Below are 144,179 nucleotides of genomic sequence, written 5' to 3'. Positions count from 1 at the left end.
GGAAAAGGTTTCCACAGAATGCATCACATCAAACCTTTTTTTTACATGGTACAAGATATACTAAAAACATCGTATATCTTCTTTGTCACTTGGTCCCTCATAAACATAGACCATCTGTTTACAAAGATGTGACCACCTATGTCTCTCTTCCTCTATCACCTCCTCCCCCATAAACATTGGTCATTTGATCTCTACTTCAAAGATATCTTTAGCTGCTTCTCTTTCTGCCTGTCACTTGGGAGACAATGTTATAGGATTTATTACCTCCCACACCCACAACCTAAGGCAAGCCTAACTTGACACTAAATATAAGCTGTAAGCTAGCCCAGAAACCAATTTAATATCTTCTTATATTTTTAACTAAAACTCGGCTTCATCATTCCATCCTTTTATCAAAATTTTGATAACAACTACAGTCCTTCCTGAGTACATACAAAAGACCATAAGCATCTCATCAGACAAATTAATAGTACACTAGTAACCCAATCAATTCATAGTGGACAATCGTTTCACAAGTCCCTCCAAACATTTTAAATGGCCACCAACCTCCCCCGGACCTTACTACCATAGGACAGGAAAAGGATCATAAAAATTGCTCAGCCTTTATTCGGCTTCATTTGGAATTCCCCATGTGCTGGTGTAACTGGTTCATGCTTCTCTTGTGTGACACTGCATTTGCAACATAACAATGCCCTGTCACAAATATACTGTTTCCTTAAAATACACCAGTGCCTTGGTTGTGGCAAAAACAGGTAGATTTAACTGGCCTTTGCAGACCTCTTACTGTCTGTAGTCAGGGTATCTTTGCTGTGCTTGTCATGTTTGACTTCAATCTTGTTTAAAAGGAGGTGTGTACCATCCTTTAAATGTGTTTTAGTCCGCAAGTTTGCCATTCTGAAGAAAGTTCAGTCCATGTGGGCTGGGCCACCCCAGAATAAAGGAACATCAATAGCCCATCGTCCTTGTTTCCACAAACTGTTCACAGTCAATCAAATGTATCCAGCGATGATGATCTTTCATCTTTACAGCAGTTCATGTTGTTAGCAATACTTGGTTGTTTCTTTCAACAGTCTCAATTTCTTCTTGTCCCAGCACCCCCATCGTATAGCTTTTATGGCTCCCAGCAAAGCTCCTCCAACCTGGGAATGTAGATCTGGCAAGACATGGGTTAATTGCCGACCATACATAATTAGTTAATTGCACAGGGCCTGTTGGTGGCTTCCCCCCACTCTCCAGGGGCAATAAAAAGTTGTAAATCTTGTTCACCAGCTTAGTTTCACCAGCACTTTTGTCCCCCTTTGATCCTCCATTTTCCTTCTTAACACTTCCCTGTGAATTTAGTCTTTAATCCGATTATATCCGAAGAGGCTCTCCCCACCTAAATATTCAATTCTCCAAATATGTTCTCTTCCCCAATCTACTTTATCTTCTCACCTTTCATCCCTCATTGTGAGTTCCCTCAAACCTCCTTTTTTAAGTCACAAAACAATTTTTTCATTTACCTTCATTTCACTCACAAAGCACATGCTTCAACATCTTTTTGTTTGCTGGAAAACAGTAATCTTGCTTCATTAGCATTTTAAAAGACAACCTCTGTTATCATATCAAAACAATCTTTTCCAAAAGAACTCATTCAGAATCAGTAATCAATAATACATTTACTTTTCTCTGTAATTTTGACATTTCCAATCTCATTTAACACTTTAATCGGGATGAGTCTTTTTTAAACTTGGTTCAAAAGATCTATAATCATCCAACACATTAGCACACCATAAACTTTGTAAATTTGCATTTTAAAGGACAACTTCTTAAAAAGTGACACACAACTTTGCTCATTGCTTCGAATTTCACACATTCCACATACAAAAACATTGTTTTACAAGCAGTACATATACAAAAACATTGTTTTACCAGCAGTATATAATATTTCATTTTCAAAGACGTCTCTTTGTAATTTACTTTCCCTTTTTCTTTTTTTTTTAATTTCTTAGTTCTCATTTGATTGTTCTAAAACACACAATTTTAGGCCTACTGCTATTCCTAGCAATACTATAAGCCTCTTCCTTTATTTTCTCCTGGCATTCAAAAACAAATCACATTTCTTGGGTTTTGATGCTTTAGAGGAATTATATAAATCATTTATTTGAATGATAGCCATTGCATATCCATCATCAAGCTTTCTAATGTGGCTTGTCAGCCATCCCACTGCTCATAACTTCATAAATCCTTTTATTTCGATTTGAGAGTCCAATTTTGTATTAACCCACATCAAACTCAATGTAAAATTCCACCATCCTATGTGGAATTTTCCCTAAAAGTGTCTTTAAAACAAGACTATTAATCAATCCCCTTAGTGTACAATACTCAATTCAACAATAGGCTTTTCCTTAGCTGGATCCTCAACATCATAGTTCTGAAAACCCTTGTATATATATTCTACAAATTTGTCCTTCACCTATAACTGATCATTCATTTTGTCGATCCTATATATGTAGATGATAGTACTTCATGCTTTTTCTATTTATCCATATCTGCATCTATTTTTTTAATTATGTTGTACTTAATGAATACACTACATTTCCACATTGCAGAGGGGATGAATTCCCAACAAAATGTCCACAAAGAGATTTAATGTACTGCCAAACCCTTGACAAAATTTGTTGATTCTTTTGCCTTTATTTAATTTTTCCTTACACAATTTCTATTAGAGAAAAGTAGGCCCAAATCCTCTATCGATTTCCTCCACAGATGCTGCCTGTCCCGTTGAGTTACTCCAGCACTTTGTGTTTTACTATTGCATTTACATTTTATTTGTGCTGTTAATTTATCTACCTTATTGCAATGCCGTACGCAATTAAGTACATTGCCTTATTTTTCCTCATTTTTATATACTCCAACCTAATTTACTACTTGTTTTTGTTTCCACTGCCTATTTATTTTGCTTTCCAGTTGTCTAATCTTTATTTTCCAACTTTCCTTCTTAAATTTCCTTTTGTTCCCATCCCCCTGCCAAGCTAGTTTAAATTCTCCCAACAGCACTGGCAAACCTCTGTGGGGATAATGTTCCTGTGCTGCTGGGGTACAACCTTTCCGATCTGTAGAAAGGTCCCTGGAAATAGCCACAATGCCAGAAATCCAAAGCCCTTCATCCTACTCCCTCCCTCATCAGTACTTATATATAAACCCTAAATATACTTTCAGGCTGGGAATCCACATTGATTCAATTGCCTAGTTTGGGACATAACAAGGATTCTATCAGCTGAGACTGGAAATAACCTGGCAATTAGTCCCCAATTTTTTATAACAGAGTTGCTTGTCAGAAAAAGGATTTACCTCCTGGGTAATTTTGTTTTGCAATCCCCATTGACTCTTTCCACCATCCCAGATACCTGTGGGTGGTGTACACAGTGAATTGCTGTCAGATATTAAAATGTGCACATTTTTCCTTATTAACAGTGGTTGGTAGAGCTTCACTCCACCTACTAAATAAATCTAAAATTACTACGCAATATTTATAACACTGGGCCCTTGGCATTATCTCCTTAAACTGCTTTCCCATCCTTTACCAGCCTCAACTCAAGCACAAACAAAAGCCCCTGGATAGCTTTGTGATTAATAACATATGTATATATCATTTTCCTCAATGCCAGAGAGCTAAAGACACATAATTCTCCGGATATGCTCCTACAAGCTCACCTTGCCCACAGAACTAAATCTGCATTTTCTCCTGATTTTAAATTTTTTTTTTTTTTTTTTTTTAAAACAAAAAATCATTCAATATCCCTTCCTTCTCATCTTTTTTTCTTATTTTGCTTATATGTAATACTTCTCAGTTAGTCCCTTCAAACATGTTGTCATATTCCCAATACATATCGTGTAAACATCTCCCAACCACTTGTTCTTGAATATAGTACTGGTATCACCAAAATCAATCCTCTATTTAATAGTTTAACAAATACAACGTGTTGCTAAAGTAGGAGCAATTCCAATCCAAGTCATTCTCATCATTCTTAATCTGTTACCTTCGACATAGAGATAACCAAATTTGTTCATCTTGGACCTTGCCTACAACTGAGACTCACTACCGAGAGACGTCATCCATCCAGACTTACTTTTACCAGAACCCCAGGACAGACTGAGTAGTCTCTCACAAGGTTGAACAACCTACCTACTGCAGGAATTGCCAGGCAGAGTGTTCTACAGACTCACCCTCAATGACATTTTGAAGGCTTTTTTTTTGTTGCCAAAGGCATTAAAAAGGAATCAAATATATTCAAATAACAACTATTTAAATAGTTTAAACATAACAGATAGTTTAAAACATGAACAGTAAAACAACTCAAGCATGTAACTTTTTACACAGGTCGGCAACCCCATGCAAATGAATAAAGTTGCCATTCCTAATATGCAGTGCCACCACATTTCCTTTGTTATCCTATCATTCCCTCCTTACCAGCATGGGTAAGACGGGTAAAAATGTATCGTTATACACCAACTTGTCCAAGCGGGGTGTGCTGAATCAATGACACAGCCCACTTGTTTCCATAGTTATTATTATATACAAGAGGCGTCCCTCTGTAATGTACATACCTCCCTCATGTTTGGCAGGACCGTTCTATTTGCTAGCATCTGTTTAGCTGCTGTCACTATGCATTAGGATGTACAGGCTGCACTGTTTGGATACACTATCAGCAACCCATTGCCTTTTGCTATAGGGTCCCCAGCACCAGTGTGTGCAGTACATTTAATAATGATCAGCTGTTCTGGTAGCATCAATGCCTTAAACAAATTACACACAGAAAGGCATTCCCGTGCTCCCAATCCTGGAGAGCTTTGTAAGGTCAGAACTTCAAGTTATAGGGATGTTACTGATGGAACTGTCCCAGGTAAAGATGCCATTGCTACTGGTAGGGCATAGGGAGGTGGACATCTCACAAGATTATCTAACTCCTCCTCATTTTCATTACCAAATAGGGTCGTCGTGCCAGACATGAAGTCTCCTCCAGAGGATTTACCAGTACTGGGTTTATTTTTTTACGAACCATCACCTGTTTCTCTCACCTCCTGCCTGTCTTTTAATTCTATTCTCTTGTTCCTCTGCCCACTGGCATTCTAGTTGCAATAATTTCCATCCTTTCCTAGTGCTATCCTAGTTTCTTAACTCTATCTAGCAATGTTACCAAACTGTGAGATTTAAAAAAAATCAAATCTGCAATTTATCCCATCAGATAAAGCATAACAATAAGTTTAATTCGACACCTAATTCACTTTCATATCTCAAGTAATAAAAAAAATTATGGCCATTTTCATACTCGGAAATTAGCATCTTGTTCCCTATTGATTTTCTATGGACATAACAAAAAAAACTGTGATCATGGACCGTCAAAAGCCCATAACCTTCTTAAAAATTAAGAGAACTGAATGAAATTTTCAGTTATCATAGATTGAACCATTCTGACACAAATATAAAATAATCTTACTTGGATGACCTGAAATTAAAACATATAATTAGTTAGTTACCCAATTGTAGCTAATTTCAAACTTCAATTACTAGATCTAAACATCTATCCATTTCTCAATAAATGATTAACATTTTTAAACAGCCTAAGTGTCCAAATTATATTCACAAAATAATTCACAATAAAACATGATTTTTAAATCTCATTTACATCAATGTATAGGCCAAATGGAAGGAATTTAGTGTTCAATTGCTGTAAATTAAAGTCTATTTTAAATCGGCTTTCTAGTGCGTTCCTGTCTTCCTTTCCCATATCAACACCTCTGCTTATTTAATTGTCTCAACATACCATGTGCCCCCTACAGGCCAGGCTCCATCCCCTAACCATTTGGTCAACTTGTAACTTAACATTCTAAATTTCTTATTATACTTAGGATTCAAATAACACATAGATAGGACTGGTTTCCAGAGCATTCCCCATAGATAGATAGAAAGAAAGAGAGAGAAAAAATACTTCTTAATTCCGAATCGTTCCAAATATATCAACCAGGCCGACCCACTAAATGAGACCCCAGTTTCTCAACTTGGCTGACTTTTTAATTCCTTAATATACGACCCAAGTGTCTCAACGAAGCAGACCCTCTAACCGAGACCCCAGTTTCTTTTCAACTTGGCAGACTTCCTAATACTGTAATATACAACGTCACTTATTTCTCAACCCGACAACTCTTCGGATGTCTCAATAAGCCAGACACACACCTCAACCCCCGTATCTCAACCCGACAAATCACGGATATCTCAACAAGGCTGATGAGCCCTTAGTAGAGAGAGAAAAAGAGAAAACAAAGAGAGATAGACAGAAAGAGGAACCACTCACGTCCTTCTTAACAATATACATAAGACCTTTCTTAAAAATACATACACAATTCCGTCTTAAAAATACATACACAATCCCTTCTTTAAAAAAAAACCCCACATAAACCCCAACTGGTCTTACCTTTGTCTGTTGCTAAGAACCTCGGCAGGGAACCAATTCAATTTCTGATGAAGGATCACAGATGTTACCGGGAGTTTCTAGGGAGTCGGTCTTACAAGGGGACCGATAGAGCTCAGTTATCTCCCTTCCAATCCCGGCAACCTCCGCAACCTCTTGCACAGTCAGCCGTTGATGTGGTCCCAGCGAGGCCTGCATAACTACGCCAATGAAAAAGCTACTTATCTTAACTACTAAACCAGGTTCGCTTCTTAATAAACAGACACCACACAAACGGTTTGGTAGACCAGTTCAAAACTTTACTTAACATCGGCCGATGGAAGGGAGCGAGGATTCCAGCTAAGTGACCAATGTAGACACTCAACTGTCCCCAGTCCTCTTCCCTGAACAACAGAATTACATTGCTTTAAATAGGTTTTTTGTCCCCTTATCACATTCCACAGACATTAGTCATGGTCAGAAGTACTGGAAAAGGTTTCCACAGAATGCATCACATCAAACCTTTTTTTTACATGGTACAAGATATACTAAAAACATCGTATATCTTCTTTGTCACTTGGTCCCTCATAAACATAGACCATCTGTTTACAAAGATGTGACCACCTATGTCTCTCTTCCTCTATCACCTCCTCCCCCATAAACATTGGTCATTTGATCTCTACTTCAAATATATCTTTAGCTGCTTCTCTTTCTGCCTGTCACTTGGGAGACAATGTTATAGGATTTATTACCTCCCACACCCACAACCTAAGGCAAGCCTAACTTGACACTAAATATAAGCTGTAAGCTAGCCCAGAAACCAATTTAATATCTTCTTATATTTTTAACTAAAACTCGGCTTCATCATTGGAGTAGTCAAGTCTGGAAATAACAAAGCCAAGAGTTTCAGTAGCAGATGGGCTAAAGCGGGATCAGAGTTGAACAATATTAAAGAAGCAAAGATCTGATCTGCAAAATCCAACTGAGTATCAAATATGATTCCAAGATTTTGACAGGTTTGCTCCCTCTTCAGACACTGGCCACGGAGGAAGACATGTCTGGCGGCCAAGGAACTGAATTTAGGAACATTAAGTACATCTGAAGTGCACTCACTGTTGCAAAGAAGGTCAGAAGGAGAGAAAAACACAATTGTTTGAATGTAGCTAAGTGGGCTGTACCAATGCCAATACTTGCAGAGGGAGTTTTATAGTAAGGGGAATGGACTAAAAGTGATAGAATTCAATGTCAGTAAGTGTGCATTTTGGAAAAAATAACTGCAGTGGATAATTATACCCTAAATGGAAGTTAGCTCAGTGGAGAGGCAGAGGGACCTGTTCTCACAGGTTGACAGGATATTAAAAGTAGCATTTACTGTAATGTTGAGAAGGCTGCTAAAGTAGATAATGAAATCCTAGCTTTCATCACAAGAATGTAGAATGTCAAAGCCGAGTGGGAATGTAAGCCTACTTAATACCTTCTGAATACCTGTCTATTTCCAGCACTGGACTACATGCTATAATAGGCAGATGGAGGCTGTAAAGAGGGCAGAGGGCAGATTTTTCAGGATGTACCTGTTGGGTGATAATGCTATTCTGCATTAAGGCTTGAATAACTGGGGTTGTTTCATTGGAATAATTAATTAATGAATGAATAAATGATTGAATGGATGAATGAATGAATGCATGATGAATGAATGAATGAATGAATGTTGCTGTAGGAATAGAGATTAAAGAGTGTGGAGCGATTGTAATATGTGTTTGTAAGATCTGCTTCTGTGGCTAGCACGCAAATGGTCGCCTGGGTTGAGCACCATCTTGGAATCAACTTTCACCACACAATGATACTTAAAGGGCCTGTCCCACGAGCATGCGACTCCATGCTGCACGAGCATGCGACTCCATGCTGCAAGCGCGGCCAAACCAGAAGCGGGGGCCGCGTGGATGACAAGTGAGTGACATGAAGTTCGCGCGATGTCCGCGAGAAGTTCGCGCGTGACGTATGGCGTTGAGGCGGCTGCGGGCCGGCAGGCCGTTGCTGCGCAGAATTTTTGAACACAGTCAGTTTTTCGGAGCCCCGCGCGATGTCGGGACCAGCTCCGCACAACTCCATACGGCTCCGGCAATCAAAGTGGGACTGGCCCCGCGATGTCGTACGGCTCAAGCGACCACGTTAGGTTGCGCTTGCCGCATGGAGTCGCATGCTCGTGGGACAGGCCCTTTAGGTCGTGCTTGCCGCATGGAGTCGCATGCTCGTGGGACAGGCCCTTTAGGTCGTGCTTGCCGCATGGAGTCGCATGCTCGTGGGACAGGCCCTTTATTGTCACATGCAACAAGTCAGTGATATTCTTTGTTCGCCTGCACAAGGTATGCAAAGAGTCACCATATAAAGGGCACCGACAAAGTAACAAAGTATTCCATTCTACACAATCCGTAACTCTAAATATGGAGTACAGCTCCTTATTATGTATGGAACATTGACTCTTCTTCCTCGATCAAAATGCTGCCTGGCCTGCTGAGAATACCCAGCATTTTTTTTGCCTTTATTTCATCTTTTCAGCATCCAGAGATTTTGTTTGTGTACGGAACATGAAGTGGACAGTGGGAATGTTTAAAATTGGGAATGGATGGGAAAGGAGAGATTGAGGCAAACAGTTTCTAATAATCAAAGGGTCAAGATGAGAGGTGATAGACAGGAGAGCTGGAAAGTGTTCAAATTAAATCTCATTCTTCAAGGACTTGTGAGACTGTGGTGTTAATTTGTTGGTCAAGTAGTTTAGATTAGAGATACAGTGTGGAAATAGGCCCTTTTGACCACCAGATCTGTGCCAAACAACAATCATCCGTATACTAGTTGTATGTTATTCCACTTTTGCATGTTACACACTAGGGATGATTTACAGAAACCAAGTAACCTACCCACACATCTTCTTCCCAGCTGTTATCAGGCAACTGAATCATCCTACCACAATTAGAGAGCAGTCCTGAACTACTATCTACCTCATTGGTGACCCTCTATTGTTGATCAGACTTTGTGTTCAAGAAGGAACTGCAGATGCTGGAAGATCGAAGGTACACAAAAATGCTGGAGAAACTCAGCGGGTGCAGCAGCATCTATGGAGCCAAGAAGGAACTGCAGATGCTCCATTAATGCTGCTGCACCCGCTGAGTTTCTCCAGCATTTTTGTGTACCGTTGATCAGACTTTGCTGGCTTTACCTTGCACTAAACGCTATTCCTTTATCATGTATCTATACATTGTAAATGTAATCATGTACTGTATTTCCACTGACTGGTTAGTTTAGTTTAATTTAGTTTAGTTTAGTTTAGTTTAGTTTAGTTTAGTTTAGTTTAGTTTAGTTTAGTTTAGTTTAGTTTAGAAATACTGCGCGGAAACAGGCCCTTCAGCCCACCAGGTCCGCGCTGACCAACGATCCCCACATATTATCCCCAGCAGGATTATCGGTGCTCCACTCCCTTTCCTGCTGGACATATACAGGAAGAGATATATCAGCAGAGCCATCTCCATCATCAAAGACCCCTACCACCCATCGCATCACATATTATCCATCCTGCCATCTGGGAAGAGGTACAGGAGCATTAGCTGCAAAACCAGCAGGATGCTCCTCAGCTTCTTCCCACAGGCTATAAGACTGATAAATGGACTTTGCCCCCTGCCAAAGTATCGCGCACCAACCACCAACCTGGACACACTGCAGCAGAGCCACCATCGTGCCGCTGCCGATCGGAACGCCTGCTGATGTTTAGTAGAGAGTAGAGTGTTTAATTTGTTCATGATATATGTATTTTTATTTCTATTTATTGTTTACTGCACACTAAATGGACACTGGTTGAGCAACGTTTTTTTGTTTCCTCTGGGTATGTGAGTACTCAGGAAAATTACAATAAAGATATACTACTATACTACTATACGACTATATTAACACTATCCTACATCCACTAGGGACAATTTTTACATTTTACCAAGCCAATTAACCTACATACCTGCACATCTTTGTAGTATGGGAGGAAACCAAAGATCTCGGAGAAAACCCACGTAAAGAACTCACGGGGAGAATGTACAAACTCCGTACAGACAAGCACCCATATTCGGGATAGAACCCGGTTCTCTAGCGTTGCATTCGCTATAAGGCAGCAACTCTACCGCTGCGCCACTGTGCCACCCTAGCATGCAACAAAAACTTTTTATGTACCTTGGTACACCTGACAATATACAAAACTGGAATATGAGAGGTAACCGGAGCACCCGGAGAAAACACACGCATTCAAAAGTGAGAACGTTCAAACTCTGTAAAGACAGCACCCGCAGTCAGGATCGAATCCGGCTCTCTAGCGCTGTAAGGCAGGAATTCAACCGCTATGCCACCATGACACTCTGGCAAGGCCAGGCAACATGGAGGGAGTGGAAAAGGTACCTGGACGTGGCATGGAAGGATGAGAAGCCAAAGCGAAGAAGTGGAAGCCAAATGACTGAAAGCATACAACGCCAAAAAGCCAAATAACCGAAAGGAAACATCGCCGAAAAGCCAGCTAACCGAACGGACGCAACGCCAAAAAGCCAATTAACGGACAAGACCCACACACGGGGTGATTCACACCCCCCCCCCGACACCCAAACCGAGTGATTCATCCTTCCCCCCCCCTCAACCCCGTGTTTTCATCCCCGTGTGTCCGCGGCCCCGTGTGTGTGTGCGCTGCTGACCCACAGCCTGTCACAGTGCGGCTGCATGGGTGAGACGAGGCGGAGGGTGGCCGTGGCCGTGGCCGGGGGGAGAGTGGGGGCTGTCCCGAGGGATGCGTTCCTTCAGCTGCTTACACCTTAGTGCTCTGGTTCAGAGTGTCCAGTCACACTCCCCCCGGGCAGTCTTGTGTGGGAAAATGATACCCACTCCCAGCTCCCCGGCCAGTGACGTCATATCCGTTATTGGACGTGGGCATCTGGACCAATCACTGACAAGTCCCGCCCCCCGGCGACGTCATATCCGTTATTTGGCTTTTCGGCGTTTTGTCTGTCCGGTGAGTTGGCGTTTCGCCGTTGTGCCCTTTTAGTTGTTTGGCTTTTAGATGTCCCACCCTTTCGGTAATTTGGCTTTTCGCCATTGCGTCCGTTTGGTTAGTTGGCTTTTCGTCGTTGTGCACCTTGGGTTATTTGGCTTTTCGGAGCCGTTTCCATTCAGTTATTTGGCTTCCATTTCTTCGCTTCTCGTCCTTCTGCTGCTGAGCGGCAAGCACCGGCTGTCAGCAGGGGGCGGTAGCGCAACCGTAGCTTTCCAACCATCTCAGTGTGGTCTGCTGGGGACACACCCCACTACACCCTGCTGCTATAAATGGACAACACAAAGTAACCGCGGCAAAAGATGTTTCCAAATTTCCGTCCACATTGCTCAATATAAAAACGATGTAATGACAAAGCAGGTAAAGCATGTGAGAATTATTGGCGTCTTAGAGAGTAAAGACCACACAGATTGATTAGGTTCTGGCTGTTTTCCCTTTGTCCCGTTCTCAAGGTTCAATCTGGCTGAGAATTACACTGTGATTAAGATCCACAATAAATTGATTTTAAGTCATCTCAGGTTGATACCTAGGACAGGAAATTGCCAATAAATCAGCATGGTTCTCACAAATGACACGACCGATTCTTTAGAGACATATTGCTATACTAGGTGAAGGGGTGTTCACCCTCTCTATTCATCTTCAATTAATCTACACACAGTCTTTGTTATAATGTCATTGGGCCCATTAAACTCCTGACATTCTGCAATCTGCTGAATTCCTGAGCATTCTGTACACACGTCAGACTTTTATTTTAGTTATTTAGCCTCACACTTTCTGCCTGTAAATGTAGACAGCAACCTAAAATAGATCTTCCGAACATCTTACAGTTTATCGCTGAATGCTGTATCAATGAGAGTGATGGCTGTCACAATGTTCCTTCTTTAAGTCGGAATTCCATGGTGTTTAACGAGATCAACTCTCTCTGTTTTTTAGTTTAGTTTCGAGATACAGCGCAGAAACAGACCCTTCAGCCCACCGAGACCACACCGACCTGCGATCTCCGCACCAGGGACAACACACACCAGGGACAACACACACCAGGGACAACACACACCAGGCCATTTAACCAACAAACCTGTACGTCTTTGGAGTGTGGGAGGAAACCTAATATCTCGGAGAAAACCCACACGATCACGGGGAGAACGTACAAACTCTGTACAGACAGCATCTGTAGTCGGGATCAAACCCGGGTCTCCGGCGCTACTAGCGCTGTAAGGCAGCAACTCGACCGCTGCACCACCGTGCTGCCCATGCCTCTGTATCTGCACCACCGTGCCTCTGTATCTAACACTCTGTTAATCTAGCAGGGCCTGCTTCCATAGTTGGGTGTTTGTGGCTCCATTAAGATGAGGACAGTGTGGATACTCATCAGAAAACCAAGATTTATTAAAGACAAATGAAATGATGGGAATTTGAAATAAATATCAAAAATGCTGGATGCATTCAGCAATATAAGCAGCATCAAAGGAAATATTTCAAACGCAAGACCATTTGTCAGAAATCTGTTTTGCTTCCAAATCAGCTGCCAAACCTGGTGAGTGCTTCCAGCATAATTTACTTTTTTTTTTAATTTCTGTGAAAGGACAAATGAGTTATTTCAAACCCACAGATATCCACCCATGGAGAGTGAGTTGACCTCCCCAAGTCACTTTGCCCTTTGACTTAGCAATGTTACAACATTTTGAGATTTAAAAAATCAAGTCTGCAATTTATCCCATCAGATAAAGCATAAAAAGAAGTTTAATTTGACACCTAATTCACTTTTATATCTTCAGTATTAAAAAAGTTACAGCAATGTTCATACTCGGAAATTAGCATCTTGTTCCCTATTGATTTTCCATTGACTTAACACAAAAGTTGTGATCAAGGACAGTCAAATGGCCATAACTTTATTAAAAATTAAGAGAACTGAAATAAATTTTCAGTTATTATAGATTGAAGCATTCTGAAACAAATATTAAACAATCTTACTTGGATGACCTGAAATTAAAGCAGATAATTAGTTAGTTACCCAATTGTAGCTAATTCCAAAATTCAATTACTAGATCTAAACATCTATCCATTTCTTAAGAAAAGATTAACATTTTTAAATAGCCTAAGTGTCCAAAGAACATTCACACAAGAATTCACAATAAAACATGATTTTTAAATCTCATTGACATTAATTTATAGGCCAAATGGAATGGATTTAGTGTTCAATTGCTGTAAATCAGCTTGCGAGTGGGTTATTTTCGAACGCGATGGCAAGGAACGTTGCCATTGCGGTGGATTTAAACCCCATATGCGGCATGAAAGATACTGCGGGATTGAACAACCCCCAAGTAAGCTACTCGTAATTTAAAATTTTGTATAAAGGGATCTTAAGAAGCCCTTTTTAATGTAAAAATAAACAACCTACCTTGCCTTGTCCCCTACATGAGATCCATCCTGTTGTCGGGGTTCGCGGCTTTAGAGGATGATTTTTAATCTACTATAACAATTAAATAACCCATTTAGTTTAAAAATACCTGCAGCAAACGAATTTCGCAACGATTTTTCGTCAGCAACTAAGTAGGCTGAACAACATCGATTTCAACAGCCTAGAGAAAACGGCGTTTTAAACCCGCCCCCCTCTCAAAGGCGCCAAATTCGTGCACACGGGCAGCGGCAGAACTGCAGCGCCGCTGAAGGTAAGTTTTGCAACATACCTATTTGACTTACATAGAATAAAAAGCAATGGACAAAGCTCACAGCAGCCCAGTCAATGTCTGGGTAACAATCATCACATAACCATTTGAGGATGTAACAAGTAGAATGGATAAGGGCGTGCCAGTGGATGTGGTGTATATGGACTATCAAAAAGTCTTTGACAAGGTCCCACACAAGAGATTAACGTGAATAATTAGAGCACAGTATTGGCGTTAGGCTATTGACATGGATTTGGCAGACTGGAAGCAAAGAGTAGGAATTAACAGGTCCTTTTCAGAATGGCAGGCAGTGACTAGTGGGTGCCGCAAGGTTCGGTGCTGGGACTCCAGCTATTTACAATATATAACACTGTTATTTATTTACATACATAACTGATATTTATTTACATATATAACTGATATATATTGACATATATAACACACCGATGCAATTATAAAGAAGGCACATCAACGCCTCTACTTCCTGAGAAGATTATGGAGAGTCGGTATGTCAAGAAGGATTCTCTACAGGTGCACAGTGGAGAGCATTCTGACTGGCTGCATCGTGGCTTGGTTTGGCAACTTGAACGTCCAGGAGCGGAAAAGACTGCAAAAGATTGTGACCACTGCCCAGTCCATCACCGGCTCTGACCTCCCCACCATCGAAGGGATCTGTCGCAGTCGCTGCCTCAACAAGGCGGCAAATATCATTAAAGACCCACACCATCCTGGCCACACACTCATCTCACCATTGCCATCAGGAAGAAGGTATAGGAGGTACAGCTTCGTCCCTACATTTAAACATGACAACAAATAATCTCTGAACTATAACAGACTATTATTATTATTGCACTATATTTATTTATTTATTGAGAATGCGTGAATGTGTATATACACACTGAACTTTGTTTTTCTCCCGATGTGTACTATGTTTGCATGTTTTGTTGTGCTGCAGCAAGCAAGAATTTCATTGTCCTATCTGGGACATATGACAATAAAACACTCTTGACTCTTGATATTAACGATTTAGACGAGAGAATTAAATGTGACATCTCCACGTTTGCGGATGACACAAAGCTGGGTGGCAGTGTGAGCTGCGATGAGGATGCTATGATGCTGCAGGGTGACTGATAGGTTGGGTGAGTGGGCAGATGCATGGCAGATGCAGTATAATGTGGATAAATGTGAGGTTACCAACTTTGATGGCAAGAACAGGAAGGCAGATTATTATCTGAATGGTGTCAGATTAGGGGAAGGGGGAGACAATGAGACCTGGGTGTCCTTGTACATCAGTCACTGAAACTAAGCATGCAGGTTCAGCAGGCAGTGAAGAAAGTTAATGGCATGTTGGCCTTCATTGCGTGAGTTTAGGAGCAAGGAGGTCCTTCTGCAGTTGTACAGGGCCCTGGTGAGACCGCACCTGGAGTATTGTGTGCAATTTTGGTTTCCTAATTTGAGGAAGGGCATTATTGCTATTGAAGGATTGCAGCAGGTTAATTCCCGGGATGGTGGGACTGACATATGTTGAAAGAATGGGTCGACTGGAATTTAAAAGGATGAGATGGGATCTTACAGAAACATATAAAATTCTTAAAGGATTGGACAGGCTAGATGCAGGAAAAATGTTCCCCATGTTAGGGGAGTCCAGAACCAGTGGTCACAGTTTAAAGATAAGGGGTAGGCCGTTTAGGACTGAGATGAGGAAAACCTCTTCGCCCAGAGAGTTGTAAATCTGTGGAATTCTCTGTCTTTCAGTCTTTTTTTATGTGGGGGGAGGGGGAAACTGTTTTCTTAGTCACTTCCTGGTCGAGGATGCGACTATTCTCCGAGCCGCATCTTAGCCGCCTCCTCACGGCCAACCATCGGGATCGGCGTGGTCTTTCCTGCCGGAGACCGGCCAGAGCCTCAGCTTCAACAGCGGCGCAGCACTGGATTCCACCGTGGAGCGAGTGGTGCCTTACCGGGGTTGCCGTCTTGGATCAAACCATTCTGCTGCTAACGAGAAATGTATCGATTCCATCAAACTGTCGGTCTGCCAGACTTACGTAGCATGTTTCTTGCAGTGTAAAAGAATATGTATCTTCTAAGCAGGAGGAATTCCAACACTGCATTGCCATGTGTCTGCGTTGTCACATCTTTAGAGAACACGTTCTTCAGCACAAAACATCCACACATATACAGAGATTTTCCTGTCGGCCTCAGGGCTCCTGTACTCCCTGACAGATATATGGAGACATTAGTCCCTTAGTAGAGTAGACACAGTTAGTTTCTCCTGTAATTCATCCCTGGTCAATTGTGGACACTGCTGGTGCATGTTGTTTTCAAAGGTAAGAATTTTGGACTCCGAGTACAAAGTGCTGATTAGTTTAGTTTAGTTTAGCGATACAGTGCGGAAACAGGCCCTTCGGCCCACCCAGTCTGTGTCGACCAGTGGTAACTTGGTACACCAGCACTATCCTACACATCAGGGACAATTTACAATCTTTACCGAAGCCAATTCACCTACAAACATGTAGGTTTTGGGAGTGTGGGAGGTGACCAGAGCACCCAGGGAAAGCCCACACGGTCACAGGGAGAACGTACAAGCTCTGTGCAGACAGCGCCTGTAGTCAGGATGGAGCACGGGGTCTCTGGCGCTGTGAGGCCGCAACTCCCCCGCTAGCTATGGACACTAATGGGATCCCAAGCATTCATCCTTTCTTGGAATATCTGAATCCGACCCTGCTTATTCTGGATTGTATTGGAATCCTGGTGTTTCTGTGTAGATTCATGACACCCACATCCTTGCTTAATATTTCATATGTCCTTGGGCTTTGGGCCGAATCGGCAATTATTCCCCCCCACTCCCCCCCCCCCACACTCCCCCCACAGATGCTGCCAGTACTGCCGACAGATTAATTGTTTGTTGCTCCAGATTTCAGCATCAGCAATCTTTGGTGACTCTCTAACTACGTCTGTTGCCGGGTCTAATGACCCAGTTGTGATTTCCAATCCCACCAAGCCAGCTGGAGGTTTTAAATTCAGTCAATTAAATAAACCCAGAATAGGAAAGAACACACACACACACAAAGTAGTTCCAGTAACGAAGGAACCGCCAGCGTGTTAGAAAATATCATAAGGTTAACTCATGGCCTTCAGGGAAGGCAATCTGGTTTACTCTTGAAGAATGGCCATTTAGCTCAGTGTGTCCTTCCTTCAGAGTGCAGTCAAGGTGCCGCTAAACGCTGGCCCTCGCTGGCATGGCCTGAGGCTCAACTAATGAATTAAAGGGATGGATAAGCATTTTTCAAAAACTAGTATTTACATTTTTTAAAAACGTTCCTCAGCCTTTAATTAAAAACAAGGATTTTACTTCGGAGTCACGTGAGTGATTCCGTGAAGAGCCCGCTCAGCACGCATGCGCGGCATTACGTTTCAGCAGGCAACAGAGGCGGGAGTTAGGCGCTCCCGCTACAAGCCTGAAAGGAAGCTTTAGGTAAGTACTTACCTTCAGGTTAACCAGCGACTCGCGTCTGTTGTTGCTCCAGGTGGAGCAAAGCACCAGACGCAAGCGGCCCCCGTTGGACTCCGGGGAAGGAGTGTTCCGTTTCACGGAAGGGGGTGAGACGCCACCAGGACCGCACACGCTGCGGTCCACAGACAGAGAGCTGCGCCGGGTTCCAGTCCAGAGGCACAGCGGGAGTCAGGCGCTCCCGCTACAGTTAAAAAACGGACCATCAGGTAAGTCTACTCTGAGGTCGGTTTAACTGGCAAAGGAAAGTTTTGCTTGTTCCAACAGCCAAGGAAAAAGATCAGAACAAGACTCTCGAAGAAACCTGTCCCCAGCTCAGCTCCAGCAGACAGGCGTCTCATCACAGGGGGACAGAGGGCGGTAGGACCGCCAACCCAGCGCTCCGCCATCCCCGACACCGAGCCGAGACCAGTTCCACTAGCGCCTGAGCAGCGGACTGGATGTCAACAATCCGGCCGGTGGTATCCGATTCGTCAGACGGGGACATCTCACCACCCGCTTAGGGCAGAGACAGCCGCCTGAGCCGCATGGAGCGGCTTGTGGAGCGTAAGCTCCAGCGAGACTTGCTTTATGGGGAGCAGTTTCGCAGAGGGAGTTCAGGCATTCCCTCCACAGTGCCTCATGCACTGGCCATTGCTTCCTCCTCATATAAGGACAGCTTTGGCGACCAGAGCTGGGCTGGTCAAGAAGAGGGGCACTGGCTGAACAACATCGGGAGTATGCTTTGAGGTACAGGAACAGGAAGAGCTGCTGGGTGTGGCCGCTACGTGGTTTCACCACGAGCGAGATGGCTTTCAGTCTTAACTGAGGCCAGCCTACTACCTGTCTTTTCCAAAAAACCTCTCCAAGACAGGTAGCCATGAGGCGTTGGTTTCATCACGCCTCCCCTAAATTGCATTTACTCAAAGTGCCCGCCATTATTGGGAGATACATTGAGCAGCACATTTAACCCAAATATCTTAAAATTGCATTTGATACCCTGACGTTGGCTATCATGTCCACCTGCTCATTCCAGAATGGCAAAACACCTGACCCTACTGTTCAACGGTATACCCCATAACTTCTCAATGGAAGTCACAAACCTGCCCTCAATCTATGAAATTAACAGGACTATGAGAACGCCGACCTCACAAGCACAGATCCTGCTACCTGGCATTTACCAAACCAGTCCTAAAAAAATGGACGAAGTGCTCAAACTATTCGGCACAAGAGGGCAGAGTCTGGAATGAGCACCACACTAAACCAGACAGCAGTACCTCTACGCGTCCACCAGGGGCGTCTACCTCATGGTACTGGTAAAAGCTCGGGGCCTGCATGCCAGTCCCGTAAGCCTTTTTAGGCCACGGCCCAGAGCAGGCCCCATGGAAAATGCGCCACCCCCCAACAAACATCGTCCCTACAAGAACAAGGAACCAGAAACCGAAGAAAACAACAATGAAGACAGATAAGTATAGTTCCTACCATCACATAAAGGTGAAGGGTTGTACTAACAAGGGGTGGGTGAATCACGCCTGGTTAGGAAGCTATCACTCTTGGTAGTTGTATACCAAAAAATAAATACAAGGGGAATAGAATTAATATCTTGCCACCAATTCAGCAAGCACCCTCCCACGATGGTGAATGTCGCACCATCATTGATTAACCACTTGAGTATTTCACCAGGTATACCCACTTATGCGATTGTAACTTCTACCATGGATCCAAGGATACTTTATGGTAGACATCGACCTTGAAGATGCATACTATTCAGTACCTTTTCATATAAGTTTCGGATATACCACAATTACCTGGATGGAGTAACCATGATGAGCATTGCTGATTTCATTCACTGCACATCTCGCGTGGGTATGTGACAAATAAACTTGATTTGAGTATTGGATTGGTATTTAAGTCGAAGCTATTCCAGAATCAATCAGCCCTGACACTTAAGAAACATTCCGTCATGGCATGTCTATATATTAACGACAGACAATATAGGATATAGCTTATTAGCTGCATTAGCTACTAACTTATATAGCGGGCTCTGTCATATATCCAGATATTTACTTTGACCATCCACAACATTGTCTATCTGGTATTCATTAAGACTATCAGTTATGGTAATATTTAACCACCAATCAACTACGTGGCAAAGTAACTGGGATAGTAGCAGCATTACCAGCTACTGAACATTGTACCTTTCCTATGAGCTGAGATACTAGTGTTCAAACTATCTCCATACCTGTAATATGGGGGCAAATGGACTAATCTGGAGTGTTATCATGGAATTTATCGGCATAGGAAGGATTATGCTTGTACACTTCCACCTGTTTTGAGTAACATCTTTTGTGTCCTGATGTGTTACTGAGCTTGTAATACTTAGTGCCAATGTGAATTGACTTAAACGTGTTATATATAAACTTACTTACTTCTAGTGAAGCATTTGCTCAGTAATCCACCAATTTTGCATGTTCATTTATAAGTTAACAACATCACAGTGGTGGCATATACCAAACCACTTGGGCGGAGAACATCGATATTAGGTGACAATTTATTAACAATTGGTAACCGTATGTCGTCAAACATGTTTGACCATCAGTAACTTACCTATCAGGTGAGCTAAATACTGTAAGCATACATTTAAACCAAAAATATTTGCTGAAATTACTAAGCAAAAAGGACACCAGATATCGATTCCTTATATTCAATTAAATCACCACGTACGTCACATGAAACCAATCTCAAGGCAGTGGCGATGGATACATTCCCGCGTATTGAGGGGTGGGGGGAATCTAATCTCTATGTTCTCCCTTCCTTCTACCTCTTCAATAGGTACTACGGCTTCATCAGTCGGGTACTGCGCAAATTACAGTGGACCAAGTCCACAGGCATGGTTCCCAGTGATCCTCGATATGGTCATTAAAATAATTGCAGAATTGTGAAGCCCACTGCTGTACTTGGATCAACAGCACTATCAACATGATGACAGCATTCCATCGCATATCCTAGGAAACATACCTGAGGACCATGAAGAAATAGGACACTGTTCCAAAACAGGAACTACACATTCAACCACAACAAAAAACTGTACTGGAGCTCCTGGCAGGTCTTCACCACAATGAAGGAAATGTTCTGTCAGCCTACTCAACTTGGGTACCACAACAACAGGGTAAAGGGTACCACTCACTGGTGATCAGATACAGGAGGGGTATTTTCAATCCATTCCCCAGAAATAGGTACACCTAAATTGGGATGTCAGTGAAATCCTGACATACCTTAGGGGATGATCACCAGCCAGGTCACTCACCCTGGAACAGCCTACCCTGAAGATGGACATGCTGGTGGCCTTACCTCAACACAAAGAGCCAGTTCTCCCATCTACCATGATTGGACAACATGGTTATAACACCAGATAGTGTCACATTTCCCATTCAAGGGCTGGCCAAACAGAACAGACCAGGAACATCAGGTCCAGTCATGAAATTCCGGGCATACCCACCTGAACCACGTTTTATGTGTCATGACCCACTTAGAGATCTACAGCGACACAATAAGGAATACCGAGGGAGAGGAAAAAGCCTTATGGGTCAGCCACAGGAAACCTCATGGTCGGGTGACGAGCTAAACTATCTCTAGTGGCTCAAGCAGGTACTGGGAGTTGCTGGAGTAAATACAAACATACTAACGTATTCCACCAGGACAGCTTCCACCAGTACAGAGGATGGACGAGCTTCCTCATCCTGGTCACTAACTAAGTGGATAGGAGTAGCCGTTCCATGGACCACTGACAGAATCCTGGCTACTATATCGGTGGTTGGGCCATAGGGAGTATACGTTCCGCAAAACCAAGCTGACCTCCCGGTGGCTCAGCACTTCAACTCCCCCTGACAGAACTCTGTATCATTTGGCAGAAAAAGAATCTGCAACAAAATCATATTCCATTTGGGGCCATCCCGGGGGCATTCGAATTCTCCCAATTTTGTTAGTCCTGTGTCTCTAACACCCTCATTGTTGTTTACCCATCCCCCAGCCTTCGGGCTCCTCCTCCTTTTCCCTTTCTTGTACCTGCCCATAATCATCTGACTTCCTCCCGCTCCATAATGACTGCACCCGCTGAGTTTCTCGGCAGAATCTGTATCATTTGCGAAAATGAATCTGAAAAAATATATAATTTAAGAAGCATTTGGTCTTGTTGCTGTTAATAACACCATACAGATTCATGGTTGATTACGATAACATACTTCCTCCCTCGAATGACTTCGGCAGCGAGTGAAGTATGAACTGTTACACGGTTTGAAATCACAGAGCTTTAAAATCTTCACGTAGTCACTCACGTGACTCCGAAGTAAAATAGTAAGATTAAACGAGAACTTACCAGTTTGAAGTTTGATCTGTATTTTATGAGGAGTTACGATGAGGGATTACGTGCCCTCCACTCCCACCCTCAATAATATGGATCAAACTGATAAACTTATGTCTCCTTGTCTTTACTATGTTTACTTCAATAACTGTGTCTATCTGTGATTCCACACTGCTGCTTTGAAGTATGCCGCGCATGCGTGCTGAGCGGGCTCTTCACGTAATCCCTCATTGTAACTCCTCATAAAATACAGATCAAACTTCAAACTGGTAAGTTCTCGTTTAATCTTACTATTATTGCCTTTAGTAAAAAAATTAAATCAAGGAATTTCACACACAGCCGTCAAACATTGGCCTGGTGGTTTTTACGGATGTAGACAGTTTTCATCATGATGCTTGGAGTCAGTCATGGACCTCAAGATTCAAGATTCAAGAGAGTTTACTGTCATGTGTCCCTGATAGGACAATGAAATTCTTGCTTTGCTTCAACACAACAGAACATAGTAGGCATTGACTACAAAACAGATCAGTGTGTCCATATACCATTGTATACGTATATACACACATGAATAAATAGACTGATAAAGTGCAAATAACAGATAATGGGCTATTAATGTTCAGAGTTTTGTCCGAGCCAAGTTTAATAGCCTGATGGCTGTGGGGAAGTAGCTATTCCTGAACCTGGTCGTTGCAGTCTTCAGGCTCCTGTACCTTCTACCTGAAGGTAGCGGGGAGATGAGTGTGTGGCCAGGATGGTGTGGGTCCTTGATGATACTGTTAGCCTTTTTGAGGCTGCGACTGCGATAAATCACCTCGATGGAAGGAAGGTCAGAGCCGATGATGGACTGGGCGGTGTTTACTACTTTTTGTAGTCTTTTCCTCTCCAGGGCGCTCAAGTTGCCGAACCAAGCCACGATGCAACCGGTCAGCATGCTCTCTACTGTGCACCTGTAGAAGTTAGAGAGAGTCCTCCTTCTCCAGATGCTTCATCCACACGGCAACCAATGGTGACTGGTTCCACTGAAATATTGCATTGAGTTTTCCCGGCCATCCCCGGTTTTGGAGGCCCTTCCACGGTGCTTTGATTCAAAATAAAACTCAGCGCTGCCTGAAAACCTGGCGGCATTATTCCAACCATTGCACCTTCACCCCCATTTAATGCAAAAGGCATCAGTCAGTTTTACATCAGTGGGTCTGAAGAAAGGTCTCGACCCCCGAAACGTCACCCATTCCTTCTCACCAGAGATGCTCCCTGTCCAGTTGAGTTACTCCAGCATTTTGTGTCTATCTCCAGTTACATTTGACATCTGGGTTGTATTCTCAGAGCACTGGAGCAGTAGTTGGAGTAGTTTGTGATTGAGGCAGTGCAGTGCAGTGTAGGTTCATGAGATTGATCCCTGGGATGGTGGGACTGTCATATGAGGAAAGATTGAAAAGACCAGGCTTGTATTCACTGGAGTTTAGAAGGATGAGGGGGATCTTATAGAAACATATTAAATTATAAAAGAACTGGACAAGCTAGATGCAGGAAAAATGTTCCCAATGTTGGGTGAGTCCAGAACCAGGGGCCACAGTCTTAGAATAAAGGGGAGGTCATTTAAGACTGAGGTGAGAAAAACTTTTTCACCCAGAGAGTTGTGAATTTATGGAATTCCCTGCCACAGAGGGCAGTGGAGGCCAAATAACTGGATGGATTTAAGAGAGAGTTAGATAGAGCTCTAGGGGCTAGTGGAGTCAAGGGATATGGGGAGAAGGCAGGCACGGGTTATTGATCGGGGACGATCAGCCATGATCACAATGAATGGCGGTGCTGGCTCAAAGGGCCGAATGGCCACCTCCTGCACCTATTTTCTATGTTTCTATGTTTCTATGGAGTCGTTGGGCAATCCTGGCACTGCCCACACCAGTGCTACTTATTACAGGAAACCTAATCCACCAGGTGCCAAGGGGTGTTGGAGGTGGAGGGTAGGGTGGGGGGTCCATTTTTCTTTAAATGTGCTTGTTCCCTTTAGATCCCCCACCCACCCCTCTTCTCTACCTCGTCACCCATTCTCCCAATGACTCCTTCAGTTCTTTTCATTGAACCCCAAGCCCTGACCTCCAGAGAACTCCTGCTCCACCAACCAAAGCAGGTTGTAACCTTTAGCCTCTCAGCCTTCCCAACCAATGTCAACCCCAGCCATTGAAAACTATCCCCTCTCTGGTTAAAGGACTCCTTCTAATTGTGGCGAAATCAATATCCCCAATTTAATACTATACTTGAAAGTCAAAATACTCCTGCTTCTTTGAGTTCCCGTTCCTCCAAAATAATTAGTAATTAGCCAATTATTAAATAATTGCTCTGATTATTTGCAAATTCAACTCTCTTTCAGGCTGAAAGTGTCTCTATATTACTTTTTTTGTTGCAAGTTTGATCATCTTAATGTGCAATTGTCAAAGATAAATGTACAATTATCAATAAGTGTAATTATCTGATAATTTTAATAAGCACCCTCAGCAGCCAGCGTCTGAAGAATTAATGATTTTAAGAAAAGGAAAGTCTCTAAGATTCAACGAGAAACAACTGCTAAGAGTGGCAGAAAGGTTACTGTCTGGAATGAGCCAATTAATCAGATAGTATTTTTTGTCTTTTCAAAAATTATGCAAACTAAAATATTGTGTGCCCTTAAATCAAGGAGGAATTAGCTTCTGTGAAGATAAAATGAAGATGTTTAATTTAGCTTTAAGTTCCCTGAACAAAGGGAAACTGGTTCATATCCAAAGTGTAGACAGCTAGTCTAGGGAAGCTGCTCTACGCCTCTGTTTTCCCCTTTTCAATTCTCTTTGTTCAGTTGGAATCTGTAATTAAAGGACTGAGACAAGGGAGGCTGGAGGAAGAGGCACTCAGGGTGAGACGGAAAGATTTTGTGAAAAACAGTGTGCTGAGGAACAAGACGATGCCATCTGGAGAATAGATAACGTCGCCATAAATCAAAGTTATATGGGCAGCGGAGTGACAAGCTCCATCGTAATTGAGAAAGTTAGATTTATTTTTAAGTATCCCTCATTCCTGGAAACCTCACATCATCTTAAATATCGTGTGTAGGAGGGAACTGCAGATGCTGGTTTACACCGAAGATAGACACAAAAAGCAGGAGTAACTCAGCGGGACAGGCAGCATCTCTGGAGAGAAGAAATGGGTGGTGTTTTGGGTCGAGACCCTTCTTCAGACTCGTCAGGGAAACAAGAGATGTAGAGGATAATGTAGAGAGATAAAGAACAATTAATGAAAGATATGCAAAAATGTAATGATGATAAAGGAAATAAGCCATTCTTAGCTGTTTGGTGAGTGAAAACGAGAAGCTGGTGAGACTTGGATGGGGGAGGGGGAGAGAGAGAGAGAGAGAGGGGGGAATGCCGGGGTTACTTGAAGTTAGAGAAATCAATATTCATACCACTGGCCTGTAAACTGCCCAAGCAAAATATGAGATGCTGTTCCTCCAATTTGCATTAAGCCTCACTCTGACAATGGAGGAGACCTAGGGCAGAAAGGTCAGTGTGGGAATGGGAAGGAGAATTAAAGTGTTTAATATCGTGTGTTGTTCTGTTTAACAGAGAGATTAAACGAGAACTTACCAGTTTGAAGTTTGATCTTTATTTTATGAGCAGTTGCGATGAGGGATTACGTGAAGAAGCCCGCCAGACCGCATGCGCGTCAATCTTCAAAGTAGCTGTATGAACCCACAGAATAGTTGCTGACCTAAGCTATAGAGAGATTGAAGGATAGAACTACCGAATGATCTTTATGAGAACAGGGTTGGGAGTGGAGGGCACGTAATCCCTCACCGCAACTTCTCATAAAATAAAGATCAAACTGCAAACTGGTAAGTTCTCGTTTAATCACACTATTTTATTTTCAAAGTCACATGAGTGACTACGTGAAGATTTCAAAGCTCTGTGGTTTCATGCTGTGACAATCTGTGTGTGAAAACACTAAAACAGATAAACGATTAATGGCAGGAAAACATGAAGTATTAACATCACGATGCTAACTTGCATATATGGCCATTGCTCTAAACTGGCCTGCAGCCCAAATAGACTGTCGAGTTAGACAATAACTTATGCAACAATGTGCATAATTCCATCTGGAAACATCCAGACATATTCCACTAAATTTTATAATTTATTAAACTGCATTATGTAAACCTCATGCTCTATGATGAAAAAGAAGTAATTGTATTGGCTGCTAATGAGTCATCAACAATATCTTTCGAATATTGAAAGAAAATAACTATCTTTCATATCATAGGTACTAGCAACTCAGTGCACTTGTATACCTAATGACATCCCTGATCTCTGCTGTGGTGGGTATGCTGTCAACCTCAAATGCACTCAATCCTGCTCATTTGCTTATGAGATTATTTCTATAACAAACTGCCCTAATGTCAGTATGACGTGGAGACTAAGGCAGAGATTGAGCAAGGGTGTGTTCTTGCTGAGATCAGCTGCTGAGAGCATAATCATCTAAAGATACTGGTCCCATTAGGAAACACTTTTTGGGCATATTTGCATAACAAGTTATAACTGATATGCCTCGCACATTACAATGAGTGTGGGCTATTAGAGTGGTTAATGAAAGACACCCTGTATAACGTTGTAGAATAGTGACTGAAAACTAATCATTTATGTCCCACATATGGTGTTACCGAAATGATAAGGCAGCACAAGCAAAGTCAATTGTGCTGTCCCTTAAAGTTTCTCTAGGTTCAAACTGGAAGCCACACAACCTCTGTTACTTCCGTATAGAATTGGCTCACATATGTTATTCACAAGCTTCTCATAATCATGCAGAGCTAGCTGGTCGAGAAGACAGGCTGTCCCAGCCGTCACATGTGAAAGAGTAAATAAGAGTTGCTTCAGCCATCTACCATGGCGTGACTGAATAGACAAACTGGTACTGTTAAATTTCATGTTGCCTTAAAAGTAATATAGCCAAAGAATCTACTGACAACGCATCAGATATATCAAATATATGAAAGGTTGAACAAGTTAGGGCTTTATTCTTTGGAACGCAGAAGGTTAAGGGGGGACTTGATAGAGGTCTTTAAAATGATGAGAGGGATAGACAGAGTTGACGTGGATAAGCTTTTCCCACTGAGAGTAGGGAGGATTCAAACAAGGGGACATGACTTGAGAATTAAGGGACATAAGTTTAGGGGTAACATGAGGGGGAACTTCTTTACTCAGAGAGTGGTGGCTGTGTGGAATGAGCTTCCAGTGAAGGTGGTGGAGGCAGGTTCGTTTTTATCATTTAAAAAATAAATTGGATAGTTATATGGACTGGAAAGGAATGGAGAGTTATGGTCTGAGCACAGGTATATGGGACTAGGGGAGAATACGTGTTCGGCACGGACTAGAAGGGTCGAGATGGCCTATTTCCGTGCTGTAATTGTTATATGGTTATATGGTTATATGCAATTATGCATAATACCCAAATACGGTGATATCATGCCTTTAATCTGAGAAGGGCAGCATAGGCTTTCACCACTAGCTTAGTTATAAAACAGCAGAAACTGTGCCTATGTGTGTAGATATGACAGAGTATGCAACTACATGATTGATTCTCTGAGTAGTTGCAGACACCCAATCATCTATCTTAAACTGGGTAAGTGAACCCACAATTTGATTAGCCTAATGCTAACCCGATTAGGCCTGCACCATATTTCTGTAATCTCGAGAAAATACCCCTCTAGTCCTTGGTCAGACCACACATCCTCGGATGAGTTGTTACTGAATGTACTTGGAACCGCTGTTCCTCCGTAGATCCTACGGACGGAATTATGTGGGGCTCCCCTACCCGCGGAAGATGCATATCTAGCTATTCCTACATAGAGCTGAACCACAGTTGCTCTTAGATGTGAGAAACGAGTTCCCTGTCAACTCTTGACTTAGAGCCACGGTGAATACGTAGCCTATCCCTTCAGAGTGGAGATTAGTATAATGCAAAGCTGAATCAAGAATTACCTCGCAGTCTGACTGAGACCACATGTCTAAATCTCCGGAGTGCATAACACAATGTGTTCGACGCACCACTCAGTCAGGAATACTGGTATTGAGAACCTATGGATATTATGAATACATTGTTGATTCACAACATGAACCTGCAGGTCAGATAAAGTTATGATATATACCAGACGAGCTTCCTGCTGGTTACTACCTGCCCCAGAGAAAATGGCAATGAAGATTCCAATGAGCCAGCAACTCTTCTATTGACCAGCCTGATAACCTCTCATATATGGTGAAGTACTGCTTCTCTGGTCACTATGACTCGTATAGCCAGCCAGTTTCACGATGGTCTACCCTGATCAAGGGTAACCAAACTGTTCCGACTTGGATCTTACAGAGGTTACTGTGCAAGGCACTTTGCCCATGTCTCTACATCAACCTGGTCTTATCCCAGAGGCAGTAAAATGACTAGACAACCCATGCTGGTAGCAAACCCAAGCTGGGTCGACAGGCTGCTCCATTTTGGAGTTTATGGAGGTAAATAATGAGACCTACTTACCAGCGTCTCTAACCCCAGGTCGCTTACATTTGTTGGTGCTTCTGCAAAGTTCCATTTGCAGACTCTGTCCATCATGTTTGTCATTTCTGTTAGATAGCTGATGCCGCTGGCCAACTTCTCTTGTAGTGGCTAGTCCGTCCCTGACGGAGCAGCAATTTTGGAGGCAAAAGCACACCGCTTTCCCTCATGTGATTGTTGTACATCATGCATTAAAGCATGGGATCCCGGTACATAGACATGTTCTGCTCATGTTTGGAGTTAGTCCGTGCTCACCTTTGACATTCTCTTAGAGTGGGAGTGAAAGTTGCACCGTGAACCAGGTGTTGCCATACCCGTATGCCTTGAACCGTCTGTGCATGCTTCTATAATACCGAGCATATTACGCGATGCCATCTCCGATAGTCTTTCGGGTAGAAGGAAAATGCGAACCTTGAAACCTGGACAGCTGCAGGCATAGGACTTGAACTACCTGTGTACGCTTCTGTAGTGCAGGGCATAATATATATAGCTTCATCTTCATACTTCGTACATCCAAATAGGAGGACTTATGCAAACCTGAACCAGGAGCTGCCTCAGGCATGTGTGCATATACTTTAGCACCATATCCTCACTACGTTCAACCAAGTGGGAGGAAATTGCAACCCTGAACCAGGTGTTGCTTCAGGCATATGTGCATATACTTTAGCACCATTTCCATCATTCCGTTCATTTGAGTGGGAAGAAAATTTGCAACCCTGAACCAGGAGCTGCTGCCTGACATGCCTTCATAAGATGGAGCATTCCTTGTGTTATAATTCCAGGCGTTGTTTCTGGCATATGTGCATATACTTTAGCACCATCTCCACCACTCCGTTCATTTGAGTGGGAAGAAAATGTGCAACCCTGAACCAGGAGCTGCTGGCTGACATGCCTTCATAATGACGGAGCATTTCTTGTGTTATTATTTTTCATCAGATGTTCGTAATTGAGACAATCCCAATCATGTCCGACATAGATGTCCCAAGACTTGGCTGTGATTTTGCTCCAACTTGGGGTTGTCAGGCTGCTCCCTTCAGCAGCCGAACCGGGACTAGCTGTGTAGATTGATGCTCTGTTGGTATCATCAAGCTGCACGAGCTAGTGACTCCGAGTCCTGCTCCCTTCTGCTCCAACGGAGTATTACAGGGAAAGACTGGAGCGCCTCTGGCCCCCATACACCAGACAGAGTGGGAGAAATGCTGCAACCCTGCCAGGTGTTTGTCATAGGCTATGACATTACATGACAGAAAGAACCTTGTCGCTATTACGTCAGAGATTTAAGCACTTTATTGATATGCATAAAGTTACCATGATGCCACCAGGTGTAGCTCCCACAAGTGACTGACAGGCCCAGCTGAAACAAGGCTTCCCAAGCCAGGGGCTCTGGACTGCCATGGCAGGTCCAATTCCACTACACCTTTTATTGGTGGAAGTGATAATAAACATTCCTTGTAATTTATCTTTCTTTAAACATAACTAAATTGGCATGATAATACATATTTATGATATTGCCAAGAATAAAACATATTATAAACCAAAGGATACCAGCACAATGGTGCAGCTGGTAGCGCTTATGTTCACAGCACCAGACCTGGCTTTGATCCTGACCACAGATAGATCTGTGTGGAATTTGCAGCTCATAAAATGCTATCGGCTATGATAGTCACAAACGTGACCCTGTGGCAATTGTAATAAATGCCAACTGTATTATAGCTGTCCAATTAAAAGAATACACTATAAGTGCTATAACATAGCTGTAGCAGCAACTCAGTTACATTTAGTTTGGTGCTACAGCAGGCTGAACTTACCTGCTGCTGGAAATCTCCTGCAGTAACAGTCCCGCAATTTATGATAGTAAGCTCCTAAATTTGTAACTCGGGCTGCCTGTTCCCGAATGGAGCTGTGATGTCGGCAGCCTCTATTATAAGGGCCGTCTGCTGAAGACTAATGGCTACGCTGTAAACCCAGCTAACTGGGTCGTCCCCTGGCGAGCAGACTAACGGCAAACAGTCGCATGAACCCTACTACTTGAGCCGCTTGCTCACGTTGGAGACGGCGGCGAAAATAACCCTACACTAGGTCCAGTGGACCGGCTTCTTTTTGGGGGGGCCCGCTAAAGAACGGCCCAAAGAAAACTGACTTACCTTGCAGAGCAGTGCGGGAACTCCTCTGACTTAGCGCCATGCGCTAGACGTGATGACGCGCATGCGGTCTGGCGGGCTTCTTCACGTAATCACTCAAGTGACTTTGAAATAAAATGTTTGTTACTGAGGCTTCTTGTAATGTAATATTATGTTGCTACTCTATGAGGAACCAGGCAGCATGCTGGAAGCACCAGACTTAGATGTATCTGAAATCCTTTACTGAGATCCCTGATGTGAGGAAATTTGCACAAACCTAAGGTACAAGTGACAGGAAAATGATATGAAAGAAGTGTTTAGTACATTGCAGGAGCAAGTATTTACTCCTGAGCAGCAAAAGCAAGACGTATGTTATAGGACAACTATGATAACCAAACAAAGCTAAAGTCAACATCAGGCTAAAACGAAGGACTTGGAAAAAAATATGGAGAGGAAGCAGGGTTTCGGCCCGAAACATTGCCTATTTCATTCGCTCCATAGATGCTGCTGCACCTGCTGAGTTTCTCCAGAACTGTTGTCTAGAATGATATGATACAATGGTAGTACAACAAGGCGTGAAAAAAAACAAAATATTCAAGTTTCATCAAGATAACAAAATTTACAAATACATTAAGAAAAGTTCATTGTCACATGTCACATGCACCAATTAAGGTAATTGAGTTACCATGCAACCACACAATCAAAAAGAACATAATGCACAATAGAATTTAACACAAACATCCATCACAGTGGAATCCACATTCTTCACTGGGATGGAAGACAATAACGTTCAGTCAATCTTCCTCCGTTGTTCACCCGTGGTCGGTGCTATGAACCCTCTGCAGTCGCCGCTATAGACGGCCCGATGTACAAGCCCTCTCGTCGGGATGATCAAAACTCCGACGACGGGATGGATCAGCCACTTTCTTACCGGAGACCGAGGCTTCACGATGTTATAGGTTGCAGGCCGCCAGTCAGAGCACTTCTTCTGGCGATCCCCGGCAAGGGATCGCCCCACTACGCGATGTTAAAGTCCGCGCTGCGCCTGCTGCTGAAGCTCTGGGCCGGTCTCCAAGAAAGGTCGCACCAATCCAGTTGGTAGGCCGCGAGGGGGGCGAAGATGCGACACAGAGAAAAGTCGCATCCCCGTCGAGGTAAGTAATTGCGTTCAATCCCCAAAGCTTTTTGAATCTCACCCCCCGTCCCATCCACCTGTATTCCTTCCTCTGGCTTCACATTTTAAGCCTCTTCTAAACTTATCTCCTTATCTCACACTTTTTGTCTTTTCATCTCTGTCTTTGCCCAACCATCTCACAATTTAAAATACCCTCACCTGTATTTACCTATCAGTTGTCAGGTTTCTTCCGGCCCCCAGCTCTAACATAGAAACATAGAAAATGATGCAGGAGGAGGCCATTCAGCCCTTCGAGCTAGCACTGCCATTCATTGTGATCTTGGCTAATCGTCCCAAATCAATAACCCATGCCTGCCTTCTCCCCAGTTCCCTTGACTCCATTAGCCCCTAGAGCTCTATCTAACTCTCTCTTAAATCCACCCAGTGATTTGGCCTCCACTGCCCTCTGTGGCAGGGAATTCTCTTGCAGCTTTCTCCCCTCCCCCCACCTCCTATTACAATCTGCCTGAAGAATGTTTCCGATCCAAAAAATTGCCTAAGATGGACACAAAAATCTGGAGTAACTCAGCGGGTCAGGCAGCATCTCTAGAGAGAAGGAATGGGTGATGTTTGGGGTCGAGACACTTCTTCAGACTGAGAGTCAGGGGAGAGGGAAACTAAAAATATGGAAGGGTGGGGTGTGAAAACGGCAGATCAAAGCAGACAATGGTCGAGGCAATGTAGCTGGGGAGCAGGAGAAATCACAGAGGGTGAGCAGCGAGAGAGGGAGTTGTGGAACCTTTGTTGGAGAGAGGAGGAGAACTTTTGAAAGTAGGCATATCTTGAGGAGATATCGCAGTGGAGACCCTAAATATGGATTCATTGTGCTCAGATGCGAGTGATACTGCAATCAATACTGCACTATACAAGCCTTGTTATCAGCCTGTGTAGTGAGGAAGAGGACATATATGAACAACATGAGGGGAACAAAAGTAATTCAAAGATAGGAACAATTCAGAATGCTAGTTGGGTGATATTATTTATTGCATGGCTAATTGAATACAGAAGCAGAGAGGTTGTGTTTTGGTTATATGGGGCATTGGGATGGCCACATATGGAGTATTGTACACAGTATTAGTTTTCTTTGGTGAGAAAAGATGTAAATGCATTGAAGTAGATCATGGGAGGTTTACTGGACTAACACCTCCAGTCTGAAAATAGTTGTATGAGGAAAGGTTAGACAGTCTTTAGATTAGATTAGATTAGATTCAACTTTATTGTCATTGCACAAATACAAGTACAGGTACAACAAAATGCAGTTTAGCATCTAATCAGAGTGCAAAGTAGTAAAATACTGGTTAAAACAATGTGGGTAAATTAATCTAGTACATAGGCAAATAAATATATACAGATAAAAGGGTATAAAAGATAGCTAGCGTCGGGCCTGTGAGTTCACCAGGGTAATGGTATTTTGGAAGAAGCTGTTCCTCAGCCTGCTGATGCAAGACCTGAGGCTCCTATACCGGAAGGATGGGAGGAGGGCAAATAGTCCATGGTTGGGGTGTGAGGGGTACTTAATGATTTTCCCAGCCCGTCTCAGACACCATGTGCGGTGGAGGGCAGCCATGGCAGGGAGCGGGGCACCGATGATGTGATGAGTGGTTTTCACCACCTGAGGTGGCTATGAAGAGGATGGTGTGCGAGAATCTGAAACTAGGGGCCATTGCTAAATATAAAAGAATCACCATTTAAAATAGATCCGGGTGGCACAGTGGTGCAGCGTTAGAGACAGTGCCTTATCACGCCAGAAACCCGGGTTCGATCCTGACCACGGGTGCTTGTCTTGTGAACAGTTTGTACGTTCTCCCCATAACCTGCGTGGGTTTTCTCTGAGATCTTCAGTTTCCACCCACACTTCAAAGTCGTACAGTTTCTGGGCTTGGTATAAATGGATAAATGTAAAATTGTCCCTTGTGTATTACTGTGCGAGGATCGCTGGTTGATGCAGACTCGGCGGGACAAAGTTTCCCCACTGTATCTCTAAAAACTAAACACTAATAAAATAAATATGAAGCAAAACTTTTATTCTCTAAAGAAACCGAAGTCTTTGGACCTGTGGTAAACATAAACTTTTGAATATTTTTTAAGTCGAGGTAGTAGATTTTTGAAGTGAAAGGCTACTAAGCGTAGGTGGGAATTTAGAGATGAGGTTATAATCAGATCAGCGGCCTTGCTTTGCATTTATATTCAAGATTCAAGAGAGTTTATTGTCATGTCCCAGATAGGACAATTAAATTCTTGCTTTGCTTCAGCACATAAGATTATAGTAGGCATAAATAAATACAGAACAGATCAGTGTCCATATACCATTGAATATATATATATATACACATAAATAATCAGATCAATTGCAATGGGCTATTAATGTTCAGAGTTTTGTTTGAGTTGAGTTTAATAGCCTGATGGCTGTAGGGAAGTAGCTATTCCTGAACCTGGATGTTGCAGATTTCAGGCTCCTGTACCTTCTACCTGAGGGCAGTGGGGAGATGAGTGAGTGGCCAGGATGGTGTGGATCCTTGATGATGCTGGCAGCCTTTTTGAGGCAGCAACTGCGATAGATCCCTTCGATGGTAGGGAGGTCAGAGCCGATGATGGACTAGGCAGTGCTTACAACTTTTTGCAGTCTTTCCCGCTCCCGGGCGCTCACGTTGCCGAACCAAGCCACGATGCAACCGTTCAGTATGCTCTCTACTGTGCACCTGTAGAAGTTCGAGAGACACTTCCTCTTTGACATACCAACTCTCCGTAATCTTCTCAGGAAGTAGAGGCGCTGATGTCCTTTCTTAATAATTGCATTAGTGTTCTCCGACCAGGAGAGATCTTCAGAAATATGCACACCCAGGAATTTGAAGCTCTTGACCCTTTACACCATCGACCCGCTGATATAAACGGGACTGTGGGTCCCCATCCTACCCCTTCCAAAGTTCACAATCAATTCCTTGGTTTTGCTGGTGTTGAGAGCCAGGTTATTGTGCTGGCACCATTTGGTCAGTCGGTCGATCTCACTTCTATACTCTGACTCGTCCCCATCAGTGATAGGTTCCACAACAGTGGTGTCGTCAGCAAACTTGATGATGGAGTTCGCACTATGACTGGCTACGCAGTCATGAGTATAGAGTGAGTACAGCAGGGGGCTGAGCACGCAGCCATATGACTTGCTGGAGAAGGAGGCAGAATCATCTAAGTTATTAATTGGTAGAGTTGTGTGGAGGAGTGTTATGGCCTTCCTTTTGTGATGTTCTTGCCTCTTGATTTGTTTTAGTTTTGAAACAGTCCCTTCGGCCTACCGAGTCCATGCAGACCTGCGATCCCCGCACACTAACACAATCGTACGCACACTAGGGACAATTTATAGTTATATCAGCCAATAAACCTACTAGCCTGTACGTCTTTGGAGTGTGGGAGGAAAGTAAAGACCATGGAGAAAACCCACGCAGGTCACGGGGAGAACGTGCAAAGTACGTACAGACAAACACCCGTGGTCAGGATGGAACCCGGGTCTCTGGCGCTGTAAGGCAGCAACTCTACCGCTGCACCTTTACCTTAAGCCACAACTCTCGATTTCCATACGTAACAAGTGTCTCTAAATTGATATGACCATTCAATATTTTATGATGCTGTAGATATGTGGAGCTTTTTCATCAACTGAAACAGCAACCACACTTTAGAAACATAGTAACATATAAATTAGGTGCAGGAGTAGGCCATTCGGCCCTTCGAGCCTGCACCGCCATTCAATATGATCATGGCTGATCATCCAACTCGGTATCCTGTACTCCATACCCCCTGATCCCTTTAGCCACAAGGGCCACATCTAACTCCCTCTTAAATATAGCCAATGAACTGGCCTCAACTACCTTCTGTGGCAGAGAATGCCCGAGATTCACCACTCTCTGTGTGAAAAATGTTTTTCTCATCTCGGTCCTAAAAGATTTCCCCTTATTCTTAAACTGTGACCCTTTGTTCTGGACTTCTCCAATATCGGGAACAATCTTCCTGCATCTAGCCTGTCCAACCCCTAAAGAATTTTGTAAGTTTCTATAAGATCCCCCCTCAGTCTTCTAAATTCTAGTGAGTACAAGCCGAGTCTATCCAGTCTTTCTTCATATGAAAGTCCTGACATCCCAGGAATCAGTCTGGTGAACCTTCTCTGTACTCCCTCTATGGCAACAATGTATTTTCTCAGATTAGGAGACCAAATCTGTACGCAATACTCCAGGTGTGGTCTCACCAAGACCCAGGTGCTGCCTCACAGTGCCAGGGACCCGGGTTCAATCCTGACGACGGAGTTTCTGTCAGTCAATCCTGTCTGTACGGAGTTTCTACGTTCTCCCTGTGACTGCGTGGATTTTCTCCAGGTGCTCCGGTTTCCTCCCACACTCCAAAGTGGTACAGTTTTGTAGGTTAATAGGTTTCTCTAAATTGTTAATAGTGTGTCCTGTGCCCACGCCGTATTACTGAACTGAACTAAACTCTGAAGATCACTTTTACACAATGATTTGGCACTAACTTCGGAGAAGAGATTGTCAGCTTACGATGCAGCTTTCAAAAGGAGGCTGCTCTGTCGGCAGGTGTCAATTGTCATCAGCGATGACACTCTTCACTCTAAAAATATCTGGAAATGTTAAAGTGCCACACAATTCTGGTTTCATGAAAAGTCTACATATGCAGGTAAAGCAGTCCACAACATCCCCCTTAATGGCCTTACTTAGATGTACTTCTGTCCTCATTTAAAGGCAGACTTGCATTTATCATTTCAATGATGTGATGCAATGGACTCTTCACTCGCCTGGATTTTCTCGATCAATACTCGAGCTAAACACCACTCAGTAAAGAGCAGGCCATTTGATTGTTACCTTGTCCACCACCCTCGCTTGTGATCGCCACATGCTGGTTGCAGATTGTACAGCCGTTAACTTGCCTAAAGTGCTCTGACAGCACCGACCAAACCCATAACCACTACCACCTACAACAGTAGTCACACTTAATCCATGCAGCCAAGGACATGTTAGAACCCACATGAAATCTGCCATTCCAGATGAAAGATTTAAAACAGTTTCATGTTTTTATTTGTAGCTTCTCTGCCTCCTGGGCTCAGGGGAATATACTCCATCGTGCATTCAATACTTTTATGTTTTTCCCCATTAGAATTAACAAGCCACTGACAAAGAATAACTTAGAATGATGTGATTTTAGAAAGTGTAATTTTGTCAGTGATACTCAGTCAATCATGATACCGACGTCATAATGACCCTTAATATACCATTTAGCCAGTGTAAATGTCAAAGTTCATTAATGCAGCATTGAAAGAGCTATTTCTGTGCAAAATTGCTTTTAGAAATGACGACAATTGGAAAAAAAAAGAGTTAATGTGGTGCTAAATAATGGAATCAAACAGATGCCAAGTACACACATTCACAACTAGATCGTTGCATCTAGAAATAAGTATAGGCTAAGCTCTCTAGTTCTCTCCCACCCAAGTCACACCAGCTTCTCGTTTCCACTCAATAAACAGCTAACAATGGCCTGTTCCCTTTATCATCGTTACTTTTTTGCAGATCTTTCATTCATTGTTTTTTATCTCTCTACATCATCGCCTATATCTCTAGTTTCCCTTATTCCTAACCAGTCTGAAGAAGGGTCTCGACCCGAAATGTCACCCATTCCTTCTCTCCAGAGATGCTGCCCGTCCCACTGAGTTACTCCAGTTTTCTTGTGTCTATCATAAAGGACCTGTCCCACCAGCATGCGACTGCATGCGTTTAGCGCGACCAAACGTGGTCGCTTGAGGCGTAAGGGCCGGTTGCACTTCGATTGGCGGAGGCATACAGAGTTGTGCGGGGCTAGTCCCAACATCGCGCGGGGCTCCGAAAATCTTGCACTGTCCGAAAATCCCACGTACACAACGCCTCGACGGGCGTACGCAGCATCTTGACGTCCTACGCAGCATCTTGACGGCATACGCCCTATGGCGCGCCCTAGCGCGTGGCGTTGCGTGATGACGTCACCGCCCGACGCCGTGCGACGTCCAAATTCAGTCGGCCCACCTCCTGCCAGCTGATTGGTGAGTATGATGTCGGACCAGCCCCGCACAACTCCATACGCCTCCACGGTTCTAATTGGGACCGGCCCCGCGAGGCCCTACGCCTCCAGCGAACATGTTTGGTCGAGCTAGATGCATGCCCTTTAAGGGCCTGCCCCACCTGGGCGTGATTTGTGCGTCATTTACATGACATCATTTACGCGTCACGACGCGCGTAACGCGCGCTTAGTGTGCATTACGTGCGCATGGCGTGCGGTGAGACGTGGTAGCACGCAGCGCCCCAGGATTTTGGAATTCTCAAAATCCTCGCGGGCCACCTGCGTGATGCACAAATGATGCCCAGGTGGGACAGGCCCTTTAGGCTAAGCTATGTTGGATGAGGGTGGGTAATTGGAACTGGTAAAAGCAGGTGACAATTCAGAGCAGGAGTGAAAATGTAATGGATTATGGTTACAGCAATGAAGCAAAATGTGTAGGAAGGAACTGCAGATGTTGGTTTAAACTGAAGATAGACACAAAAAAACAGGACAGGCAGCATCTCTGTAGAAAAGGAATAGGTGACGTTTTGGGACGAGACCCTTCTTCAGACTGAAAGTCAGGGGAATGGGAAGCAAGAGATATAGACGGTGATTGTAGAGAGATGTAGAAGAAATGAATGAAAGATGCAAATGAAAGATGATGATGATCAAGGAAACAGTCCATTGTTAGCTGTGGGCTAGGTGAAAATGAGTTATACAAACAATGAAACTCAACAGGACAACAGTGAAACTTGGACAATGCCTAGTGTGTGGGAGGGACGGAGAGAGAGGGAATGCAAGGGTTACTTGAAGTTAGATAAATCAATATTCATACGTCTGGGTTACAAGCTGCCCGGGCGAAACACTGCAGGAGGGACGGTTCCTCCAATTTGTGTTTGGCCTCACTCTGACAATGGAGGAGACCCAGGACAGAATGTTCAGTGTGGGAATGGGAACATGAGTGGCTTTGGCTGCTTTGCTACCACGGTACAAGCTTGTGAGGGACTCAAACAGGAGTTGAAAGACGGATACAGAATATAGGGGGTGAATAACACATTCAAAGACTTTGAAAAGAAAAGGAATTTTTGAAATAGGGTTGCATTTCGCTGGTACCTGTACAGAGCGCAATCAAGTGTTGTTTTTAATGAGGATAGAGGTTTTTATAAAGGAGAGACAGACAGAACCGTTAGCAGTGTCAGTCAATGTAAGGACCGTTAAGTGCCGAGCTAGTTGGTGATAATGTCAAGAGAGCAAGTAAAGAGCCTTATTGATGAGACACATTCAGAAAGGGTGTGAGGAAGATGGGATACGAGGCAGGGGTTTCAAACACTGCCTTTGTTTTGAAAGGCTAAACAAAAATGGTGCCAGAGCTTCAAACTGCTGGCAGCTGTGGCTGAAGGTAAAAGGCAGCAGAAACAGCAGAGGTAATATCCATTGTATTCATTTGTCTAATACCAGGAATTCTGACAGGCCTGGGAATGTAAGTGGGAATCCAATGAGTCCAAGGACAAAAGGAAAGTGCTGGAGTAATCCTGCAGGTCAGGCAACCTCTCTGGAGAACAGGGATAGTTGATGTTTAGGTCAGGATCCTTCTTCAGACGATTGTGGTGGGGGAGGAGAAATCTGGTAGCAGGGCAAAGCCCGGCAGGTAGGAGGTGATACAGATGAGGAGAGGTTTTGATAGGCAGATGGTCGGACAAAGGCCAGAGATAAAAAGAGGGAAGGTGTGAGACAAAAGGATTGACGAGTTTTGAATTGTGAAGCTGGAGGAAGGAATGTAGGTGGAAGAAGAGGGAGTCCAAGCAAAGCCATCTCTGCTTATTGATGCCTCATGCCAACAGCTCTGGCCCAAGAACCTCGAGCATTGGGTCTATCGTCTATTGTTAATTGCCATGCATTCACTGCATCTGTGTAAACCCCTGTCCCACTTTCACCACCTAATTCACGACCTCTGCTGAGTTTGCCCTTGACTCATACTCGCAGCATGGTCGCCACCAGGTGGTAGGAGCACGTAGGAGGTCGTAGCAGGTCGTGATGCTAGTCGTAGGTTGTCGGAGGTTGTCGGAGGCAGTCAAAGGTAATAGCTCTGGGGTGAAAAAAAGTTCAGTAGAAAAAAAAAGGTAATTTAAACAGCAGAACGTCACCTCTGTCACTCCAAGGCTTGTTCATTCATAGCTGGAGAGTTTTTTGGAGAGGAGACTTGTGTTTTAGAGATGGCACCAAAAAGGCAGCAGCACAGGGGGAGGGCACAACCCTAAAAAAACTGTCCATGCAGGTGTTGCCCACCCAGGAGGAGGAGCGGCAGGAGGTGATAGCGCAGGGGTAGGTACCCCTGGAGGAGGAGACCAGGGTGGTAGTATATGTTCCCACCACCACCCCATCCTTCACTGCCTCATTTGAAGGCAGCAAAGCAGCCCTTTCTCCTGTGTCTGACACAGCATCAGAGGCAGATGCCCCATTGGTGGTGAGGGAGACCTGGAGTAAGGTTATGCCCTACACCTTCACCAGGCATCAGGAGGGGGACCTTGAGGAATGGTTTCAGCAGAATGTCATCCTGTACGATAAGGAAAATGAGGAATATGGGGACAGGGACAAGAATGGCATGCTTGCCGTCCACTGCCCCATATGTGTGCTTAAAGTTCCATCTTTTGTCAAAGCCCAGCGCCACTCTCATCCAGTCATCTGGTGTTCTAGGACACTCCATCACATCATCTCCATTCACTCATTGAGACCTCTTCTTGTGCTTCCTCTTCACCCTTGCTCTTCCCCTTCTGCCTTTCTTAAAAGGCTGCAGAAGCAAAAGGGCTACTGCAAACAGCAGTAAAACGTACATGGTTGAAGCCAGTCTTCAACATAGTCGAAGGAGGTGAAGGAGGTCTTCTTCATAGTTGTGGGAGGTCTTCAACATAGTTGTGGGAGGTCTTCAACATAGTCGTGGAAGGTCGTAGGAGGTCGTTGGTTACCGCAACGTTGATTATTATTTTTAGGTCGTTTATGGTCGTTAGAGGTCGTGAAATAGGTCGTGAAAGTGGGACGGGACATTACCGTTCCTCCAGCCTCGCAAGAAGAAAAATACCGAAAAACCACAATAAACCATGGGCATCATGGCGGTGTAGCAGCAGAGATACTGCCTTACAGCGCCAGAGACCTGGGTTCAATCCCGACTATGAGTGCTTGTCTGTACGGAGTTTGTGCGCTCTCCCCGTGACCTTCATGGGTTTTCTCCAAGATCTTCGGTTTCTTCCTGCACTCCAAAGACGTGCAGGTATGTAGGTTCATTGGCTTGGTATAAATGTAAAATTGTCCCTAGTGTGTGTAGGATAATGTTAATGTGCGGGGGGTCGCTGGTCGGCATGGTCTCAGTGGGCCGAAGGGCCTGTTTCTGCGCTGTTTCTCTAACCTAAACCAAACTAAACACCTTACATGATCTGAGGATGCCCCAAGGTGCTCTGTAACATGATGTACTTTTTCCAATGTAATTTATACACAGCAAGTCCCACGAATAGCAACGTGAATGGAAGAAGCTGTACAAGGCGCTGGTGAAGCTGCTGTTGGGAGTGTTCAGTTTTGGCCAGCCTGCTGTAGAAAATATGTCGTTAAGCTGGAAAGAGTGCAGAGAAGATTTACAAGGATGTTGCCAGGATCTGGTCTAGGATACCTGAGCTATAGGGAGAGCTATAGGGCAGGCTAGGACTGTATTCCTTGGAGCGTAGGAGGATGAGAGATGATCTTATAGAGGTGTATATGATCGTGAGGGGGATAGATAGGGTAGATGCATAGTATTTTACCCAGAGTAAACAAGAGGACAAAGGTTTAAGGTGAGAGTGGAAAGATTTAATACAAATCAGAGAGGGTGTCTATTGTACCAAGATTATTTAATTTATACACGCAGGCTTATACTGAAAATAAACTACCAGAAACCCTAGCAGAAGCAACAATAACGCTTATACCAAAAAAAGATAAAGATTTAGATGAGCCTGGTTCTTATAGAGCTATATCACTTCTAAATACGGATCAGAAAATTTTAGCAAAGATTCTAGCTAGAAGGCTAAATAATTATATTAACAATTTAATAAATACGGATCAAACGGGATTTATACCCAAAAGACAATCATTTAATAATTTGAGAAGGCTTTTTAATATAATGTACTCTCATAAGAAGGACAATGAAGATATCTCAGTGGTAACGTTGGATGCAGAGAAGGCATTTGATCAAGTAGAATGGCAGTATTTATACAAGGTACTCCAAAAATTTAATATGGGAGAGAATTTTATCAGATGGATTAAACTACTTTATGATAGACCTACGGCAAGAATATTAACTAACAATACGCTATCTCCAAAATTTTACTTATCAAGGGGTAATAGGCAAGGGTGTGCCTTATCACCATTGCTATTTGCCCTTATGATAGAACCGCTGGCCGAAAGGATTAGAAATCACCCGAATATTCATGGATATAACAGCAAGGACTCAAAGAATAAAATTTCATTATACGCTGATGATATCCTTTTATATATTACTAATACACAAACGAGTATACCCACCTTATTAACACTAATTGAGGAATTCGGCTCTTTTTCAGGATACAGAATAAATTGGAATAAAAGCGAAATTATGTCTTTAAAACCACAGGATTCGAGACACTTACTAAAATTCCCCTTCAAAATTGCAACAGAAAAATTCAAGTACCTGGGTATTCAAATTACGAGAAGACACAAATCATTATTTAGTGCCAATTTTATACCACTATTAAATAAACTGAATGATACGATTAAATTTTGGAAAACGCTTCCACTCTCATTGATAGGTAGAATTAACGCTATAAAAATGACTTTCTTACCACAATTAATATATTTGTTTCAAGCAATCCCAATATATATTCCAAAATATTTTTTCAAAAAATTAGATTCTACTATCACTAATTTTATATGGGACTACAGAACACATAGAATTCAAAGAAAGCATTTGTGCAAATCTAAAGAAGTGGGGGGTTTATCATTACCTAACTTTATATATTACTACTGTGCAGTGCATATTAAGAACATAATATACTGGCTAGATAGTTCCACTCAGCAGTTGGAGTGGATAAGAATGGAGAAAGAGGAGTGCTATCCGTACGATATAGGAACGATTCTGCTCTCACCGATAAAATTGAATAGTATAATATATAAGAAGAACCCAATTATTCACAATATAATAAGAATTTGGAAACAAATAAAAGCATCCTTGAAATTAAATAATTTATCAGTATTAACCCCACTATTGAACAACCCCGCATTCAAACCTTCTCTCATCGACAACACATATCAACAATGGGATAGACTGGGGATTAGGAAAGTAGGGGACATGTATGAAGTGGGCAAACTGTTATCATTTCAACAATTAAAATTAAAATTTAAATTGAAGGATAATCAATATTTTAAATATATACAGGTATGTGACTTTATGAAGAAACATACACATAGATTTCAAACTATATTTTTAGATCCTTTAGAAGAAGCAATGAATATCAAGGCTGATTCACAAAAATTAATATCATACTTTTATAATAATATATTAAATAGAGAATCACCCTCAACAGAAGCATTAAGGGAAGATTGGGAACAAGAGCTAATGACAAAGATCTCTAAGGATAGATGGGAAAAATATTTGATGAATACACATAATTGTTCTATTAATGCAAGACATAATTTAATTCAATTCAAATTATTACATAGACTATATTATTCAAAAACGAGGTTGAATAAATTTTATCCAAACGTCTCTCCCAGATGCGATAAATGTTTGTTTCAAAACGCTAATATAACACACTCATTTGTTGGATGTACAAAGTTGAATAAATTTTGGAGTGATATATTTGATATATTTACAAAGATTTTCAAGTCAAGAATAGAACCCAAAACGGAATGGATTATATTTGGAATAATAGGAGAAGATACCAATTTAAATAAAGATCAAAATGTTTTTTTTTAATTATGGGTTAATAATTGGAAAGAAATTGATACTTAAATTTTGGAAAAATACAACCACACCAACTGTTAAAATGTGGATTAGGAATATGATGGACATAGCACGCCTTGAAGAAATGAGACTCCGACTAATAGATAAATATGACCAATTCTTAAAGAGTTGGTCTCCTTTCATCGACTTTTTGGAATCATGTGATGCAGCGGTGCCGTAAGGATTGCTGATTTCAGTTCATGACGCGGATAGAGCTACATCTCCGAATACAGATTTGAAAAATTCTCTTTTAAGGGGCCTTCTCTTCTATTTCTACTTTCCTCTTTCTCTCTTCCTTTTTTTTTAATTTATTTTTTATATACACACTTCACGTTTTTCTACTCTCTACCATCTATTTCTCCACTTTTTCCCCTTTCTATTGCTTTCTTTTTCTTGTTCTGCTTACTTCTTTCTTATAACATAAAACTAGAGGTTGTACATAGAATGGATTACGTTATTACATAGTTGGCACCTAAAATTAGGTGCCACTGTACTGTTTTGTGATGTATTAACTTATAATAAAATAAATAAATAAAAAAAAAAAAAAAAAAAAAAAAAAAAAAAAAAATAAAACTTGTACTAAGATCTCAAAAAAAAAAAAACAAAAAAAAACAAATCAGAGAGGGTGGTGGGTATATGGAATGGGCTGCCAGAGGAGGTAGTTGAGGCAGAAACTATAACTACATTTGAAAGATATTTAGGCAGGTATATTGAAGGTTTAGAGCCAAACACAAGCAGGTGCGACCAGTGTAGATGGGAATCTTGGTTAGCATGGGCAAGCTGGGCCGAAGGGCATGTTTCTGTGCTGTCTGGCTATGACTCTGAGAAATAGGTGCAGGAATCAATCATTTGAATCCTCACATCTGCTCCACAATTCCATCATGTGGAGTTCATCCTTTACCCCTGCACAATTTCCCTGGACTAATTCCATATTCCTTGATTCTCTTCATGTCCAAAAATCTATCAATATCGATCCTGAATATACACAGCATGGAACCATGGCAATCTTCACCGGTGAAGAATTCCAAAGCTTCACTAATCTCTGGCTGAATACATCTCTTTTATCTCAGACAAGGATTTTGATGATGCGATTCCTCATTTTCAATACCCCAACCATGGGACCGATATCTTGCCACATGCTGTAAGAATTCTCAATTAAATCATCTTTCATTCCTCTAGTCAATAGAATACGGAGGTTTTTTTAAGAAATGCAAGTGAATGCAGACGCTGCAATTTGAAGTAAAAAACAATCAGCTGGAGGAACTCAGGAGGTTGAGCAGCATCCGTGGTGGAAAGATGATTCAGGTCGCTGCCACGTCTGGGTTGAGAGTGGAGAGGGAAGATGGCATGTATAAGATGGAGAGAGGGGAGGGGTGAGGCAGGGTGATAGGTGGACCGAGGAAGAGGGAATGGTGACGGGTAGAACGAACCAAGTGGAGTTGGGAGACATTGGCAGGGAATGTGGTAAGTGGAAGGCAGACACAAAAAAGCTGCAGCAACTCAGTGAGTCAGGCAGTATGTCTGGAGATGGGTGACGTTTCAGGTCGAGACCCTTCTTCAGATTGAGAGTCAGGGGAAAGGGAAACAAGGTATATTGGACAAATGAATGGAAGATATGAAAAAAACAACGATGATCAAAGAAATGTGGAGCAGATGATGGCCCATTGTTGGCTGTGGGGTAGGTGATAACGTGTTATACAGACACTGAAACTCAACAGGACAACAGTGAAACTAGTACAACGACTAGGTTGGGGGAGGGACGGAGAGAGAGGGGATGCGATGTTTACTTGAAATTAGAGAAATCAATGTTCATACCGCTGGGTTGAAAGCTGCCCAAGTGAAATATGAGGTGTTGTTCCTCCAATTTACAGTTGACCTCACTCTGACATTGGAGGAGGCCCAGGACAGAAAGGTCAGTATCAGAATGGGAGGGGGGTTAAAGAATTTAGCAGCCAGGATATCACGTAGGCCCAGACAGACTGAGCGAAGGTGCCCAGTGAAACAATCACCTAGTCTGCACGTGGTCTCGCCGACATATAGGAGTCCACACCTGGAACAGCGGATACAGTAGATGAGATGTTGGAGGAGGTACAAGTGAAAGGACTGTTGGGGTCCCTGGACAGAGTCAAGGGAGGAGGTGTAGGGACAGGTGCTGCATCTGCTGCCGTTGCAGGGGAAAGTACCTGTGGGGGGGAGGGGATGGATTACGTGGGAATGGATGAGTTAACCAGGGAGTTGTGGAGAGTGGAAAGGGGGTGGAGATGGGAAGATATGGCTAGCGGTGGGATCTTGTTGGAGGTGGTGAAAATATCGGAGGATTATGTGCTGTAACGAAGGCTGATGGGATGAAAGGTGAGGACTAGGGGAACTCTGTCCTTGTTGTGATGGGGAGAAGGGAGCAAGAGCAGAGTTGCAGGGTACTGAAGAACAAGTGTGAGGGCCTCATCTATAATGGAAGAGGGGATCCCCCGTTCCATATGAATGAGGACATCTCGGATGTCCTGGTATGGAACGCATAATCTTGGGCGCAGATGCAGCATAGACGGAGGAATTGTGTGTAGGGGATAGAGTCTGTGCAGGAGGCAGGGTGGGAAGAAGTATAGTGTAGATTGTTGTGGGAGTCAGTAGGTTTATAATGGACGTCAGTCGATAGTCTATCCCCTGTGATGGAGATGGTGAGATCAAGGTGGGAGGCTGGAGGTGGGGTACGGGCAGGAACAAAAATGGGAGGACAGGTGATGATTCGGAGAGGGAGAGAGGGGACACAGGTCAAGGGTTACCTGAAACTGGAGAAACTCAATGTTCATCCTATTGATTTGTAGACTACCCAGGCGGAGTACAAAATGTAGTTCTTCTAGATTGTTTTGGGCCTCACCCTGGCAATGGGGAAGGCTGGAGATGGAAACATGGAAACATAGAAAATAGGTGCAGGAGTAGGCCATTTGGCCCTTTGAGCCAGCACCGCCATTCAATATGATCATGGCTCATCATTCAAAATCAGTACCCTGTTCCTGCTTTTTTCCCCATATCCCTTGATTCCGTTAGCCCCAAGAGCTAGACCTAACTCTCTCTTGAAAGGTCTATGAGGAATTGGGAAGGGGAGTTGAAACGGCATGCGACCGGGATCTGAGGATCCTCAGGTCCTCTGCAAACCCACTGACCTTGTCTGCACTTGGATGCAGCAATGTAGAGCGGGCGCATTGGGAGCTGCAGGAAATGCGACAGAGAAAGGGTGGCAAGGACTGCAGGTTAGAACAGCAAGTGCCTTTACTCAGCTCTGCTTGTGTACCAGAAGATCAATGGGCGTTCCTGTGCTCCTCAGTCTGAGCCACTCTACTCACCTCAAAAGCAATCAGCTATTCGATGACAGGTAATTGACATGAAATGTTAACTGGCTCTTCTCCCCACAGATGCTGCTGGACTGGCAGAGTTTTTTTCCAACATTTCTGTAGGTTGGAGGAAGTGCACGTATATCCTTGCCTCTCTTGAAAGTGTTGTTGACGTCACTGGACAGTGGTGGGGGAGGGAGTGCAGAAATAATCTGTTTATGTCAGAGGTTTATGTGACGGCTGGTGGGTGGATGGTGAGGACAAGGGGGACTCTGTCCTTGTTATGAGTGGGGGGATGGGGAGTGAGAGCGGAGCTAGGGATATAGAGGAGACCCTAGTGAGAGTCTCACCTATAGGTGAAGAGGGTAACCCCTGTCCCCTAAAGAATGAGGACATCTCCGATGCCCTGGTTTGGAACACCTCATCCTGGGTGTAGATGCGGCATAGACGGAGGAATTGGGAGTAGGTGATAGAGTCCTTACAGGAAACAGGGTGGGAAGAAATGTAGTCCAGATAGCCATGGGAGTCAGTGGGTTTGTAGTAGATGTCGGTCAGTAGTCTGTTACCTACGATGGAAATAGTGAGGTCTAGAAACGGTAGGGAGATGTCGGAAATGGTCCAGGTGAATTGGAGTGCTGGATGGAAGTTAGTGGTGAAATGGATGAAGTCAGTGAGTTCTACATGGAGGTAGCACCAATGCAGTCGTTGATGTAGCGGAGGTAGAGTTCGGGGATAGGGCCACGGTACACCTTGAACAAGGATTGTTCGACGTACCCTACAAAGAGGCAGGCATGGCTGGGGCCCACGCATGTGTCCATAGCTACGTCTTGGATTTGGAGTCATGATTGAATGGCAGAGTAGACCTGATGGGCCTAATTCTGCTCCGATCACTTATGAACTTATGAAACAGTGGGATCCCGTTGCAGTTTTTGCTGTTGCAATATTGCTGAATGTTTAAATATAGGTCAAGGCATCAGGGAAAATACTTTTGCTTCTCTTCAAAATAGGTCTGTAAGATTGTTTACATCCACCTAATGTTCCGAATGGATCCCTGGTTTATTGTCCCACCTGAGAGATGCATCTCAGCAATGTCGAGCTCCCTCTGTATTTCATCAAGGTACCAATGTTGATTTTAAATTTTCTTTGTACGGCCAACTGTCCCCAAAACAGTGGTACAAGTGAACCGAGTATTTTAAAATCATTTATTACAACAAAATAGTTCAGTCCAACCTTCTCATTCCTCAACCAAACCATCACATCAACAACTAGAGAGCAGTCCTGAGATACAATCTGCCTCATTGGAGACCCTTGGACTATCTTTAATCGGACTTTACTGGACTTTATCTTGCTCTGATCATTATTCCTTTTTATCATGTATCTGAACACTGTGGATGACTCGACTGTAATTATGTACAGTCTTTCCAATGACTGGTTAGCACACAACAAAAGCTTTTCACTGTACCTCGGTACACGTGATAATTAAACTAACCTAAAGTAAACTAAACAAAGCTAAACGGTAACATTTACTACATTTTCGCAATATGAATTTCTTCTCAGTAACTATGGATGCCTACTTCTACATTAAATGAAGAGGAAAAACTCCCGTGGCTTTCAGCGGCTGTGCACACCGCTCTCCGCACCATTAATCCCAATGATATGCCCTGATGTGGTGAGGCTCAAAGTTACCGGGCTTGAGCTGTACTTACAGTATAATGGTTGAGTCATGTCAAGCAGCAACAGTGCTCCTAACAAGATTAAGAATATAAAACTGACAGAATTCAATTGGTCCCTTGGGTCAGATGGAGCAAAGAAATGCATTTAAAGTTACCGAATAAATGCAGTGAAGTTTTGTTGTTTATGCTTCATATGGTTTCATTTTTAACTGCCCATGACCTTTGGAAACCCTCCTTTTCCTGGCCCCCACTCTGAGGCATCTCTGATTTTGAATTGCAAAGGGAAGAACAATCCTCCCATCTCCCAATCCACAATCCAACCGCGTTCTCTTTAAACATATAGACCAGTTTCTAATGTCATCTCTGTTCAGCTCTGAGGTTTGAGCAGTGAAAAGAACAGTCGCGATTCCTCGATACGATACGACTTTATTTATCCCGGACGGAGATTGGTCTGCCAACAGGCAAAAGATAGTTACTGTACAAGGTGTTGATAGTGCCATGTGCATTATAATAACAATGGGATTTGGGTGACCAGTTATTGATGGCACATTTGCAATGTTGCACAAACATGAAATTAAGTTATCGAGTGGAAAGGTCCAGGATGAGGAATGTGGAAAAATGGAGACTCACTCAGTCTACCCCACGACAGAAGGGGGAGGAGTTGTACAGTCTGATAGCCACAGGGAAGAAAGCTCTCCTGTGGTGCACCTTGGTGGGACTAGTCTGTTGCTGAAGGTGCTCCTCAGGTCTGAGAAGGCACTTGGAACACCATTGGAAAAGACTAGGAAGACTATCTCTGGTTGTTGTGGCCCAGGGAAACTGGAAACAGAAATGTTGGAAGAACTCAGTCAGTCAAGCAACGTCTGTGGGAAGAAAGGGCCAGTCAACATTTCAGGTCAAAGACAATTCATGAGAACAGCTGATTGTTAGTGGCGGCGCCTAACGGCAGCGGCTCGACTACAGTCGTCTGCCTTTTTTTATTTTTTGTCTTGTTAAATGTATGTCTTGAGTTTGTTTTTATTATTTTTTTTAGCTGTGTATATGTTGGGGTTGGTGGGGGGGGCTGTTTCTTTTTTTTTTTTTTTTTTTTTTTTTTTTTTTTTTTTTTTTTTTTTTTTTTTTTTTTTTTTTTTTTTATTTTTTTTTTTTTTTTTTTTTTTTTTTTTTTTTTTTTTTTTTTTTTTTTTTTTTTTTTTTTTTTTTTTTTTTTTTTTTTTTTTTTTTTTTTTTTTTTTTTTTTTTTTTTTTTTTTCTTTTTTTTTTTTTTTTTTTTTTTTTTTTTTTTTTTTTTTTTTTTTTTTTTTTTCTTTTTTTTTTTTTTTTTCTTTTTTTTTTTTTTTTTTTTTTTTTTTTTTTTTTTTCTGGGGAAACCGTTTTAAATCTCTTCCCTGTGCAGGGACCCAACTATTCCCTGTCGGGTCTCGGATGTCGTTGGGCCTAACATCGTGGAGCCGGCGGCGACCTCCGGCCGGGACTAACCTGAGGGCTCCAGTTGCAGAGCCTGCGGAAACGACATCGCGGAGCTGGCCAACTTCGGAGCGGGAAGAGCTGTGGTGGCGTGCGGCTGCGACCCGACTTTGGGAGTTCGGATGCACCGGCCGCATACCCGGTGGACGGGAACATCGGGAGCTCGCAGGTCCCTGGTGGGAGACCGCTTTTCCAAGCTCCGCAACGGCGACTTCTCCCACTGGAATCGCGGGTTTAAGGACATGGAGCCGGGGCCTAACATCGCCCGGCGTGGCTTAAACGGCCTCAGGACTTACCATCGCCCGCCGGGGGCTTTAACATCGGAGCCCCAGTTCGCCTCGACACTGCAGTTGGACTCCTGGACCACGGGAGAAGGAACAAAGGGAAGAGATAAAGACTTTGCCTTCCATCACAGTGAGGAGATGTTGGAGACTCACTGTGATGGATGTTTATGTAAACTGTGTTAAGTGTGGGTCTTGGATTGTTTTGTAATGTAAAAAAAACAAAAAAACTGTAGAAATGATATTTCGTTCAAACCTAGGTTTGAATGACAATAAATTGCATTCTATTCTATTCTATTCTATTGTTTTGGAGGTGAGTAGACTGGCGAAGGAGCAGTCCTGATCTTCTGGCACACAAGCAGGGCTGAGAAGATGTACTGTTACTGTTGCATCCTGCAGTCCTGGTGTCATTTCCCAAAGCCCAGGAAACCCAAACAGCCAAAAGTTAAAGTTAGAACAACAAGCAACATCTTGGCACGCAACTTCATTGAACTATTTAACTGGAGAAGCTGCCTCCTGAGACCTCCAGGTGTTAGAGGTTATGGGGAGAAGGCAGGAGAATGGGGTTAGGAGGTAGAGATAGATCAGCCATGATTGAATGATGGAATAGACTTGATGGGCCAAAAAACCTAATTCTACTGCTACCCCTATCGCTTATGATCTTATCAACAAGTTGGTCACCCTCCTGTATCAAAACCACAGTGGGTTGGTTTGAGTTTGAAATTATTAAAATCATCACTTCAGACTTGACCAGGTATTGGGAGCCTAAAGGGGCTGTCCCACTTGGGCGACCTAATCTGCAAGTTTAGAAGAGTGGCTTTGACCTTCAAACTCGCAGCATGGTCGACACGTGGTCCTAGAAGGTCCTATGAGGTCACTGGAACTCTCCTTCATGCTCGAGGGAAGTTCCCGAATACTCATGGCCTCAGCTAGGTCGCGGAAAACTTTTCAGCTTGTTGAAAGATTTTCCGCGAGTAAAATTTGGTCGGCATGGGTCTTTTTAACTCATAGTGCAGTGGAGTGGGGTCACTATTTACTTACAGGAGAGCCGAGGGCAGCCGTACGCAATCTCCTCACTGACCGGGCATTTTAATTGGCTCATTGGAGTTTCAGGGCCAAGAAAATCGTATGTAAAATGCCCGCTAACTTTATTATACTTCTTAAAAGTGTCTCCCCCCCCCCTTTGCCCCCCCTTCTACCGCTTCTTGCCCCTTCTACCTCTCCCCCACTTCTCCCCCCATCCTCCCCCCCCCCCCTCCCCCCCCCTCCCCCCCCCCCCCCCCCTCTCCCCTCCTCTCCTCCCCCCTTCTCCCCCCCCTTCTCCCCCCCTTCTCCCCCCCCTTCTACCCCCCTTCTCCCTCCCATCCCACCCTTCTCCCCCCCCCTCGCCCCCTTCTCATCCCCTTCTCTCTCCCCCCCCCCCCCCTCCGCGCTTACCGTGGCAGCCGATTACCTTCCTCTTCATCACGCAGACAGCGCTCCCCCGCTTTTCCGGGCCCGTGCCTTTGCGATGTGTTTTGTGTGTATGTGCGTGTGTGTGCGTGTGTGTGCGGTCGGTCGATCCAGCTCGCGGTTTCAACGTGGACGGCCGACCCAGCTCGAGGATTTCCAGGCGAGTACCCTCGAGTTTGATGGTCGAAGACACTCTTCTCAACTCGCAGATTATGTTGCCCAAGTGGGACAGCCCCTTAAGATTACTGACATTGATTCCCTTGCTCAACAGTAACCTTAACTGAAAACTGGCATCTCATCTGTGGTAATTGTATAACTAACCATGGGATCGCATTTTCTAATAATTCGTTTTTTTGTATTGAAACTTAATGACGCAAATGTTCTGTCAAGCACATTTAACCAATCTTAATGACATTTTCACAAAGTTAAATTGGTGCTAAATCTTTAAGGTCATTGTACGAGGCAATTTGTAACCATATTTCCATGGCTTCCATCCACACTAAAACCTCAGTGAATCATTTATAAAATATGTGTGAATCTATGGACTTTGAGGTCATTGCTGTAACGACAAATGGAGCCAAAGTTCCTCAAGGATTTATTGGCCTTGTTGGTTGACATTGGACAAACTTTTACAGTTAACATTTAATGTGGGAGGGTTAACGCAAAGCTGTCAAATTGTTGCCGTGGGAGGGAACACAATGGTTCTGTACTGGTTGCTCACTGTAGGTGGGGAACATAATGCTACTGCGATGAATGTTTGTCAAAGGTGAGGCAAGCAAAGTGGTTGCTGTGGGCGGGAGGGCCCAGCGTGGGTTGGTGGAGCAAACCCATGGTAGTTAACACTTGATGGAGGGGAAAGCAGATGTGGTGCGGTCTGCTCTCCACACAGGTGGACCAGTGGATCTGCGGTCCCCACCGCCACATCTGTGTATTGAACGCTAAAAGGATCAAACAAATCCTGATCCAGCAGTCAGAGAACTGCTCTATCATATGAATTATAACGCAGTATAATGTTTAACCAATCCTGCACACTTGACTTGGAACAATGTAGAATGTTGAATTTCCAGAGCCGACTGTCACTTGAATTTCGAAAACTCTCAGCAACACTCAATTGCATAATTAGATTTAAAAAAATAATTAGATTGACTATCCCGACGTTTAAGAAACAGTTGGACAGGTACATTGGTCATACAGGTTTACAGGGATATGGAACAAACGCAGGCAGGTGGGACTAGTGTAGATGGGGCATGTTGGCCGGTGTGGGCAAGTTGGGCCAAAGGGCCTGTTTCCATGCTGTATCACTCTATGACTCCAAAAGATTGAGGAGGTCCACCTGACAGGAAAGTACTGATACTGCACCATCTGAAAGATGACAGCTGGAATAACTGAGGAGTAGTTAAAGATACTTCACTCATCGGATGAGGATTTATCATCCATCTGTAATGACCCCTGAACTTAAAAGGCCTGCTTGGTCTTTGTGAAGGGCAGTTTCGAGTTGATCACACTGGAATGAATACCTTGACTCAGTTATAGATAGACTGGGTAAATCGTCCGATCAGCAGAGAAGGTTATTGGCTGCAACCTTCCCTCCATTGATGAACTGTACACTGCAAGGGCCAGGAAGCGAGCGGGTCATTTTTGACCCCTCTCACCGTGGCCACAAACTCTTTGAATCACTTCCCTCTGGAAGGCGACTCCGGACTGTCAAAGCTGCCACAGCCAGACATAAAAACATTTTTCATCCACGAGTAGTTGCTCTACTCAACAGCCAAACATCTGTAGCCCCGCCTTGATCTGGTATTTTGTTAGTTCACATGCTTGATCAATGGTGTTTTATCATTAATGTTTACTATTATTAATGTTTAGTGTTTTCTGAGTCATTCGTAACTGTCACTGTATGTCATGTTGTTACTTGTGTGCGGAGCACCAAGGCAAATTCCTTGTATGTGAATACTTGGCCAATAAACTTACTTACTTACTTACTTAAAGATGGCGGAAGTCCTCCCCTGAAGAAATCAATGAACCTGGTGGGGATTTTAAGAATAATTTATAGTTCTATGTCTGTCATTTTTTATACCAGTTTTCATTCCAGGGTTTATTTAACTGCTTGAATTTAAATTTCCCAGTTGCCTTGTTGTAATACAGAATTATGTTTGCAGAAGAATTAACCAGGGCATGAGAATTAGACCAGTAATTTAACCATTGTATTACCGTGGCAAAGTGTGGCTCATTAGAATTTAGAATTGATGTTAGACCTAAAATGCTGGAGTAACAGGCAGCATCTCTGGAGAGCATGAATGGGTGACGTTTCGTGTCGGGACCCTTCTTCAGACTGAGAGTCAGGGGAGTGGGAAACGAGAGATATAGATGATGATGTAGAGAGATATAGAACAAATGAATTAAAGATATGCAAAAAGGTTTGTAGAGTGGGCAAGCAGGGGGATTCACAGAGGGGGAGCAGCGAGAGAGGATGGTGCAGAACTCTCGTCGGAGCCAGGAGGAGAACATCTTCAAAGTAGGAACTTTAAAATTCTTTAAATTGGAGGAATAGCATCTCATATTTTGCTTGGGCAGCTTACAGCCCAGTGGTATGAATATTGATTTCTCTCACCAGGTAGCCCCGGCATTCCCTCTCTCTCTATCCCTCCCCCACCTAAGTCACACCAGCTTCTCAGTTTCACCCTGCAAACAGCTAACATTTGCCTGTTTCCTTCATCATCTTTACATTTTTGTATATCTTTTATTAATTGTTCTTTATCTCTCCACATCATCATCTATATCTCTGGTTTCCCTTATCCATAACCAGTCTGAAAAGGGTCTCGACCCGAAACGTCACCCATTCCTTCTCTCCAGAGATGCTGCCTGTCCCACTGAGTTGCTCCAGCTTTTTGTGTCTATTCTTTGAAGTAGACGTACCTTGAGGAGATTTTGCAGTGGAGCAGACAAAATGTGTTGGAAGGAACTGCAGATGCTGGTTTAAACTGAAGGTAGATAGACACAAAAAGCTGGCGTAACTCAGCGGGACAGGTATTATCAATCCTGCTGCCTACTCAGCAGCCAAAAATCTGTAGCCTCACTTTGACCTGGTATTTTGTTGGTTCACATGCTTGATCAATGGTGTTTTATCATTAATGTTTTCCCGATTTGGGGATTATTATTAAAGGATAAGTTTTAAAACCGAGATGAGAAGAACTTTTTTCACACAGAGAGTTCTCTGGAACTCTCTGCCACAGACGGTAGTTGAGGCCAGTTCATTGGCTATATTTAAGAGGAGTGATTCGTAACTGTCACTGGGTATGTCAGGTACGGTATACTGTTTGTTACTTGTGGGCGGTGCAGGCTCACCAAGGCAAATTCCTTGTATGTCACTGAATACTTGGGGCCAGTAAAATTCTTGTACTTACTTACTTACTTAAAATTGCTGGTCTCCACCCTGCATCCTGGGTGACTATTGTGCTTCAATATAATTCACAGAATGCCGTTGAATTGTGATTGATTGCGGCTGTTCATTTGGTAAAAACGATTGAAGAATTCCTAAAGGGTTTCATTTGCGGGGAGTTTTAGAATGATCCTCCTGCAGGGAATATCCCTTCACAATGCATTAAGTTGCTTTCACTGATGGGGTAATGGGAAGTTCATTTGCTGTCATGAGATTTCCCTCACCCTCGTCTGCCCTTGGAACTCTCTCAGTGATCAAGCAATGGCTGCAAATGCTTATCCATAAAGCCCCCATAGCAGAGATGGTTTGTATAGTTAGGATATAGCAGCTGGCACATAACATATTCTAGTCATTGTAAACACAGATAGATTGAAGTGTTAATTTTGACCTTCTTTGCAACTGTACATCGCTCCATAAGTCAGTGGATTTGCTAAAAATAAATTAGCTTCAGTAGTAATTATGTAGTAAGGATGATACCCATACAGAGTTCAGATTTCCAAGCTGCATCTGATAATTGTATTAGCATTTTTATTTAAACAAAGAATCACGCTGATGATCATATCTGCAAGCTTGCGTTAATTAGGGAATGGATTTCTGCAGTCATGTTCATTGCTAGTTACTGACCCATACCAACTTGTGTTTCTTAGCTGAGAAACTGAGACAGCAAGCCAAATATTGGGCCTTAGCTCTTATTGTAAAGAACACCATGGGGCTGGAAACAATTGTGAATTCCTGGACCACTCGCTGAAAGAAAAGCATTGAATTTCCAGCGGTTGCCTCACCAACAATGAGGAGGTGTAACACATGGCCCTGCACCTGCTCTCTCACTTCCATTCAGGGACCACAGCAGCCCTTACAGTTCACGTGCATCTTATGGGCAGCACGGTGGTGCAGCGGTAGAGTCGCTGCCTTACAGCGCATGCAGCGCTGGGGACCTGGGTTCGATCCCGACTACGGGTGCTGTCTGTACGGAGTTTGTACATCCTCCCCGTGACAGCATGAGGCTTTCTCTGAGATCTTTGGTTTCCTCCCACACTGCAAAGGCGTACAGGTTTGTAGGTTAATTGGCTTGGTGTATGTATAAATTGTCTCTAGTGTGTGTAGGATTATGCCAAAAGGCCGGTTTCCACGCTGTTTCGCCTGTGGCGTTGCGCCATTGGCAGTCCCGTCAACAGTCTATCTGTTTTTCGTCTTATTTTTGTAATTTTGAGTGTGTTTTAAAGTTTGTGTAAATGTTCTCTGGTTTGTTTCATGTGGGGGAGGGGGAGGAGGTCAGGGGTAACTTTGTTTTTCAGTCTCTTACCTTGCTGGAGATGCGATTGTTTTCTAGGTCATATCTCTGGTTGCTCTGCGCCCTAACATCGTGGAGCTGGAGGTCTCGCTCGGGACTGACTTTGGGCCCCACCACGGGGGCGTGGACTTACCATCGGAGTCGATCCCTTGCCTGGGATCGCTCCATCTGTGGACTTTAACATCAAGGGCTCACAGTCTCGGGAGAGACCAAGTCGGGAGCTCCAACGATGCAGAAGGTTTGACAAGCCGGAGCGGGGGAGCTGAGATCCCCCCACGATGCAGGTGCTTGATTGCCCCGACGAGGAAGGCCCACTGCCGGCGACGGGAGTAAGATCGTCCCGTCAACGAGGGCTCGAGGCCACGACCGCGGGAGAACAAAGAAGGGAAGAAATTTAACTTTTTTTTTGCCTTCCATCATTGTGTGTTCTGTTGCTTATTATTTGTATGACTGACTTGGCAAATAAAATTCCTCGTATGTTGCAAAACATACTTGGCTAATAAAGTATTATTGTATTGTATTGTTTCTCTAAACTAAACTAAACCATTGTATTTGATGCTTTAGATGTGGGTTTCCATGCATCGCTGAGGCCGTTCTGTCAAGGCTGCCATTTTGCCGAGCACTTGCACTCTGTCCCCAATGTCTGCTGGAGCTCTTGGTCGCTAGTTCTTGGCCACTTTAACTCCCCTTCCAATTCCTCAACAGACATGAGGATCTGCCATCAGCCTCTTCCGCCGCCACTCCTCACCGGAATATGTCGGTCCTGATCTTGAAATTACTCGTATACATCAGGCGTGGATTTACCCGATAACATCTTCTCCCAATTTACCCTCCCGAGCTCCTGCCTAATAATGTTGTAATATTCTCTCCCCCATGGCAGTACTTCCCGCAAGATCAAGACTTACCCTTAACTATCTTAAAGCCTCCGGAGTTTTACCTTTGCAACTGGATCCTCAACTTCCTCATCGGCAGTCTGCAATCGGTGAACAAATTTGGCAACAACACTTCCTCCTCGATAACCATCAGCACAGGGGCACCGCAAGGCTGAGTGCTCCGTCCCCAAGCTCCATTCACTCCATGTATGACAGCACAGGCGGACACAGTTCCAACTCCATCTTTAAATTTGCAGTGACACCACTGTAGTTGGATGAATATTGGGTAACTTAGTCAGAGTGTAGGAGGAAGATTGATAATCTGAATGAATGGTGCCAGAACAACAACCGTGCTCGCAATGTCAGTACGAGCAAGGAGCTGATTGTTTTGGTTTAGAAGCAGAAGGCCAAGGATTCACAAACCTGTCTTCATCGACAGGTTGATGGTGGAGTTAGTTGGCCACATTTCTGCAGATCTGTCCCAGGCCCAGCACATTGATGCTATCATAAGGAAACCCCGACTGGCGGTCGATGGGGGCGCAGGGGAACCACTGTGAGGGGGGGAGGGGGAAGAACAATGGAGGACCCAGCGCAGGGGGAGGGAGGAAGAACAAAGGGGGACCTAGCGCGGATATTTTGTAACTTTGTCAGCATCGTTTATGTGGTGACTATCTGCATACCTTGCGCATGCAAGCAAAGTATCTCACTGTGTCTTGTCACATGTATTCCATTCCACTCCATATCATGAACCCCTCTACTTCCTTACAAGATTGAGGAGATTTGGCATGTATTCTTTTTGAAATATGCTTCTGAATATCTACGGGTGTACGGTAGAGAGCATATAGACTGGTTGCATCACGGTCTGGTTCGGCAACTCAAATGCCCAGGAATGAAGATTACAAAGAGTGGTAGACACTACCTGGTCCATCACTGGTACTGACCTCGCCACTATTGTAGGACTCTGTGGGAGGCGCTGCCTCAAAGAAGCAGCCAGCATCATCAAGGACCCATATCATCTTTGCCATGTTCTCATTTCACTCCTGCCATCAGGAAGTAGGTATAGGAGCCTGAAAACCATGACCTCCAGGTTCAGGAGAAGCTTCTTCCCAGCGACCAGCAAGCTGAGTTTCTCCAGCATTTTTGTGTACCTTCCCTAAATTCTCTTTGTGGGACCTCATTTCCCTTCATACCTATATCATTGGTACCAATGTGGATCACAACCACTTGCTGCTCACCCTCCCAACTCAAAATGGCCAGTGCCCACTCAGACATTCTTCACCCTAGCATCAGGGAAGCAACACATCATCCTGGAGTCTTGATTCCGACCACAGAAACGCTCGTCTCTATCCTATGCACAGAGTCGTCTATTTCTATTGCTTGCCTGGACTGAAGGGCCTGCCCCACGAGCATGCGACTTGCATGCGGCAAGCGCGACCAAACCGGAAGCGGGGGCCTCGCGGAGGTCGAGTGTGTGACGTGAAGTTCGAGCGAAGTCCGCGGGAAGTTCACGCATGACGTACGGCGTCAAGACACTGCGTACTGCGTTGAGACACTGCGCACGCCCGTTGAGGCGATGCGTACGGCGTTGAGACGGATGCGGGCCGGCAGGTCGTAGCCGCGGGGAATTTTAGAACACGGTCAGTTTTACGGAGCCCCGCGCGATGTCGGGACCAGCTCCGCACAACTCCATACGGCTCCGGCAACCGAAGTGGGACCGGCCCCGCGAGGCCGTACGGCTCAAGCGACCACGTTAGGTCGCGCTTGCCGCATGCAGTCGCATGCTCGTGGGACAGGTCCTTGAGCCCTCTCCTGCTGTTCAACAGGTGTCACTGTTCTGGCTGCTGCTGCTAATTTCCCCAAGAGATCATCTGTCCTGACACTATTTCACTTGTTTGAGAGGAAGCTGGCCACAGGGGATTGATTCCTGCATTGCCTGCCTGCCTTCCTCTCCTGGCAGTTATCCATCTATCTGGCTGTATCTCTTGAACCCAACTCTGAAATCACTATCCACAACATTCTCTGCCTCGTGTATAGTCCGCAGTATGTCCAGCTGTTGCTCCAACTGATCCATGCCGTCTAAGAGGAGTGGCAACTGGATACACGGCCATTGGTTCTTGATTCAAATATTGTTTGGAGCATTACAGGACATTGGAGCAGAGATGAACTTTCAGCCCCTTCCTCGTGGCTGGTCTGATCTAACGCTACAGACTCACCTGTGTAGGAAGGAACTGCAGGTGCCAGTTTAAACCGAAGATAGACACAAAATGCTGGAGTAACTCGGCTGGACAGGCAGCATCTCTGGAGAAAAGGAATGGGTGACGTTTCGGTTCGAGACCCACCTTTCTTCTTATAAAAACTAAAATGCTGGAAACATTCAGCAGGTCATGTGGAATCCATGAGGAGAAAAGTGGAACTAACCCTTCATCAGAACCAGAGAGTGAGAAAACAAGTGAACATTACAGAGACATTAAAACAGAAAACTTGGAAGCACTCAGTGTCCCCCTTAATCTATATTACTAAAGCTCTGATCTTGACCACTTTTGGCCCACTGTGCTGCGATTTCCAACAGAACGCCGCCACCTACGGCCATCATTTTTGGCCACCTCGCTCAGAGCCCCCCTCCGCCTTAAAGGAGCAGAGGATTTTTCCTAACGATGACAAATCAGAGAGATATTCTCCATTCTCTCTGCTACCCCTGCTGGAGGGAGGGGGAGGGACTATAAAACCAGGAAGTGGTGTGCCTCACTCAGTCTCTTCAATATGGATGAAGCCAAGGGTCACGCCTCTCTGAGCTCTGAATACACTGAACAAATGTCTACATAACTGTGAGTCCCCCTAATGTGGTTTGAAAATGAAAATATGGTTTGTTTGAAGTAAAAAGGCAGTGCCTGCAAATGGTTGTTTGGGTGTTTGACTTGAAGTTAAAAGGCTTTACTTACTGAAAATGGTGGCGGGTGCTTTGGCTTGAAATTGAAATGCACTACTTACTGTAAATGGTGGCTTGGGGGCTTTGGCTTGAAGTTGAAAGGCACTTCTTACTGCAAATGGTGGCTTGGGTGTGGCTTGAAATTGAAAGGCACTACTTACTGCGAATGGTGGCATGAAGTTGAAAGCACTACTTACTGCAAATGATGGCTTGGGAGCTTTGGCTTGAAGTTGAAAGGCACTATTACTATAAATGGTGGCTTGGTTGCTTTGGCTTGAAGTTGAAAGGCACTACCTACTGCAAATGGTGGCTTGGGTGTTGCTTGAAGTTGAAAGGCGCCACTTACTGGAAATGGTGGCATGAAGTTGAAAGGCACTACTTGCTGCAAATGGTGGCTTGGGTGCAATGGCTTGAAGTTAAAAGGAATTACTTACTGCAAATGGGGGCGTGGGTGCATTGGCTTGAAGTTGAAAGGCACTACTTACTGCAAATTGTGGCAAAGTTGAAAGGCACTACTTACTGCAGATGGTGGCTTGGGTGCTTTGGCTTGAAGTTGAAAGGCAGTACTTACTGCAAATGGTGGCTTGGGTGTGGCTTGCAATTGAAAGGCACTACTTACTGCAAATGGTGGTATGAAGTTGAAAGGCACTACTTACTGCAAACGGTGGCTTGGGTGCTTTGGCTTGCAGTTGAAAGGCAGTACTTACTGCAAATGATGGCATGTAGTTTAAAGGCACTACTTACTGCAAATGGTGGCTTGGTTGCTTGGGTGTGGCTTGGATGTGGCTTGAAGTTGAAAGACACCACTTACTGCAAATGGTGGCATGAAGTTGAAAGGCACTACTTACTGCAAATGGTGGCTTGGTTGCTTTGGCTTGAAGTTCAAAGGCACTGCTTACTGCAAATGGTGGCTTGGGAGCTTTGGCTTGAAGTTGAAAGGCACTTCTGACTGCAAATGGTGGCTTGGGTGTCACTTGAAATTGAAAGGCACTACTTACTTACTGCAAATGGTGGCATGAAATTGAAAGGCACTACTTACTGCAAATGGTGGCTTGGGTGCTTTGGCTTGAAGTTGAAAGGCACTTCTTAGTGCAAATGGTGGCTAGGGTGCAATGGCTTGAAGTTGACAGGCATTACTGCAAATGGTGGCATGGAGTTGAAAGGCACTACTTACTGCAAATGGTGACTTGGAAGCTTTGGTTTGAAGTTGAAAGGCACTACTTACTGCAAATGGTGGCTTGGGAGTTTGACTTGAAGTGAAAGGCACTACTTACTGCAAATGGAGGCTTGGGAGCTTTGGCTTGAAGTTGAAAGGCACTACTTACTGCAAATGGTGGCTTGAGTGCAATGGCTTGAAGTTAAAAGGCATTACTCACTGCAAAAGGGGGCGTGGGTGCATTGGTTTGAAGTTGAGGCACTACTTACTGCAAATTGTGGCTTGAAGTTGAAAGGCACTACTTACTGCAAATGGTGGCATGAGGTTGACAGGTACTACTTACTGCAAATGGTGGCTTGGGTGCTTTGGCATTAAGGTGAAAGGCACTGCAAATGGTGGCATTAAGTTGAAAGGCATTACTTACTGCAAGTGGTGGCTTGGGAGCTTTGTTTTGAAGTAGAAAGGCATTGCTTACTGCAAATGATGGTTTGGTTGCTTTGGCTTGAAGTTGAAAGGAACTACTTACTGCAAATGGTGGCTTGGGAGCTTTGGCTTGAAGTAGAAAAGCACTACTTACTGCAAATGGTGGCTTGGGTGCTTTGGCTTGAAGTTGAAAGGCACTACTTACTGCAAATGGTGGCATGAGGTTGACTGGCACTACTTACTGCAAATGGTGGTTTGGGTGCATTGGCTTGAAGTTGAAAGGCACTACTTACTGCAAATGGTGGCTTGGATGCAATGGCTTGAAGTTAAAACGCATTACTTACTGCAAATGGTGGTGTGGGTGCATTGGCTTGAATTTCAAAGGCACCACTTACTGCAAATGGTGGCATGAAGTTGAAAGGCACTATTTACTGCAAATGGTGGCTTGGGTGCTTTGGCTTGAAGTTAAAAGGCACTACTGCAAATGCACTTACTTCCTGTTTGCACTGTATACTGATTTTAGATAAAATGCTACCACTTACGGCTGTGATTTTTGGCCATCTTACTCAGTCCCCCTCCGCTGAGCAGGTGCAGAGAATTCTTCCCATCACTGAAAAATAAAAGTGTTATTAGTTTTGTTTTAAATGTTGAGAATCTCTCTCCTGTCAATCACGCCATGAAAGCCATACCTAAACCCGGAAGTGTGGGTGTGGCTCAGTCTCTGCATGATGGGGGAGGGAGAGGTCACGACTCTGACTGAACTGTGAATCAACTGAACACACTGAATGTCTACTGAAGTGTGAGTTTGGTGTTTTGTATGGTTTTATGGTGGTTTCACCCTGCATGGAATGGTATGAAGCTGCATTTCAATTTGGTGGCCTTGCACCCTGCTTGAAGTGGAATGCAACTGCACTTGAATTTGGCGGCATTGCATCCAGCTTGAAGTGGTATGAAATTGCACTCGAATTTGGTGGCCTTGCACCCTGCTTGAAATGGTAGGAACATGGATTTGAATTTGTGAGCCTTGCACCCTGCTTGAAAAGGAATTTCAAGGAATAGTCATGAGTCAACTGCCAGCCCACCAGCCATGAGTGAGCTGCCAGCAGATCAGGCTTGAGGGACTGATCCGCCACCCCAAGAACCCATACCAGCACTCCAGAAAGCCCCCCTACTAGCCACCAATATTGGAATTGGTGGAGAGGTTGAATATTGCGTCGGGGGACCAGCCCTCCCGTGTGAACATGGGACCCAACGGGTTCCACTTAGTCTAGTATCTCATAAATTTTCATCAAATTATTCTCAATATTTAAATTCCATTTATTACAAACCTACTACAGGTGCACAACCTTTTATCCGAAAGCCTTGGGACCAGACACTTGTCGGATTTCGGACATTTTCGGATTTCCGAATGGAAGATTTTTAGCGTAGATTAGGTAGGTAGCGCGGGCGGCTTGAAAAGTCTGGAGCGACTGCCTCCTCCCCGGAGACCGGGAGAATCATTGCATAAATGTTAGTCAGTTAGTTTGGAGGGATTTTATGTGGTGGTGGTGGAGTAGGGGTGAAGGGGGAAACTTTAATTCTTAGTCCCCTACCTGGTCGGCGACTCCCAACCTCGCGGAGCTGGGGGCTCCGTCCGGCCGCGGGCGGCACCGGTTGGAGCTCTGACCCCGGCAACTCTACCCCTGGCTGCGCGGCTCCAAATCCAGCGACGCTCCGCGAACGTTGGGAGTCGGCGGCCACAGCGCTCCGGAGCTTGCCGCACGGCGACCCGGTAAGGCATTGCCCGCTCCCCGCTGGTATCCCAGCGCTGCGACGCCGCCGACTCCCGACATTCGTGGAGCTGGGGCGTCCGGCCGCGGGCCGCGCTGGATTTGGAGCGCCTCGCAGCCAGGGGTAGAGTTGCCGGGGTCGGAGCTACAACCGGCGCCGCCCGCAGCCCCACCGGCCACAGCGCTGCGGAGCTTACTGCACGGCGACCCGGTAAGGCATTGACCGCTCCCCGCCTCTCCGACCAGGTAGGGCACTAAGAATTAAAGTTTACCCCTTCACATAAAAGCCCTCCAAACTAATTGACTAACATTTAAGCAATGATTTACAGATGTTTAAGTGTCTCCCGGTCTCCGGGGAGGAGGCAGCCGCTGCAGTAGTACAGACCTGGGTTGACCGTGGGTCGTTTCGGGTCAAGTTTGGCACCAAACGCGAGCTTTGGTGCGCAGGCGACATCTGGAAAAAATGGCCGGTTTTCGGAGTTTTTCGGTTTCCGGAACACCGGATAAAAGGTTGTGCACCTGTATATGCAATCTCTCTAGTTAAGTCTTTAGTGGTTTTGGCTTAGATTTAGATTTATTATTGCCAAATGTACCGAGGTACAGTGAAAAGCTTTACTTTGCATCCAAACAGATCAATTATACCATGCATAGATGCTATCCGTTCAAACTCACTTACAATAGTTTGAGCTTAGGGGAAGATACAGAGTGTAGAATATAATTCTCAGCATTGTAGTGCATCAGTTCATTGGAGTAGAGATGAATTGAACAATGCCCTAGCCTTTGGAAGAACCATTCCAAAGTCTGTTGACAGAGGGGAATAACTTGTCCCTAAGACTGGTGGTGCGCGCTTTTAAGCTTCTATACCTTCTGAAGGACAGGATCAGGGAGTGGTGTCCATGTGTCATGCATTCTTCCAATGTTTCTACCCAAAACAAAACAAAATATGATTCTCAAAACTCACCTAGTACTTCAGTTGTGGTCCAACCGGGGCTATGTTTAATGTTTTATGCGTCATTACTAACTGTCACTGTATGTCATGTTGTTAGATGTGGGCGGAGCACCAAGGCAAATTCCTTGTATGTGAATACTTGGCCAGTAAATTTATTCATTCATTCATGTGTAGCTGGAATCTATCCTCTACCTTTTATATTACAGATCTCTGGATGTGATATCCGTTCATCTTTTTGACTATTTTCCACTTCTTTCCGGCTCCGATCTAGCCACTTTAACTGGCTTGCAGCAACACTTAGGCAAATGGCCCAATTCTGTGCAGCAATAACATTTAATGTTCTTACAAAAACATGGGTCTGAATAATGATCCATTTTGCCAAACTTCCAATAACTCAAATCACTCTGCAGCTGTTGTGCTTGGTGGCCTATAACTTGTTAATATTCCAGGCAGCAATCTCCAGCACTCGAGTTTAGAGTTTGGAGAAACAGCGCAGAAACAGGCAGTTTCAGCCCACCGAGTCCGCGTCGACCAGCGATCCCCGCATATTAACAAGATTCTACACACTCTAAAGACCATTTACAATTTTACCATGCCAATTGACCTACAAAGCTGTACGTCTTTGGGATGTGGGAGGAAACCATGATCAGCCATGATCACATTGAATGGCGGTACTGGCTCGAAGGGCTGAATGGCCTACTCCTACACTTATCATCTATTGTCTATTGTCTATTGAAACCGGAACTCCCAGGGAAAACCCACGCAGGTCACAGGGAGAACATACAAACACCGTACAGACAGCACCTGTAGTTAGGATCGAGCCCGGGTTTTGTGGCGCTGTAAGGCAGCAACTCTACCGCTGCGCCAACATGCCACCGTGCCACCGTGCCAAGTTCTTCCAAGTGTCAGTTTTTGGAAATGCTTTCTTCTGGCTAACATTTCTGTTCATTGGAATGGCTTTCTCATATTGCTTCAGTACATCGTGTTCTCAACAGTTTCCATAGATGTGATGGGATTAGGGTTTTGCCATCAGTGTCATTCATCAATGATGAATGGCTTCAGGCAAAGATGGTCGTTTAGCATGGGGGGGGGGGTCAGGGGGAAACAAAGCTTCCATTTATATGGCGCCCATTACAATGCAATACTTCTGGAGTGTAGTCACTAGTGTAGTACTGGAAACTGTTCACACATTTTGACCTTAGGGTGGACAAGAACTGAGAGAATTTTCAACAATGTATACATAGTGACTTTGCAAAAAAAAAACAAATCCTGTCCTCTCATCATCTTTTACAAGTTTACTTGCCTCAAAGTAAGATTGGAATTTTTTGCACCCATTATTACGACGAGTGAAATGGCCTTTGAGGTGAGATTGAGAAGATCACTATTGTAGCCTGGAGTAATGAAGTGCCGTGAAACTATTTCTTCAGGCTGGAGATTCTAAAACTGGGGAGAATTTTTTCAGGATAAGGATCCAGCCACATGGTACCGGATATTCCCTCAGGATTGCAAATCTGTCGTTTTCTCTATCTCAGAGGGCTGTGATACTCAGTCATTCCAGGAAGAGATCTGTGGATTTTTGAAATCAAGGGATAGGTGATTAGTCAGAAAAATTAAATTGAAGTAGATGATTATTCATGATCTCAGATCATTGGAACTGACTTAAGGACTGTACAGCCTACCCATGTTTTATTTAAACCCTCGCTTGCACCAATGTCTCACAATTTTCTAACAAATGCTGAAATTAATACATCACTGTTGGCTCCCTTGGACACTGTTGTCAACTGAAGAATAAATGTAACATTTCTACTTGGAATATGCAGGAAGAAACTGCAGGTTCTGGTTTACACCGAAGATAGGCACAAAATGCTGGAGTAACACAGTGGGAAAGGCAGCATCTCTGAAGATATCTGAAGAAGGGTCTTGTCCCAAAACATCACACATTCCTTCTGTCCAGAGATGCTGCCTGACCTGCTGAGTTACTCCAACATTTTGTGTCTATCCAATGAGTTGGTTAAAGAGCAGATACATCCCTTAAAATGAAGGAAACTATGTTTGTATTGAGGAACCCCAGTAAGAGCCCTGTCCCACGGTACGAGTTCATTCCAAGAGTTCTCCCGAGTTTGCCCTGTTTCGAACTTGGAGATTTACGGTAATGGCCACTCGTCGGTACTCGGGGCTCTCGTGGACATTTTTCAACATGTTGAAAAATCTTCTTGAGTCTTCCCGTGCTTACCTGCCATTAGCGAGTCTTCTCGAGTACCTGCGGTAGCGGTACGAGCCGTTAAGAGACGCCCCCGAGTTCCGACGTACCCGCTACGTTCATTCTCTGTGCTTACCACGGGTTTGATGTTGTTTTAACTCGGGAGAGCTCTTGGAATGAACTCGTACCGTGGGACAGGGCTTTAAAGGACCAATAGGTCTGGAACCAGAAGCGTGAAGAGTGAAAGAGGATTTTAGTTTTGGCTTTAAAAGACAATGAACACCACAGTTCCCAGGGAGGACTTGAGAAGCGAAGGGTGTGATCAATCTTAACATTCCAATTCAGTGCCTTGGGATGTGAAAGGCATTATATAAATGCAAATTCTTTCAATGGCTTCTTCCTACTCATTTTGTAATTGCTTTTGATTTGGTTTTCGATCTCGGAGAACCAACATTTCATTCTTAATCTGCTTTGTGAAGGAAAGGTAATATCAAACCCTTGAAATAAATGTTAACGTTATGGTATATATTTTAATCTGCTTTGATTTTTGGAGCATGTTTCTCTGGCAATTCTTGACTGACATGATTACAATCTTTAAGCAACTGGTTTGAATCAAAAGCACTCAAACAATAACACCAGATGGCACTACCAAAGGTCATCCCGGTGTGCCCTGCTAACTGCTTTCAACTGCAAACTAAAAATAGTTTAAAATAGTTTATCTAAAAAGGCAACGCATACACAAGTACCCAAGACATGTACGTCACTACTCCTACTCTCGCTCATTCTCTCACTTTCTTGCCCACGCTCTCACCTCCCACACACTTTGCAATATCTCTCCCACTTTCTAAAGTTAAATTACAATTTCTACGATCAACCCTGGCCAGAATGACTCAGAAACCCCCCCCACATTATCCAGAGGATCACAACATGATAAACTGCACAGCACCCATTGATGATAAGTCATCATGCTGGAGGGGATGAGCTAAGCCTGACCTGGTCAGTGGGAGCTAATCCAGTTACGTACCACCAGACCGACTGAAGCCCAAGCAGCCACTGGGAAAAAAGGCAAATTGCAGACGCTGAAATGTTCCAGTTGTAATTCCAGGCACTGCAACTTTCTGGTTGTACTGAAGGAATTTGCAGAGACAAGCATGTATAGTGTGAACACAACATGCTGGAGTAACTCAGCAGAACAGGCTGCATCTCTGGAGAGAAGGAATGGGTGACATTTCGGGTCGAGATCCTCCTTCATGTCAAGGCGTTACAGAGATCTGTACAGAGACCCCACCTCATACAATGTGGAAACAGGCCCTTCAGCCCTTCATTCAATCTAACCCACAAGTATCCCACACTAACTAACCCACATTAATCCTGCGTTAATGCCCATTTATTCTCCACACACCTCCATCAAGTCCTCCCACATTCTACACTCAAGCACACACTAGGGGCAATTTACAGTGGCCAGTTAAACCACCAACTAGAGGATCAACTGGGGAAATCCCAAGTTGTCACGGGGAGAACGTGCAAACTCCACACAGACAGTGCCGGAGGGCAGGATCGAAGCAAGGTCACTGGGCCTATGAGGCGGCAGCTCAGTGCCGGAGGGGCCTGCCAGAGGGAAGGAATGAATTCCTTTGTGGCAAACCCCACGAGTTAACCAAGACATCACCCATTCCTTCTCTCCAGAGATGCTGCCTGTCCCGCTGAGTTATAGCATCAGCAGTTGCTTCCTACACACTTAAATACTTACCTATTGGCCTTGAGAAGTTGGTTAAATGTTCTTCCCTTGGCCGGAAAGCAGATGGACCAGTGCGCTGTTGAGGGGCTACACTGACGTCACACAGGGGATGTTATCACCTCCTCAGCAGCAAGCGTTAAAACTAAACGTGAGTGGGGGTTAGCTGGCTAATGTTAAGTGCCCACCTGCCCAGTTTATACCAGGTTGATGTGGCTGCAATTGCCCCTCCCAAGTCAAGTCAAGTCAGTTTTATTCATCACGTGCACATAAAGTGCAGTGAAATGAATTTCCGTGTCAAAAAAGGCTCATCCAAGACAAACACATTGTGTAGATTCTGCCAATAGCCACCTCCGCAGAGTATCTATTTTTACTGCAATAGTGCAGTCTCATGGTATTTTTAAATCATCTCCTTTTCCTCATGCAGTGACAAAGAAAACCTTTAGAACGATGCCATATTGACAGTATATTTGACATTTTGACAGGTTTGAAGCGGTGCTATTTTTACTTAAATAAGGAGGTTTTGTTGTATCTTCAGATGAGCCACCAGTTCATATCGAGGAGCCAAAGACGTTTCTCACTGAAGTTGCTTTTCAAGAGAGTATGAGTTATTTGAATTTTAAGCTGGACTTGTTTTCTATGATGGATTGTTCAATGTTGTCTCCGGCTGAACAGCAGTTTTCTAAGGACTGTTACACTTTCTGGCCCTTTCTGAGGAAATGCTTCAACTGTAGTGACCAATATAATGACGAGTGGCAAAAATGTTTTAGTAAATCCTTTGAGCTCCGGGAAGTGAAGGGGCCCAGAATAAAGTAATAGAGCATGTTTAGGAAGGAACTGCAGATGCTGGTTTAAACCGGAGTTAGACACAAAAAGCTGGAGTAACTCAGCGGGACAGGCAGCATCTCTGGAGAGAAGGAATGGGTGACGTTTCGGTCGAGACCCTTCTTCAGACCTGATCTTTTATTAGAACATGTTACTATTTCTGGAGTAGACAAAATTGCTGGAGAAACTCAGCGGGTGAGGCAGCATCTCTGGAGAGAAGGAATAGGTGACATTTCGGGTCGAGACCCTTCGTCAGACTATTTCTGGAGTTGGCCAGGGATATAATGAAAGTGCTACAACTTAATGCCACAGCCTGATCGAACAGCAGCCTCAGTAGACCATCTTTTACCTCTGTCCATGAGACATATCATATTTCCCACATAAGCATTGGGGCCTTTCTCAGCACAGCTGCTATCGACTGCTAAATGCATTGTGAACCATTGCAATGACAAAATGTATTGAGATAACCACGGCTTATTTTCAATTTGGGAGTGTAAAAGATGACATAAAGGCCAACATACTGGGTTAGACTCCCTTCAGGAGCAAGAGAGACAACTGTAATTTCTGGGGACACTTTATATATTTATTGGGATTATATTTCAGAATATAATATTTCAGATTATAGAACTGGGTTTTTAGTCAATACATTCCACATCAAAACATTCCATAGCTGACCTCGTTAGAAGCTAGAACGTTCTGTAGCTCACGCTACCTCTGACCAGCTCATCTCATCAGTAGGATACTGGAGAAATATTTGGAGTAAAATTTGAGTTTACTTTGGAGAGATGAGAGAGCAATGCTGAACTGCTATCTACCTCATCGGTGACCCTCGGACTATCCTTGATCAGACTTTGCTGACTTTATCTTGCACTAAACGTTATTCCCTTACCATGTATCTGTACACTGTAAATGGCTCGATTGTAACCATGTATTGTCTTTCTGCTGACTGATAGCTTGCATCAAAAGCTTTTCACTATACCATGTGACAATAAACTAAACTCAACTGACTGAACTGAACATGTTTGCAAGCCCTAACTGCAGTGAGATATAAAGCTGCCTCAGGAAAGTTACTTGTTATTTAAAGGCAGTACTGAGTGGCATTCCATAACCTCTATAAAATGGCATTTAAATTAGCGAATATGCCATCATTGACATCCTGCTAGTTTATTCATTGAGTTGTCCGCTCAGTCTAAGTCACTCAGTTGTTAAGTTATTTTAATACAGGTCAGGGGATAATTACTTTATTGATCCTTAGCCCAGGCCCTGAATGATTTAATTGGACCTGTCCAAGCTGAGGAAAAACTATTGTAAGAAAGTCACCTCATTTCCAATAATAGGATCTGAACCAAGACCCAGCACCATCCCTCAAATTGTCAGTCGTGAAAGGTTTAGCGGTTATTATTGTTCAATTCTTGCAGATCATCCTTCCAATACGGAAAGATCTGGAAACATAAACCATGCAGTAGCAATAATACAAAATTTTGAGATTTTAAAAATCAAGTCTGCAATTTATCCCATATCTGCAATATCAGATAAAGCATAAAAAGAAGTTTAATTTGACACCTAATTCATATAACCATATAATCATATAACATATAACAATTACAGCACGGAAACAGGCCATCTTGGCCCTTCTAGTCCGTGCCGAACACGTATTCTCCCCTAGTCCCATCTACCTGCACTCAGACCATAACCCTCCATTCCTTTCCTGTCCATATAACTATCCAATTTATTTTTAAATGATAAAATCGAACCTGCCTCCACCACCTTCACTGGAAGCTCATTCCACACAGCTACCACCCTCTGAGTAAATAAAATCCCCCTCATGTTACCCCTAAACTTCTGTCCCTTAATTCTCAAGTCATGTCCTCTTGTTTGAATCTTCCCTACTCTCAGTGGGAAAAGCTTATCCACGTCAACTCTGTCTATCCCTCTCATCATTTTAAAGACCTCTATCAAGTCCCCCCTTAACCTTCTGTGCTCCAAAGAATAAAGACCTAACTTGTTCAACCTTTCTCTGTAACTTAGTTGCTGAAACCCAGGCAACATTCTAGTAAATCTCCTCTGTACTCTCTCTATTTTGTTGACATCCTTCCTATAATTAGGCGACCAAAATTGTACACCATACTCCAGAATTGGCCTCACCAATGCCTTGTACAATTTTAACATTACATCCCAACTTCTATACTCAATGCTCTGATTTATAAAGGCCAGCACACCAAAAGCTTTCTTTACCACCCTATCTACATGAGATTCCACCTTCAGGGAACTATGCACAGTTATTCCTAGATCCCTCTGTTCAACTGCATTCCTCAATTCACTACCATTTACCATGAACGTCCTATTTTGATTTGTCCTGCCAAGATGTAGCACCTCACGCTTATCAGCATTAAACTCCATCTGCCATCTTTCAGCCCACTCTTCCAACTGGCCTAAATCTTTCTGTAGACTTTGAAAATCTACTTCATTATCCACAACACCACCTATCTTAGTATCATCTGCATACTTACTAATCCAATTTACCACACCATCATCCAGATCATTGATGTACATGACAAACAACAGTGGACCCAACACAGATCCCTGTGGCACCCCACTAGTCACTGGCCTCCAACCTGACAAACAGCCATCCACCATTACTCTCTGGCATCTCCCATTCAGCCACTGTTGAATCCATCTTGCCACTCCACCATTAATACCCAACAATTGAACCTTCTTAACCATCCTCCCATGAGGAACCTTGTCAAAGGCCTTACTGAACTTCACTTTCATATCTTCAGTATTAAAAAAGCTATGGGCTTCATTGTTTTTCCATTGACTGAACACAAAAGCTGTGATCAAGGACAGTCAAAAGCCCATAACTTTCCTAAAAATTAAGAGAACTGAAATAAACTTTCAGTTATTATAGATTGAAGCATTCTGAAACAAATATGAAACATTCTTACTTGGATGACTTGAAATTAAAGCATATAATTAGTTAGTTACCTAATTGTAGCTAATTACAAAATTCAATTACTAGATCTAAACATCTATAAGAAAAGGTTAACATTTTTAAAAAGCCTAAGTGTCCAATTAACATTCACACAAGAATTCACAATATAACGATTTTTAAATCTCATTGTCATGAATTTATAGGCCAAATGGAAGGAATTTAGTGTTTAATTCCGGTAAATTAATTGCCATTTTACTGTGGGATTGTGTGGAACGCGATCGATTGGAACGTTGCATTTGCGGTGAATTTAAACCCCATATCGGGGATTTATCGAAGTCGCTGCCTCAAAAAGGCTGGCAGTATCATCACAGACCCACACCATCCTGGCCACACACTCATCTCCCTGCTACCTTCAGGTAGAAGGTACAGGAGCCTGAAGACTGCAACAACCAGGTTCAGGAACAGCTACTTCCCCACAGCCATCAGGCTATTAAACCTGGCTCGGTCAAACTGAACATTAATAGCCCATTATTTGTTATTTGCTCTTTATCAGTTTATTTATTCATGTGTTTTGCAGTAAATGCCTATTATGTTCTGTGTGTTGAAGCAAAGCAAGAATGTCATTGTCCTATCAGGGACACATGACAATAAACTTGAACTTGAACGATATCGGTAGTCAAAAATACTGCCGGGTCGTATGTGGCCTAAATCACCTTTTCGCAACGTAAAATTTGGATGAAGGTAATCCTAATAAGCACGTTTATTTGTAAAATAAACGGCTTACCTTTAACTGGCTCGTACGTAAAATCCGTCCCCGTTGTTGGTGTTGACGGCATTAGAGGCTGATTTTTATTTTACTCCAACGCTGAAATTGCCCGCGGTTTTTAAAAGAAAATTCACAGACCGGCAGTCGGAACAATTCTTCAGCACAAGCTAGCAGCCCGAGAAAATAAAACTCCGGCAGGCAGGGTAAAAACGCATTTTAACCTCCCCCCCCCTCAATGGCACCAAAGTCGCGCACACGGCCAGTGACAGAACTGCAGCGCCGCTGAATGTAAGTTTTGTAACATTCCTACAAGCACTAAGTCAGTCATACTTGAAGAACAAAGAGTGTTAAGTATGATATTTATCATATTTGATCTGGTTTATCCGATGCATACAGTGCATTATGATGTGACATTAACTTCTCCCACGCCATGGTTGAATTATTCCACTGTGCATCCGAATGTCACGAGACAAGTCAAGAGCCCCAAAAAGAAGCAATGGAATTATTACTTGCAGCAGCACAACATATATGTAACCATAATACTCTGTAAATACCATGATGAATAGCAATAAAGTTCAGTATATACAAAAACAACCAATATTGGTGTAAAGGCATAAACAATGTTCCCTAGTCCATGTAGTTTGGGGCTTAGTTGGAGATTGCAGTGCTTAATAGACTGTAGACAAAAATGCTGGAGAAACTCAGTAGGTACGGCAGCATCTATGGAGCGAAGGAAATAGCAAGATATCCTTCGCTCCATAGATGCTGCCGCAGCCGCGGAGTTTCTCCAGCATTTATGTCTACATGCAACCAGTCAATATGCTCTCAGTGCTGGTAGCAATCAAGAAGGGAGCATGGCTGCCTATTTGTACTGATTGTGTTCTGTTGATGAGGAAGTCGAGGATCCAGTAGCAGAGGGATGTGCAGAGACCCAGTTCCCTGAGCTTGATGGGGGGGGGCACTCGGGTGGGGGGGGGACAGCACCGGAGAGCCGGCCGGGATCGATCGTGGCTGCGGATGAGGTGCAGGTCTGTGCCACATCTCCCTCCTCCAATCACCGCGCTCTCTCCTCAGTCCCAACACCCCCCCACTCCTCCCTCCTCCAATCACCGCGCTCTCTCCTCAGTCCCAACACCCCCCCACTCCTCCCTCCTCCAATCATCGCACTGAATCATCATGTCCCGCCCCATTGCCTGCTGACCAACGTCTCTCTCGTCCAATCAGCACCCTTGAACAGCAGTCCCACCACTATCTCGCGGAAAGCGGAGATTTTAAAATCGGATGACAAAAACTTGGGGAGGACGTGTCCCCTCTGCCCCCCCCCCCCCGGGTTTTCCCGCCCCTGCCTCATCCTCCTGCGCTCCATAGAGACAATGTCCCACCTACACAAAGTCCCCCACTTGCCTGTGCTTGGTACCTGTCTTACTGTTTCTTAAATGATGGGATAGTGCCAGCCTCAACTACGTCCTCTGGCAGCTTGTTCCATACACCCACGATGCTTTGTATGAAAAAGTTACCCTTCGGATTCCTATTAAATCTTTTCCCCTTCACGTTGAACCTATGTCCTCTGGTCCTCGATTCCTCAACTCTGGGCAAGAGACTCTGTGCATCTACCCAATCTATTCCGCTCAGGATTTTGCACACCTTTATAAGACCCCCCCTCATCCTCCTGCGCTTTATGGAATAGTGGAATAGAGGAGACCCAGCCTACTCCATCTCTCCCTATAGTTCACACCCTCTAGTCCTGGCAACACACTCATTAATCTTTTCTGAACCCTTTCAAGCTTGTCAATATCTTTCCTATAACATGGTGCCCAGAACTGAACACAATATTCTAAATGTGGTCTCACCAACATCATATACAACTGCAACATGACTTCCCAACTTCTATACTCAATACTCTGACCATTGAAGACCAAAATGCCAAAAGCCTTTTTGACCACCTTATCTACCTGCGACTCGACCTTCAAGGAACCATGCACCTGTACTCCTTGATCCCTCTGCCTTACAACACTACCCAGAGGCTGACCATTTACTGTGTAGGTCCTGCCCTTGTTCGACATCCAAAAATACAACATCTCGCACTTTTCTGTATTAAATTCCATCAACCATTCCTCCGCCCACCTGGCTAATCGATCTAGATCCTGCTGCAATCTTTCACAACCATCTTCGCTATCTGCAAAACCACTCACTTTTGTATCATCAGCAAACTTGGAAATCTTGCCCTGTCTGTTCTCATCCAAATCATTAACGTAGATGACAAACTGTAATGGGCCCAGCACCGAATCCTGAGGTACACCACTAGTCACAGGCCTCCAGTCTGAGAAGCAACCTTCCACCATCACCCTCTGTTTGATGGTGTTGCCTGCCGAGCTGTAGTCTATGAACAACAGCCTGACTGACGTATGTGGGGATCCCAGGGAATATTATGGGAAGGGATTGAAAAAAACTCATTCAAAATGTAAGCTGAAGATAGCAGGAGGTATTCTGCCTCCACATCTTGCTGCTTCCAATCTATTCACATCAGGAATATTGCACAATGATTTCCTGCATGACACAAGAATGCGTTATTTTTGTTACAAAAGAGTCATATAGATCAGAAATACAGAAGATACAAATACAGAAATCTAGGGATTTACGAATTATAAAGGGGGGCTTCTCACAGTGATCACAGAGACAGACAGTTTGCACTTTACTGTCAGCCTGGCCCAGATGGAAGCTCCAACGTATGGCTCGGACCCCACTTTGGACAATTACAGAGAGAGAGTGCCACGTTGTGAGGTGCTCCCTGCAAACTTTTCCAGAGTTCCTTGCCATTCTCCAAACCTTGTCGCCATTCCTTGTCACTGTGGTTATTGCTCACTGCAGATGAAGGTTTCCACATGAAAGCAGGTTCCATCCAGCAACCGGCTTCTTTGGGTCACCTTGGGAATGGCCTAGTAGGTTCCCAGAATTAGCAGGAATGGCACTGAGCTGTCACTACAATTGAAGAAGGGTCTTGACCCGAAACGTCACCCATTCCTTCAATCCAGAGATGCTGCCTGACCCGCTGAGTTACTCCCGCATTTTGTGTCTATCTTCGGGGTAAACCAGCATCTGCAGTTCCTTCCTACACACTACAATTGTATATCAATGCTGTCCTCCCTTGCATTATTCCCTGCTTTTGCTGGCTTTAACCTGGGATCCAATTGGAACTTTGACATGGATGTTTGACATGATTCTGTCTCCCCATAGTCAGCACATTTCCACTGATCTGCCCACTGTGCTAAACCATCTCTTGGATGGCAGAAGCAACCAACTCCTTGCCCCTTGCCCAGAAAATAGCATAGTCTGGCAAAGGTAGACAAAAGTGCTGGAGAAACTCAGCGGATGCGGCAGCATCTATGGAGCGAAGGAAATAGGCAACGTTTCGGGCCGAAACCCTTCTTCAGACGTTTTGGCCCGAAATGTTGCCTCTTTCCTTCGCTCCATAGATGCTGCCGCATCCGCTGAGTGTCTCCAGCACTTTTGTCTACCTTCGATTTTCCAACATCTGCAGTTCCTTCTTCAACATAGTTCTGGCAAAGCTGGGTGGGCATCTGGGCAGATGAAAGTTCTGGGATGATGAATGCCACTGGCAAGAGGATCCCAAATGGCAACTCAGACAGTTCCAAACCCATCCTTTGCATCTTACCTTGGGCGCACCTTAAACCCATATTTAGTTCGGCCTAGTGTTGTACTTCAAGGTGTCGGCTGCAGCCACCCCCCCACCACCATTGGTACCGTGCTACCTGCTCCATGGTAGGACCGTCTCCCCCACCTGGTTTGCCAGGTGAGGGAGGGGGCTGTGGACCTCCAGCAAGACCTAAAACAAGACCTGTCAAAGGGCGGATGAGCTCCTAGCGAGCCAACGGCCATCCACACTTCAGTAGACGTTGCGATCACTGTCGTACATGGCATTGTAAGGAATGATGATAAAGCACACACCCCAAAGTTCTATACTTCCAGCGGTGGAAGTGCGCAGGAACTGGAGGACGGAGATGTGTGGTGCGTCCGTCACCGTTCCTGTCGGAACCCAGCACCACTGCGTCCGTCGCTAATGCTTTCAACGATGACAATGATGATGATTCAGCCTACAAGAGTGCTGATTTAATTTGTGTCAAATTCGGGGTAAAATTCCAACTCCGTAGTCCCAGTAGGGTGTCACGCCAATTAGTGGCGCATCACAGATTCTGACATGCTGTTCATGTTTTTGCTAGTAGTTGGATTAATGGATGGAAAATCATACAACAGCATGCAGCCATGGGTTCATTGTCTAGATCCAGCAACAAGGCTTCTCACCGCAAGCACAGTCAGAAAGTCTGCATTTTACTGTCAGCTTGACCTAGATGGTAGCTCTCTCATCTCAAAGTCTGGCTTGGACCCCACTTTGTACCATTGCAGAGAGGGTAGCTTGTTGAGAAACGCTCCCTGTGCACCTACCTAGGGTTCTTGGTCGTCCTCCAAGCCCGGCCTTACCTCCGCTTCCAATATCTGTGGTCCCAACATAACCCAGCCTCACCATTCACTGTGGACTCTCATTTGATTCCTGCCTGTATTGTCTTTCTTTGTCTTTCTGCTGACTGCATAGCAGCCAACATAAGCTTTTCACCGTACCACAATACCATAAACTAAACTGACAAACTGTATGCCATCTCAGAATCTGCCATCATTGGTGATGACGTGTGTGCAAAGGCATTACATGCCAGACCAGACATCTACCCTGCACTAAATTGTGCAGATACCATTTAGGGACAGGAAGAACATTCGTAAACTCACCTTTTTACTGCAAATTACCCTTCCTCTGCCTGCAGCCAAACACCCAAGAGAACAGCAAACTAGAGCAATAGCACAAATTGATGGCTTTGCTTCTAAACCAGAGGTGGATATGTGTCCGTGAAGTTGGCCAATAGAATATTATGTGTAAAAATGTGTGGTTGTCCACATACAAAGAGGAGTGGAATGAAAATTATTATTTAAATGGAGAAGAATAAAGAATGCAGGAAGGGGAAGGGGTGTTGTACGAGAATTTTCTCAAACAGTCCGTGACCCATAGCGCTGTGGCCATAGCACTACGTTTAAAGCCCAGAGCGCTGTGGCCAGTAGCGCTATATTTATAACCCATAGCGCTGCAGCCGACAGCTCCTTGTTTAAATTCCCACGCGTTGCCGACAGTGTTTTGTTTAAACATTTGCGTGCCAGGAAGCCATGAGTTTATTCAAGTTCATGTACGAGGGGGGTTCACCGACGGACTGAGTCGTGATTAGCGCCGCTGATGGAGGCAGAGAGAGAGAGAGAGAGTGTTGCTGTAAAACTGGACCCCGCACATAATGAGACAAGTATTGTTTTTGTCCTCTCTTTTAATTAATTCATTCATTCATTATCTTGCATCGGTTGAATTGCTTCGTAAATAATGCAAACACTTCCCATTTCAGCATCCTCAAGGCACTACCACTCTCTGAGTGTAAAGACTTGCCTCTTCAATCGGCTTTAAACCTTCCTCCTCTCACCTTGGTGTAAGACTACACAGCATTAAGATACAGTGCGACTTGGGAATCTCACACAGCTGTTTGGTACTCAGATACTCGAAGTAAATGGGAAAGATATTGGAACGTTAATCTTTGTAGCAAGGGGTATAAAAGTTGGGAAGTTTTGATGCAACTTTGCAGGCACTGGTGAGACCACATCTGTATAGTTTTGAGTCTCATATTTACAGAAGCATGTGGTTGCATTAGAAACAATGCAGAGAGATGTAAAAGAGGATGAAAGAGCTGATTTAGGAAGAAAGATTGAGTAGATTGGGCCTACAATAGAATTCAGAAAAATGAGAGGTGCAATTACAGCAGCATGTAAGATTCTATAGAGGAATTAACAGGGAAGATACTATGATGGTTTTGTATTGTGGATAACTGGAACTAAGGGGACAGTGTCAAAGTAAGGAGTTTCCCTTTAAGACAGAGATGGACTATATTCTTTCTGAGAGGTTCATGAATGTTTGATATTCTCTACAGCAGATCGTTGTGGAGGTAATCATTGCATATATTCGATGCAGAGGTCAATAGATAATTGATCTGTACAGGAACGAGCGGTTTGCAAAGGGCAGGAAAGTGATGTTCAGGACAAGATTGGATCAGCATGATCTTAGAGAATGGGAAAGTAGCATCTAAAGGTTAATTAACTCACTCCTGCTTCTATTTCTTATCTCGTTATGACTAGTAAATGAACATTAGGCATAATTTACCTCATAATTGTACTCTGGAGCATGTATTTTTGTGACAGTCAGTCTCAGAGAGAAGGTAAGTTCTGGGAGTATTTCTGAATAGAGAAAGGGATTGCAGTTCATGGTTCTTACACTCAAAGCAGTTTATTTGCAAAACGGACCAGATAAATGGAGTTGTTGATGTAGCAGAAATATTCCTCCACTCCTCACCTCTTCTCATTCTTTGTCCCCTTATCATCCTCTTGCTTCAAACAGCCTGTCGTGTTGTGTCGACCAGTTGCTCGTTCTCCCAACCCAGTTCTGTTCCATTTAACTGAGGCAGCACCGTCGGTTAGCACAACGTTACACATCTTCCTCTATTCGACACCACGCACTGCACCAACTCAGTAAATTATTAAAGCCTGAGAATGATAGTGAATGTCAGAAGAAGGTTATTCAGCAAACCTGTTTAATATAATCAACCCGTTCAATAGCATCGAAGATAGACGCACAATGCTGGAGTAACTCAGCGGGCCAGGCAGCATCTCTGGGAGGAAGGAATGGATGACGTTTTGGGTCGAGACCCTTTGTTAGACTGAGAGTCAGGGGAGAGGGAGACACAAGAGACAAAGAATGCAAGGTGTGAAAACAAGATATCAAAGGGGACGAAGCTCAACGAAAATGAAGAATAAATAATTGTTAGCCAAGTGAAGGTGATAACAAAGTATACAATGATAATAATGTAATCGTTAAATAACACTGTTGGGATCTCTAATTCCTTTTTATTGCGTACTCCTGATCAATACAGGAACAACAAACGGAGCTCTAAAATGGATGCTCCAGCAGCAGATCAGAGTTCCACGCTGCACACAAGTTAACTCTTCTGGCATGGTGATGGATGAATTCACATCAAAAATGAGCATGCACACGACAGTAATGTCGGAAAATCAGGAGGATTAACGGTGATTTAAAATAATAATGTCACCATGCCCAATTTTGCCCCACTAAATGTAACCAAGTGACCTCTTCCTTCAATTTTCAGCGTCCTTAAAACAGGCCAACCACAGAATGGGAACTTCACGGATTAGTTTAGTTTTGAGATACAGCGTGGAAAGATGCCCTTCGGCCCACTGAGTCCACGCCGACTAGCAATCCCCACACATTCACACTATCCTAAACATGAGGGACAATTTATAGACAATACGCGCAGGCCATTCAGCCCTTCGAGCCTGCACTGCATTTCACTGTGATCTTGGCTGATCATCCACAATCAATACCCTGTTCCTGCCTTCCCCTCATATCCCCTGACTCCGCTAACTTTAAGAGCTCTATCTAACTCTCTCTTGAAAGTATCCAGAGAATTGGCCTCCACTGCCTTCTGAGGCAGAGAATTCCACAGATTCACAACCCTCTGTGTGAAAAAGTTTTTCCTCATCTACGTTCTAAATGGCTTAGAATTCTTAAACTGTGTCCCCTGGTTCTGGACTCCCCCAACATCGGGAACATGTTTCCTACCTCTAGTGTGCCCAAACCCTTAATAATCGTATGTGTTTCAATAAGATCCCATCTCATCCTTCTAATCTCCAGAGTATACAAGCCCAGAGGAGCCGAACCTCTTCTTTGCTCGCTTTGAAGTGGAGCCACCCGAGACAGCCACATCACACCACATGGTCCACAGGAGCCTAACCCGCAAGATAGAGGAGCATGAGGTGAGGCGCACACTGCGGGCCATCAATCCAAGGAAGGCTACTGGACCCGACGGCGTCTCTGGACGCGTGTTGAAGGACTGCGCAGACCAGCTGGCTGGAGTCTGTACGAGGATTCTCAACCAGTCTCTGGCCCAGTCCACTGTTCCACCCTGTCTGAAGTCTGCAACCATAGTCCCCTTGCCCAAAAAAACCCACATTTTTTGTTTGTTTTTTTGTTGTTTTTTTTTTAGTTATGTTGATGTGTGTTTTTTATGATTTTTTTAATGTCTTTATGTGGGGGAAGAGGGCACGGTGCGGGGGATACCGTCCTTCAGCCGCTTCCTGGTGAGGACGCGACTATTATTCGAGTCGCGTCCTCGCCCCCCCCCCCCCCCCACAGCGGCCTACCTACCTGGATTGGCGCGGCCTTTCCTGCTGGGATCGACCGGAGCTCCAGCAGCGGCGGGACAGCGCTGGAACATCGCGGGGCTGGCGATGCCTTACCGGGGGTCGCCGTCTGGAGCCCGGAGTGCTGGACCTGCTGCACCGACATCCTGGAGCTGCGGTTTGCGGAGCTCCCAACGCGGGCGGCGCTGATGGACAGCGTGGGGTCCTGCGACTCTGCCCGGCTCGACCTGCGGACTCGGGAGCTGCGGACTCCGGCTGCGGGAGGCGGCTGATCGGGAGGTCCGGGCCGCTGAGGAGGAGGATGCTCACCGTCGGGGTTCGGCGTCGGCGTTCCACCAGCCCGGCGTGAGGGCCTGAACATCGGGCCACCCGGGGCGGCGACTGCGGGTGCTCGGAAGGCCCAGACCACGGATGAACATCTGGGAAGATCGGAGGGGAGGCTGGCTGGACGATGGTGCCTTCCTCACCCTTGGTGCCACTGTGTGTTGTGTTGTGTCGTGGAGTTCCTGTGTTTGTGCTTTTTGTTAAAATTCTATTTAATTTTTTTAATATTTAATATATTTATTTATTTTTATGATACTGACTGTAAAGGGAAATTCATTTTGTTGTCTCTAATTGAGACAATGACAATAAATTTGAATACAATACAATACAATTTCCAGCCTCAACGACTACCGGCCAGTCGCACTCACACCAGTGGTGATGAAGTGTTTTGAAAAACTGGTCCAGGGTCATATCACATCACTCCTGCCCCGAAGCTTTGACCCCCACCAGTTTGCATACAGAGCGAATAGATCTACAGAGGACGCTGTAGCCACAGCTCTCCATGCTGCACTGTCCCACCTGGAGCAGCGGGGGAGCTACGTGCGGATGCTCTTTGTGGACTACAGCTCTGCTTTTAATACCATCCTTCCCCACAAACTGGTGGACAAACTGGGGGACTTGGGACTTCCACACTCCACCTGCATGTGGATAAATAGCTTCCTGTCGGGTCGCAGCCAGAGAGTCAGAGTGGGCCATCACACATCCACGGCCCTCAGCCTCAGTACCGGCTCTCCACAGGGCTGCGTGCTGAGCCGCCTACTCTACACCATCTACACACATGACTGCACCCCCGCCCACCACAGCAACACCGTTGTCAAATTTGCGGATGACACTACGGTGGTGGGACTCATCTCCGGGGGGGACGAGTACGCCTACAGGGATGAGGCGGAGCAGCTGACAGTGTGGTGTGGAGAAAATAACCTGCTCCTCAACACCTTAAAGACAAAGGAAATAATAATAGACATCAGGAAGAATAAAACGGACATGGTACCATTAATTATCAGAGGAGACTGTGTGGAGAGGGTGGCGGATTTCCGCTTCCTGGGAATCCATATTGAGGAGGACCTGACGTGGAGCGTGAACACCTCTGCGCTGCTGATAAAGGTCCAGCAGAGACTGCACTTCCTGAGGGTGCTCAGGAAGAATAACATCACTCAGAGACTGCTGCTGTCCTTTTATCGGTGCTCCATTGAGAGCATCCTAACATACTGTGTATGCGTATGGTACACCAGCTGCACAGCGGCTCAGAGGAAAGTGCTCCAGAGGGCCATTGACAACGCCCAGAGGATTGTCGGCTGCCCTCTCCTTACCTTGGAGGACTTACACAGTTCCCGCTGCATCAAAAAATCCCAGTATTATAAAGGACATTTCCCACCCCGGACACTCCCTGTTTGAACTGTTGCCGTCAGGCAGACGGTACAGATCTACAAGGACAAGGACGAACAGACTTAAAAACAGTTTTTACCCCACTGCTATAAAGGCACTAAATGTAGCCGCCATGGAACGCAGGGGCGATACAGACTAAGGGACTGTGGTACACTGTGAAATCGACAGAAGGATGGAGGGTTGGGTGTTTATGCGTGCTCTTTTCATGATATTTATTTTAGTTGTTTATCTTTTTTTAATATTTTACCTTGTATGTATCGTTAGCTTTTAGAAATGTTTGAATGGTGCACTGACTGGCTGACATTTTTAAATTTTGTTGTACATGGTTCATGTTACAATGACAATAAAGAAACTATTCTATTCAGCTGCTACAAGCCATTCTATCAACATATGACAGTCCCGCCATCCTGGATATTAACCTCGTGAATGTAAGCTGCACTCCCTCAATAGCAAAAATGTACATCCTCAACTCTGGAGACCAAAACTGCACACAATACTCCAGGTGTGGTCTCACTAGGGCCCTGTACAACTGCAGAAGGACCTCTTTGCTCCTATACTCAACTCCTCTTGTTATGAAGGCCAACATGCCATTTGCTTTCTTCACTGCCTGCTGTGCCTGCATGCTTACTTACTTTCAGTGACAGATGAAATGGACCCCCAGATCTCGTTGTACTTCCCCTTTCCCCAACTTGACACCATTCAGATAATAATCTGCCTTCCGGTTTTTGGCACCAAAGTGGATAACCTCACATTTATCCACATTAAACTGCATCTGCCATGCATCAGCCCACTCACTCAACCTGTCCAAGTCACTCTGCATCCTCATAGCATCCTCCTCACAGTTCACACTGCCACCCAGCTTTGTGTCATCTGCAAATTTGCTAATGTTACTTTTAATCCCTTCATCTAAATCATAAATGTATATTGCAAATAGCTGCGGTCCCAGCACCGAGCCTTGCGGTACCCCATTAGTCACTGCCTGCCATTCTGAAAGGGACCCGTTAATCCCTACTCTTTGTTTCCTATCTGCCAACCAATTTTCTATCCATGTCAGTCCCCTATCCCCAATACCATGTGCTCTAATGTTGCCCACTAATCTCCCATGTGGAAACTTATCCAATGCTTTCTGAACATCCAGGTACACTGCATCCACTGGCTTTCCCTTGTCCATTTTCCCATTTACATCCTTAAAAAATTCCAGAAGATTACTCAAGCATGATTTACAAGTACAATTATACCAAACCAATTAAGCTGCAAACCAAGTCTTTGGAGTGTTGGAGGAAACCGAACCTCCCGGGAAAATCCACGTAGGTCACGGAGAGAAAGATCAAACTCTGTACGGACAAGCGCCCATAGTCAGGATCAAACTAGGTCTCTGGTAATGTGAGGCAGCAACTCTACTGCACGCCACCGTGCTGCCCTGGTGATGTCCACCATCACGCCACACCTCCCAGTTCCTGCTTAAAATGGACCAAACAAAGTGCTTTATTGCCTGTGAAACACTTCCAGCATAAAATACAGAAGATATATTAATGCAAGTTCTCTTTTCTCTCTTGGTCCAGGAATGCTGAGGCCCTGTACTAGAAGGGACAGAGCCGGCTGTTCTCTTTGAGAAGGCTCCGCTCCTTCAATGTCTGTAGTAAGATGCTGCTGATGTTCTACCAATCGGTGGCCATCATCTTCTTGCTTGCCGTGTGCCGGGGCAGCAGGGCGAAGGCTGCGGACATCAATAGGATTAGCAAACTCATTAGGAAGGCTGGCTCCGTCCTGGGGGTGGAGTTGGATGCATGGGAGGTTGGTCTTGGAGGGGAGGATGCTCCTCAAACTGCGGAGCATCCTGGACAATACAGCTCACCCCCTCCACTGGTCAACCTGAGGGGTGCCTCCAGCAACAGACTGGTTCCACCAAGATGCAGTACGGAACGCCACAGGAGATCCTTCTTCCCTGTGGCTATTAAACTGTACAACTCCTCCCCTCCTGTCGTGGGGTAGACTGACTTCCCTTCCATCCTCCCCCCCACCCCCCCCAATCTTTGCACATCCCCAATCCTTTCCACTCGTCACTTTAATTTCATGTTTCGTGTATTTTGTGTTTTGTGACAATTGGCAGATCAATTTCCCTCCTGCGATAAATATTCAATTGTATCATATTGTTGTTCATCTGCTAATTATCGGGGAGTTACTTGGCTCGGATTTCAAAAGTATCATGTTTTAAAGCAACCTCATTAATATCAATTGCAATGGACAAGTTTATTTTTCTAGCAATAATTATTCAGGGACTAATTAAAAAAGAAACAAAAGCAGCCCCACAAACTACAGAGAACGTTGAACTTCTCAAACAGCTGAGATGATAATAAAGGGCCTGTCCCACTTAAGCGATTTTTTCCAGCGACTGCCAGCACCCGCCATAGTCGCAGCAGGTCGCCGAACATTTTCAATATGTTGAAAATCCAAAGGCGACCTAAAAAGGCACGACCATGCAGGCGACCATACATGTCGACACCTTACGCCTGTATGGTCGTGAGTAGTCTCCCAAATAGTTGTACCTATTTCTGGTCGCCACTGGATTTTCAACATGTTGAACATTTTTGGCGAACTGCTGCGACTATGAAGGGATCCGGCAGTCATCGAAAATTTTGCGTAAATGGGACAGGCCCTTAAAGGGATTAAACAAAACGTGGTCTATACTACTGCTGTGCAATCTTCCATTCGCTTTGTGTCTGTAGCTTTATTTTAATACTGAGCACAAGAGGGAGGATTGTGACTCTTCCAAAGAAGTGTAACAAGTATTACAATTAACACAGGGCATATACTGCTTGTTCCCATCCGTCAGCTAAGCATTCCAGACAGTCACTTCCTAAATATATGTAAACTTGGCCCTAGTGTTGGCTGAGAACACGCAAGCCATTTTACTGACCTTTTATTTGGAACAAAGGATATTTAACCCAGTACAAGCTGAGACCAAGGATGGTTTGAAAAACATTGACCAGAATCTAGCAAGCAGTACCTGGGAGACAGTTTCTGCAATACTGCTCACATTGCACTCTGCAGTAAGACTGATTGATATGTGTATGAAAAAACTGCAGATGCTGCTTTACACCGAAGATGGACACAGAATGCTGGAGTAGCGAGTCAGGCAGCATCTCTGGAGAGAAGGAAGGGGTGACCTTTCAGGTCGAGAACCTTCTTCAGCCTGAGGCCTGAATGTCACCCATCCTTTTACTCCAGAGGTGCTGCCTGTCTCGCTGAGTTACTCCAGCCTTTTGTGACTATCTTCGGTGTAAACCAGCATCTGCAGTTCCTTCTTACACATGATATCTCTGGCAGCTGCTCATGACTGATCCATGGGCAAATTCTCCAGCTTTCCTCTCAGAAAATAAACCTAGCCTCCTATTCCAGTCTTCTCTCTCACCTGGAGCCAACAGACCAAGCGTAGGCCCAGCGTAGGCCCAGCGACCACTTTGCCCAACACTTCCGCTCAGTCCGTACAAACCAACCTGATCTCCCAGTTGCCCAGCACCAACTCCCCCTCCCCATTCTAAATCTGACCTTTCTGTCCCGGGCCTCCTCCATTGCCAGAGTGAGGCCCAGCGCAAATTGGAGGAACAACACCTCATATTTCGCTGGGTAGTTTACACCCCAGCGGTATGAACATTGACTTCGCTAATTTCACGTAGTCCTTGCTTTCTCCTTCTTTCCCCTCCCCCTTCCTAGCTCTCCCATGCCGCCTACTGTCTCCGCCTATTCCTTTCTCCCCCCCCCCCCCCCCACCCCCATGACATCAGTCTGAAAAGGATCTCGACCCTACTCCTTTTCCCCGTAGATGCTGCCTCACCCGCTGAGTTTCTCCAGCATTGTTGTCTTTGGAGCCAACAGAAAGTCACTACATCTTCTGCTTCACCTTGTACGGCCTTGCTTCATTCTACAAGAGGTCCGGAGCAGCATAAACTGGCTGCCAAATTAAGATGGTTTTCCTTTTCTTTACCCTGAGCTTATGAGAAAAAGAAATTGGATTTTCTCTTCCACCAAACAAACAAGGCAACATCTGCTCCTCCTTTGGAACGGTTGGGCTCAAGGGCTTGTTCCCGTGCCGTATGACTATGATTCTATGACTCGCTACGACAAACACAAAGCATCCATATCCATGGATCCTGCCTTATCAATGGCTCCAGGTGCTGGGTTCTACATATGTGTGCTATATCTTTGAGGCCTACAATCCACGCTGAAAACAGTGATAATAAAATTTTTGGACCCATGTCTCATTTGATATTAAATTTCACTAAAATGCATTGGGTCAAATATCATAATAGGACCATAAGAGCAAGGAGCAGAATTAGGCCATTCTGCCCATCCAGTCCACTCCACCATTCGATCATGGCTGATTTATTTTTCCCTCTCAACCTCATTCTTCTGCCTTCTCCCGGTAACCTTTGATGCCTAACCAAATTGCCTGTGGTTGACAGATCATGTACAGGATACCTAACGGGGAAAGCTGTGGGAGATGGAGACGGAGGGGGAAGCTATGGGGTGGGATTTCAAAACAATGATGAAACATATTGTGCATATTTTTGGTGTGTCATAGGCACCGAGTCTTTATCACCCAGTGTCCTAACGTGTGCAATGTCTACCTAAACCACCATCTGCCCCTCTACATCTCTTCTTCTAGAGGTTCCTTACAACCCATGTCCTTGACTAATGCTTAATCAACTGGTTGTTACCAGCTGTTTAACATGGAAATACCTGAAAATTAAGACATTTCTTAATCACGAGTTAACGCTGGCCTGCAGTCAGGGAGATCATCATTGATTTCATTTACTACATCGATCATTAGATCACTGGACGTTAAGAAAATTAACCAAAATGTGCATTGTGCAGGAAAATGGAGCTGAAGCAGCAGGTCAGCGGAGAATCTGACAGACAACAGCGAAGGCTTGAAGGTCCAGAGATTGGTCCTCCTGCTCCTACTTTCTATGTTCTAATGTGATGGGTGACAGGGACTTGGTGCAAAGTGGGACTCAATAGCAGAGATTGAGAGGTCTCAAGGTAATAAAGCTTAGAATGAACAAGACCAGCCAGGAGTACATTTGAATGGTTACATCTAAATATGACAAACCTGATATTTACAGCATCTCTGGATAGAAGGTACGGGTGATGTTTCGGGCCATTCCTTCTCTCCAGAGATGCTGCCTGTCATGCTGAGCCACTCCAGCATTCTGTGTCTATCTTTGGTGTAAACCAGCATCTGCAGTTCCTTCCTACACTGATATTTTTAGCAGCAGATATGTTAAGGCAGGGGCTCATCCCAGCATTATTATTCAATGATTCAATGATACTTTATCAGATAATTGACATGCTAAACACCAGAGATGTGGTGGGTGTATAAGTTTAGTTTAGTTTAGTTTAGTTTAGAGATACAACGCGAAAACAGGCCCTTCGGCCCACCGAGTCCGCAACGACCAGCAATCCCTGCCTTACCAGCAACCCCCGTACACTAACACTTTCCTACACACACTGCGGACAAATTACATTTATACCAAGCCCATGAACCTACAAACATGTACGCCTTTGGAATCTGTGAGGAAACCAAAGATCTCTGAAAAAACCCACACAGGTCACAGGGGGAACATTCAAACTCCATACAGACAAGCACCTGGGTCTCTGGCGCTGTAAGGCAGTAGTGTAGGACATTGTGTAGGAATGAACTGCAGATGATGGTTTACACCGAAAATAGACACAAAGTGCTGGTGTAACTCAACGGGACGGGCAGGATCTCTGGAGAGAAGGAATGGGTGACACTTCGGGTCGAGACCTGTCTTCACAGTTCTTGCTGCAGGGGGGCTGTAACTAGATGACCTGTTGAAGGATTGACAGGGGAGGGTTAAATACAGCCATGCAGACTATCTGAGGTAATAACCTGAGGCAGTGAAAGGACGTCTTTGATGATGATTCTCTGTTGATGACTGCAGACATCAATGTAGACCCAGGCCAGTGAATCCCACCCAGCTGAACCACATGGGCAACTGGTGCTCAGGACTATTACTTTAAAGCTTTCAAATAGGCTGAGGAAAGAAACACGTACCTTTGTGACAATCAAGTAGGATCTCATTAGTGGCTTCGATGAGATACAATTCACAACTCAGGCAAGGTGGAAACTTAATTGTGGAGATTCAGACACAGTCTAAGGCAAAGGTGAAAAGCACAATATAGCCTCATTATATGCTTCTCATAAAGGGCGAAAACCATTATCTCGTTTTAGTTATCTGGCACTGAGCTCACGGCTGAAATTAACAGCAGTAATATAAAATAGATTACTGAGATAGGTTTATAAACTTAAAATTGTGAATTGCAGATAATTGGCACCAGTCGGCAGAAAACGATTGCCATCTCACAGGCACACCCCGCATCTTGCGTTCACAAGAGTCATCATCACCAAAGGATGGCGTACAACTCCCCACAAAAGCTCACATTCACACTTACCTTCTGCGACCACGCGGACTGCGTGGGTTTTCACAGAGATCTTCGGTTTCCTCCCACACTCCAAAAAGACGTACAGGTTTCTAGGCTAATTGGCTTTGTTTAAACTTAGCATCATCGCAGTGTCGCTGATGCAACTCGTCCACACAACAGGACTAGACGCAATTGGACCACAGGGGCGAGAGTCCACTCACGGATCTGCCCAGTATCATGGCCAGCTGGCTTTATATCCAGAGTGCTTGATACCCATGTGCATTCCTTCTCTCCAGAGATGCTGCCTGACCTGCTGAGTTACTCCAGCATTCGGTGTCAAGAGCAGTTTGACAGCCGAATTAAAAAATACATCCAAGCGTTGTAAATTATTATTTTCAACGTGAATGTTTCTATTGACCAGCATACATCAAGATTCAAGATTCATGATTCAAGATTCATGATTCAAGATTCATGATTCAAGATTCATGATTCAAGATTCATGATTCAAGATTCAAGATTCATGATTCATGATTCAAGATTCAAGATTCATGATTCAAGATTCATGATTCAAGATTCATGATTCAAGATTCATGATTCAAGATTCATGATTCATCATGATTCAAGATTCATGATTCAAGATTCAAGATTCATGATTCAAGATTCATGATTCAAGATTCATGATTCATGATTCATGATTCAAGATTCATGATTCATGATTCAAGATTCATGATTCAAGATTCATGATTCAAGATTCATGATTCTAGATTCAAGATTCATGATTCAAGATTCATGATTCTAGATTCAAGATTCATGATTCAAGATTCATGATTCAAGATTCATGATTCAAGATTCATAATTCAAGATTCATGATTCAAGATTCATGATTCAAGATTCATGATTCAAGAGACATTTATTGTCACATGCACCAATTAGTACAGTGACATTTGGGGTCACCATACAGCCATATGAATAAAAAAAGAACACAGAACACGATAGACTTTAACATAAACATCCCCACACAGAGGAATCAAAGTTTCCCACCGTGAGGGAAGGCACCATAGTTCAGTCATCCTTCTCTTTGATGTTCTTTGATGTTCCGCACTATCGGGCCACCCGTAGCCCTCCGCAGTCGCCACTACGGGTGGCCCGATATTCAGGCCATCTCACTGGGATGATGGAACTCCGGCATTGGAACGGAAGAACATTCTCAGCGACTTAGACTTCCGAATCGGCCACTTCATCAGGGCAAGCCGTAGTCTCAGGCCCCCCTCGATCATGGCTGACCATGGGTGTCTCCAGGGTTGGGGTATACCTGTGCGTGACTTTGTTTAACGCGGGGAGACTGGTGCACAGACAGCCACCTTGACAGATCAGGGTCAGGATCCAGTGGCATGGAGTCCAAGACGACCGGAGACCCTTTTATGTTGCAGCCTTCATCTGCCTTCCCAGCCGTTGTGATACTCCACTAAGGTCAGCCATCATCCTCCGCCTATTCCACTGTTGAGGTCTTGGTTGGATTGCTCTTTGTCAGAGAGCTCCGCCTGGACCTTACTGCCGTGGGTGGCCCAACCAGGACTCCAGGATAAAGCACAACATGTTTTCAACATTAAATGCTGTGACAAATCAAGGGTAAAGAAAGAGACAAAGTAATTTAGAAACCGGCTGTGGGACAGTACATGGAATGCACAGAGTTGTCATTTCCAAGTTGAAAAGCACCAACTTTAATCACAGACATCTCTGTAACTTGGCATGAATGTTTTAGTAGTCCAATCAGTAGAGCAGGGAACGGCTCTCAACAGCTTGCAAATGTTTGCAGAACAATTCATTTCTCTCACGGGCTTGGGATTTTTGCCTTTAGTGAAGATGTTACGTGTTTCTTCTAGTTAGTAGGTCAGTTGTGTTTCATTTATTGTCACGTGTACCGAAGTACAGTGAAAAGCTATTATTGCGTCAGTTGAAAGACAATACATGATTACAACGAGCCGTCCACAGTGTACAGATACATGATACAGGGAATAACGTGAATAATGTTTAGTGCAAGATAAAGCCGGGAAAGTCCAATCAAAGATAGCCCGAGGGTCTCCAGTGAGGTAGATAGAAGTTCAGGACTGCTCTCTAGTTGTGGTAGAGTGGTTCAGTTGCCAGATAACAGCCGGGAAGAAACTGTCCTTGAATCTGGAGCTGTACGTTTTCACACTTCTGTACCTTTTGCCTGATGGGAGAGTGAAGAAGAGAGAGTGGCCAGGGTGCGACTGGTCCTTGATTATGCTGCTGGCCTTGCCGAGGCAGCGTGATGTGTAAATGGAGTCAATGGAAGGGAGGTTGGTTTGTGTGATGGTCTGAGCTACGTCCACAATTCTCTGCATTTTCTGCGTTTGCAACTGATCCATCTTCCATGCTTTCCTTTCAGAGATTATTTTTCACTTTTTGCAAATATTGACGACAAACTGCAATTATATTTAGCACTTGGTTGAATAAACAGGGGGCAAAGTCCTGACTTGATTCCATCCACAAAATTACATCAGAAGGGAACATTGCATAGAAATCTGATCGGTAAGAATTTAAAGTGGTGAAGGTTAGGACAATAAACATGGATAGCTTCCATTGCATCAAATTATAGTCTACTCACAGATCAAGTCCTCAGACCTGGAACTAAGGTCATGGACTGGCATCACCAGTGTTTCCCTGCATGGTTCAGAGATATGGACTATCTACAGGAACACTGGCTCCACTGGAGATGTCTCAACCGACTATAAACCGGGGTTGGGCGGTCAAGGGTGACAATGCACAAATGGGGCTACATCGAGGGTACAACATGTGACTGTGGCACACAGACCCAGACAATGCAACAACTACTGCAATGCCCATTGCTGGATAATCCATGTGCTACTGCAGACCATGCACTTAACACTCCAGTAGCGCAACGATGTGTACAGCAGCGGCGAGCCACTATATAGCAGAAGGACACAAAAGAAGAAGTGCTTTAGATCATTGGAAAGATATTGCCACTGATCTTTCCATAAAAGCCTCAGCACAGCACCCTCTCCCATCCACACCCTAGCATCATGGTTTTATTCCAATAACTCCAATATATGCCGATCATATGGCCAATATATGACCACGTTTTACAAATTTCCCTCCACGGATGCCACCTGAATCAGTGAGTTCCTCCAGCAATCTTTTGTTCAAGATTTCAGCATCTGCAGCCTCTTGAGTCACCCCAAATTTGTGGACACCTGTTTCCATAAATTGAAAGATCTGGAGTAGATCACCCTCGTCACTAGTCAGATCGCCATTCTAACCTATGTAGTCTGGCATTTCTAGTATAATCCTTGTAAAACGTTTTTAAATTCTATTTGCAATGACGCAATCAGAAGAGTACAGAATATTCCATTTGTGTGAAAAGACACATTCCATACTTTATAAATCTTTATAAATCATTCTTTGTGCTTGGCTTGCTTTTGTTACAATTGTTATAATCTGTGTTTGAATTCTGTCCTTGTACTCCCAGATCACTTTGATGCTACAACCTATTTCAATTCTCATTTTCTATGATACAATAATCACACAGCCTCATACTTACTTGTGTTGGGATTAATTAGCCCATGCATGCCCATTTGGTGCTAGAAGTAATCGACTTCCCATTTCTCGTTCTGTCTACGTTCACCTTCCTTCTCTGCATTCCATCTTTCAGCGAGCATCTTTACACTGCTCCTCCATCCACAAATCTACATGCTTTCACGTTCAATAGACTATAATGCGATATTTTATCAAAGGCCTTTTAAAAATCGGAGTATATCCCATTTGCTGCATTCCCCTTATTTACCTTCCCTTCCCTTATTTCTCTTACCTCCAAAAGAGTTCAAATGAGATTTGCTTAGCATTTTGACTCCACGCATTCATCGCAGTGGTGCGGCAGGTAGTACACCTGTCTCACAGTTCCAATGGTTCAGGTCTGGCCTCTGGTGTTCATTGTGCAGTTTACACATTCTTCCCCTGTCCACTTGCGTTTGCCACCAATGCTCCATGTGGCCTCATACATCCCAAAGATGTGCTGCTTGTTAAATGACTGCTGTAAACTAAGGAGAGGCACAGTGATGCAGCAGTTGAGTTGTTGCCTTACAGCACCAGAGACCTGGGTTCAATACTGACTACAGGTGCTATCTGTACAGACTTTATACGTTCTCCCTGTGACCACCAGGGTTTTCTCCAAGTGTTCCAGTTTCCTCCCACACTCCAGGGTTCGTAAGTTAATTGGCTTCTGTAAATTGTCCCTAACGTGTAGGATAGAACTAGTGTACGGATGATCACTGGTCGGCGCGAACTCAGTGGACTGAAGGGCCTGTTTCTATGCTGTGTCTCTAAAACTAAACTAATTACCTCTGGTGTAAATGGCTGATAGAAATGGGGTATTCATTAGGTTGTGTCAGTTGATGGGGAAATAAGAGGGGGGTTGGGGGGTGTAATTCATGGGATTACTCTGACAAGCATCAGAGATCCAATGAGCCAAATAGTTTCCTTTATGCGGTAAGAAAATACGAGAAAAAAGATGAGGAATAACTTCAGATTTATGAACTGGTTGGTGAATTTCCGTCCCTGGATTATTAGTGCACTTTGGAATTCCCCCGTCCAGGGAATATAAACGGCTGCTCCCCATGACCCATAGGCCCGAATAACATCCTTGAAAGAAAGACACAAAAAGCTGGAGTAACTCAGCGGAACAGGCAGCATCTCTGGAGAGAAGGAATGGGTGGCGATTCGAGTTGAGACGCTTCTTCAGTCCGGAGAAAGGTCTCGACCTGAAATGTCACACGTTCCTTCTCTCTCGAGATGCCGCCTGACCCGCTGAATTACTCCAGCATTTTGTATCTATCTTCGGTTTAAACCAGCATCAGCAGCTCCTTCCTACACATCCTTGCAAGAGACTTGCTTTCTGTAGGATCTAACTTTCAGCAACTTGTTATGGCTGAGTTGCTTCTTTCAGACATTGAAAGAGCAGTTTAGTTGTCAGTTGTTCAGAGGTGGGATCTGACAGCAGGTGAGGCAGCAGTTGTTCAATGGGTTGGTGTGAGGCTGAGGTCAGGTATCCATCCATCATTTACATTGCCCACCATGTCACCGTCCGGAGTCTGCATAGCCATGGTCAATGTGGACATTGGGGCCATTGGACTGTTCCATGCCCCATCAAGTTGCAATTGGTAGGGGCACTGCACTGAGATATCTCTGGAATTCTCTGCCACAGAAGGTAGTTGAGGCCAGTTCATTGGCTATATAAAGGGATCAGGGGGTATGGAGAGAAGGCAGGTACAGGATACTGAGTTGGATGATCAGCCATGATCATATTGAATGGCGGTGCAGGCTCGAAGGGCCGAATGGCCTACTCCTGCACCTATTTTCTATGTTTCTATGTTTCTATGTACAATGAAAAGCATTGGTTTGCATGCAATCCAAAACAAATAAATACAATCTAACCAGCCTCAAATTCAATAGGTAGAGCAAAGGGAAGATGCAGAGTGCAGAATATTGCTCTTGCCATTGTAGCGCAGCAGTTCCAGAGACAAAGCCCAATTAGAGATGAATCAGACAATATCTTGGCTTACAAAAAGATCGCTCAGAAGCCCGATCACAGAGAGGAAATGTGTTGATGATACTACCATCCTTGGACAAATAATAGGCAATGACGAGTCAAGAATTCAGAAGGGAGATGAATACTTTGGTTGAGAAAGTCAACAGTTTCAAGGTAGACATAAGGAACTTCAGATGCTGGAATCTTGTGGCGCAGCTGGTACAGCTGCTGCCTCACAGCACCAGAGACCCAGATTTGATCCTGACCTTGGGTGCTCTCTGTGTGGAGTTTGCAAACCACTTCAACAACTGGTGGCATCATTTAACTATTGCGGGATTTGGATTTCTCTACGCTCTCTGGAGTGATGCTGTGAAAGACTGGAGGGTCATCTTGCCATCACATCATCATCATTCTTGACTGTCTGCCAGGAATCCCCAGGGACAATATTTGCATCCAGTGGATTCCCCACGGACAACATTCACTCACCTGTGAAATATACTGTTCTAAATGAAAATCCAATCTACTGTTTGCAGGATCCCAGCAAAACGTGAGCATATGGGTTGGTGCATGATGTCTGGTGTCCAAATCCCATGAGAAATATTCAGCTACTCCAAGGATTGCCATCCTGAATCTCCATTGAATTCTGTTGTATGTGTGATGGACCAGAGGGAGATGAGGACATCAATATTTCAGGTTTAGCTTTATGAAGATAATTGTATTGCATTTGTTATTTGAAACCATTACAAACTGACCAGACAGGAGGAACAATATGTCTCACTGTGTCACAAGACAACTGGGAGTCCCCCTCTCTCCCCCTCTCTGATGGCTAACCAGATCCAGGCACCTCTCATTTCCACTCTCAACTCCTCTATCTTTGCAAGCTGTGAGATGGCGGTGGAAGAACTCCCCCTTCCTCTTCAGCTGGCACTCTGTCCTCTTGCTTCTTGCAACAAGACAAGGTCAATCTATGAGCAGGTGAGGTGTCATGATTTCATCCAATAGATACATGTATCAATGGTTGGATGAGTTGCTGGACACCGCCCGGTCCATCATGGGTACTGACTCCCCCGCACCACCATAGGGATCTACAGGAAGATAGACACAAAGTGCTGGAGTAACTCAGTGGAACAGGCAGTATCTCTGGATAGAAGGAATGGGTGACTTTTCGGGTCAAGAAGCTTCTTCAGACTTCAGACGTCTTGACCAGGAACGCCACTCATGCCTTCTATCCAGAGATAGAAATGGTGACGGTGGCGTGGCGGTAGACAGTGGTCCAGCGGTAGAGTTGCTGCCTTACAGCGTATGCAGCGCCGGAGATCCGGGTTCGATCCCGACCACGGGTGCTGTCTGTACGGAGTTTGTACGTTCTCCCCGTGACCTGCGTGGGTTTTCTACGAGATCTTCAGTTACCTCCCACACTCCAAAGACATACAGGTTTGTAGGTTAATTGGCTTGGTATGAATGTAAATTGTCCCAAGTGTGTGTAGGACAGTGTTAGTGTGCGGGCTCGGACCCGGTGGGCCAAAAGGGCCCGTTTCCGAGCTGTATCTCTAAACTAAACTAAGATGCTGCTTGTCCCGCTGGGTTACTCCAGCATTTTGTGTCTATTCGGTGTAAATCAGCATCTGTAATTCCTTCCCACACGGATCTATTGGAAGCACTGCCTCAAAAAGGCAGCCAGCATTAGTAAGTCCCCGCACCACCATGGCCATGATCTTATTTCACTCCTGCCATCGGGAAGAAAATATAGGAGTCTGAAATCTGTGACCTCCAGGTTCACAGTGTATAGATACATGATAAGGGGATAATGTTTAGTGCAAGTAAAGTCCGATCAAGGATAGTCCAGGGCTCACCAAAGAGGTAGATAGACACATGAATAAGCATGGAATGGAAGGATAGGGAAAGCATGCAGGCCGAAGGAATTCGTTTAAGTAGCTTAAGGAGGAATCCTGTTCAGCACAGACATTGTGGGACATCCCGTGTTGTACTGGTCTATGCTCTATGCAGGCATATCTCATTGAGTTATAGTACTGTGTGATCGGACTTCAGCGCCATCTCAACAGAATGTACACGTTTGAATTACCTTTCCATATTCCAATATGGATTTAATTTTATACATTGAAAAATACATAACACCCCCCTGAGAGCAAGGCAGGTACATCAACTTGTATTGCAAATTGCAGCTCCAATTTTACCAGCCACACTAATGGGATTCATGAGGCCCATGATCACTTGAATCTCATCTTCCTAAATGGGTATCCTGAGAAATATGAAGATATTACAAAGATGATGGCTTCTAGACAAATGGGCAAGTGCATGATTATGATTTTTTTTGCCACGTCTGTAAAGATAAATGCCTATCTCTTATTAAAGGGAAATTGCTAAAATATAAACTTGTACAGATGGATAGCCATGGGCATTAGAATATCTCTAGTAGAAATGTTGTAGAAAAGCACATCAGCGCCTCTACTTCCTGAGAAGACTACAGGGATTCGGGATGTCAAGGAGAATTCTCTTGAACTTCTACAGGTGCACAGTAGAGAGCGTACTGACTGGTTGCATCATGGCTTGGTTCGGCAACTTGAACGTCCAGGAGTGGAAGAGACTGCAAAAACTTGTAAACACTGCCCAGTTCATCATCGGCTCTGACCTCCCCACCATCGAAGGGATTTATCGTAGTCGTTGCCTCAAAAAGGCAGCCAACATCATCAAAGACCCACACCATCCTGGCCACACACTCATGTCACTATTGCCATCGGGAGGAAGATACAAGAGCCTGAAAACTATAACATCCAGGTATTAAACACGACAACAAATAAGCAATGAACTGCAACATACCAGCTGTGGAGACACTGGTATCATTGTCTCATTGTAGGACATTGATCACTCTTTTAATCTGGATTTTTAATTCATGTATTGTGTTTTTTTTAATATATATATATAATTTATGATGCTTTTATAAGTGATATACTAAGATTTTATATGTATTTTATGGTATTTTTTAATATACAATGCATTTTTATGTAGTTGCCCCTTGACCTCGAGTCCGTAATAACGTTTATTATTATTATTATTATTATTATTATTATTATTATTATTATTATTATTATTATTATTATTATTATTATTATTACTGCACTATATTTGTTTATTTATTGAGTATGTGAGTGTATGTGTATATATACACACTGAATTTTTTTCTTGATTTTCTCTCCCATTATGTGCTATTAGATTAGATAGATAGAATTTATTTGCCACACAACCAGGGTCGGTGGTATTTGGGTTGTCAGCAGCGGTACAATAATAAAGAACACACAACCACAATAAAAATGTAACACAAACATCCACCACAGCATTCATCACTATGGTGGAAGGCACAGAACTTGACCAGTCCTCCTCCATTTTCCCCCGTGGTCGGGACCTCCACCCTCCGCAGCTGTTGCTGCGGGCGTCCAGATGGTAAGGGACAAAGTCAAAGTCAAGGTAAGTCCAGGATCGACTCTTCCCCACCGGAGACCACGGGTTCAGGCTGGTGTAGGCCGCAGGCCGGCGGTCGAAGATTTAAGGTTCCCGCCGCGCCGCAGCAAGAAGCACCGCAGACTGCAGGGCCGATGGTCGAAGCTCCCCTTCAGGGGTGATGGTAAGTCCATGCCACACCCGCGGTAGAAGTTGGCCGCGGGCCGGCAGTGATGGCTTCTTCTTCCCCGGGTCCCCCACGAGGGATCCCGGGCTGTAGACGCCGCACCAGCTGGAGCTGTGCAGACCATGACTTCAGGCTGCGGCTTCAGGCTGCCGGCTGCCCCGGTCCAACGAAATGGAGCGCTCCCCTCCAGCATGGGCTCACCTGCTCCACGCCGAGAGTCCACGCTGCGCCCGCCGCTGAAGCCCCGGGCGTGTCTCCGGGAAAGGCCGCGCCGATCCCCGCTGTTAGGCCACGGGGGAGGCGACCTGGAAAAAGTCGCCTCTCCGTGGAGGAGGCGACCGAAGCGGTTTCCCCCTTACCCCCCACACAAAACACACAAAGAAACATTAAAAACATACTTTAAAAGATACTAAAAAATTTTTAAAAAGTCGGAAAAACTAATGCGCTGCTGACAGGCTGCTGCCACTGCAGCGCCCCCTACTCCCCAAAAATATGTTTACATATTCTGTTGTGCTGCAGCAAGGATGCCATTGTCCTATCTGGGACACATGACAATAAAACACTCTTGACTTTTGCCTTGGGGTAGTGGTTACTTTAATTCCTGGGCTTAATGGCTGATATCCCACCCAAACAACAATACTAATCACGAGGAAGCGTTCTGAAGAAGAGTCTCAACCCGAAACGTCACCTAGTCCTTTTCTCCAGAGATGCTGTCTGACGCCGAGTTACTCCAGCATTCTGTGTCTATCTTCGGTTTAAACCAGCATCTGCAGTTCCTTTCCACACATGTTAAGTTAGCCATGCGCAGACCCAAGCAGAGTTGCAGAATCAAATTCATAGACAGCCCCATGGTCAGTTAGAAGAGCAAAGAAAGCCGGACGTCTTACCATGGTGACTTACACAGCAACAGGTCTTGTAGGAGCAGATTTAGGCCATTTGGCCCATATAGTCTACTCTGCCATGCAATCATGGCTGATCTATCTTTCCCTCTCAACCCCCTTCTCCTGCTTTCTCCTCATAACCCTTGACAAGCTAACTAATCAAGAACTTATCAATCTCCACCTTAAAAATATTCATTGACTTGGCCTCCACAGCCTTCTGTGGCAATTAATTCCACAGAATCACCTTCCTATGGCTAAAGAGATTCTTCCTCATCTCCTTTCTAAAGGTATTGTCTTTTATTTTGAAACTATGGCTTCTGGTCTTCAACTCTCTCAATAGTAGAAACATCCTCTCCACATCCACTCTATCCAAGCCTTTCACTATTCAGTATGTTTCAATGAGGGACCCCCTCATCCTTCAAAACTTAGTGAGTACAGGCCCAGTGCCGTCAAACGCTCATCATATGTCAACCCACTCACTCCTGGGATCATTCTCGTAACCTCCTCTGGACCCTCTCCAACGCCAGCGCTTTCTTCCTCAGATATGGAGCCCATAACTGCTCACAATTCCCCAAATTTTCCCCAAAGCCCCGCTCCCTGCCATGGATGCCCTCCACCGCAAACGGTGTCTGAGACGGGCCGGGAAAATCATCAAGGACCCCTCTCACCCTAACCATGTACTATTTGCCCTCCTCCTATCAGGGAGGCGGTACAGGAGCCTCAGGTCTCGCACAAGCAGGCTGAGGCACAGCTTTTTCAATAACACCATTACACTGCTGAACTCGGAGTCCCGTCGCTAGCTATCTTTAGACTCTCCCATTTGTATACATTTGTATACATTTATTACCTATGTACCAGTTTAATTCATCCACAGTCCACACATTGTCAACCATATTTTTATTTTTATTTGTATTTTTATTTTGTATTTCTATTTTAATTTCTACTATCTTGCACTATGACCAGACGCTAAACTGCATTTCGTTGAACCTGTACGCGTATTTGTGCAATGACAATAAAGTTGAATTGAATTGAATTGAAATGAAATGCAGTCTGACCGTAGGGGGCGCTGTCCTGTGCACGGCTGCCCAGCCAGCAGCTGTCTGTCCCTTCATCTTTTTATTTTTATTTTAAGTTAGTTAAAGTGTTTTGTTGGAGGTCTAGACGTTTTTATGTGGGGGGTGGGGGGGAAACTACCTTTCAGGGTCCCTACCTGGTCGGAGAGGCGGCTTTTCTCCGGGCTGCAGCTTTGACCCGTCCTCACGGCCTACCAGCGGGCCTGGAGCGGCGTTTCCTGTCGGGGACCGCCCAGAACCACGGGTTTCGGCGGCGGCACAGCGCTGGAGCGCTATCGCAGAGCGGGCGATGCCTTGCCTGGGTCGCCGCGCTGGAGCTCCGGTGAGCTGAGACAGCCGGGTAAAACATCGCGGAGCTGCGGGACTGTGGGGCGACCAGCTGCGGGGGGCGGCGCTGACTTTACACCGGGAACCTGGGATCTCGCGACGAGATCGCCAGTTGTGGAGCTCCAACCGGCGCGGCCTTGTCGGCTTCGGAAGCCGCGGCCTCCAGTGCGGAGGCGGCCGTTCCAGGGTTCCCAGGCCGCTGGGAGGGCTCTCCCGACGCCGGAGCAACATCACCCGGCGAGAACGGCCAGGAACATCGGACCTCCGTAGAGGCAACTGTGGAGGCCTCAATGGGCCCGACTATGGGTGAACTGGGGTTGGGGACTGGACTTTGTGCCTTCCCTCATGGTGGGAGCCATTGTGGGGGGATGTTCTATGTGTTTAAGACTCTCATTGGTGTTATGTCTGTATTCTTTTTTTGTGTGCTGCAAAATGGCAAAAAGCATTTCACTTCACTACACCTAGGTGTATGTGAATGTGACTAATAAAATACCTTTGATACCTTTGATATCAGTGCAGTTCTGTCTAACTCCTGCTCTCCACACCTGGAACATCTGGCGGTGAAGTGCCACCCCTTCTATCTCCCGAGGGAATTCAACTCCATCATCCTGACCACGGTCTACATCCCACCCCAGGCAGATGTCCATCTAGCATTGGAGGAGCTGCACGCCGTGGTCAACAAGCACCAGTCAGTGTACCCCGAAGCCTTTACTACCATAGCCGGGGACTTCAACAAAGCCAACCTGAAAGAATCACTCCCAAACTACCACCAACATGTCGCCTGGAGCACCAGAGGATTAAACACCCTTGGCCACTGCTAAACGACCATCAAGGATGTCTATCGCTCTATCCCTCGCCCTCACACAAATCTGACCATTCAGCTGTGGTGCTTCTTCCTGCACATAGGCAGCAACTGAAGTGCGCACCCCCAGAGGTGAGGATTGCACAGAGCTGGTCTGAGGAGGCAGAGAAACAACTACAGGAACTGCTTGGAGTCTGTAGACTGGGCAATGTTCAAGGACTCGGCAACGGATCTGAATGAATTCGCCACAGTCGTTACAGACTTCCTAAGGAAATGTGTGTAGGACAGTGTTCCTACAAAAACCATCCATGTGTTTCCTAACCAGAAACCTTGGCTGAACCAGGAGATCCGCATTCTTCTGAAGATCAGATCCCAGGCATTCAGGTCTGGTGACACAGAAGTCTGTAAGAAATCCAAATATGTACGACCTTGATGAGCCATCAAAAGGCGAAAAGGAACTTCCGCTCAAAGCTGGAGGATGGGTCGGATGTTCGGCAACTGTGGCGGGACTTGAATGACATCACATCCTACACGGTGAAATCAGGAGGCAGCTCAAGTGACAGCGAAGCATCACTCCCTGACGAGCTCAATGTGTTCTACACACTCTTTGATAGGGAGAACACTGATGTCCATTCGCCCTGAGGGTATTACAGTCACAGTCACAGAGGCCGACGTCAGAAGATCCTTCAAGGGGGTGAACCCTCAGAGAGCGCCTGGACCTGATGGCATACCCGGTTGAGTTCTTAAAACCTGTGCAGACCAACTGGCTGTAGTTTTTGCGGAAATTTTCAACCTCTCACTATTGAGGTCTGAGGTTCCCACCTTCTTTCAAGAAGGCATCAATAGTACTGGTGCCCAAGAAGAGTAAGATGACGTGCCTCAACGACTATCGATAGGTGGCATTAACGTCCATAGTGATGAAGTGCTTTGAGAGGTTGGTTATGGTGCATATCAACTCCTACCTCAACAAGAACCTCGACCCACTGCAGTTTGCCTCCCATCACAACAGGTCGAGGATGCAATCTCACTGGCTCCTCACTCTGCAATGGACCACTTGAACAACAAAAACACTTCCGTCAGCCCGTTGTTTATAGACTACAGCTCGGCGCTAAATACCATCATCCCTTCCAAACTGGTTACCATGCCCCTGTTCCATTATCTAAAGGGGCTGCTCCTTGCCTTCTGGCTGCATTTTCACCCACCATCCTCATCTTTGGACACCCTGTGCGTAGGGGAGAGGGTAGGGCTGAAGATGTTCTGGTTGAGTTGCTCCTGGGCCTGGCCAAGCTGGCCATCCGCGAGTCACGGCGCCAGACGGTGGAGGGCTCTACCCGAGCCAGCTGCCTGCCCCTTTTCCGGGGTTACGTCCGTGCCCGGGTGGGATTAGAAAGGGAATACGCCCTGTCTGTGGGCACCCTGAGGGAGTTCAGGGACCGCTGGGCTCCACAGGGTGTTGAATGTATCCTAAATAAGGATTGTATCATAGTTGTATAGTAGTTTATTACGGATACATGTTTGTATTGTATTATTGTGGTGGGTTCTGGTTTGTTTTATTGTAGTGTAAATATTATTTTTAATAATTGAATAAATTTTGTTGTTAAAAAAAAAAAAAAACTGGTTACCATGCCCCTGTTCCATTATCTAAAGGGGCTGTTCCTTGCCTCCTGGCTGCATTTTCACCCACCATCCTCATCTTTGGACACCCTGTGCGTAGGGGAGAGGGTAGGGCTGAGTATGTCCTGGTTGGGTTTCTCCTGGGCCTGGCCAAGATGTCCATCTGCGTGTCACGGTGCCAGGCAGAAGAGGGCTCGGCCCGAGCCAGTTGCCTGCCCCTTTTCCAGAGTTACGTCCATGCCCGGGTAGTGTTAGAAAGGGACTACTTGCTGTCCACGGGCTCCCTGGGGGATTTCCGGGCCTGCTGATCACCGCGGGGAGTTGAATGCATCCTCAATAAGGATTGTAACATAGTTGTACAATAGTTTATTTAGTATATTTGTTTGTCTTGTATTATGGTGGTGGGTTCTGTTTTGTTTTATTTATTTATAAATATTATTTTGAATCTTCCCTACCACTGTAGTCAGGCTAATGGGCCTATAATTTCCACTGCTGCTTTGCTCCCTCCTTGAACAACGGAGTAATAGTTGCCATTTTCCAATCATCTTGAACCCCTCCTAACTCTCGTAATTCTTGAAAGATCACTACGGGTACTGTCTGTACGGAGTTTGTACGTTCTCCACATGGCCGCGTGGGTTTTCTCCGAGACCTTCGGTTTCCTCCCACACTCCCAAGTCGTATAGGTGTGTATGTAAATTGGCTTGGTAAATGTAAGAATTGTCCCCAGTGCATGTAGGATAGCGTTAATATGCGGGGGGTGCTGGTCGGCGCGGCCCTGTCAGCCGAGGGGCCTGTTTTCACACTGTTTCTCTAAACTAAACTAAACTAAAACCTCCACAATCTCTGAAGCTGCACCTTTTAGAACCCTAGGGTGCAGTCCACCTGGCCCAAGTGACTTAACCACCTTCAGACCTTTCAGTTTCCAAAGCACCTTCTCCCTAGTAATAGCCACTCCACTAACTTCCACCCTCTGACTATCTTGAATTTCAGGCACGTTGCTGGTGTCTTCCACTGTGAAGACTGATACAAACAAGTTATTCAACTCCTCTGCCATTTTTTTTAATTCCCCATTATCACTTATCCTGCATCATTTTCCAGTGGTACAATGTCTACTCTTGCCTCTTTCACCCCCTTTACGCATCTGAAGAAACTTTGCTATCCTCTTTTACATCATTGCCTAGCTTACTTTCATATTTCATCATTTCTCCCCACATTGCCTATTTGGTTACCTTCTGTTGTTTTTTAAAAGCTTCCCAATTCTCTGGCTTCCCACTAATCTTTGCAATGTTAAGTGCTTTCTCTTTTAGTTTTATGCTGCCTTTGACTTCCCTTGTCAGCATTCTTCCATTAGAATCTTTCTTCCTCGTTGAAATGAAAAGATACTGTATCTTCCAAATTATTCTCAGAAATACTTGCCATTTCCGTTCCACCGTCATTCCTGCTAGGGTCCCTTTCCAGCTCCTCCCTCATGCCTCTGTGATCACCTTTGCTCAAGAGTAATACCAACATATCTGATTTTACCTTCTCCCTCTCAAATTGCAGGTTGAATTTTATCATATTATGGTCACTGCCTCCAAGTGGTTCCTTTACCTTAAGCTCCCTAATACAATCTGGTTAATTACACAATACTAAATCTAGAGTTGCCTTTTCACTGCTATGTTCGACTACAAGCTGCTCTAAGAAACAATCTCCTAGGCGGCACTCTACAAATTCCCTCTCATGTGGTTCAGTATCAACCTGATTTTCCAAGTCTACCTGCAAATTGAAATCCCCGATCACCACCGTAACATTGCTTTTCCTACATGGCAATTGTATCTCCTGATGTAATTTGTACCCTCTATACTAACTTCTATTTAGGGGCTCTGTAAATAACTCCCATCAGGGAATTCTTCCCCTTGCAGTTTCTTAGCTCTACCCACAAGCATTCGACATCTTCTCATCCTGTGTTGTCCCTTGCTGAGGACTGATTTTCACTCCTTGCAAGCAGAGCTACGCCACCTCGTCTGCCCACCTGTCTGTCTGTCTTTTCACTTGGATGTGTGACCTTGGATATTCATCTCCCAGCTCCGATCCTCTTTCATCCACGTATCCGGAATGCCCACATCATCATACCTACCAATTTCTAACTGGGCAACAAGCTCATCCACTTTGTTCCTTATACCTCGTGCATTCAAATATAACACATTTGAGCACAATCTCAATTGCATTGCATTGAAATAAGTTACATTTGCAATAGGAGACACACACAATTTGAAAGGGTGAACACTGAACAGAACAGGAGAACAGGATAGTCCACGTTGCTAAGCACTTTAACAATTCTCCCATTCTGACCTTTCTGTCCTGGGCCTCCTCCACTGTCAGAGTGAGGCCCAGCGCAAATTGGACGAACAGCATCTCATATTTTACTTGGGCAGCTTACAGCTGGCATGAACATTGACTTCTCTAACTTCAAATAACCCTTGTCTGCCCTCTCTCTCCATCCCTCCCCATCCTAACTCTCGGACTAGTTTGACTGTCCATCTGATTAATTTTACTGATTGTACGCCTCGTTGTCACCTTCCCCTCAGCCAACAATGAACGATTCTACATTTTCCTTCAACTTTGTCCCCTTTGATCTCTCGTTTTACACACCTTATCCTTCCATGTGTAAAGATACCTTCCTCTCCACTGACTCTCAGCCTCAAGAAGGGTCCCGACCCTGCCTGTCCCGCTGAGTTACTCCAGTATTTTGTATCTCTCGTCGGATCAACAATTGCCAGATTTATGGGTGTCATTGTTAACAAGCTTTTTGACCTTTTGTTTGATTTCATGAATGTGCTTATCGAATTAAGGGAGATGCTGTAACCTTTGGGGAAATGTAGAAACAAGGAACTGCAGATGCTGGTTTACAACACAAAAAAAAGACACAAAGTGTTGGAGTAACTCAGCGGGTCAGACAGGATTTCTGAAGAACAAGGATAGGTGATGTTTCAGAACAGGAACATGTTAGAGCACTGAGATTCCAGTCCAAATGCTAAATGATTACAAGAGAAGGTGGGGAATAAAGTAGCTTGGGGAGTGAGGCCCAGGGCTTAGCATCTTGACAGCTAAAACCAGGACGTGCCGGTGATGAAGCTGACACATTGCGAGATACACAACAGGAACAGAGAGATCTTCGGGAACTCCTTATTCCGCAGATCACTCATTTCTTTTGAGCTCGCAAGTTTATGAATATTGGTAATCAATTACAAAAAATGATTATTATAAAAACTTGATGCAGTGCTAAACGTAGAATTACACCCAGTCTCAAAGCTCCCCCATAAGAGAGGCTGAGACATTGTGCTATCAGGCTTCATCTCATGTACAAAGAACAAAAATAAAAATCTGGTCACATTTGTGCAAATGCAAAACAATACTTTGAGTTTCCAAGGAAACCAAACGAATAATAAACACAGCTGACATGAGGTCTGTATTGAAGAATCCACTCACTTCTGAAGAAAATAAGATACATGTTTAAAAAAATGCAATTTAAAGAATATCCCAAAGCCACATTAAATCAAAACCACTTTACCAAAAGTGGTCAATGCAAATCTGAATTCTGATGGCTTTACAGCCTTTAAAATGTCTGTGCCATGCAGTGATTTATGCTGGCCTTCATCCACTCAGATTTCAAGCATTATCAGCAATAACCAGGTAGTTGCTCTCTCTGGGAAATTCATAGGAAGCATGTTGGCTTTGATTCAATAAGGAAGGCAATCTGTTCAACCCTATTTTGACTATGTTTCCATGGGGAAATGTTGCTGGATTAACCATCACCTGGTAGAACTCTCATTTCAAGCCAGAGTCTCAGAATAAACTCATGGGACGGCACAGTGTGTAGCGGTAGAGATGCTGCCTTACAGCGCCAGAAACCCAGGATCAATTCTGACTACAGGTGCTGTCTATACAGAATTTGCACATTCTCTCTGTGACCGCATGGGTTTTCTCCGGGTGCTCCGGTTTCCTCCCACACTCCAAAGACATATAATTTTGTAGGTAAATTCGGTTAAAATGTCCCTAGTGTGTTGGATAGTGTTATGGGGCTGTCCCACTGTACGAGCTAATTCAAGAGTTCTCCCGAGTTTCCCCTGATTCGAACTCGGAGAATTACGGCAATAGCTGCTCGTAGGTACTCGGGGCTCTCGTGGACATTTTTCAACATGAAAAATCTTCACGAGCTTGCCGCGTTTCCCGAGTACCAGCCGTTAGCGTTACGAGCCGCTAAGAGACGTCCCGAGCTCCGGCGTAGCCGCTACGTACATTCTACGTGCTTACCACGAGCTTGATTTTTTTTTTAAACTCGTGAGAGCTCTTGAATTACCTCGTACAGTGGGACAGGCCCTTTAGTGTGTGAGGGTGATCACTGGTCAGTAGGCTGAAGGGCCTGTTTCTGCACTGTATCTCCAAAGTCTAAAGATTGTCCATTTAGAACTAAGATGAAAAAAATGTCTCTACCCAGAGGATTATGCATTTTAATAATTCTCTACACCAGAGGGCTTTGGATCAGTTATTATAATAAAGAATGATGACAATAGATATTTGCATGCTGTCAAGTAATATAGAGGCGGAGTGAGAGTATAGACTAGAGGGATGGCATCCAATATAATATTGAAGGGCAGGGAAGTCTTAAGGATCTGTTTGACCTACCCCTGCATTGTTCCCCTTATATTTTAAAGCTCTATTGATTTAAGATGCTTTGGTAGAACTAAGCTAAGTTAGTGGGGTCAGCATTAAATAAAGTCTGCCTTTTAATCTTCAGACAGGAGAATACATTTTGAACTGGAACTCTATTGTTCTGACACTGGAGAGGAAGAATAATCATTTTAGCAGTTGGAGTCTTATCTAGTTGAATGGTAGATTATTTGCCCAGTCTAAGTACGCATTATGTTTAGGTATTTATCAGCCTTTGCTGATTCTGAGCCCTTCCAGGGAGTTTTATTTTTAAATAATAGAATTGTCATTATAAAGCCTTTACTATAATTTTCTTCAGAATAGGTAATAATTACGATGGCTAAAAATCAGGATTTGGGACACAAATGTATTACAATTGCAGAGTTTGGGTTATATTTAGCTCTGTGTGATATATATTTGGTTTGTGGGAATTTCTACAGCATCACCACATTATGTTTTACCCCCAACAAATAGTTGTTGATTTGAGCTCCAATCTGTGACGTCTCACTGAAGTCAGATATGGCTGAGAAAAGAGTGGTGTGGATCGTAAAAATGTCAAACAGGCATGGTTGCAAGACCATGGAGATGCAGCTCATGGTGATGCAGCTGTACAAGTTGTTCGTGAGACCACACTTGGAGTGTTGTGTTCACCTCTGGTCTCCCAGCTATAGGAACAATGTCAGGAAGATGGAAAAGACGCAGGAGGGGTTCACCAGGATGTTTAGTTTAGTTCACTGATACAGCACAGACACAGGCCCTTCGGCCCACCGAATATGTGCCGACCAGCAAGAGGACAATAGGGACAATTTACAATTTAACCAAAGCTAGTTAGCCTACAAACCTGTATGTCTTTAGAGTGCGGGAGGAATCCGGCGATCCCGGGGAAAACAGGGAGAACGTACATACTCCACACAGACAGCACCCATTGTCAGGATCGAACCCGGGTCTCTGGCGATGTAAGGCAGCAACTCTACCGCTGCGCCACCGTGCCGCCCTGTAACCTGACCTTGTGGGCTTGAGTTATCAGGAGAGGTTAGTTAGGCCAGCACTTTTTTCTTTGGAGCATAGGAGGCTGAGGGGTGATCTGATTGAGGTGTATATGATCATGGTGGATATGGACAAATTGAACATGCTTTTTCCCAGGGTAGAAGATTCTAAAACTATAGTGCACCGGCTTACAGTGAGAGAGGAGAGAATTACAAGGTACCTCAGGGTAGTCATAATCTGTATTGAGTCTCCAAAGGAAGTTCTAGAATCAGATACAAGTAAACACATGTAAAAGATATTTGGATGGATATGTGGATAGGAAGGGTTGAGGTCTGTGGGCTAAATGCAGGCAAATGGGATGAGCATCTTTATTGGAATGTACAGGATAAGGTGAGCCAATGGTGCTGTTTCCATGCTGTTAATCATAATGACTATGACTCTCCCCAGATTAGTATTCTGGCACATAGTGGACTATGTAAATATGCTTGATTCATTCCTTAAGCATATGTTTCAAGCAATGTGCATCCTGTGTGCAACTCAACCTGGGTGAAACTGAGAATAGAACGTAGTGCTGTCGTGTTTTATTTATTTGTCACAGATTCAACTGCGCAGTGAAATTCTTCTTTGCATGTATTACACCCACTGTTCCCAAATGATTACCCCAGCCACCTGGCCGGGTCTAGTGTGGCACATCCTCTCGTTGGATCATCACACAATATAAAAACTAATTCTATCCCAACTACATCTCTTGTACCACAGAAGTCCCGGTCAATATTGGAGAAATTAATGTCATCCAACCCTGTTGCTTAGCGGGCGATGCCATTTTTGACTTGCCTCCCGGATTATTCAAAGTCCAAAGTCCGGTCAACTCGATGCACTGGAGCAGTTCCTGTGAACCGACACCCTCTTTCTTGTCCCCCCTCCCCCCTCCCCCCTCCCCCGCCGTCTTGGTGTCCCGGGGCACCTTCTGCAGCCAACCATGAAGAAGCCGGAGTCATTACCCCAGCTCATCCCACTACCGGTCCCTGCTCCTCACGTCCGTTATCTCCAGCTCCCTCCCGCTTACGCAAACTGATGAGACTTTGGGCGGGTTCCCGGTTCTGCCAAACTCCGAGCCTGCTGGTACTGAGGTCTAAGCAGCCTGGCTTTAAATGACTCGCACAGACAGTTATTCCCAATTTACTTTCCCTATCTCTTACCTAATAACATTGTAATCTGCCTTACTCCAATTTAGTACCTTCCCCCAAGACCCAGGCTTATCATTATTCATAACTATTTTAATACATGAGGAGTTGTGATCACTGTTCCCAAAGTGATCTCCCACTGAAATGCCAGCCACCTGGCCAGGCTCGTTTCCCAACACCAGGTCCAGTGTGGCCCATCCTCTCGTTGGATTATCCACAATTATTCCTCTTGGATACACAAAAAACTAATTCTATCCCAATTACATCTCTTGTACCACAGAAGTCTGCGGTCACCCGCGAAGTTCTCCAGTCATCCGCGTGTGTGGGTAGCCAGTTGGGGGGGGGGTCTATCTATCCATTCTTCTAAGGCTCCTGCCCACCAATGGGTCGCCTATAGATTTTCCACCAGAGTGATAACAATTTGATATTTTTGAGCTGGACCCATTCATGCCTCAGGGGATAGGGAATGAGAGCAGCAGATCGACTGTCGGACACCTGTAATCTGGGTGGGGTGCGAAATCTTACGAGGTCTGGAACCGTGGTTGAATCCCCGCCAGTAAATGAAGACACCCCAGGCAAACACCCCCCTCCTCTCCCTCGTGGTAGTGGGGACTCCCCCACCTTTCCCCTCCCAACTCCAGTCCTGTCCCGACCCCCTGGGAAACTGAAGGTTTCCCGCTGTAATTAAAGAGTTCCCCTCACGCATTAGACTGTAAAAGTGGGACCCTGGTTCTGGACTCCCCCAATCATCGGGAACATTCTTCCTCCATCTAGCCTGTACAATCCTGTAGATACGATCACAGGTGCTAGTTATTTAATTCATTTAATGATTTCTCTCGCCCAGCCTGATCTCTCTTTCAATCGGGTTCGGCCCTCTCACAACTGCAAATGCTGGATTAAAACGAAGATAGACACAACACGTAGCTCAGCGGGACAAGCAGCATATCAGAAGGGTCTCAACCCGAAATGTCACCCATTCCTTCTCCTCAAAGATGCTGCCATGCCGTCGAACTAATTCTCAGAAAACCGGCATCTGCTGTTCCTTCCGAAATCTATACACAAGAAATAGGCAACTTTTCGGGCCGAAACCTTTGCCTATTTCCTTCGTTCCGTAGATGCTGCTGCACCCGCTGAGTTTCTCCAGCATTTGTGTGTGGGGGTGGGAGTTGGGGGGGTAGAGAGATAAGGCAGCCTGAGGGGAAAGGCTCGCCTGTCAATTTCCCTCCGTAGATGCTGCCTGGCCCAAGGAGTTCCTCCAGTTGGAAAATGCTTTCAGACAAAAAGAGTGCACTGACATTAATGAAATGCTTGTTAGCTAGTCCTCCATTTCCGGTGTATGCTAAATAGCCAACTGGCTGAGATTCACTCTATCCAGGTCGGGGCGGACCGTTCGCAGGAGTTCCCACGCTGAGCCGCAAGAGTTCAGCTTGGTTATTGCACTGACCACTAGGTTTCATAAAATGTTATTATTTCAACCAAAGTGACAAGTCACTCTCCCAAATTCAAACCTGTTTGATTTTCTCCCGAGTACCCATGGTAATACGATTACCTGCCATTAGCGCCACGGTGGTCCATAATGCCGTACTGTTATTGGCAGAGGTTACCGCGATGCCGTGAATTTCTTTGCTTTGCATACAATCCAGTAAAATCTTATTATGAGGACATTAACAACCAGTTCACACCAAATTCAGCAAATCAATACCCACCCCATTTTGCCATCTTCTCATCCCCTCTGTATCCCTGGTTGCATCTCATCAAGCCAGATATGTTACCAGCAAATTGCCACGTTTGGGTTCGTATGGAGGGTGGTGAGATCTGTATTGAACCTCCCCACAGATAAAATCCCTTGGGATTTGTATTGCAGAGATCAAGACATCTTAGAACCATCCAAACCTTCATCTTTGCTCCTCCCGTTTTCCCAGTTAAAATTATTCCTGAGAAGTCTTGCCCAAGAACATGAATGCACTAGTAGCCAAGAAGAGGGATAAAAGCAGTGTATACCCAAACATTGCAAGACCTGTGTTGGATTATGGTGTTTAATAAGCAGCTTTCTGAGACATCCCTGATATGAGGAAATGTGGTGATGAATTTGGACAACGTTAGCTCCCACAAACAGTATCATGGTCACGACCAGGTAATCCGTGATACTGAGGAAGGGTGGACATTGCCAGAACTCCAGGGATAACTCCCCTTCGCTTCTTTGAATGAGTGCAGAGGAACCTTTAACATTCATTTGCGAGAGTAGGTAGGAGCTCCGTTAACATGATGCTCCTTCTCCAGCTGTGCAGCTGGAGTGTCATTCAACTAGGATCCTTGTGCTCAACTCTCTGACGCGAGCAAACCCACAACCACTGACTCAGAGGTGAGCGTGAACCATGGTGACAGATGCATAATTATCACCCATTAATGACATTTCATCCCATTCATGAAAATCTAGGCCATACTTATTTTAAAATGAGTAACATGAGCTTGTTCATACATGCTAGTTTATTATTGTGCAGGAAGGAACTGCAGATGCTGGGTTAGGATAGACACAAAATGCTGGAGTAAGTCAGCGGGACAGGCAGCATCTCTGGAGAGAAGGAATGGGTGATGTTTCGGGTCGAGGCCTTTCTTCAGGCTCAAAGACTACTTGAGTCTGAAGAAGCGTCTCAACCAGAAACATCACCCATTCCTTCTCTCCAGAGACGCTGCCTGTCCCGCTGAGTTACTCCAGCTTTTTGTGTCTATCTTCAATTAACTTACCTCGTGGTTTAACTTGGTTCCTCTCTGACCCTCTAACAAGGTACATTATCTTTGACTGTATTGGGAGAAACTCTCTCTGGATCCAATGTCAGAAACCATCACTTTGATCGCAGCCCATGCTGTCTGTAAACAACAAAAGCTTCAGACATGTCAAGTTCCTGCTCACTCTACCTCATACAAGATCCTTTTATGTGTGTTTTACATAAATCTGTGAAACTAACTCTCAGTTAACATCATGCAACTGGGCATATGTGTACTGCTACATTCTTACACCACAATTCAGTTTCCACATGTGCAAGGAGCCCAGAGCACCCAAAGTCTAAAAAAATTGCTACCAAAAGGTGCATACTGAGATTTGCATCAATTATTTACACCGTGATTTGTAAGCTGGCATTTTATTCATAAGTTATACCTTGCAGGACTTGAGAAAGGGCTCTGACTCTTTTGTAAGGGGTTGATGAATTGATTTCAATTGAAATGAATCATAGAGAGTGATACAGTGTGGAAACAGGCCCTTCGGCCCAACTCGCCCACACCGGCCAAAATTGTCCCAGCTACACCAGTCCCACTTGCCTGCGCCTTGTCCATATCCCTCCAAACTTGTCCTATCCATGTACCTGGCCAACTGTTTCTTAAACGATGGGATAGTCCCAGCCTCTACTACCTCCTCTGGCAGCTTGTTCCATGTGTGTGAAAATGTGTGTGAAAAGGGGTGAAAATGTTACCCCTCGGATTCCTATTAAATCTTTTCCCCTTCAACTTGAACCTATGTCCTCTGGTCTTCAATTCCCCTACTCTGGGTAAAAGACTCTGTGCATCTACCCAATCCTCCTAAGCTCCATGGAATAGAGACCCAGCTACTCAACCCCTTCCTAGCTCACACCCTCTAGTCCTGGCAACATCCTTGTAAATCTTTTCTGAACCCTTTCAAGCGTGACAATATATTTTCTATAACATGGTGCCCAGAACTGAACACAATATTCTAAATGCGGTCTCACCAATGTCTTATACAACTGCAACATGACCTCCCAACCTCTATACTCAATACTCAATACAATTTGACAACCTTATCTACCTGCAACTCGACCTTCAAGGAACCATGCACCTGTACTCCTAGATCCCTCTGCTCTACAACACTATCCAGAGGCCTACCATTTACTGTGCAGGTCCTGCCCTTGTTCAACATACCAAAATGCAACACCTCACACTTCTCTGTATTAAATTCCATCAACCATTCCTCCGACCCACCTGACCAATCGATCCAGATCCTGCTGCAATCTTTCACAACCTTCTTCACTATCTGCAAAATAGTGCACTAACTTTTGCTAATCTTGCCCCGTATATTCTCAACCAGATCATTGATGTAGATGACAAACAGTAATGGGCCCAGCACCGTTACTGTTTGTATCTTTACATCTAAGAGAGATGATGAGATTTAGTCCACTGTACACTGCCGCCCAAGTTAATATGCCTCCATGATAGATCCAGTTTCCCCACAGGAATCTCACACTCACACCTTGATGATTTGAATAACTTGAAGTGCAAACAAAGCACCTCCTGGCTCAGTCAGGGAAAGAGTTAGGTTTATATATGCAGAATAAAATTAAACTAGAAGAGAAAAAATAGGGAAAACTAGACATGGTGTGCATGATGATGAGATGAGTAAGAAGGAACCGCAGATGCGGGGTTAAACCGAAGATAGGCACAAAATGCTGGGGTAACTCAGGCAGCATCTCTGGACAAAAGTAATGGGTGACGTTTCAAGTCGAGACCCTTCTTCAGACTCATGGGTGACGTTTTGGGTCAAGAGGAAAGGTCTCGACCCGAAATGTCACCCAGTCCTTCTCTCCAGAGATGCTGCCTGTCTCGCTGAGTTACTCCAGTATTCTGTGTCTATGTGAAGATGATGAGCTCATTTTGAGCCCAACCTCATGTACAGTATATGATGAAGATAGACACAAAATGCTGGAGTAACTCAGCGTGTCAGGCAGCATCTCTTGAGAAAAGGAATAGATGTCATTTTGGGTCGGAACCCTTCTTCTGAACTGGAAAGATATGGGCCTGTAGCTTATACGCGACTTTCTTGGCGACTGCCGGCACCAGTCATAGGTCGTTGCAGGTCGCCGAAAATTTTCACCAAGTTGAAAATTCAGCGGCGACCAGAAAGACACTACGCCCTGAGGAGACTACTCACGACCATACAGGCGACACCCTGGCGACATGTCGCGGGGTGAAGCCTGTATGATCGTGAGTAGTCACCCAAAGAGTCGTACCTTGTTCTGGTCGCCGCTGGATTTTCAACATGTTGAAAATTTTCAGCAACCTGCAACGACCTATGACAGGTGCCGGCAATCGCCAAGAAAGTTGCGTAAGTGAGACAGGCCCATTAGTATGCTAAACGGGCTGTCCCACTGCGGCGACCTAATTAGCGAGTTTAGAAGAGTTTGCCCACGACTCATACTCGCAACATGGTCGACACGAGGTCCTAGGAGGTCTTTGTAACTCTCCTTCATGCTCAAGAGTAGTCCCCGCGTATTCGAGGCCTCAGCTAGGTTGCGGCGTATTTTTCAACATGCTGAAAAATGCTCGCGAGTAAAAAAAGTTTGCGATGGAAAAAATTAATACTTTTTTTACTCGTAGGTTTAGTCGAAGTAGGTGGTAATAGGTTGGCATGTATTCGTAAGTAATCGAGGATAGTCAAATGTAATCGAAGGTAGTCGTAGATAGTCTTCAACATGGTGGAAGGGAGGTCGAAGGAGATCTTCTACATAGTCGAAGAAGGTCTTCAACATGACACTTTTTCAAACTCTCCTAAACTCTTCTAAACTCGCCAATTAGGTTGTCACAATGGGACAGCCCCTTAAGTATTGCAAAGAATTACTGGAGTCCAATTCTCTGGTCATCAAGGATTATTGCTAGTTTTAAACTCCTGCATTGTTTCTTGCATCTTATTTGATTAAAAGTGGACCATTTATTAATATATTAGCCAAATGATAAATTGCAGGGCAAGGAAGTATTTTAGTTCAAGTATTACTAACATTATTAGAGTTATAGGGACATATTACATGGAAATCTGTCATTCAGCCTCCCACATTCATACTAATCCCATCTCCCAGTACTTGGCCCTGGGAGATGGGATTAGTATCTTTGCCTAAGTGATTCAAGTGCTTATCTAGTGACCCCTTAAATGTTGGCATCCACTCTACATCAACCTCACTCTTGAGCAGTTCATTCCAGCTACTTACCAATGTCTGGGTGAAAGTGATAGACCCTTCATATCCTCTCTGAATCCTTCCCCCCAATCCCACAGCTGTCCTTTGTTTTTTTTATTATATGTTTTATATGGGGAAAGGTTTCCTACAATCTTTCTTATCTATACCCCTCGATCATGACCCCTTTTAACCTCTGCCTGTTTTTGCTGCCAAGTAATTTTGACCTCGTCAAACAAGCGGAAGTTACGTAGGGAAATAAAACAAGGCTGTAGTCCCATTCTTCCAACCCACCCCATTGCAAACCAAGCACTTTATTATATCTGCACTTTCTCTGAAACTGGAACAATATAATGCGTGGTACTATATTATGCATACTGGTATTTTTCTGTTTGCATGTCTGTTGTACCTGCCTTTCTGACCTAGTTAAGACTACATTTTTAACAGCTTTGGACGAATCGTACAAAATGGCGCTGGAAAAGTGGTGCCCCCTGTGTATTGTCTCCATGTAATATACGATAGCTACACTCTTGTACTTAAATATTGTGCCTAACCCATGGCATGGTAACATTTCCACAGAGCTATATGTAAAAAAGGAATGTCAGTGTACCTATGTACATGTGACAATAAAGCAGTATTGAACCATTGAACCTAGTCTCTCTAGTCTCTCCTCATAATTTAAACACTCCATTCCAGACGATATTCTGGTGATCCCCTGGCACTCTCACCAGTGCTATCTAAACCTTTGTAAAGTGGGGGACGTAGAACTGCACAGAGTACTCCAAAGTTGGACAAAGTTGGAGCATAGCCTCTCTGCTTTAGTATACAATGACCTGGTTAATGAAGCCGAGTATCCAACCACGTCATCTACTTGTTCTATCACCTTCAATCATCTCTGGACTCGTACTCCAAGATTGCTCTGATCAGCAACACTCCCTAAAACCCTGATCGAAACAACAACTACTGGAATAACTCAGCAGACGAGTCGGCATGTGGACGGAAATAGACAGACGATGTTTCTGCCTGTGTTCCTCCAGCAGTCTGTTTTTGCTCAAGATTCCAGCATCTGCAATTTCTCAGTCTCCCTACCATTCAGGTTATGTGTCCCAGCCTCACGTTTGCTCCCAAAATGCATCCCCTCATATTTATCTGGATCAAACTCCATCTACCATTTTTCAGCTCATTTCACCAACAAATCAATATCACTCTAACGTGTGCAATTTAATTTTTAGGCACGGGCGTTTTGTTTATGATTTTATGATCTTTGCTTGTTATTGCTCATAATCGTAACCATAAATCAGGCATTGGACTGATAACCTGGTGCACCGCCTTAATGCCATGGGTTAGATACTTCCGAGAGACATTGGTCATAAGCATATCGTAGGTTTAGTTTAGTTTAGAGATACAACGGGGGAACAGGCCCATCGGCCCTCCGAGTCCGCACCGACCAGCGATCCTGCACACTAACACTATCTCACACACACTAGCGACAATTTACATTTTATACCAAGCCAATTAAACTACATACCTCCAGGGAGGAAACCGAAGATCTCAGAGAAAACCCACGTGGGTCACGGGGAGAACATACAAACTCCGTACAGAAAAGCACTCATTGTCAGGATGGAACCCGGGTCTCTGGCCCTGTAAGGCAGTAGCTCTACCACTACGCCACTGTGCCGGCCTGGTTTGATTGCAGATTAATTACCCTTGCTGTTGGAGTTTTTTGTGATGTGTTATTTTCGGTAGTTGGTGCACCAGGGATGGAAAGAGAGAATGGTTAGGATTTTGGGTGAGGTGTGATTTAAAAGGCCAGTTTAGTCCTACGTGTTGCTGAGCTTTTTGTTGTTATTGCAACTGCACGTATACAGAAAAGTGGAGTGGATTCCACTGGGGTGAGTTTGGTAGTCAGGCGTTCTGATGGCCAGAAAATCCTGCCTAACTTACATAGAGCACCTCCTTTTTACACAATTAATTTTGTTATAATGTGTCTAACCTCCCAACCAGCAACGCACAGAAATGCCACTCCAAAGCTAGGACTATATTCTGATTACCTCTCCAGTATTAAAACCTCACTTGAAGGTAGATAAAAATGCTGGAGAAACTCAGCGGGTGAGGCAGCATCTATGGAGTGAAGGAAAATGTATAACGCTCCATTGATGCTGCCCTACCCGCTGAGTTTCTCCAGCATTTTTATCTACCTTCGATATGTCCAGCATCTGCAGTTCCTTCTTAAACATAACCTCACTTGAAGTGATCTAGATTAAGTGGGGTATGTGGTCAGGTCAGGGGGAGTTCCCCCCGCCATAGGTACCATGTAACCCCGTGCTACCTGCTTCATGGTCGGATGGTCGGCGACTATCCGACCATTTGCCAGGTGAGGAGGGGGCTGTGGACCCCCAGCAGGACCAAAAACAAGACCTGTCAAAGGGCGGATGAGCTTCTAGAGAGCCAACGGCCATCCACACTTCAGTAGAAGTTGTGATCACCGTCGTACACATCATTGTAAGGAATAATGTTAAAGCACACACACACCAAAATCCTATACTTCCAGCGGCGGAAGTCCGCAGGAACCGGAGGACGGAGATGTGTGGTGCGTCCGTCACCGTTCCCGTCGGAAACCAGCACCACTGCGTCGATTTTCAACGATGATGAATGAATGATGAATCAATCCCTGCCTTTCAACGTCACTTTTGCTCTTTTCATCTGGACCAAGTGTAGAGCAAGGTTGCCCAGTTTCTTTTATTAATGCGGACACAACAATAGAAGGAAGTTGACAGCAAAGATCCCTTTGTAACATATAATCATTCTATCTGCAATGATAGTGTCCACTGATGTGAACAGTGAAGGTGAGTAAGATGGGAAAAGGGAATAACAAATGTTTTTTTTCATGAAATATTAACACTATATCATTGTTATTTCATCATGCCTGTTTATCATTTTCTCTATGAAGAAAGAATAGGCAGAACGTGATATCTCACCCAGTGAAGGAGCAGTCTTTCAGTTGGATTCGTTAAAGTTACCACAGATGTTTTATGTGTAGGCAGAAACAGCAGATGTTGGTTTCAACCAAAAGTGGACACAAAAAACTGGAGTGACTCACCATATGGTGCCAGCGCAATAACCTGACCCTCAACACCAGCAAAACCAAGGAACTGAGTGCGGACTTTGGAAGGAGTAGGAGGGGGACCCACAGCCCCATTTATATCAACGGGTCGATGGTTGGAAGGGTCAAGAGCTTCAAATTCCTGGGCGCGCACATCTCTGAAGATCTTTCCTGGTCCGAGAACACTAATGCAATTATCAAAAAAGCTCATCAGCGCCTCTACTTCCTGAGAAGATTACGGAGAGTCGGTTTGTCAAGGAAGACTCTCTCTAACTTCTACAGGTGCACAGTAGAGAGCATGCTGACCGGTTGCATCGTGGCTTGGTTCGGCAATTTGAGCGCCCTGGAGAGGAAAAGACTACAAAAAGTAGTAAACGCTGCCCAGTCCATCATCGGCTCTGACCTTCCTTCCATCGAGGGGATTTAACGCAGTCGCTGCCTCAAAAGGGCTGGCAGTATCATCAAAGACCCACACCATCCTGGCCACACACTCATCTCCCTGCTACCTTCAGGTAGAAGGTACAGGAGCCTGAAGACTGCAACAACCAGGTTCAGGAATAGCTACTTCCCCACAGCCATCAGGCTATTAAACCTGGCTCGGCCAAAACTCTGATTATTAATAACCACTTTCTGTTATTTGCACTTTACCAGTTTATTTATTCATGTGTGTATATATTTATATCATGGTATATGGACACATTTATCTGTTTTGTAGTAAATGCCTACTATTTTCTGTGTGCTGAAGCAAAGCAAGAATTTCATTGTCCTATGCAGGGACACATGACAATAAACTCACTTGAACTTGAACTTGAACTTGGGTCAGACAGCATTTCTGGCGAAAATGAACAGGTTATGTTTTGGGTCGAGACCTGAATAAGGGTCTGGTCCCAAAATGTCACCTATTCCTTTACTCCAGAGTTGCTGTCTGACCCGCTGAGTTACTCCAGCTTTTTGTGTCTAACTCTAACCATAGATAGGTTTAAACTGCAGCCATGGTGGACCAGCAGTAGAGAATGTGAATGTTTAGGATGTTGGATGGGGTGTGATTTAAAAGGACTGTAAGTGTCATTAAGCTGCTTGTGGTTACTGCAGCTACATATTCCACAAAGGTGGAGTGAATTCCAGCATTTCCCAATTTACTTCTTGCGAATGGTTAAAAAAATCTGGGTGAGAGTCATTCACTGCGAATACAGCTCCAACCTGCTCTTGTATTTATGTGGTGGTCCGGTTAAGAACATCGGTGACCGCCATGTTGATGTTAGAGGAGACGGGAGAGGAAATTAATCAACAGCAGTGTTGCTTGATTTCTGGATATGCCTTGTAACTGTATCTTTTGACTGCTGGCAGACCTATTTCCCTCTGGGATAAATAAAGTGGTATTGTATCATAATGTTGGATTCAATCACTGCCTGGCATTGTGTACCACTAATGTTATTTAGCATTCATCAATGCAAGCCAGACCGTTGTCCAAATCTTTTATGTTCACCACCTGCGGAGGTATGAGTGGAGCTAAACGCTGCACAGTTAGCCCTGTTTCTGACCTTGTGACAATTATCACATTCATCCAGCACGCCTTTCTCAGCCAGGTTTGTTAGGATTAACACAAGGATTTTGATCAATTAATTTCTTTCTCAAGTTGCATGGATTGGACAGGTATGAAACAGAAACATAGAAACATAGCGAATAGGTGCAGGAGGCGGCCATTTGGCCCTTCGAGCCTGCACTGCCATTCATTGTGATCATGGCTGATCACTCACAATCAGTAAACCGTGCCTGCCTTCTCCCCATATCTCATGATTCCGCTAGCCCCTATCTAACTCTCTTTTAAATCCATCCAGTGAATTGGCCTCCACCGCGTTCTGTGGCAGAGAATTCCACAAATTCACAACTCTCTGGGTGAAAAGGTTGTTTCTCATCTCAGTTTTAAATGGCCTCCCCTTTATTCTAAGACTGTGGCCCCTGGTTCTGGACTCCCCCAACATTGGGAACATTTTTCCCTGCATCTAGCTTGTCCAGTTCTTTTATAATTTTATATGTTTCTATAAGATACCCTCTCATCCTTCTAAATTCCAGTGAATACAAGCCCAGTCTTTCCAATCTTTCCTCATATGACAGTCCCGCCATCTCGGGGATTAACCTCGTGAACCTACGCTGCACTGCCTCAATAGCAGGGATGTCCTTCCTCAAATTCGGAGACCTAAACTGTACACAATACTCTTGATGTGGGCTCACCAGGGCCCTGTACAACTGCAGAAGGAACTCTTTACTCCTATACATAAATCCTCTCGTTATGAAGCCCAACATGCCATTAGCTTTGGAGGGATATGGACCAAGCGCAGGAAAGTGGGACCAGCCATTTTCTTGCGTATGGTGTGCACAGCCTAAAGTTGTAGGTCAACTTGTTCAATTTGATCTATTTTTTTCTGCACGTCAGGTTGATTGCATTAGTCAAAACAGGGTGGACCACGTGAAGGTTGCAATCTCCCACCACAGTAGGACTAGTGTAGCTGGGACATTGTTGGCCGGTGTGGGCAAGTTGGGCCAAAGGGCCTGTTTCCACACTGTATCACTCTATGACTCTAGGGTCTTGACCCAAAACGTCACCCATTCCTTCTCTCCAGAGATGCTGCCTGTCCCACTGAGTTACTCCAACATTTTGTGTCTATCTTTGATTTAAAGCAGCATCTGCTGTTCTTTCCGACTCAACTCCTTTCCTCTGTTCATTTCCACATCAGGTTCAACTATCAATTGTTTGACATTGCCATTGCAGCATTTTGATGAACTCTGTAAATTTAGTTATCCACAGTAAGGCAGCTCTAGGTACATTGTTCTTTCCCTAGGTTTCCGTGAACTGTGTTTTACGACAATACAACACAGGAACAGGCCCTTCAGCCCACGTTGTTTGTGCCGAATATGATGTCAGGTTAAACTAATCTCTACCTGGTGATGATCCATATCCCTCCATACCTTGTGATCCCTGTACTTATCTATAAGCCTCTTAAATGCCACTATTGTATCTGCCACCACCACCACCCCTGGTAGCACATCCCAGGCATCCACCATGCTGGATGAAGATAAACTTGACCCACAACACATCTCCTTCAAGGGTTGCCCCTCTCACCTTAAAGCTATGCCCTCTAGTCATTAACATTTCCACCCTGAGAAAAGGTTCTGACTGTCAACACTCTCTATCCATCTCATAATTGTATGTCCTTCTCTCAGCTTTCCCCTCAACCTCCAATGCTCCAGAGAAAACAATCTAAGTTAGTCCAACCTCTCATTACAGCTAATACACTGTAATCCAAGCAGCATTCTGGTAAACCTCTTCTGCGTTGTCTGCAAAGCCTCCACAACCTTCCTGTAATGGGGCAAACAAGAGATGCACACAATGCTCCAAATGCTCTAATCAGGAATATTGTTGCACTTATACGCCTGTTAGGCGATTTTTTTCAGCGACTACCGGTGATTGTCATAGTGGTAGCAGGTCACTCCGAAAAACCGGTGACTGGACCCCCCCCAACGACAATGTCTATGACAATGTCGATAACAACCTACCACCTAGTCGATGTCAAGCTACGGCAAGCTACCGACAACTGGCGACCCATTAGGACGTCCACCCACGACAACCTACGTCCACCCGCGACAAGCTACGACCCCCTGTCGGCAACAACTGAAGACAATTCAGTCGCCGGTACCTGGCGCCGGTTGACGTAGGTTGACGTAGGTAGTCGCCAATGGAAATCACCGAAGTCAGCACCGGTGACAACCAACGGCACCTGGTGACAACCTACGTCGCACCTACGTCAGGAGAAGTCAAGCTACGCTCATTGGCGTCAAGCCAACTGTCGCCGACTGTCGCCAAAAAGTTTTGAATATTTCAAAATCCAACGGCGACCAGAAAAACACTATTATTCTTTGGGCGACTGAGGAGACTACTCACGACCATAGCAACACCCCGGCAACCATGTGGCGACAGCCTAGTCGCCTGTAGTAGCCTAAAAAAATGCCTCAGTGGGACAGGCCTTTTACATTGCTAACTATTTGAGGATCACAATGATCTATTCATGTAGAGGGATTTTTTGGGGGGCAGTATTTTAACTACAAGGGTTTAATTTCTTCTCTAAATCTGAATGGGATTTTCTAAAATAGAAGAGAGACACAAAAAGCTGGAGTAGTTCATCAGGTCAGAGAGCATCTCTGGAGAAAGGGTATAGGTGACGTTTTGGGTCGAGACCTTTCTTCAGGCTGAGAGTCAGGGGAATGGGAAAGGAGAGATATAGGCAGTGACACTGGTCTGTCTAGCTGTGACTTGGAGAGTCTTATAATGTTATAGCCATTTACTGTGCTGATTATCCCAGTTCCAATTCCCTTGTTCTTAATTTCTATTGAATTATCGTGATTTGTACCATTCAGCTTTCCTAATAATTTCCAATATTTTGTTTGCTGAATCTCTAACTGGTACTTGACTACAAACAGTCATCGTTTTATATACTGAGCAAGGCACTGTGTTTCTGATGACTATCACAGTTTATTTAAACTTCAGTCCCAAATGATAAAATGTAGATCAGTCTCAATTGTTATATATAATCTAATATAATCTAAGAACAGCATACTCTTACACAATTAAAATAAATTGGTAATTGAGGCATTAAAAGTACTTCCTGATCTTGTATGATTTAATGTTGATCTATTGAATGTATTTGTAAGAATCATAATACAAGATGTCACCTCATTAGAGGTCTATTAAAATGGGTAGCTAATTAGCAATAATAATGGCCATTGATTTAAAAAAGATAATTAAAATATCTCTAACTAAAAAATCATTAATTCATGTTTCATCTTATTTTCTTTCTCAAGTTGTATTATTCTTAACTATTAAATTGTGCGATTGTGATGAAGACAAAATCTGAAATAGAATAATAAGATCATAGAGGTATACAGCACAGAAACAGGACCTTCAGCCCAACCTGTCCATGCCGACCAAAGCACCCCATCTAGACTAGTCTCACCTGCCTGCATTTGCCCCATACACACCCCTACATTTCCTATCCATGTACCATTCCAAATTCATTTTAAATGTTGGTTAACTAATAAATTCAGTCTTTTTATGATTGATGATCTATTTGTGAAAATGTTCTGGAGTTATTTCATCTCATATCTTGTATCCTTATTACTGATGTTCATAGAGTGGAAACAGGCCCTTCAGCCCAACTTGCCCACACCGGCAAAATGTCCCAGCTACACTAGTCCCACCTGCCCGCGTTTGGTCCATATCCCTCCAAACCTGTTTGTACCTATCTAACGGTTCCTTAAATGGTCAGATAGTCACTGCCTCAACTACCTTCTCTGGCAGCTTGTTCCATGCACCCACCACCCTTTGTGTGAAAAAAGTTACCCCCATTAAATATTTTCCCCTTCACCCTAAACCTATGTCCTCTGGTTCTCGATTCACCTACTCTGAGCAAGAGACTCTGTGCATCCACCAGATTTATTCCTCTCATGATTTCATTAAGATCACCCCTCATCCTCCTGCGCTCCAATGAATAGAGTCCCAGCCTACTCAACCTCTCCCTGTAGCTCAGACCCTCAAGTCCTGGCAACATCCTGGTAAATTTTCTTTGTACCCTTTCCAGCTTTCCATCTTTCCCATAACATGGTGCCCAGAAATGAACAAAATACTCTATATGCGGCCTCACCAACGTCTTATATATCTGCAACATGACCTCCCAACTTCTCTACTTAATACTCTGACTGATGGCAATACTCTGACTGATGGCAATACTCTGGCTGTGTGCTACAAAGATTAGATCAGGGTAAATTGCTCATTAAGAATTAGAAAGCATAAACAACAGCCCTTGATTTCCTGTTGTGCTGCCTAGTAATTAATTGACACTTGAACTGGCACTCCCAGAATAAATTTCATTCAAGGCACTCAGAATGTGAATAAAGACTTTTGGTTCAATACTTGTTCATATTTACTTCCAAACTTCTGATAAATAATTATTCATTTCATTTTCGATCCAAAATGCAGCAATTTCTGCTTTTCAAACATCACTTAAATGCTGGTATATTTTTAAAAAAGCAATGCATTCCCATATTATTTTATGAAATTATGAAAATCGAGAGCATGTTTTTCCTGCCCTGTTCAAAGATGAATTGTTCATCTTTATAATGTAACTGTGCCCTTCACTTCCAATAGAGTAATTTCCCACGACCACCGGCCTGTGCAAGGGTGAGCCAGCCGGCTACAATCCTTCCTCCTGCACCCTTTCCATTTCCACCCACCACAGTAATCCTCACCACATTAAGGGTGCACAAATGTATGGTGATTCTATTAAAAGCACTCCTCCGAAAGCAGTCAAATTTAAATTCCTGCACGTGCCTGCCTAAAATAATTCTCTTCCGATTCTGTATTTGCCTGCAATTAATTGGGAGTCAGCAATTAGTGTTATTCAGAATCATTGCCTGCTGCTGTAGTATGGTAAACTGAAGCCTAATGTTATTCCCAATGGATGGTACAAACCCTCTGAAATTCTAAATAACATGGGCTTTCCAAATACCCTATCACCCATGAAAGGATTAGGATGTACTCATGGTGCACCGTGGCGGAGCGGTAGGGCTATTGCCTTACTGCCCAGGTTCGATCCTGATTCCGGGTGCTTGTCTGTACTGAGTTTGTACGTTCTTCCAGTGACCTGCGTGGGTTTTCTCTGGGATCTTCGTTTTCCTTCCACACTCTGAAAACGTACAGGTTTGTAGGTTAATTGGCTTGGTATAAATGTAAAATTGTCCCTGAAAGTGTCTGTAGGGTAGTGTTAGTGTGCGGGGATCGCTGGTTGCCGTGGACTCGATGGGCCGAAGGGCCTATTTCCGCACTGTATCTCTAAACTAAACTAAGCTAAAAACATGCTCCATAATTCCAGTGAAGACTCAAGATAGAAGCTGTTAATGATCAACCAAAGGTCTGATCTTAATCTTGTATCTTTACATCAGCAGAATAACTGGCAGCTTAGTGCCCATTGGCCAGCTGATGGGGATGCCACCTACACCCCATTTTGACACCCAGCTGACGAAGAACACAGCTTTCCCCCCTCAGATTTTGCAGTAAGTATTTCATAGCACATCTTGTGAACCCAGCTTCAGCTAACAGTGGCTGGATGAGACTGGAGAGAAGACACAACGTTTGGTACTATGGTGCCACCTTCAGACCACACACAATTTTACACAATCTGCCAGAACAATGGAGGAGCCTTGAACTGAAATAACCCCCCATCATAAATCATAACCTCATCATGCCCCTAGATGAACATCCTTACAAAGGTCTACTCTCCACAGCGTGCCCATTCAGGGATGACTAAATGGACTGGGGCTATCTTCAGTGGGAGAAAGATAAGGAGCACATACCAGAGGTAGAGTTTGAGAGGGCAGACATACAGTTAGGTATTGACACTTGTGGAGACCACAAAAACCGCGGACATATATACACGAATCCTTAAAAATGCTGTCAGGAGTTTGGATGGAAAATCAGACCTTCACATGAAGAAATGGTTTGAATGTTGAACTGACTACCACACGGAACAGTTGAGGCCAATGGCATTCATGATTTTAAGGAGAAGTCCCATTAAATACACCAGAGTAAAAGATCAAAAAGTAAAGCTGAGGCAGGTTGAGAAGAGGTACACATCTTTTTGGGAACTTTGTAAAATAAACAAAACGTCTGCCTTTGGAAAATATTTAACCTGGCTCTTACTCCGAACAATGAGCCCTCGCAAGCATGAAGCTTCAGTTAGTGATCGTTTTATAGATGGGGAATAAGCTGAAAAATACAAATACTCTACAGAAAGTGAAGCAAAATATCTGGGGAATGTGTGGCTCTGACTTTAGGGAATAGAAGAAAGGAAACTGCAGGTGTGGAGCTCTCTGAAGACAGAGGCATTATGGTTGTCAAGCACCCTATATTGCAATGTTTAAGAAGGAACTGCAGATGCTGGAAAATCGAAGGTAGACAAAAATGCTGGAGAAACTCAGCGGGTGAGGCAGCATCTATGGAGCGAAGGAAATAGGCAACGTTTTGGGTCGAGACCCTGCTTCAGACTGGAAGAAGTCTGAAGAAAGGTTTCGGCCCGGAACGTTGCCTATTTCCTTCGCTCCATAGATGCCGCCTCACCCGCTGAGTTTCTCCAGCATTTTTGTCTACCTACATTGCAATGCCTGGATTGGTAAAATAACATTGTTCATTCTGCTTGTACAATAATATGTGAACAAGATTTTTATAGAAGTGTTGGAATGCACTTATTTTGTACTTACTTCACTTCAATGAGAACCATTACAAGTATGGAGCGGCTTTCATGCTACCTACATTGGATACTTATTACTCCCAGCTGGAACTGGCTGACATTTTGATGGTCCATTAGTAACGGTTGATACTTTTGTATTCACTGTGCTGCCTTGGCCTGAAAATAGGTCAGCGTCTTTATTCCAGAACAAGTCACGGGAGAGATGCTGAATAAAGGAAAATTGGTCCGGTTATTGAACTCTGAAATAAAAACTGATAATGTTGGAAGCACCCAGCATGTCAAGCAGTATCTGTGGAGAAAGAAAGAGAATGAATGTTTCATGCTGACAACTGGAATAGTTAGAGACATAATACGGAGCAAGTGAATAAAGGAGTGATAGAAGGAAGACAAGTTATCGAATGACAGGGAGTGCGGGGCGAAAGAGCACCGTGAGAAAGAAAGAGATCCTTGCATTTGTATCAAACCGTTAAAGACGCAGGACATCCAAAAATGCTTTACATCCAATTAATTACTTCTGATATGTGGCATAATAATGTAATGCAGGATTTTACACAGAGCATGTTCCCGTGGCGTAATAACCAAATGATCTAGTTTGCTGTTAATTAAAGAATAAATATTGCCAGGGCACGAATGGGAAAAGTTCCTTCTCGTGATCTTCAAAATAGTGCTATGGAATGGTTGATAAGATCATAAGACATAGAAAACATAGAAGAAAAATAGGAGCAAAATTAGGCCATTCGGCCCATGCATACTGTTCTGCCATCCGATCGTGGCTGATCTATTCTTCCCTTCTAACCCCACTCTCCGGCCTTCTCCCCGTAAATTCTGACACCCTTACTTCTGACACATTTATAGGTACAATTATTGTTAAATATTTTAACAAAAATTGTAATCAAAATAGTTTTTTTTTAAATTAAGGCTTTCATTAAGACAATGAGCAAAGCAATTTCACTCCAATCAATTAATCCACTGATTAAATATATTACACTGAAATATTGTTCCTGTACTGCCTGGGAAAATGCCTTTATCCTTAGGTTCACAATCTTCATCTCTCGTCCTGTACACTTCCTTCCCTATCCCTATGCTGCCTTCCTTCCCTATCCTCAACCCATACACTCTCAATGTTTAAGGGCCGTCACAATCTAATTCAAAACCATTTTTACTCGTGGACATTTTTCATGTTGAAAAAACGCCCCGACCTACTTGATGCCACAACCTACCTACAACCTACCTACGGCCTACCCACGACCTCCCACGACCTCGTGACGACTATGCTGCGAGTATGAGTCAAGGGCAAACTCGGCAGAGGTCGTGAATTAGGTCTTGAAAATGGGACAGGCCCTTAATCCTTCACACAGAATACTCAAACATTGACTATTGTTTTACAATTGAGAGCAGTCAGTGTTACCGTCGAAGAAGTACTGAAGTCACTATCGTGTGTGAAGGTAGATAAATCCCCAGGGCCTGATCAGATATATCTGACGACATTGTGGGAAACCAGAGAGGAAATTGCGGGAGCCCTGGTTGAAATTTACGAGTTGTCCTTAAATACAGGAGAGGTGCCAGAAGACTGGAGGGTGACAAATGTTGTGCCTCTTTTCAAGAAGACTGCAGGGAAAATGCTGGGAACTATAGGCCGGTGAACTTAACATCTGTAGTTACTAGCGAGTATTCTGAGGGACAGGTTATACAGGCATTTGGATGGGTAAGGGCTGATTGGGGATAGTCAGCATGGTTATGTACGTGGGAGGTCGTGTCTCACAAATCTGGTTGATTTTTCTTTAAGACATGACCAAACAGTTTGATAAGGGCAGAGCTGTAGATCCTGTGTACATGGATTTCGATAAGGCATTTGACAAGGTTCCGTGTGGTAAGCTGCTCTGGAAGATTAGATCACTTTGGATCCAAGGAGAGAGAGCTGAATGGATAGCAAATTGGCTCCATGGAAGGGAACAGAGGGTAATGGTGGAAGGTTGCTTCTCGGACTTGAGGCCTGTGACTAGTGGTGTGCCTCAAGGTTTGGTGGTGGGCCCGTTATTGTTTATCATCTGCATCAATGACTTGGATGAGAACATACAGGGCAAGATTAGCAAGTTTGCTGATGATACTAAAGTGAGTGGTTTTGCAGATAGTGAAGATGGTTGTGAAAGATTGCAGCAGGATCTAGATCAATTGGCCAGGTGGGTTAATGAATGGTTGATGGAATTTAATACAGAGAAGTGTGAGGTGTTGCATTTTGGGATGTCTAACCAGGGCAAGACCTACACAGTGAATGGTAGGCCTCTGGGGAGTGTTGTAGAGCAGAGGGATCTAGGAGTGCAAGTGCATGGCATATTGGCCTTCATCAGTCAGAGTATTGAGTATAGAAGTTGGGAGGTCATGTTGCAGTTGTATATGATGTTGGTGAACCGCATTTAGAATATTGTGTTCAGTTCTGGACACCATGTTATAGGAAAGATATTATCAAGCTTCAAAGGGTTCAGAGAAGATTTACAAGGATGTTGACATGACTAGAGGGTCTGAGCTATAGGGAGAGGTTGAGTAGGCTGGGTCTCTATTCCTTGGAGCACAGAGGATGAGAGGTGATCTTACAGAGGTGTATAAAATCATGAGAGGAATAGATCGGGTAGATGCACAGAGTCGCTTGCACAGGGTTGGGGAATCGAGGAACAAAGGACATAGGTTCAAGGTGAAGTGGAAAAGATTTAATAGGAATCCGAGGGGTAACATTTTCACACAAAGGGTGATGGGTGTATGGAACAAGCTGCCAGATGAGGTAATTGAGGCTAGGACTATCCCAACGTTTAAGAAACAGTTAGGCAGGTACATGGATAGGACAGGTTTGTAGGGATATGGACCAAGTGCAGGCAGGTGGTACTAGTGTGGCTGGGACATGTTAGCCGGTGTGGACAAGTTGGGTCAAAGGACCAGTTTCCACACTGTAATTGAAATAATGAGCCACGTGGAGAAATAATCTATTGCCTTCTGACATCCCATAGTTCCAAACATTCAAGCAAATTGAAAAACTCCAGAGTTTGAAGAAGTGAATCCTCATCAACCATGTGTGATAACTGTACGAGACAGTATCAGTCACAAGTTGCCTTTAATGGTCCATAGTTTCCCTGAATTCAGTGGATTTGCTGACGTTAGAACAATGGTGGCATAGCAGTAAAATTGCTGCCTTACAACACTAACAACATCAGAGACCCGAGTTCGATCCCAACAACGGGTGCTGCCTGTACGGAGTTTGTCCGCTCTCCCTTGTGGGTTTCCTCCAAGATCTTCTATTTCCTCCCACTCCAAAGATGTGTAGGTTTGTAGGTTAATTGGCTTGGAACTGTTTTCACATTTTTGGATTGAAGAGGTTATTTTTTTTTCTCTCAGTAGCTCCTGAGTCTGAGTTGAAAGTCAGTCAAATCTAATATAATCTGTGTGTTTAGAAAAGATTTGAACAACTCACTTAGTCATATGCACATCTTTCATTCATCTATTCTATATCTCTCAACATCACCGTCTATATCTCTCGTTTTCCTTTTCCCCTCTCAGTATGAAGGTGTATCTCGACCTGAAACTTCACCCATTCCTTCTCTCCAGAGATACTGCCTATCCCGCTGAGTTTCTCCAGCATTTTGTGTCTATCTAATCAAATTCACTGCAGACGAGCTGGGTGGTAAGCTTCCTTGGTGCGGGCATAACGGAAATATTTAATGACGCTTCCTGTTTTTTGGCATACAACTGCTGAGAATTTGGAGCACAGTGCTCTTGTGAAATCAATAAACCTTCAGCTCTCCCATTTCCGAGCTGATGGCTGCAGAGTCTCTCTCAAAACGACTCAATTCAGCCTCTCAAATGGATTCTGCAGAGTTTCTTTAGGATTGCTCAGTGCCTTGAAGTCAAAGCTTAGTGCCTCTGAGGATGGATTCAAACAACATTAGCTTTCTCTTGACTCAGACACCAGACTCAAAATTAGTTTGCAATTGTTCAATTTAGAGGGGAAATTGGAGAGCTAATCACCTGTTGCCTTGCCAAGGCACTAAAAGTAAATGAGCTGCCTGCGTTCTCTGCCAGGGAGGAGACCTCTGCATTGCAGGAAGATCCACAGGGAACATCACAACAAACAATTACCTTTTATGAAGCATTTCTTGATCAAAACATTTTATTTTCTCTGCATGGTCACAAAATCAGTTGGTTTGGTTTGTTTTGATTTTTGTTATTGTCACATCAAGAGTCAAGTCAAGGATTAAGAGGGTTTCATTGTCATCTGCCCCGACACTGAGATACAGTAAAAAAAAAAAAACGTTGTCACGTGATGTACTAAGCAGACAGGTCATACCATGCACGAGGACAGCAGGTAATGCAAAAGAGAAAATAAACAGAGAGCAGTAGGTGTATAAAATCATGGGAGGAATAGATCGGGTAGACGCACAGAGTCCCTTGCCCAGAGTTGGGGAATCGAGGACCAGAGGAGATTGGTGAAGGGGAAAAAGATTTAATAGGAATCTGAGAGGTAACTTTTCCCACACAAAGGGTGATGTATGGAATGAGCTGCCAGAGGAGGTAGTTGAGGCAGGGATTCTTTTTTTTTTGTTTTTTTTTTTTTTTTTTTTTTTTTTTATTTTATTAGAAGTTAATACATCACAAAACAGTACAGTGGCACCTAATTTTAGGTGCCAACTATGTAATACCGTAATCCATTCTACGTACAACCTCTAGTTTTATGTTATAAGAAAGAAGTAAGCAGAACAAGAAAAAGAAAGCAATAGAAGGGGGAAAAAGTGGAAAAATAGATGGTAGAGAGTAGAAAAACGTGAAGTGTGTATATAAAAAATAAAAAAAAGGAAGAGAGAAAGAGGAAAGTAGAAATAGAAGAGAAGGCCCCTTAAAAGAGAATTTTTCAAATCTGTATTCGGAGATGTAGCTCTATCCGCGTCATGAACTGAAATCAGCAATCCTTACGGCACCGCTGCATCACATGATTCCAAAAAGTCGATGAAAGGAGACCAACTCTTTAAGAATTGGTCATATTTATCTATTAGTCGGAGTCTCATTTCTTCAAGGCGTGCTATGTCCAGGGATTCTTAATCACATTGTTTAAGAATCAATTAGACAGGTACATGGATAGGACATGTTTGGAGGGAAACGGACCAAATGCCAGCATGAGGATCTAGTGTAGATGGGACATGTTGGCCGGTGTGGGCAAGTTGGGCCGAAGGGCCTGTTTCTACTCTATGAATCTATAACGTTGCAGCTACAGAGAAAGTGCAGATAAACAAAACTGCAAAGGCCACAACGAGGTTGATAGGAAGATCGGCAATTCATCCTTAACATACGAGAAGTCCATTCAAGAGTCTGACAATGGCAGGGAAGAAGCTGTTCTTGAATCTGGTGGTAAGTGCTGATGGTTGTAAAAATGCTGAACAAACCGCAAGTGAAAGATTTACTGTAAGTCCTGTCTACACATCAGACAGAAATGTTAGCATTTCCATTTTTTCCTGTTATTACTGGATTTCTGTGCAACTAATCTACACCAGGTGGTGATGAGTACAATTGAATGTTGAGAAATCCTGTTTGCTAAAAGCTGTAGCAATCATCAGTGAGGATTCGCTGTCCCCTGCCTTGGTTTGCACCTGTGACCTGGACATGATTAACAGTGCTCCAGGCATCTTCTCTCATCTTTATTGCCAGGCAACACTTTACTACACTGGGAATGGAACAAACATTGGAGTCCAGTTGCACTCCAGTTGTATTAAGGTTAGAAAGAATTTGTCAGATTGAATTGGACTTTATTGGGTCCGCAGCTGTAACAAGTCCTACTCTACTTGTCAGGAAATGCTCAATGTGATGGATGTGAAGTTTCTGTGGCAACTCAAGGAAGAACGGAGTGTACTCCCCGTTTCCTGGTTAGTATTCAGCCACTCAAACAGATTAACTGGTTATTCATCATGTCACTGCTTGTCGGACGTATCATGAGTAGAATGTCTGCCAACTTGGTCTAAATAACACTGACGATAGTTCAATTCTGTGTCGCAGTTTGATGCACTTGAGAATGTGACAAGTTGCAATATTAATCACTCCATAACTGGCAAGGGCATTTATAATTTGGACTGATGCTCAAGCTGCTTTTTCATGTTTATAACACATTAGTTTCTGTAACTCTTACTCTCCACGTTGAAAGCCATAATTTTACAGTTTGCTGTGAAAAAGTAAAATATTCTTAGCTTCACCTGAGGATTGACAAGATGGATTTTTATAGCTGAATTGCTGACAGGGCGTATTTAAGTCATATTTCTATCTTATTAGATTTGTTTTGTTTGAGTCTAATTTCAAGAAATGCATTTACAGATCGAACTAATGAAAAATCTAATGGGTGAGGCATTAACCAATACCACATGCATTAGAACAATACCAACATTTTAAATATATAAAGTCAGTCAGTTTAACTTTGTATAGCACATTTAAAAACAACTCACGTTGACCAAAGTGCTGCACATCAGTGCAGATACTAACGTGCTACATACAACGGTAGACAGACCTAACAATACATACATAAACTGTTTCCAGCGCCCCCTCAGAGGGCCTTAAAAACACTAGGGAGTAGAAATAGGTTTTGAGCCTCGATTTAAAGGAGTCAATGGAGGGGGCAGTTCTGATGAGGAGAGGGATGCTGTTCCACAGTCTAGGTGCTGCAACCGCAAAAGCGCGGTCGCCCCTGAGCTTAAACCTAGACCGCGGGATAGTCAGTAGCCCCAAGTCGGCCGACCTGAGGGACCTGGAGGTAGAATGGTGGGTTAGAAGATTTTTGATATAGGGGGCAAGGCCATTAAAGGCTTTGTATACGAATAAGAGGAGCTTGAAGTTGATTCTATAACGTACTGGGAACCAGTGGAGAGAGGCCAGGATCGGGGTGATGTGGTCCCTTTTACGGGTACCCGTCAGAAGTCTCGCTGCGGCGTTTTGAACCAATTGCAGGTGGGACAGGGATGATTGGCTGATGCCAGTGTATAGGGAGTTGCAGTAGTCAAGGCGGGAGGAGATGAATGCGTGGATGATTTTTTTCAAGGTCGTCAAATTGGAGGAATGGTTTGATTTTAGCCATGGTACGACGCTGGAAGAAACTAGCTTTTACCACAGAGTTGACTTGCTTGTCAAACCTTAATGCAGAGTCAAATGTCACGCCAAGGTGCCTGCAAAATAATTCAGAGTACCTGAGGACATGGAAGTGCCAGAACATAGAACCTACAACTCATGAACAGGCCCCTCGCCCCATGGTCTGTCCTTCCTCATCTTCTGCCTATACCAGTCTAAAGGCCTCTTAAATATCATGATTGTACCTGCTTCTACTACTTCTCCAGCAACGTGTTCCAGACACCTACCATTCTCTCTTTGAAAAAAAAAAATGCCTCGTAAATCTCTTTTAAACTTTTCCTCTCTCATCTTATAAATATCCATCTGGTATTTGACATTCCCATCTGTCTATGTCTCTCACAATTTTATATACCTGGATCAGGTCGCCCTTCAGCCTCCAATACTCCAAGAAAACAATCTAAGTTTGACCAACCTCTCCTTGGGACTAATACTCTGTAATCCAGGCAACAGCGTGGTGGACCACTTTTGCACCCTCATAGAATCATAGAGTGATACAATGTGGAAACAGACCCTTTGGCCCAATTTGTCCACACCGGCAAATATGTCCCAGCTACACTAGTCCCACCTGTCCATGTTTGGTCTATATCCCTCCAAACCTGTCCTATCCACTACCTGCCTAACTGTTTCTTAAATGTTGGGATAGTCCCTGCCTCAATTACCTCCTCTGGCAGCTTGTTCCATACACCCACCACCCTTTGTGTGAAAAAGTTACCCCTTAGATTTCTATTAAAGTAAGTCAGCGGGACAGGCAGCATCTCTGGAGAGAAGGAATGATGATGTTTCAGGTCGAGGCCTTTCTTCAGGCTCGAAGACTACTTGAGTCTGAAGAAGCGTCTCAACCAGAAACATCACCCATTCCTTCTCTCCAGAGACGCTGCCTGTCCCGCTGAGTTACTCCAGCTTTTAATTAACTTACCTCGTGGTTTAACTTGGTTCCTCTCTGACCTTCTAACAAGGTAAATTATCTTTGACTGTATTGGGAGAAACTCTCTCTGGATCCAATGTCAGAAACCATCACTTTGATCGCAGCCCATGCTGTCTGTAAACAACAAAAGCTTCAGACATGTCAAGTTCCTCACTTTGATCGCAGCCCATGTCCTTTTATGTCTGTAACAAATCAAAAGCTCACTCTACCTCATACAAGATCCTTTTTATGTGTGTTTTACATAAATCTGTGAAACTAACTCTCAGTTAACATCATGCAACTGGACATATGTGTACTGCTACATTCTTACACCACAATTCAGTTTCCACATGTGCAAGGAGCCCAGAGCACCCAAAGTCTAAAAAAATTGCTACCAAAAGGTGCATACTGAGATTTGCATCAATTATTTACACCGTGATTTCTAAGCTGGCATCTTATTCATAAGTTATACCTTGCAGGACTTGAGAAAGGGCTCTGACTCTTTTGTAAGGGGTTGATGAATTGATTTCAATTGAAATGAATCATAGAGAGTGATACAGTGTGGAAACAGGCCCTTCGGCCCAACTCGCCCACACCGGCCAAAATTGTCACAGCTACACCAGTCCCACTTGCCTGCGCCTTGTCCATATCCCTCCAAACTTGTCCTATCCATGTACCTGGCCAACTGTTTCTTAAACGATGGTATAGTCCCAGCCTCAACTACCTCCTCTGGCACCTTGTTCCACGTGTGTGAAAATGTGTGTGAAAAGGGGTGAAAATGTTACCCCTCGGATTCCTATTAAATCTTTTCCCCTTCACCTTAAACCTATGTCCTCTGGTCCTCGATTCACCTACTCTGGGCAAGAGACTGTGCGTCTACCCGATCTATTCCTCTGGGAGCTCTCTCCAAAGCCTCAACATCCTTCCTGTAATTGGGTGACCAGAGCTGCATGTAATACTCTGAATGTAGATTAAAAAAGGTTTATATATGATCTCTCTACTTTTATATTCAACTCTCCAATTGATGAAGGCAAGCATGCTATATGTCTTCTTCATCCACATTCAGGGAGCTAAGGACTTGCACCCCAGGATCCTGCTGTATATTAATGCTCCTAAGGGTCCTGCATTTATGGAAGTGTGGAGATAATTTGCAAGGGGTGAACAAAACAACAGATTCAAGCATTTTTGATAATTCTTTCTGAAGCTTGAATCAAAACAACATCTCTGTAATAAAGATGGTTATAATAGCATTCTTGTTCCCTTGAAGGCCAAAGCAGGTCAATATTTCAAAAATCAATTCTTTTTGAAGCTTTAAAATGACAGTAGGATTCGCCCCATCTCTCTGGAAAATGACAGACAGTTAGATTGCTCGACACCAGATGTGAATTGACAGTTTAGCATTTATCATGGGTTGAAGTGGAACAGAAAATCATATCCTGGCAATATATACTTCCATTCCTCATTAACAACATGTTTTTGTGTTTGTTAGTAGCAGCACCATTGCTTAGCTTTTGATGAACCTAACTTCAATCTGTCCATAGATTAGAAACATAGAAACATAGAAAATAGGTGCAGGAGGAGGCCATTCGGCCCTTTGAGCCAGCACCGCCATTCATTGTGATCATGGCTGATCGTCCCCAATCAATAACCCGTGCCTGCCTTATCCCCATATCCCTTGATTCCACTAGCCCCTCCATCAGGTGACTTGGCCTCCACTGCCCTCTGTGGCAGGGAATTCCACAAATTCCACCAGACCTGCTGAGTTCCTCCAGCAATTTGTGTTTGGCTCAAGATTCCAGCATCTTCAGTCTCTTGTATCTCAATTGGTCTTAATTAACCAGTGAGTAAGGTTTAATCCTGACCTTGTGTGTTACCCGTCGAATTTGGACCATTTCTCTATGATCGTCAAGGGTGCAGAGTGTTTTATTGCCATGTGTCCCTGATAGAACAATGAAATTCTTACATGCAGCAGCACAACAGAATATGTAAACACAATACACTGTAAACAATATAATAAACATGCAAAACGTGTGGGTTTCCCCTGGGTGATCAGGTTTCCCACGTACCCCAAGAATGTGCTGGTTTGGAGGTGAATTGTCAAACATAAATTACCCCTTGTGTAGGAGAATGTGAGATGGGGCTGGTCGATGGGTATATTTATAAAAACTGATTGCTGGGAAACTAATAGCGAAACAGGAATAATGAGAATGCTTGATTAGTGAAAGACCTGGATATAGTGAATGTGGAGAGAATGTTTCCACTAGTGGGGGAGTCTAGGACTAGAGGCATAGCCTCAGAATAAAAGGATGTATCTTTAGAAAGGAGATGAGGAGGAATTGTTTTAAATTAGATGATGGTGAATCTGTGCAATTCATTGCCACAGCCGGCTGTGGAGGCCAAGTCAAAGGATATTTTTAACATGGAGAGGGACAGATTATTGATTAGTAAAGCCCCTGTCCCACTGTACGAGGTAATTCACGAGTTCTCCCGAGTTTTCCCCTGATTCGAACCCGGAGAATGTCCGTAGCGGGTCCGTAGGTGTTCGTGGATGTCTCGTAGCGGCTCGTAATGGTCTAACTACGAGTAAAAAGAAACCATTTTTTTCATCACGAGTACTTTTTTACTCGTGGACATTTTTTGCAGGGATGAAAAAACGTCACGAGTTACCGGATTTCCCGAGTACCTACCGTTAGCATTACAAGCCGCTACGAGACATCCGCGAACTCCTACGGACCCGCTACGGACAATCTCCGAGTTCGAATCAGGGGAAAACTCAGGAGAACTCGTGAATTACCTCGTACAGTGAGACAGGGGCTTAAGGGTGTCAGGGGTTTTGGGGAGAAGGCAGGAGAATGGGGTTGAGAGGGAAATATAGATCAGCCATGATTGAATGGCAGGGTAGACTTGATGGGCTGAATGGCCTAATTCTGCTCCTATCACATGAACTTATAAGTATTGATGTAATGGGCTATGTGGTTTTCTTCTGTGTCATAAGAAAATATGTGAATGAGGTGAGAAATTGAGACGGGCATAGCAAATACAAAATGTCTTTTTCTTGCATATGGCGTGCACAGCCGAAAGTTGAAGGACAACTTGTTCTATTTGATTGTGCACACCAGATTGATTGCACTCATTGAAACAGGGTGGACCACGTGAAGGTTGCAATCTCCCACCCCATACACACTGTTAAAGCTTTCGTATCAAGAGGCTTTTGTAAGCCATTGTGATTCATGGTAGTCAGACCAGCATTGAATATCGAAGGTACACAAAAATGCTGGAATGCTGGCATTGAATATCTGCAGGTTGAAGAACTTCAGTTCAGAGTTGATGAACTAGAGCATGTGATTTGTATGCTCTGAGGCATCGAGGTGGGGGAGAATTACTTGAACACTTTGTCATGCCCCTGAGATACAGTGCAGCAGAAATGGTTGTTCAGTAAGGTGTGACCGTGACTGAGGTGCACGTGGGGAAGGTGAAAGGTGTCTCTAGAAGAGCCTCAGCTCTTGCATATATGGATAAGGTTCTCGCACTCTGAATGAATGAGAGCAGGGACTGCAGGGAGGATGAGGAAAATTACCACAGCTCGGTAATACAGGGAGTCATTCAAGTATCATTAGGAGGAAAGATACTGTGTTCCACAGCTGCAAGCAAGAATCCCACAGGTCGTGTTAACTGCTGGAGCCAGGATTAAAGGTTACGGTTTAAGACTGGAGAGGAACTTAGAGAGGAAAGGTTCATTGTGGTCCATGTTGGAACCAATGATATTGCTTAGACCAAAGGAGGTTTTGTCAAATGGGCAGCCGAGGCACAAGATCAAACATCTAAGCAGATGTACAATAATCTCTGATTTACTAGCTGAGCCACATGCTTATTGGCGTGGGGTACATAAGATCAATTGAACATGTGGTTCAAAGATTGGTGTGGGAGAAAATGTTTTCAGTTTGTGGGACTTTGATACCAGTAATGGGGAAAGGGGAAGTTGGTCTATCTAATAGGGCTGGTTCAGAGTAGTTTATTGTCACGTGTACCGAGGTACAGTGAAAAGCTTTTGTTACGGGCTGTCCAGTCAATGGAAAGACAATACACGATTACAATCAAGCCGTTTACAGTGTATAAATGATACACAATAAGGGAATAACATTTACTGCAAGGTAAAGCCAGCAAAGTCTGATCAAGGATATTCCAAAGGTCTTGCGCATTGAATATAAGGCTTTAAACTAAACAGTGTGGTGAGTGAAAATGTAGCGTTATAGAGAAAGGACAAAGCAATCACGCAGAATCTCAAATTGGGTAAAATAATCTGTGACTGATGAAGGGGCAGTACATACAAATGTGCAAGTATACAACAAATTACAATCAAAGCAAGGAAAATTGTAATAAGGCAAATCTAAAGGCAGCTTACGGCAGTGCAAACAGCGTTCATAACAAAGCAAATAGATGAATGCACAGAGAGAAATGTATGAGTATAATTTAATAGTCATTATAGAAATGTGATTGCAAAACAAGCAAGGTTGCAAATTACATTTTCAAGGTTACTTTTAGAAGAGATAAATAAAATTTAAAGTGGAATGTTAGCCCTGATGAAAATAGTATAGGTTGAAGAAGTGAATTTAGCTCCAAAAATCAAAAAGTTAAATCAATTTGGTTGAATCCGAGAAATAGAAAGGGGCAGAATACACGATGGGAGTTGTCCACAGACTCCCATGCAATGAATGGTCATGTCGTGAGAACATAGATCAGGAAATTACAGGGGCAAATATTAAAAGTGATACAATGGTTAGAGAGGAATTTATTCTCCATTAGATGAAGAATGCCAAATCAGTTGTAATTTATTGAGTGTGCAAGAAATGGTTTTCTACCTCAGTGTTGAAGAATCCAGCAGCCACGGCCATTTTGGAAAGAGATTTATAAATACACTTAGGAGGGCATTGAGGAAGACTGATTATAATAAGATATATTTATATTGAGAATGAAAGTGATTCTCAAAACAGAGTTTTAAGTTTAGCTTAGTTTAGTTTAGAGATACAGCGTGGAAACAGGCCCTTCAGCCCACCTAGTCTGTGCCGACCAGCGATCCCCGCACGCTAACACTATCCTACACACCGTAGGGACATTTTATTTTACACTTATTCCGAGCCAATTAACCTACAAACCTGTACATCTTTGGAAAGTGGGAGGAAACTGAAGATCTTTGAGGAAACCCACGCGATCACGGGGAAACATACAAATGAAGTCGGGTCCCAACCCGTAAAGTAGTTTATTCACGCAACCAGAGATGCTACCTGACCCACTGGGTTACACCAGCACATCGTGTCTTTTTAAAAAATTAATCAGCACCTACAATTACTTGCATCGATTTTGAGATTTAACTGTTGCAGTAGCCATTTGAAACTGAACCTGAAACAAAAAGATAGGAACAGGTGAAGCAAAATGGATTTTTGATTTTCTGCTCTCTGTTTTGCCTACAAAGCCAATTTCACTTCCCAAAAATCTATATAACTAAAAGTCTCATCTTGACCACTTCCTGTCTGCTTCCTTGATTTTTTGAAAAAATGCTACCCTATATCGCTATGGTTTTTGGCCATCTTACTCACAGTCCTCGTCCGCTGACGCTGCCCTGAGGAGTTTTCTGATTGATAAAAAATAAAAAAGTAATGAGTGTTTAAAAAATCTTGAGATCAGCTGATTGGTCCTCTCACCTGTCAATCACCATGATGAAGGTAATGCCCCGTCTGGGGGGTGGGGTGCAGGACTATAAAACCCCGGATGCCTGGACGTGAGTCAGTGACTCTGGAAGATTGCAAAGGAGAGGTCACCACTGTGATTCTAAGCTGTGAATCAACTGAACTGTGAGTCTGCAATGTACTTGCAATAAATGATTTGTTAGCCCTTAATGAAAGTGAAATTAGTTGTTTGGCCTGCCCTGTGCTTGAAACTGCAATGGAAATGGAAATGAAATGAAAATGCAATGAGCTGTTTGGCCTGCCTTCTGCTTGAAACTGCAATGGAAATGAAATAAAAATGCAATGAGTTGTTTGCCCTGCCCTGTGCTCGAAACTGCAATGGAAATGGAAATGAAATGAAAATGCAATAAGCTATTTGGCCTGCCCTATGCTTGAAACTGCAATGGAAATGGAAATGAAATGAAAATGCAATGAGTTGTTTGGCCTGCCCTGTGCTTGAAACTGTAATGGAAATGGAAATGAAATGAAAATGCAATGAGCTGATTGGCCTGCCCTGTGCTTGAAACTGCAATGGAAATGAAATGAAAATGCAATGAGCTGTTTGGCCTGTCCTGTGCTTGAAACTGCAATGGAAATGGAAATTAAATGAAAATGCAATAAGCTATTTGGCCTGCCCTGTGCTCGAAACTGCAATGGCAATGGAAAGAAATGAAAATGCAATGAGCTGTTTGGCCTGCCCTGTGCTTGAAACTGCAATGGAAATGGAAATGAAATGAAAATGCAATGAGCTGTTTGGCCTGCCCTATGTTGAAACTGCAATGGCAATGGAAATGAAATGAAAATGTAATGAGCTGTTTGGCCTGCCGGGTGCTTGAAACTGCAGTGGAAATGGAAATGAAATGAAAATGCAATGAGCTGTTTGACCTGCCCTTCGCTAGAAATTGAAATGGAAATGAAATTAAGTGAGTTGTTTGGTTGCCTGAAACCACAAATTTCAGCCCGCAAGGCCCCTATTAGCCGAGAAACCAGTCCCTTTTGCCAAAATGCCCGTATTCGCCCAGGAGGAGCATTTTGGCCCAAAAGGCCTATGCCAGTCCAGAAAAAATACCTTTCACTGAGATTTCACAGATTTTTTTAAGCGCCCTTTCGGCCCATCAGGCTTGTACTAGCCCAGGAGGAATCCCTCTGGCCCATCAGTAAGTATTCCCCCTGCATGTTTTATGCACCCCTCACCCCAGTATTTTTCTCCCTCCCTTCATTGGCTCAATGGTGAGTTCCAGGCCAGGATAGAGTTCCCTCCTTCATTGCTGTGATCTGCAAAAAAAGATGAAAAATGTCTAAAATTGATTCTCCACCCTCTACCCCTTCTCTCTCACAGAGTCTCTCACCTGTTTTTGGGCAGAATTTCTGGCAGTTTCTGAGCAGCCAGCCCACCAGCCCTGAGTGACTGAGCTGCCAGCCCACCAGGCCTGGGTGAAAAACATAGAAACATAGAAATTAGGTGCAGGAGTAGGCCATTCGGCCCTTCGAGCCTGCACCGCCATTCAATATGATCATGGCTGATCATCCAACTCAGTATCCCGTACCTGCCTTCTCTCCATACCCTCTGATCCCCTTGGCCACAAGGGCCACATCTAACTCCCTCTTAAATATAGCCAATGAACTGGCCTCAACTACCCTCTGTGGCAGAGAGTTCCAGAGATTCACCACTCTCTGTGTGAAAAAAAGTTCTCCTCATCTCGGTTTTAAAGGATTTCCCCCTTATCCTTAAGCTGTGACCCCTTGTCCTGGACTTCCCCAACATCGGGAACAATCTTCCTGCATCTAGCCTGTCCAACCCCTTTAGAATTTTGTAAGGGGATTCCCTGGAGGAGCGTCATTGAATATGATTTCAATAAATAAATCTATTTACATGCATAGAGCCTTTGTGACTGAGCTGCCAGCCCACCAGGCCTGAGTGACTGAGCTGCCAGCCCACCAGGCATGAGTGAATGAGCTGCCAGCCCACCAGGCCTGAGTGACTGAGCTGCCAGCCCACCAGGCCCTGAGTGACTGAGTTGCCAGCCCAAGAATCCATTTGACCCATAATGTCCATACGAGCCCTCTCGAAACCAGTCCCTTCGGCCCACCACACCCATACTAGTGCTCCGGAAACACCCCCCCTCCCACTGGCCACCAATATTGGGATTGGTGGAGAGGTGGAATATTGTGTTGGGTGACCAGCCCTCTCGTGTGAACATGGGACCCAACGGAGACAGAAAGAAAACCAATACAGCAATGAAGCCGAAGATAGACACAAAATGCTGGAGTAACTCAGCGGGTCAGGCAGCAGCTCTGGAGAGAAGGAGTGGGTGACGTTTTGGATCGAGACCCTCCTTAGTCATCTTCTGAAGATTCAGATTCAGATTCAACCTTAATTGTCATTGTCAGTGTACA

The sequence above is a fragment of the Leucoraja erinacea genome, chromosome 20, assembly GCF_028641065.1.
Source record: "Leucoraja erinacea ecotype New England chromosome 20, Leri_hhj_1, whole genome shotgun sequence".
Classification (NCBI taxonomy): Eukaryota; Metazoa; Chordata; class Chondrichthyes; order Rajiformes; family Rajidae; genus Leucoraja; species Leucoraja erinaceus.
The sequence above is the reverse complement of the archived record's forward strand: the minus strand, read 5'-3'. Positions refer to the sequence as shown.